The sequence below is a fragment of the Salmo salar genome, chromosome 28 (genome assembly GCF_965601325.2).
Source record: "Salmo salar chromosome 28, fSalSal1, whole genome shotgun sequence".
Lineage (NCBI taxonomy): Eukaryota > Metazoa > Chordata > Actinopteri > Salmoniformes > Salmonidae > Salmo > Salmo salar.
Window position 1 is genome coordinate 2,972,400 of NC_138318.1, and position 108,663 is coordinate 3,081,062.

Sequence of the window (108,663 nt, forward strand, 5' to 3'; positions counted from 1 at the left end):
GTTACAAAGAATTCACATTATCATATCTTGGATCATAAACATTTCACCGCTAAATTATACACAGCACATCTTAAAATGTGCATCTATACATACATGAAAAATGTTAACAATATTTTGGGTTACACATGTACAAATAACATAAATAAAATGGATAATGCTGGAGAGGTTCTTTACAACTGCCTGGATTGTTTGGTAGTGAACTGAAAAATGAAAGAACTCCGGTATTTAACAAGTGAATGGGTTGCAGGTGCACTCAGAGCATTGAGATGTATTGAGATCTCTAGTGCCCAAAAGCCTGTATTACATTGGCAGCAACATTGAAGAATGATATGTTGGGATCTCTATGGCTCAGCAAATAAAGAAACAGTTAACAAAAAAGTGCAATTAAAGGGTAAGTTAACAAAAAAGTGTGAGCAAATGAAAGCCTTTTCTACACTCTGTGTGCAATAATAGTGGTATACCTGATTTTTATATGACTACCCCAGCTCTGTACCCCACACAATTATCTGTAAGGTCCCTCAGCCGAGCAGTGAATTTCAAGCACAGTTTCAACCACAAAGACCAGGGAGGTTTTCCAATGATTCGCAAAGTAGGGCACATCTTTGTGGATAGTTTTTTTTACCTAACAAACATTGAATATCCCTTTAAGAATGGTGCAGGGCCTCCCGAGTGGCGCAGTGGTCTAAGGCACTGCATCGCAGTGCTAGCTGTGCCACTAGAGATTCTGGGTTTGAGTCCAGGCTCTGTCGCAGCCTGCCGCGACCGGGAGACCCATGGAGCGGCGCACAATTGGCCCAGGGGAGTCCGGGTTAGGGGAGGGTTTGGCCGGCAGGGATGTCCTTGTCCCATCGCGCACTAGTGACTCCTGTGGCAGCCTGGGCGCAGTGCACGCTGACACAGTCGCCAGGTGTATGGTGTTTCCGTACACATTGGTGCGGCTGGCTTTCGTGTTAAGTGGGTATTGTGTCAAGAAGCAGTGTGGCTTGGTTGGGTTGTGTTTTGGGGGATGCACGGTTCTTGACCTTCGCCTCTCCCGAGTCCGTACGGGAGTTGCAGCGACAAGACTGTAACTACCAATTGGATACCACGAAAATAAATTTTTAAAAAGAATGGCACAGTTATTGATTACACTGAAGGAAACCACTTAGGAATTTCACCGTGAGGCCAATGGTGATTTTGCATTTAATGGCTGTGATACAGTGGAGGCTGGGGAGGGGAGGACGGCTCATAATAATGGCTGGAACAGAGCAAACGGAATTTGATACCATTCCACTGATTCTGCTCCAGCCGTTACCACGAGCCGTCCTACCTAATTAAGGTGCCACCAACTTCCCGTGCTGTGATAGGAGATAACCGAGGCTGGATCAATAACAACATTGTACTTACTCCACAATACTAACATAAATGGCATACTGAAAAGAAGAAAGCCTTTACAGAATAAAAATATTCTAAAACATGCATCCTGTTTGCAATAAGGCACTAAAGTAATGCAAAAACAATTTGGCAAAGAAATGAACTTTTTGTCCTTAATACAAAACATTATGGCGCAACACAACATTGAGTACTAGTCTTCATATTTTCAAGCATGGTGGTGGCTGGGATAAAATAAATGGAATAGAGCTACGCACAGGCAAAATCCTTGAGGAAAAGTTGGTTCAGTCTGCTTTCCATCAGACACTGGGAGACAAATTCACCTTTCAACAGGACAATTACCTAAAATACAAGGCCAAATATACACTAGAGTTGCTTTCCAAAACGTCATTGAATGTTCCTGAGTGGCCTAGTTACAGTTTTGACCTAAATCGGCAAGTTAATGGCTGTCTAGGAATGACCAACAACCAACTTGACACAGCATGAATAATTATTTTAAGAATAAAATGGTAAAATATTGTACAATCCAGGTGTGCAACGCTCTTAGGGCCCGATTCCAACTTAGGAAATTACACATTTCTTACGCACACCTTTCCTATGTACTTCTCAGTAGTTGGTATTCAGACTTACCGTATGAAAGTGCGTAACCGGCTTTGCAGGCGTGGTTCCCTTGCGAGCTCTGAATAAATGTAATTCAACCGCTGAAATCCGTCCCACTTGCTGGCCAACAGATTTTCTTGTGGAGTTTTCATTCAGTAGGGATTTCAGTACATTTATCTTAAGCTATCCCTTTGAATAAGGTGTTTTTTGTTGAGAAGCAATAGAATATATATATATATATATATATATATATATATATATATATATATATATATATATATATATATATAGAGTACAGGTTCAGAATATTAGGGATCAATGAAAAAAGTAATCTAAATATATGCATATTAGTCTCCATTTCAGCACCAATTTGTAGATTTAAAAATACTCTGATCTTGTAGATGATTTAGGGTTAGCAAAAAAAAAAAACATTTTGGAGAGCCTTTACACACCAAAAAAAGAAAAGTGTCGATTCATTCTGAAAATTGCCATTTCATTTCTTAAACCCCTGGTAATGTTGGAAGATTAGTGTACATATAATTACAATAGGGAGAATAGTGTACAATAAATAGTAGGGTGTAATACAAACTCAACATGTAAAGCGTTGGTCCCATGTTTCATGAGCTGAAATAAAATAACCCCCAAATTTTTCATACGCACAAAAAGCTTATTTCTCTCAAATTTTGTGCACAAATTTGTTTACATCCCTGTTAATGAGCATTTCTCATTTGCCGAGATAATCCATCCACCTGACACGTGTGGCATATCAAGAAGCTTGTGCTTGGAACAGTAAAAGGCCACTCTAAATTGTGCAGTTTTGTCACGCAACACAATGCCACGTCTCAAGTTGAGGGAGTGTGCAATTGGCATGCTGACTACAGGAATGTCCACTAGAGCTGTTGCCAGAGAATTGAATGTTAATTTCTCTACCATAATCCGCATTCAACGTCGTTTTAGAGAATTTGGCAGTGCGTCCAACCGGCCTCACAACTGCAGACCACGTGTAACCATGCCAGCCCAGGACTTCCACATCTGGCCTCTTGACATGCGGGATCGTCTGAGACCAGCCACCTGGACATCTGATGAAACTATAGGTTTGCACAACAGAATAATTTTTGCACAAACAATCTCAGGGAAGCTCATCTGGGTGCTTGTCGTCCTCACCAGGGTCTTGACCTGACTGCAGTTTGGCATCGTAACCAACTTCAGTTGGCAAATGTTCACCTTCGATGGCTACTGGCTTGCTGGAGAAGTGTGCTCTTCATGGATGAATCCCGGTTTCAACTGTACTGGGCAGATGGCATCGTGTGGGTGAGCGGTTTGCTGATGTCAACATTGTGAACAGAGTGGCATTGGGGTTATGGTATGGGCAGGCATAAGCTATCCTGAGGCCCATTGTCGTGCCATTCATCTAACCGACCCTACGTTTTTTCGAAGGTATCCTTGACCAACTGATGCATATCTGTATTTCCAGTCATGTGAAATCTATAGACTAGGGCCTAATGAATTTATTTAAATTGACTGATTTCCTTATATGAACTGTAACTCAGTGAAATATTTTAAATTGTTTCATGTTGCGTTTATATTTTTGTTGTACAATTCTCTTATCCAAACAGATTACTCATTTCTGTAGCACTTATCAATAGCTGTTATCAAGTTGTAAAATATAGTGCATGGAGAGAATAGTGTTATTTCCATCCACTTGGAACCGGTAGGTTTGCTAGACCTCATTCATGGTTTCCTCACATATAAAGGTGGTGGAATTATTAGGGAATTAAGTCAAGGTCAGAATATGGCATATCTGTAGACACACCTTCATTTATTCGATGTCTACCCAAACGCTATTCTCCTGCTTAAATTCAAGGTCAGAATACGCATAGAGAAAAGTGCAGAAAAAGGAATTACGTTCCATTTACGTGCTTAACTCGGGTCGGAATCTGGCCCTTAAAATTACCCAGAAAGACACACAGCTGTAATCGCTGCAAAAGGTGACTCTAACATGTATTGACTCAGGAGGTTGAATACTTCTCCAAATCAAGATATTCCACTTTGACATTAGATTTGTGTAGATCGTTGACAATAAATTACAATTAAATCCATTTATATCCCACTTTGTAACACAACAAAATTTGGAAAAAGTCAAGAGGTGTGAATACTTTCTGAAGGCACTGTACCTCTCACTTGTACCATTCATTGGTAATATCTTTAAAACAATAACTAACATCAATGTAATACTTATTTTTTTTAAAGGCACACTGGCTTGAGATCATGAAACAGTAAATTAACATTCATAAGTACAAGAATTCCAAAGTAGAATTAGGCTCTCCCCCTTGTAAAAAGTGCAAACAGAGGTAACCTATAAAAACAAGTGCAACAGCTAGGTTCATGTCAAAAGGAATGGTCTACTGTAACATGTTTTTTTTACATACAATAATTGAAGAAAGAAAAACACTGCATGAGAAATGCACCAGCAATCTGTTCCAGCATTTTCCAAACCACTTTTCCACAGTGGTTGAGAAGCACATTCTGAGACATCACTATGTTGATGTTGAGTTTTCAAAGACATTCTCCACAGTTGATATTAGGCTCGGTCATTCAGGACCTCCTCGAGTCTGAAATAAGAACTGGGCTCATCAAAGGTCTGTCTTCCTATGAGTCAACATACTGCTACATGCAGCAGTCATCATCGACGTGGCATGGGGGGAGGCTTCAGTGCAATCTTGTGGCTTGCTCCTCCTGAGGTCTGCTGAACACACAGGGATCAGTTAGACAGCCATCTTGAAACATGCCCTTCAATTCTGGTTTCATAAGGAATTACCAACAAAGTCATTTTTTTATTTGACTTTTGTGCTATGTCATGGTTTCAGGAGACAAAAGACATGACTACAATAAGTGTGTTAAATGAACACTTACTTGTGGGTATTTGCTGGGTACCTTTGGTGCTGTGGCCTTGACTGGTGGCACTGGGACAACATGCTTGATTTTCTAACAGAACAATATACACCAATTGATAATGAGTTCATGAGACTGTGTAGTTAATTGTTATACAGTTGTTATTAAATGTCAACATGTTATTAACTGTAATGGATGAAATGACTTACCGGTGTGCTACTCAGAGTCGGCAAAGGCTTTGATGGAGGTAGGGGTTTAGTCTGATAAAAAAATTGAATAAAGAAAATGTACAAGTTTGGTACGTCAGTATACAGTACGTTTCTAAGATTCCTGAGTTTAGTAACATGATATGTTTCAGTATTTCAATTGGCATAGCTCACCGGTTCAATGCAAGACTGTGGCAGCACTGCAGGCAAGCACTTTGATGGTTGTAAGACAAAATATTGCTCTCCGCTTAGTCTGCATTTATTTTCCTTTTCAAATCTCCTTAGTCTACTCAAAACATGTGTACTTTACTTTAGGCAGGCTATCTCTACAAGTTCAGCAGCTGTTTCAATTGTTGTTGATATTATTATATATTACATAGGAACTACATACAGTTGAAGTTTGCATAGACCTTAGCAAAATACATTTAAACTCAGTTTTTCACAATTCCTGACATTAAATCCTAGTAAAAATTCCCTGTCTTAGGTAAGTTAGGATCACCACTTTATTTTAAGAATGTGAAGTGTCAGAATAATAGTAGAGAGGATTTATTTCAGCTTTTATTTCTTTCATCACCTTCCCAGTGGGTCAGAAGTTTACATACACTCAATTAGTATTTGGTAGCATTGCCTTTAAATGGTTTAACTTGGGTCAAACATTTTGGGTAGCCTTCCACAAGCTTCCCACAATAAGTTGGGTGAATTTTGGCCCATTCCTCCTGACAGAGCTGGTGTAACTGAGTCAGTTTTGTAGGCCTCCTTGCTCACACACGCTGTTTCAGTTCTGCCCACCAATGTTCTATGGGATTGAGGTCAGGGCTTTGTACCACTCCAATACGTTGATTTTGTTGTACTTAAGCCATTTTGCCACAACTTTGAAGTATGCTTGGGGTCATTGTCCATTTGGAAGACCCATTTGCGACCAAGCTTTAACTTCCTGACTGATGTCTTGAGATGTTGCTTCAATATATCCAAATAATTTTCCTCCCTCATGATGCTATCTATTTTGTGAAGTGCACCAGTCCCTCCTGCAGCAAAGCACCCCCACAACATGATGCTGCCACCACCGTGCTTCACGGTTGGGATGGTTTTCTTCAGCGTGCAAGGCTCCCCCTTTTTCCTCTAAACATAACAATGGTCATTATGGCCAAACAGTTCTATTTTTGTTTCATCAGACCACAGGACATTTCTCCAAAAAGTACGATCTTTGTTCCCATGTGCAGTTGCAAACCGTAGTCTGGCTTTTTTATGGCGGTTTTGGAGCAGTGGCTTCATCCTTGCTGAGCGGAGTTTCAGGTTATGTCGATATAGGACTCGTTATACTGTGAATATAGATACGTTTGTACCAGTTTCCTCCAGCATCTTCACAAAGTCCTTTGCTGTTGTTCTGGGATTGATTTGCACTTTTCGCACCAAAGTACGTTAATCTCTAGGAGACAGAACGCGTCTCCTTCCTGAGCGGTATGACGGCTGCGTGGTCCCATGTTGTTTATACTTGCGTACTATTGTTTGTACAGATGAACGTGGTACCTTCAGGCGTTTGCTCCCAAGGATGAACAAGACTTGTGGAGGTCTACAATTATTTTTCTGAGGTCTTGGCTGATTTCTTTTGATTTTCCCATGATGTCAAGTAGAGGCAATGAGTTTGAAGGTAGGCCTTGAAATACATCCACAGGTACACCTCAAATGGACTCAAATGATGTCAATTAGCCTATCAGAAGCTTCTAAAGCCATGACATTTTCTGGAATTTTCCAAGCTGTTTAAAGGCACAGTCTACTTAGTGTATGTAAACTTCTGACCCACTGGAATTGTGATACAGTGAAATAATCTGTCTGCAAACAATTGTTGGAAAAATTACTTGTGTCATGCACAAAGTAGATGTCCTAACCGACTTGCCTAAGCTATAGTTTGTTAACAAGAAATTTGTGGAGTGGTTGAAAAACGAGTTTTAATGACTCCAACCTAAGTATGTAAACTTCCGACTTCAACTGTATATGTATGTTATGTGTAACATGATACTACTAGTGATTCCACATAATAGGCCTTTATCTATCTGCCTGGACTAGTGGTAATGTTAAGATAATGTTGTGCTCATGAAGCTCACCTGTGGAGGGGGCCTGGAAGGGACCACAGTGACAAACAGAGGGGTGCAGGCTTGTGTTGCAGATGACTCCATGAAGGTGGGTTGGCTGATTTGGGGGGGCTTGCTAAGAGAATTACCCTTCCCACTCCTCTCCTGGAACATTGGGTTCAACTGGCCCGGAGTAGAGTGGACTTTCCTTCAAATACAGATCAATACATAACACATCAATATGTTGATTGTGTACCAAATCATTTGAAATGACAACTGAAGAGGCATTCACAAAAAAATACAAATAATACGTTGGTGGAAAATAAACTCACCTTTTAGAAATGTAGTTCTCTCTCTTGTCCTTCTTGCAGCACATCAGTCCTGCAACCAGGAAAGTGAGCAGCAACAAGACAGCTATCGCTGCAGAGACACCAGCTACCACCCCAAACTGGTCTGCAAAACCAAAACATTACTAATCATTAAAAGATGTCCATTTTTATCAACTATTCAGGTTTACCTTTACAAAATGTAGCACATGATATGAAATACATAAACCACAATGCATGTCACAACAGAGTGAATGAGGCATACCTTGAGGCAAGTCTGAATACTTGACGTCACAGTAGGGTGGAGCCCAACCTGGGTTACAGTGGCACTGTCCCTTGTTGTTGCAAATCTAACAAAAGAGTGCGATGATTGTGATGACTATGTCCAAACAATTCGAGCGGAAGTTTACTAACAACTCAAAATCAACAATCAATGCACGCACCCCATTGTTGTGGCATTTTGATGAACAGTCCTCCATTTGACCATAGACTTTGACATCTTGGCATTTGTGATCGTAGCAAACCTATGGAAACAAAGATGAATTGTTCACTTCATTTGCACACCCATATGAATTCCAATAGGCCCTCTCGAGGGATGATTTGGAATTCAGAAACAGTCTTACCTCATTCATTCCACATTTGGTTCCTGTTGGGACCATGTCGAGGGCTCTTATCTTATCCTGGTCCACTGCTATGTTGCATGTTCCCCTCAATGTATAGGAGGCCTTCTGCCCAGTGATGGGATACTCATCCCCTCCCGAGCAAAATAGCGTTCCACATTTTATATTCCTAGGAGAAGAAAATAATATGGCAATGTGTTTCTTCACAACACAAACTTACGGAAGTCTTGTAATAGCTGTTTTCTATTATTTGTAAATTGCCTTGGAAGGGACATTGTGTGATGGGAAATGTCAGGAAATGGAAATGTCAAAACACAGGAAGTCAATGTGACAGATGGGAGTGGACATACTGTGGTGTGCAATGCGCAAAGCCATATTTGGTCCTTCCGCAGTGGGCTCCTTCAATGCCACCCAGGTTTAGATTAAAGCAAGAATCCGTGCCTACTTGTGCCGCTAGAAGATAAGAGAGATGACAGTTATGACTTTTTGGTTCCACAGGATATGACAGGAATTCTTACTGCAGATTATCATCATTGCACAAATCACAATATGATGTTTAACTTGCACTAACTGAAGGAGATTATATCTAGGCCTATTTTGTTTCTGGAAGGGTTCTGCTTTGTGTTAATGAAATAACGTCATACGGTTATGGATGGTTGCGCTGTGTCGTAACTAGTGTAGTGTAAATTAATAGATAATTGATAGATCCAGTTTTCCATTACGAGTGTAAGAAACATCATTGGCTATGTACTTAATGTATGTAAAGACAAGTACCTGGTCCCCACAGTCTCTTGCAGTGTTGCTGAAGTGTTGGGCATTGCCCATTGTAGCAGTACCCCTGACTATAGTTGCAAGGATTCCCGTTCATTTTAAAGGTATCTTCTGGGCAATGCTCTGAAGTTCCAGTGCAATACTCTGCCAGGTCACAATCACTGGAAGCTGTTCTACACAAACTGCTTGCCTGTTTAAGCTGAAGGTTGAATGGAGAACAAATAGTTCATTGGTTGAGTAAGTAACTTCATAACAGATTAATAACTAATACAGCTAACAAAAATGTCTGCTAAAAATCTGACATTACTACTACAGCAAAGTGTATGATTCTTGGTTAGATGCCAAGTTTGGTTCATACAGTACAGATTTTATTTGATGACTGACTAGGCCCGCTTCTTACAGTCCCCTGACTGTCATATTGAGGAAGGATATGGACAGTACAGTACAGGGAAACACAAGAGCATCAGTCTGTTTCCTGGTATTATTGCTAGTATCCCAACCCTGGTTTCTCAATCCACCCATCTGTTCTTTATGGAGCCGAACCCTACTTCTCTTATGGCTATGCTCTTTTTTATTGCTGGTGGTTATTAGTGGTTATTAGTTGTTGTTGGTTGGGTGTGTCTGTCCAAGTTGTGGTGAGCAGAGAGAGATCAGAGATGGACGTTACCAGCTGGTCTGAGTCATTCAATCATAGGTTTAATAAAGCACCCAGATTTGAATATGGCTTTACATAAAGATAAAAAATGCACGTACTTGGCAGTTTTCGCAGCATGTTCCATGGTCACAGCTGGATCCCTCAGTGAGGCGACAGGTTGTGGGGTCACAGCAGGGATTCTTACACTCCTATGAGGGACAAAAGACACACCAGTCCGAGACAAAAGACAAAATAACTATTTCATCTTACCACTCTCAAATGAATCATTTATAAAAGTCAGTCATCCAAAAAATGTCATTTACGGTGCAAAGCAGTCATGCATGTGTATATTTTGTCTCCCTTTCATAAGCGTTTGAAAATGTTTGTCATCCTTATAACAAAGCCAAACCTTTGATTGAGTCAGAGGAATAGTGTAAGACAATATAATCAATGGCAGTGTACATACAGTACCAGTCAAAAGTTTGGACACACCTACTCATTCAAGGGTTTTAGATTTTTCAAAGTAGCCACCCTTTGCCTTGATGACATCTTTGCACAGTCTTGGCATTCTCTCAACCAGCTTCATGAGGAATGCTTTTCCAACAGTCTTGAAGGAGTTCCCACATATGCTGAGCACTTGTTGGCTGCTTTTCCTTAACTCTGCGGTCCAACTCATCCCAAACCATCTCAATTGGGTTGAGGTCGGGTGACTGTGGAGGCCAGGTCCTCTGATGCAGCACTCCATCACTCTCCTTGGTCAAATAGCCCTTACACAGCCTGGAGGTGTGTTGGGTCATTGTCCTGTTAAAAAAACAAATGATAGTCCCACTAAGTACAAACCAGATGGGATGGCGTATGCTGCTGAGTGTTGTGGTAGCCATGCTGGTTAAGTGTGCCTTGAATTGTAAATACATCACAGACAGAGTCACTAGCAAAGCACCCCCACACCTCCTCCATGCTTCACGGTGGGAACCACACATGCAGAGATCATTCGTTCACCTACTCTGCATCTCACAAAGACACGGCGGTTGTAAGCAAAAATCTCAAATTTGGACTCATCAGACCAAAGGACAGATTTCAACCGGTCTAATGTCCATTGCTCGCGTTTCTTGTCCCAAGCAAATCTCTTCTTCTTATTGGTGTCCTTAGGTAGTGGTTTCTTTGAAGCAATTGGACCATGAAGGCCTGATTCACGCAGTCTCCTCTGAAAAGTTGATGTTGAGATGTGTATGTTACTTGAACTCTGAAGCATTTATTTGGGCTGCAATCTGAGGTGGAGTTAACTCTAATGAACTTATCCTCTGCAGCAGAAGTAACTCTGGGTCTTCCTTTCCTGTGGCGGTCCTCATGAGAGCCAGGTTCATCATAGCGCTTGATGGTTTTTGCAACTGCACTTGAAGAAACTTTAAAAGTCCTTGACATTTTCTGGATTGATTGACCATGTCTTAAAGTAATGATGGACTGTCGTTTCTCTTTGCTTATTTGACTTGGTCTTTTACTAAATAGGGCTATCTTTTGTATACCACCCCTACCTTGTCACAACACAACTGATGTCTCAAACGCATTACGAAGGAAAGAAATTGCACAAATTAACTTTTAACAAGGCACACCTGTTAATTGAAATGCATTCCAGGTGACTACCTCGTGAAGCTGGTTGAGAGAATGCCAAGAGTGTGCAAAGCTGTGTTCAAGGCGAAGGGGTGGCTACTTTGAAGAATCTCAAATAAAATATATTTTGTATTTTTTTAACACTTTTTTTGGTTACTACATGATTCCATATGTGTTATTTCATAGTTTTGATGTCTTGACTAATATTCTACAATGTAGAAAATAGTATAAATAAAGAAGAACCCTGCAATGAGTAGGTGTGTCCAAACTTTTGACTGGTACTGTACATGGAGCCTGACTAACCTCCACAGTTCCACAGTCACACTCCTCTCCAGGGTCCAGGAAGGCATTGCCACAGGCTGGCCCCACATACAGCCTGTCAGAGCCGGGTGTGTCCAGCAGACAGCTGGGATTGGCTCTCTCCAGGAAGTCACTCAGCTGCTCCTGACTGCAGCCACTGAACAGCTCTGGGTACACTGACCTGAAGGTGTGGGAATTATGGCTCACTTTAGAATGACTAACATAATAACATAGGAAATGCCTCAATGTGTCAATGTGTGAGTAATTGTGTAATGTATGAGTGTTTTTGTCTTTACCTGAGCCGATCTGCCATGACACAGTTGTCGTTGTACAGCGATGTCCCACAGGTGCAGCCTGAAGTATCATGGGACATGCCCAGGTTGTGGCCCATCTCATGAGCGATGGTCGAGGCAATGCCAATTGGGTTTCTATTGTGGTCCTGGTTGACTGCACCTGAACTTCCAGTGCACATGGCAAGTTTATTTGCCAGTCCGACAGTATCGCCCAAGAAATCTTTACCACTGTTAAAAACAACAACAAAATGTTGGGGAAAAGCTTTAGAACTGTGATTAGCTTTGCAGACCGCACAAAATGAGACATTTGTCCATCGTTCCAATTTTATACATTAAAAACCACATTTTATATTTACATTTTCTACAGTACATAATATCAAACAATGTCATGGAAAAATTGTGATTAATTGCAATCCAGTTCCTTTCATCAACACAAAAAATAAAGATAAGGCTTATTACTCACGTGACAAACTGGGCATTGTCATGCTTTACCCTCTTTAGAAGGTCGTCTTGACGCCACTGGAGAAACCTATCCAGGGTGTTCTCAGGACTGGCTGTGACGTCAATGTGATCCCTGGTAGTCCACATCTCCAACCCCACCAGCATGACCCGGATGTTCAATGGCCGATACAACTAGGAAGCAGAGATGGCGATCTTTTCAATAACTCCTTCGTGAATATAAGATACACGTACTAGAGCTAGGTGGGAAAACTCCTGGCCCTAAACCCGGATTATAAACCGTAAGCGATTCAACAAAGCATCCTAAGAACCTAGAATTAGAGCCTGGACCTGGTCAGGTAAATCTCCTGGCCCTAACTATGCTTATGCAGCCATTCACATACAAACATACAAAATGACACACAAGTAGAGGACTTCCTTGAAAAGGTACCTTATCAACATGATTGGCAATTTCCAGCATCCGAGCTTTCGTTTCGCTTCCAAATATTTTGTACTGAAAAAAAATAAAAATACATATACTGAACAAAAATATAAATGCAACATGCAACCATTTACCTGAGTTAAGGTTCATATAAGGAAATCAGTCAATTGAAATAAATTCAGTAGGCCCTAATCAATGGCTTTCACATGACTGGGCAGCGGCACAGCCATGGGTGGGCCTGGGAGGGCACAGGCCCACCCACAAAAGAGCTTTATCACAGACAGAAATACTCCTCAGTTTCATCAGCTGTCCTGGTGACTGGTTTCAGACGATCCTGCAGGTGAAGAAGCCGGATGTGGAGGTCCTGGACTAGCATGGTTACACATGGTCTGCTGTTGTGAGGCCAGTTGGATGTACTGCCAAATTCTCTAAAACAACGTTGGAGCGGCTTATGGTAGAGAAATGAACCTTAAATTCTCTGGCATCAGCTCCGCTGGACATTCCTGCAGTCAGCGTGCCAATTGCACGCTCCCTCAAAACTTGAGACATCTGTGGCATTGTATTGTGTGACAAAACCTCCCATTTTAGAGTGGCCTTTTATTGTCCCCAACACAAAGTGCACCTGGTGTAATGATCGTGCTGTTTAAATCAGCTTCTTGATATGCCATGTGGATGGATTATCTTGGCAAAGGAGAAATGCTCACTAACAGGGATGTAAATCACTTTGTGCACAACATTTGAGGGAAATAAGCTTTTTGTGCGAATGGAACATTTCAAACTATAAAATCAATGTTGATACATAATATACCTCTGTGTAGTCAGCCACCAGATACATCTCCACAAATCTTTGAGGTCCAGTGATGGGTTTACTTTTCTAAAAAAAAAAAAAAAAAAAAAAAAAAAGGGAGGTAATCAACATTGGACTCTCCTTACAAGATAAATACAACTAGTAGAAAACATGAACCCTGATCACTATCTTTGGATGTGTATTGTTGCAACTAAGTAACAAAAGGAAGCAGTAGTAAGTAACTGCATACCCAGCCTTTGGACTTGAAGAGGCCTGAGAGTCTGGGGGCTGGGCCCTTGTCATGGTCATAGACCATGCTGTCGTTGGAGTGACCACAGCTGGCCTCGTTGGCTCTGAGGTGCTCCTGCCTGTACAGAGCATGCTCCCCATCGGCAGAGTCTCCTAAAGGCTCAATCAAGTAGACCTTCTGCTCAGCCCTCACAAAGCCACTGGGAAGACACATCAGTGAGCGGTTTACTGAGTGTTGAATTGCAAGGCACGGACAATCAGTTTCTCCCCAATTCAAATAGCATTGTTACTCCAATGATATGATATAGTATGAATAATCAACATCAAAAGGCAGTAAGCTATTCAGTATAGCAACTCTAATCATTGTCTTGTAGGTGAAATGTCAGCAGAGGCTACGTCATAAAAGACGGGTACATTTCTAAATGTCTAAGACCGCTTTCAAAAATAATTTCAACCACAAATTTCTCAGTGATTTGAATTACACATATGTGGAAATGTAGCAATGTTGAATTTCTCAAACGAGAAGTTTTATTTCCTGAGAAATGTAATGATCGCGAACTAGTTCAGAAAGTTCAGAAACTGCCGATAGAAAACAGGAAATATGCAGAAATACACACTTACCTAATGCCAGAACAGATTCCAACACTAACAGATGAATCCTCAATGCCTTGAATATGACCATGATAATAGCAGTGGTCCTAAAGGAAGATGAAATTAGTAAAAATATTGGTTTTGAGCTTCTCTTGAAATACTGTACACATTAAATGTGTACAGCATGCAATGAAACAAAACAAAGTGACACAAATCTAGGCTATTATATTTAACGGCTCAGATACCTCATAATTTGGAAACGTTGTCACCCGCTTTCCATCTTCAGAATAGTGCGTTTCAGTGAAATGCCTCCCAATAAGTTGCCTATGAAAAGAACAATTAAAATAACTCCTACTAAACTTGCTACCAAAACACATCTAGTAATTAATGGATGGTTAAAAACTATGTACCTATTTTTGTCAAGATGAATTGTGTGGTTCTCTCCAGAAATGGTTAATACATATTGTAGCCCATCAGGATAAACCTATAGGTAAGATGTTGTTAGTTGTCAACAATGAAACGCTGTTCTCCTCTTTATGACATCCCCCCCTGTATTTCCCTAATTTACAGGAACCACTGTTACATAATTATAGAGAAAAGATAACGGGATGTAAGCACCTGGTTTGAGAAAATGTTTCTTTTGACCCGACCAGTCAGTCTCAGAGGTCGGACGACATCGTAGCGCTCCACATGATCTAATGTCCGTGCGCCCTTGGCCAGTACAACTAAAAGAACAGACATCCAGACCTATTATAACGTTTATCTATTTCTTATAGTAATTGCTATTAATTTAAAGTCTAGACATTGATCATATGACGAGCATCATACGAGTTATAATCATTGCAATGTTATATATAATGTCTAAATGCGTTATCCTAACAGATGCGCTAATTAGGTAGCCTTACTGTCCTTACAAATACAGTACTGAACAGCAAAATACACCTTTTTGTATTTCATCCAATTGTTCATAATAAGCCCATTATTTTATATAAAAAAACTTCAGATAGTACATATTAAACCATAAATATATATGTTCAACTTACCACAATAGGTGATGCATAACAGGAATATATAGAGAGTGTATCGCATGGCTGGAGCGTAATATCCCTGAGTTTCACAAGTGTGCTGTATTGCACGGATACTGAACACAGACATTAAGAAGCTCTGTAAGGTACCAGTCCCGCCTCTCCGTTATGTAGCCTACGTTATCAGCAAAGGGCAGCCGTTGCGCGTAGCAATCATGACATCACATATTACCGGAAAACCGGTCCAGATTATTAATACTGTTTACTGTTACCTAGGAATGGTTGAATTCTGTAAGCAAAGATCACAAAGAGAATGGTTGGGGACATTAAATATATTTTTTATTGTACAATAAAACATTATTCATGAGGTAAAAAATAAGTTACCCATATAGAGGTTCAGGTTTTCTTTAACTTCTTCTGAGAGAAATTCATACAGTTCATGGTTATTTAATCCTATGCCAATATAAAAGGTAAAGGGGAAAACACCATATAGCCGTTTTAAAAACACATCAAATCTATGGTGATAGTTTCTTGAATCAAACACTAAACAGCTTTATGTTTGACAGCTTTATGTTTGATGTGGAGAGGAATGTCGTCTTTGAAGTTGGTTATTATATGGGCATGAGTAGGAGAAATAAATACTTATAGAGTGGGTGACCATCATGAACACTCACATAAAACAGTGCTATGCAGCAGCCTTCTGACTTCTCTCTATAGCCATCCTCTCAAGGCGCTCTGTGTAGAACCCGTTGAAATCCAACCTATGGAATCAAGTTCAAAGCAGTTTTTACTAGGATTGTAACTATAGCTAAGCCTATTCATTTAAGCAACTAACTAGGATCTATAGACCAGGGGTTCCCAACTCAGGTCCTGGGCCCTTTTCCCCCAAAAGCATCTTAAAGGAAAAAACTAACAAAAAAATTGCTTCATATTCATCAGCTCCAGCACCATCCCAATATCAACATATGTGAAAATGTGTTTTTCCAATGGCATCAACCAATTATTAGACAATTAGTAGGCAATGCCTACACATAATTGGTTAGAATCACACAATGCACACTGATGAGGTCAAGTTTCTTATATCGGCTGAAAGCTTAAATTATTGTTAATATAACTGCACTGTCCAATTTACAGTAGCTATTACTGCGAAAAAATGCCATGCTATTGTTTGAGGAGAGCTCCTAAGAACAAAACACTTTTTTCCCACCGCAATAGGTTTGATAAATTCACCTCTGAAGGTGAAATGTGTACATACATTCTGAAATCTTGCTCTGATTTATTATCCAAAGGGTCCCAGAGATAACATGAAGTGTTGTTTTGTTAGATAAAATCCTTTTTCATATCCTAAAAAGGTCCATATAGTATGCACAATTGATTTTGTATTTCCACTCGTTCAATTTGCCAAGAAAGGAATCTGTGAAAATCTAACCCTAAATGTTGTTTCAACCAGTCAAATCACGTTTGTATGTATTCCTCAGAGATCCTAGAACGTAACCAGACTTCACTATATCATTAGGGGTGTAGTATATACTATAGGACACCAAATTTGGTCAGAGAGAGATGCCTTCATGACGCGGGCGGTCTTCACTTGATCTACTCTAACTTTGTCAAATAAGCACCAATCGGGTGCTAGCTAGATAGCCAATGAGCTGGGCTTTACGGGGTATCCGGACACCCTGTATGTGTCGCAAAATGTAGCTGCTAACCTTGTGCGACAGCATGCCTTTTCCTTTTGGACAAAAATAAGAATATTCAGACTTATGAATTTATGAAAACTGGTTGTTTTGCAAATGTTGAACTTATAATATGGCTACTAATACTGGAAAAGCTAAATCAAAGTCCAAGTATACAGATTTGATGATATTCTTGGAGAAAAATGTAAATATGAATGCAAATGTCTCCTTCACGATTTGCCCAAACGTACCTGGGTGACTTCACACTAAATGTCATGTAGGTCGCTCATACTTCAAGAAACTTTGCACATACACTGCTGCCATCTTGTGGACACCATCGAAATTACAACCAGAGTGATGTCTAGAAGTGGGACCTTTCTGTTGCATTTCAAAGATTGTGGTAGAATAAAAAATAAAAAAAACGTTGGTTTCTTCTTTGTATTTTCTTCTACCAGATCTATTGTGTTATATTCTCCTACATTCAATTCACATTTCCACAAACTTCAAAGTGTTCCCTTTCAAATGGTACCAAGATTATGCATATCCTTGCTTCAGAGCCTGAGCTACAGGCAGTTAGATTTAGGTATGTCATTTCAGGCGAAAATTTTAAAAGAAGTTTTAAAGGGAAATTTAAAATAAATGTCACTTCATATTCATCATCTCCAGCACCATCCCAATATCAACATATGTGAAAATAAGTGTTTCCAATAGCAACAATAATTGGTTAGAATCACACTATGCACACCGATGAGGTCATTGGAAACACTTCTGTTCCTCTACCTTTTTTACTACAAAACACAGAAACACTGCCATTTTCACATATGTTGATGTTGGGGTGGTGCTGGAGATGATGAATATGAAGTTGGAACATTTAGACATTTCCCTTTAAGGCTAAGTTCATCGTTAGAACAGTCGTAGGAGCATCGTTAAATCTCAGAGCTGTTTCCCAAAACCATACAGTAGTTGTTAAAAGTTGCACTTGAAAAAGCTCGTAATCTATCGGCTGCCTCAGATCACTCGTAGAACAGCTTAGTGAATCGTTAGTTGCTTTTTTGCCCTCCCAAGTTACTTTACAAACAGAAGATCTCTGCTAAACATAGAATCACATGGTTTATCAGTCTTACAATAACTTCAGAACAAAGTAGACGACAAATACAAAGTTGCCAACGTCTTTGCAATTTCTACAAACAAGCAAAGTATATTGAAATCAAAACTGAGATGACTGCATTAAAATAAACAGTAAGCTATAGGCCTATTTCAATCATACTGAAATACATTTCATGTTCAATCAATTGAGTTCTATTGTGCTACTTGTAGGCTACATATTTCATGATGAGTAGTCTAACGTGCGCAACTATGTGCTAAATCTGTGATTTTAAGCATTAGAATAAGCAGCGTGAACGTTTGCAGCCGTAAGTGGTAATAATCTCTCTAGGAAATGATCCATCATCAGTATTATGAAATAATTCTAATGTTAAGGAAAGATTTGTATGGAGAAAGCTGATCCGAGAGCAGCGCTTCCTTTCTTTCGATCCTATCAGTATCGACACATGCTCCAACAACACACTTAGTGACCGTTCTCTTGGCATGCTGTTTTGGAAAAGGCATGTTACATCTTCGACCGTTGTAGGAAAGATGCATTGTTAACACTCGTAAGTCTAAGTTCCATTGATATCAGGAAACCAGGCCCTGGCGAGGTATAGGGTATGCAGGATTTATTTCCAGTCCAGCACTAACACATCCTTTTCAAATAACCAACTTATCACAGTCTTCAGTCTAGACCTTGATCAGTTGAATCATCCCTCCAGTACCAGAGTTGTAGACAGACCTTGGCCCAGTTTCCCAAAAGCATCTTAAGGCTAAGTTCATCGTAAGAACCTTCGTAGGAGCATAGTTAAATCTCCAAGCTGTTTCCCAAAACCATTGTTACTAAAGTTGCACTTGAAAACAGTCGTTATTTACCGACTGCCTTAGACCACTCGTAGAACAGCAATTGCATCGTTGGATAGTTTTTTTGCCCTTCCACGTCAGTTTATACACAGATCTCCGCTGAACATAGAAGACATTCATCTGTCTGTCTCACTGTGACCGCTGACAACTTCAGAACGAAGTTTACTACAAATAAAAAGTTGCCAATGTCTTTGCAATTGTTACAAACAAGCGAAGGATAAAATTATGCTTCAAATGAAAACCAAGATGACTGTATTAAAAGATAAATACAGTAGGCTATATAAGCCTATATATACTGCTCAAAAAAATAAAGGGAACACTTAAACCACACATCCTAGATCTGAATGAAAGAAATAATCTTATTAAATACTTTTTTCTTTACATAGTTGAATGTGCTGACAACAAAATCACACAAAAATAATCAATGGAAATCCTATTTATCAACCCATGGAGGTCTGGATTTGGAGTCACACTCAAAATTAAAGTGGAAAACCACACTACAGGCTGATCCAACTTTGATGTAATGTCCTTAAAACAAGTCAAAATGAGGCTCAGTAGTGTGTGTGGCCTCCATGTGCCTGTATGACCTCCCTACAACGCCTGGGCATGCTCCTGATGAGGTGGCGGATGGTCTCCTGAGGGATCTCCTCCCAGACCTGGACTAAAGCATCCGCCAACTCCTGGACAGTCTGTGGTGCAACGTGGCGTTGGTGGATGGAGCGAGACATGATGTCCCAGATGTGCTCAATTGGATTCAGGTCTGGGGAACGGGCGGGCCAGTCCATAGCATCAATGCCTTCCTCTTGCAGGAACTGCTGACACACTCCAGCCACATGAGGTCTAGCATTGTCTTGCATTAGGAGGAACCCAGGGCCAACCGCACCAGCATATGGTCTCACAAGGGGTCTGAGGATCTCATCTCGGTACCTAATGGCAGTCAGGCTACCTCTGGCGAGCACATGGAGGGCTGTGCGGCCCCCCAAAGAAATGCCACCCCACACCATGACTGACCCACCGCCAAACCGGTCATGCTGGAGGATGTTGCAGGCAGCAGAACGTTCTCCACGGTGTCTCCAGACTCTGTCACGTCTGTCACATGTGCTCAGTGTGAACCTGCTTTCATCTGTGAAGAGCACAGGGCGCCAGTGGCGAATTTGCCAATCTTGGTGTTCTCTGGCAAATGCCAAACGTCCTGCAAGGTGTTGGGCTGTAAGCACAACCCCCACCTGTGGACGTCGAGCCCTCATACCACCCTCATTGAGTCTGTTTCTGACCGTTTGAGCAGACACATGCACATTTGTGGCCTGCTGGAGGTCATTTTGTAGGGCTCTGGCAGTGCTTTTCCTGCTCCTCCTTGCACAAAGGCGGAGGTAGCGGTCCTGCTGCTGGGTTGTTGCCCTCCTACGGCCTCCTCCACGTCTCCTGATGTACTGGCCTGTCTCCTGGTAGCGCCTCCATGCTCTGGACACTACGCTGACAGACACAGCAAACCTTCTTGCCACAGCTCGCATTGATGTGCCATCAATGAGCTGCACTACCTGAGCCACTTGTGTAGGGTTGAGCTGCACTACCTGAGCTGCACTACCTGAGCCACTTGTGTGGGTTGTAGACTCCGTCTCATGCTACCACTAGAGTGAAAGCACCGCCAGCATTCAAAAGTGACCAAAACATCAGCCAGGAAGCATAGGAACTGAGAAGTGGTCTGTGGTCCCCACCTGCAGAACCACTCCTTTATTGGGGGTGTCTTGCTAATTGCCTATAATTTCCACCTGTTGTCTATTCCATTTGCACAACAGCATGTGAAATGTATTGTCAATCAGTGTTGCTTCCTAAGAGGACAGTTTGATTTCACAGAAGTGTGATTGACTTGGAGTTACATTGTGTTGTTTAAGTGTTCCCTTTATTTTTTTGAGCAGTGTATTTAAATCAATTTCATGTTCATAATTGTAGGCTACTGCCTGTCATTTTTGCCTTAATGTATTTCTTGATGTACCAAATCTACGATTCAGGGCATTATTATAGGGTAGGCTAAGCATTACAATAAGCCGCCTCAATATTTGCAGCCAGATGGGTGATAATATATCTCTAGGAGCTGATCTGTCATCAGTAGTGTGGAATAATTATAAATGTTAAGGTAAGACGTGAATGGAGAAAGCTGATCCGAGCGCAGCGACGCCTTTCTTTCGATCCCATCAGTATCGACACATGCTCCAACGACGCACTTAGTGAAAGTTCTCTCTGTGTGGTGTTTTTGCGAAACGCATGTTACATCTTCGGCCAAAACACGTGTAAGTCTAGATTCCATCGCTATCGGAAACCGTGCGCTGTGCAGTAGTAGACCCACCTGTAGATGATGTTAATCATGCTGTGCTCACAGTCGTTGGTGCTGTAGACACTGAGCTTGTCCAGCAGGTCCAGGAGCAGTGTACTGAAGTTGCTGTCGAAGTTGCTGACAGTGGCTTCGAAGCCTGCGTCTGACTGCAGGGCGTCCACGTGCTCCGCTAGGAACTGACAACGTGGGAAACCACATAGGTAAGACACTTGCTGATTGGGGAATAGCATAGCATATCACATCATCAATCATAGTACATTTGATAGATAGCATTTCTATTCTGTCTCAAATACTAATTGCCATCATTACAATACTACTGTATTTGGTTGTTGTTCTATATAACACTCATGTAAAACACAGATTTTCATACATGTTTAACCTTTGAAAACACTGCTACAAGTTGGTTAGTGAGTATCTTCTGTAAATGAGTGAGTATGTGTGTAGTTACCTTGGAGGTGAGCCTCTTCTTCTCTTGCTCCTCGGTGCGTTCGCTCTGGGTGGGAGGACCCTCCATGGTGCCATGCTCCAGAGACAGCCGGTTCATCTCCCGGTCCAGCTTCATGCTCTGAGTGAAGCACTACACCAGGAAATACAATGTATTCAGACCCCTTGACTTTTTCCACATTTTGTTACGTTACAGCCTGATTCTAAAATTTCTAAAATAATTTTTTCCACCCTCATCAATCTACACACAATACCCGATTATGACAAAGCAAAAACAGGTTTTTAGAATTTTTTTGCAAATGTATTAACAAAAAAACCTGAAATATCACATTTACATACATTTACATTTACAAATTCCAGACTATAAGCCGCAACCTTTTTCCCCAGGCTTTGAACCTCGCAGCTTAAACAATGACGCGGCTAATATATGGATTTTTCCCGCTTTCAATTTTTTTTCTAAAAAAAAACACATTCTGTGACGTGCTCAGTTTTTTGGCGGCATGAAGCTTTCATTAGACCAATGAAATTGCTGAACGGGTTAAGGTCAAACAACTTTTTTGTTTACTGTTTAGATTAAATCGAGCGCTCTCAAACTTCCCATCATTCTGATTACGGTAGTCATTTTGTCACCCTCATCATGGCAAAGACACTGAGAAATGCATATGATGCAGCTTTCAAGTTGAAGGCGATTGATCTGGCTGTTGGAAAAGGAAATAGAGCTGCTGCACGGGAGCTTGGTCTTAATGAGTCGATGATAAGATGTTGGAAACAGCAGCGTGAGGAATTGACTCTGTGCAAAAAGACAACTAAAGCTTACTGCTAATTTTTTGTTACAAGCCGTGTTTCGTTAAAGCATATTTATTTTTGTTACAAGCCGTGTTTCGTTAAAGCCTGTGTAAAGTTCATTTGTTTCAATGTACCGGTAGGCACCTGCGGCTTATAGACATGTGCGGCTTATGTTCAAAATATATATATTTTTTTAATTCAGTGGGTGTGGCTTATATTCAGGTGCGCTTAATAGTCCGGAAATTACGGTAAGTATTCATACCCTTCTTCACTCAGTACTTTGTTGAAGCACCTTTGGCAGCGATTACAGCCTCGAGTCTTCTTGGGTATGATGCTACAAGCTTGGCACACTGGTGTTTGGGGAGTTTCTCCCATTGTTCTCTGCAGATCCTCTCAAGCTCTGTCAGGTTGGATGGGGAGCGTCACTGCATAGCTATTTTCAGGTCTCTCCAGAGACGTTTGATCGGGTTCAAGTCCGGGCTCTGGCTGGGCCACTCAAGGACATTCAGAGACTTGTCCCAACAAGTGAAGGTTCACCTGATGGAAGGTGAACCTTCGCCCCAGTCTAAGGTCCTGAGTGCTCTGGAGCGGGTTTTCATCAAGCATCTCTCTGTACTTTGCTCCGTTAATCTTTCCGTCGATCTTAAATAGTCTCCCAGTCCCTGCTGCTGAAAAACATCCCCACAGCATGATGCTGCCACCACCATGCTTCACCATAGGGATGGTGCCAGGTTTCTTCCAAACGTGACACTTGGCACTCAGGCCAAAGAGTTCAATCTTGGTTTCATCAGACAAGAGAATCTGGTTCATCATGGTCTGAGAGTCCTTTAGGTGCCTCTTGGCAACTCCAAGCAGGCTGTCATGTGCCTTTTACTGAGGAGTGGCTTCCGTCTGCCACTCTACCATAAAGGCCTCATTGGTGGAGTGCTGCAGAGATGGTTGTCCTTCTGGAAGGTTCTCCCAACTCCACAGAGGAACTCTGGAGCTCTGTCATAGTGACCATTGGGTTCTTGGTCACCTCCCTGACCAAGGCCCTTCTCCACCTATTGCTCAGTTTGGCCAGGCAGCCAGCTCTAGGAAGTCTTGGTGATTCAAAACTTCTTCCATTTAAGAATGATGGAGGCCACTGTGTTCTTGGGGACCTTCAATGCTGCAGACATTTGTTGGTACCCTTCCCCAGATCTGTGCCTCAACATAATCCTGTGTCGGAGCTTTATGGACAATTCCTTCAACCTCTTGGCTTGGTTTTTGCTCTGACATGCACTGTCAACTGTGGGACCTTATATAGACAGGTGTGTGCCTTTCCAAATCATGCCCAATCAATGGAATTTACCACAGGTTGACTTCCAAGTTGTAGATACATCAAGGATGATCGACAGAAACAGGATGCACCTGACCTCAATTTCGAATTATCATAGCAAAGGGTCTGAATACTTATGTAAATAAGGTACTTCTGTTTTGTTATTTTTAATAAATGAGCAAAAATTTCCAATAACCTGTTTTCGCTTTGTCATTATGGGGTATTGTGTGTAGATTGATGAGGAAAACAATGAATTTAATCAATATTAGAATAAGTCTGTAACTTAACAAAATGTGGAGAAAGGGGTCTGAATACTTTCCGAATACACTGTAGACACACATTTATGAAGGATCACCAGTGAGAGACACTATAAAGTCATACACTGCACACTGGGGGGGAGATATTAGGCTACATATCATAATACTGCAGTCAGATGATCTAATGTGCATGAGTTGCACGTCAATTCAAACATTCAAAAACACTGCATGTAAGCTCCAACAAGCTGCCTTTACGTTCACGGTTTTGTAGTTGCGTCCCACATCCACGAACCTGCATGCAGTTGGTGAACATGACACACACGGACATGAGCTTGGAGAAGATCTTAAGCAGCTCTGGGTTGGTCAGCATGCAGTCCTTCAGGCAGTTGTCCAGGAAGCTGGTGTGATGACACAGCACGTCGTCTATGTTGGAGGCCTGGGAAAGACAAGATGGCCTATATTAAGACATTTCTGATCAATGCAGGGCTTGGGACTGTTACGACAGTATGCACTAAGCCACAGCATGCCGTTATTAGGAGCAATGAAAATAAATGTAATTGGGACTGGAAAAAAAAACGTCTTGGGTCAAAGCAAAGTAAAGCCTCAAGGCTGACATTTGTAATGGATGCCACTACTACAACATGCACAGAACAATTGTGTTAGAAGTAACTATAGGCTAATACATAATAGGACTGAATGCTATCAAGGTGAAAAGCAGCCTTGGTTACAATCCACTCACAGATTTCAAGTTCTTCTCCATGATATGCCAGGTGGGCTCCATGACTTCAAACATCATGTAGTACTGGATGTTCTGTACAAAGTTCAGCATGCGCTGTCTCAAGGCAAATGCTGTTGCAAACCTATAGGGAGGAGGAAACCAGATAGTTCATATCAGAACTTGATATTAGGAAGCTGGCACTAGAGAAACAAACAAAGAAGTTAACTGAAGGAGTTTTGTCAACTCACCACTTGGCCCTGTGCAAGGCGTACTGCTTGGCTGTTTTGTTGCTGATCCACACGTTGCACAACAGCCTCTCGACATGTTTGCAGTAAAAAATGTGTCGGAACAGCATTTGGTATCTCGTCAGCGCTTTCCTGAAAAATACAAAAATATATGTATACAAGGCATTTGGCACGCCCTGGTTTCGGGTCCCCGAGGGGGGTTTCTCAATAGATTGAGAATCTATACATTAGGGTATACATTTTTTTTTTCTCCCTATCTTCAAGGGAGCCTTTTTTCGCCTTCTTTTAACCAGGTCATACTGAGGTCCGAAGACCTCTTACCCAAGGGAGACCTGGCCTTGGATATAGCCCCAGTGTACCTACCTGTTGATAATGAGCGACAGCGGCCACTTGACGATGTAGTCGAAGGAGAAGGCCTCCAGGCCACTGAGGGACACCTCGGTGGGGTCGGCATTGATGATGGCCTTCTCCTGCTTGGTCTCGATGGCCAGCACCCGCAGCAGCTGGGTGATCACGTCATGAGGCATTAGGTCAATCTGGGAAACAGGAACAGAGGGTGGGTGGATGGATGAGTTTAGTGTGAAGCCCCTCCCAAAACATTCATATTACATACCGGTTGTTTAACTTAAGTCTTTTATATGTATAGCCTACAGACAATTGTGATTCTGACCTTCAGCAATTTTCTATTACTGTGCTAAAGTGCAGCTATAAGAAATGGTCTAATGCAGTAAACAGCAATGACGCCATTTGAATAACAAGATCATAAATTACTTTAGGTTCTCCTTAAAGTACTCAGTGTGCCCAGCTGCTGTATTATTTCATATTTTTTATTGGGATCCCCAATTAGCCAACACAAATAAAATACATAATATAATAACATAATATAGATAACACTGCAGCCAACTGCAACACATCAACACCTCACACAAAGATCAATAGTGATGCAGTCAATCTCTCCTCAACTTTTGAGCCAGGAGAGATTGACATGCATGTTAATGACATTCACGCTCCCTGTACATTAAGTGCAGTACGTGCTGCTCTGTTCTGGACCAACTGCAATTTACCCATGTCGCTCTTTGCCACACGACCACACAACTGGGCAGTAGTCCAGGTGCAACAAAACTACGGCCTGTAGGAAGTGTCTGGTCGACTGAGACGTCAAGAAAGCAGAGCAACGCCTTATCACGGACAGATCTCTTCCCATTTTAGCAACGATTGAGTCTATATGTTTTGACCATGACCGCTTGCTATCTTGGGTTACACCCAGCAGTTTAGTCTCCTCAACTTGGCTCAATCGCCACATTATTCAATAATAGATCTAGATGAGGTTTAGGGTTGAACGAGTGATTTGTCCCAAAAACGATGTCTTTCGTTTTTTTATATTTAGCACCAGCCTATTGCTAGTTACCCATTATAAAACTGACTGGAGCTCAATGTTAATGGGTACATTTATTTATTTTAGTGTTATAGCCAACATATTTACTGTTGAGTCGTCAGCGTACATAGACTGACACACAGGCTTTATTCAAGGTCAGTGGAAGGTCATCAGTAAAAACAGAAAACAATAATGGCCAAAGCCGGCTGCCCGGCTGTACACCAATCCAACTCTCAATCCATAAGTGAAAGGATACAAATCCATAACACCTATGTTTTTTCAGCAATAGGTTATGATCAATGATCTCAAAAGCTGCACTGAAGTCTAACAGCTCCCACACTCTTCTATCAATTACTTTCAACAAAACATTTGTGTCAGTCCCGAGCATGTTGAGTGCCCTTCCTTATAAGCATGCTGAAAGTCTGTCGTTTGTTTGTTTTCTGTAAAATAACTTTTTTAAAGTTTGCCAAGTGCCGGTAACAGGCTGATTGGTCGGCTGTTTGAACCCGGTGCTCTGATATTCTTGAGCAGCGGAATGACCTTTGCCTCCCTCCAGGCCTGAGGGCACACACCATCTTCTAAGCTTACAGTGAAGTTGTGGCAAACAGGAGTCGCAATGTATTCCGCTACCAACCTCAGCAATTTACCATCCAGGTTGTTGGTACCAGTTGGCTTGTCCTTATTTATAGATAGCAAAAAATGTTTCACATCTTCCACTCCCACTTTGCGGAACTCAAAACTACAGTGCTCGTCTTTCATTATTTGGTCTGTTATGTATGAATATGAAGGCTCAGCGTTTGATGTTTGCATGTCATGCCTAAGAATGATAATCTTCGCAACAAAAACGTGATTAAAGTGGTTGGCAATATTATAGAGTTTTGTTATGAACAAGCCATGTGCCTCAATGAAGGCGCCTGCCTGATGGATGGATCCAAGTTTGCTTTTTTGCCTAGAATTTAATTTAAGGTACTCCAGAGCTTTTTACTATCATTCTTTATATAATTTATCTTTGATCCATAGTATAGTTTTTTCTTTTTGTTTAGCTACATCATTTCTCAATTTACTGTTTCCCAGTCTGCTGTGTTGTCAGACTTATTTGCTATTCCCTTTGCCTCATCTGTCTCAGCCACACAGTTTTTCAATTCATCATCAACAGTGCATTCGGAAAGTATTCAGACCCCTTCACTTTTTGTTACGTTACAGCCTTATCCTAAAATTGATTAAATGATTTTTCCCCCTCATCAATACTCACAATACCCCATAATGAGAAAGTGAAAACAGGTTTAGAAATTTTTGCAAATGTTTGAAAAGAAATTAATAAATGACATATCACATTTCTTACTTAAAAAAAACAGGCATTATTGGTTAAGGCCGTGTAAGTAAGAATTTCACAGTACACCTTTTGTATTCGGCGCATGTGAGTTTGGACACACCTACTCATTGAAGGGTTTTTCTTTATTTTTACATTGTAGAATAATAGTGAAGACATTAAAACTATGAAATAACACATATGGAATCATGTAGTAACCCAAAAAAATTAAACTAATCAAAATATATTTTATATTCTTCAAAGTAGCCACACTTTGCCTTGATGACAGCTTTGCACATTCTCTCAACCAGCCTCATGAGGAATGCTTTTCCAACAGTCTTGAAGTAGTTCCCACATATGCTGTACACTTGTTGGCTGCTTTTCCTTCACTCTGCGGTTCAACTCATCCCAAACCATCTCAATTGGGTTGAGTTCGGGTGACTGTGGAGGCCAGGTCATCCGATGCAGTGCTCCATCACTCTCCTTCATGGTCAAATAGCCCTTACACAGCCTGGGAGGTGTGTTGGGTCATTGTCCTGTTGAAAAACAAATGTCCCACTAAGCGCAAACCAGATGGGATGGCGTATGCTGCTGAATGCTGTGGTAGCCATGCTTGTTAAGTGTGCCTTGAATCCTAAATAAATCACAGACAGTGTCACCAGCAAAGCGCCCCCACACCATCACCTCTTCCTCCATGCTTCACGGTGGGAACCACACATGCAGAGACGCCGGTTGGAACCAAAAATCTCACAGTTGGACTCATCAGACCAAAGGACAGATTTCCACCGGTTTAATGTCCTTTGCTCGTGTTTCTTCTTCTCATCGGTGTCCTTTAGTAGTGGTTTCTTTGCAACAATTCGAGCATGAAGGCCTGATTCACACAGTCTCCTCTGAACAGTTGATGTTGAGAAGTGTTTTTTACTTGAACTCTGTGAAGCATTTATTTGGGCTGCAATCTGAGGTGCAGTTAACTCTAATGAACTTATTCTCTGTAGCAGAGGTAACTCTAGGTCTTTCTTTCCTGTGGCGGTCCTCACGAGAGCCAGTTTCATTATAGCGCTTGAAGGTTTTTGCTACCTTCATGTCTTAAAGTAATGATGGACTGTTGTTTCTCTTTGCTAATTTGAGCTGTTCTTGCCATAAAATTGACTTTTTTTTTAACACCACCCGAGTGGTGCAGCGGTCTTACAGGCTGACCACACCGCTCACGTCGCGTGCATTGCAAAATAACTGTAGAAATCTATGTTATTCAATTATTGCACCAACACTGCTCGCGAGCGTCTGCGTTGCCAAGGGCTTAAATAGAAGTCATTCCTATTTCTGACGCAGATTGTGCTGCAAGTCCTGCCTCTCCCATCTCCTTATTGGTTTATAGAAGCAGGTACCCACATGCCATCTCCTCATTGGTTATACCCACGTGGGTGATTGAAAGACGAACTGTGTTCCCGGTCGGTGTAGTAATACTATGAAAGTTTAGATGCCAATCACCATATAAGTTCAAAGATGAAAAAGTTCAAAGTTCAAAGATGAAAAATCTCAGTGCTAGAGGCACTGAGATGCAGTGCCTCTAGCACTGCATCTCAGTGCTAGAGGCGTCACTACAGAAACCATGGTTCGAATCCAGGCTGTATCACAACCGGCCGTGATTGGGAGTCCCATAGGGCGACGCACAATTGGCCCAGCGTTGTCCAGGTTTGGCCGGCGTAGGCCGTCATTGTAAATAAGAATTTGTTCTTAACTGACTTGCTTAGTTAAATAAAGGTTAAATAAAACACTTTAAGAAGGAAAGAAATTCCACAAATTAACAAGGCACACCTGTTAATTGAAATGCATTCCAGGTGACTACTTCATGAAGCTGGTTGAGAGAATGCCAAGAGTGTACAAAACTGTCATCAAGGCAAAGGGTGGCTACTTTGAAGAAACTGAAATATCAAATATATTTACATTTGTTTAACACTTTTTTGGTTACTACATGATTCCATATGTGTTATTTCATCGTCTTGATGTCTTCACTATTATTCTACAATGTAGAAAATAGTAAAAATAAAGAAAAACCCTTGAATGAGTCGGTGTGTCCAAACTTTTGACTGGTACTGTAAGTATTTAGACCCTTTGATATGAGACTCGAAATTGAGCTCACGTGCATCCTGTTTCCATTGATCATCCTTGAGATGTTTCTACAACTTGGAGTCCACCTGTGGTAAATTCAAACAAGATTCTCTGGTCTGATGAAACCAAGATTGAATTTATGCAAATGTAATCCGTTTTTTGGTTTTAATACATTTGTAAAAATGTCTAAAACCTGTTTTTGCTTTGTCATTATTGGGTATTGTGTGTAGATTGATGAGGGGGAAAAAAAACTATTTAATCTATTTTAGAATAAGTCTGTAACATAACAAAATGTGGGAAAAGTCAAGAGGTCTGAATGCTTTCCGAGTGCACTGTATTAATGTGGATTTGGCAGTTCTAACAGTTTCTTGATGGACACATGCCTATTAGAAACCGGAAGAAGCAGTTTCATAAATGCTTCATGTGTGGCATCAGGTTATTCCTCATTACACACATCAGACCAACAAATATTTTTCACATCTTCAACATAGGAATCATCATTACAAAATTTTAGGTCCAGTCTTTGGAACTTTGGTTTTAATAGATATGGCTATTATATTATGATCACTACATCTGATGGGTGTGGATATTTCTTTAGAACAGATTTCTGCAGCATTAGTAAAGATCTGATCAATACACGTGGATGATTTAGTTCCAATTCTGTTTGTAAATACCCTGGTAGGTTGACTGATAACCTGAACCAGATTGCTGGCATCGGTTACAGATTGAAGCTTCTTTTTGAGTTGACAGCTTGATGACAACCAGTCAATATTTAGGTCACCCAGAAAATAGACATGTTGATATCACATACATTATTGAGCATTTCAAACATCTAGTCCAAATACTGACTTTTAGCACTCGGTGGTCTATAGCAACTTCCTACGAGAATAGGAGGCAGATGATCCTGTAGCCATATTACTTCTACATCATCTGACAAAGGTTGAGAAGAACACGACAGGAGTATGACTCGACATACATAGCAACACCTCCTCCATTTGCATTTCTCTCTTATCTATATATTCTAGAACCATGTATAGCTACTAGTGCATTAAATGAATTATCCAAGTGTGTTTTATAGATGGCCAGAACATGAATGTTTTCTGATGTTAGTAAGTTGTCAATTTCATGAACCTTGTTCCTCAGAATATATGTTAACATGGGCTATTTTTAGTACTTTTCAAATCAAATTTGATTTGTCACATGCGCCAAATACAACAGGTGTAGACCTTACCGTGAAATGCTTACTATACAAGCCCTTAACCAATAATGCAGAGTTTTTTTTTTAAGTAACAAAATATTTGCTAAAAACATTAATACAATAACAAACTTTTTTTTAAACTATAAGGAGGCTATATACAGGGGGTACCAGTACCGAGTCAATGTGTGGTGGTAGAGGTTAGTTGAGGTAATTGAGGTAAAATGTACATGTAGGTAGGTTGCTTGTTTGTTTGTTTTTAGTGCTACTATGAGAGGCAGATGCGAGGTAGACATGTCAGTGACATTCACATTTGAGCCAATCATACTGAGTGGGATGCCCACAGTGGGCTTCTTCCTAAGGTAGACGGTTTCAGTGCAAAGAATATAAATAAATTCTATGGGCATGTGATTATTGCTGACAATACAATCTGAGTTAACAGTTAAAGGAACATGCATTAGGTTACTTACATTGACTGCACTTATATTTCTCTGGGATATACTGTAATATGATTTCCATGTCCTGCTTATTATGACAGGCAGGACTGGAGCGCTACCAAACTCAGACCGTCACTCTCAAACTTTCTTCAAGTACTGTAAGCTATATGCTCAGACAAAGAGAACTTTCTTCAAGTACTTATTTTGGGAAGGTTACATGAGCCTATTCATTCATCATAATGCATGCATGAAACAATATTTCAATACATACTGTGTACAGAATGTATGAACCGGAATGAATAAGGAATTAGGCTCCTCTCCTTAATAACCACTAGATAGTGCTGTTGTAATCAAAATAGCATAAATGACAGACTGGTACTGTAGCATATTTACCTTCAGGTCATCTTTGAATGGGTCTGTGTTAGCAGTACTCATCCTCAGAGCCAGCTCTAGCAAGGCCTCCAGTCTGGGAGGGACAATGTCATCCACTGGCTTTTTGAGCTCCTCTTCCGTCAGGTCCATGAAATGGACAAAGAAATCTCCCTTGTCCATCAAGAAGTAGTGCTTGATTGACCTAGGAAGAATGCATCTCTTAGCATACAACAATACATACCAAATTCGAAATACCCATCACACTTTATTGACCTATTTATAGTTTTGTTGTTGTTTACCTAAGGCGTGCAACCAGCTCCTTCTCCTCCATCAGGAAGTCTAGGAGGACCTTACTGGCGTAGTAGTAGGATTTTTCTATCTGCTCCACGTAGGCTCTCTCCTTGAGAGTGTAAAGGATCTCTTTAGCATCCGGACAAGTCACGTCCCGGCCACACTCTCTCACCACATTGAGATATTTACCTATAGAATAGGACGAGAAGAAAAACAAACTCAAACAACTCAGCAAATGATCAAGAACTTGATACTATTAGTTTTTCACAGGAACAGTGAATTGCACTGGGCATTGTCAGGATGCACTAAAAAGTGATCGGAACAAATCTGATCCAAATAGTATGATGTGTCTTACCTGTACTCAAAATTTTGTCTGCCATTTTCTGAAGAAAGGATGGAATTCTGTGCTGTACGATTGTGTACCGCTGATCCCAATACTTGTCGTTGTAGTCCTCCTGGATCTTCTCTTTCTGTAGCTCGTGCTCTTCAACCATGAATTCACTATAAAGACAAAATAAATCACCAAAAATCTGCTGTACTAACTCATTGTCTGAAATCTAAATTGTGTCTTAAGTCATGTCCAAGCCTGTGACCCAGTAGAAAAGTACTGATGTGATTCAATGTAAGAATTGTGGTAAATGAGTTGAGCGACAAAAGACTGTACCTGTAAGGGTCCTTGATGATGCCTCTATAGATCCATTTCTCCAGTATCTCAAAGTAAGGGACACTAGCTGCTTTCGTGAGGTAGAGGCATAGTTCCTGGGCCTGACTGTCGCCAGTGTAGTTGAAGGTACGATCGTGAAGGAGGCTCAACGTCCACCCACCCATGCAGTCTCCTTTGTCCACCGAGGAGGCTTTGAAAACATAACATGGCACCCACTGATTAAATAGACATCAATAACATTTGGAGAATTATTTTTTTTATACTATGAGTACTTTTTACTTTGGGCAGTCTGCAACAACATACCTTAATGACCATACCACACACACAACCATCACCAAATAATCATAAACCATAAAACAAGACCGGCATAACACCACTCACAGGTCGGTCTAAGCATAATACAATTGAATGTCCAAAAGTGTGTCCAAAAGTGCAACGCAAATATATCTACCAACCACATTATATTGTTTGATCGAATATATGATGCATATGGATCATATACAGATGTTTTATTGTTTGATCATGAAGGCTTTACCAATGGAGGCTAGGATCTCCATGGTCCTCATGGTGGGCTGGATGTAGAACCAGAGCTTCTGCAGGGAGAGCATGCCCTGCCTGTGGAGATGCTCCAGCTGGGTCACCAGGATCAGGTACTCCTTCATCAGGGTCCGCATGGCTGCCGTCAGGGCGTGGTTCACCTGGCCGTACTCAAAAGACGACTTCTCCTCAGTGAAGCTGCCAGACATAACACAGACAAACAATGTTAGCAGCCAGACATAACACAGCCAAAATGTTATGCCAGAAAACACAAACCAAACGGTTTGACAACACAACGCACATTTTCCTTCGATACATCTCCAGATGGTGTAAGGATCTACATTTGAGTCTAGCAAATGAGACAAAACAAAGTTAAGCAGCTATATTCCCCTTTTAAAGTTCACTCACCGTGTTATAGTAGAGTAGTATGAGGCGACTGGTAGTATCCTATTGACCAGCTCCTTGATGGACATGTCAAGGGTTGGGTCAACGATGAAGGAGCGATTCTGCCTCCCGAGGACAGGCTGGGCCGTGATGTCTCTGCCGTCCACACCAACCAGCACAAACAGCAAATCATCAACCAACGCCTGCTCCTGGGCTGGCAGGGGCATTGTACCTGATCATAAAAGACCAAATAGATTATTTGTGGCATGCTCATCCTCATAACCACTAAACCTACCAGGTACATTTTCACACATTTTGTTATTACATGAAAATGAGCAGCCACACAGTCAGTGAAACTATGCAGGAATTTCATGAAGTCAATCAAAATGTGTCAAAGTGAGATATGAGGAGCATTCATACCAATGGCCACTTCTGGGTCTCCTGCTGCTGTGGCACCGGTGATGAAGTCCCCAATCAGAGCAGGACGGTCATACACCCAATTGGGAAACACTGGGTTGGGCTGAGTGGGGTTCTTTTTGTTGTGTCTGTCCCTCAGCATCTTTCGTGTGACTTCAGCAGACTGCAAACATGGGGGGAAAAGTAGTAGAACTTTGAGATGTATTCAACTCTAGCCTTTTCAAAACAAATTGGTCCGGCTCACTTGAGGCGGGCCAGGACTTTTTCCTGAATACATGACCTGACCTAGTAATAGTCAAAATATGTAATAGACTATAATAGGGCATCAGGCCTTTCCTGGTCAGGAAGAAAATATCCTGGCCCTAATTCAAATTAACCTTAAAATGACACAAGTACACACCTGGGGCACATTGGAGCTGGCAGTGACGTTCCCCAGCTTCTTGCGCAGCTCTTCAAGTTCCTGCATTGACATCTTAGTGCTGGTTGGACGGATAGCAAAGGTTGTACTTGTTGTCGCATTAGCAGACACTTCAGACCTTTCTTTGGCATTATGTTGCAGACACTGGAGCATCTGGAGAAGATCAACGCACAACACAATGTTATTGGGACATAACATAATACTGTACTGTACTTGACATTTGAACAGTGCAGTTGTCAGCATCTGAACAACATTAGATGTGAAATGTAAGTGATTACCTCTTTATCCTCACTAAGCTTTGATAGGAGGTAGACGAGTGGGTCCAGGTTGCAGACATTTTTTGACTTGAGCTCATCATATTTCCTTAGGAAGTCCTCTGGCGTCTTTGAATACTCTGCTATTTTGACCTGTGAATGAAAGTTTAATCAACGTTGAAAGTTTAATCAAAGTTTAATAATCTGTAGGAATCGCATAGGAAGATCATAAACCTATGAAACATTTGCCAATAACTTCCCCATCAATCACCTTTGCACTGTGTGCAGACACTGTTGTGGTGATGTAAGGTGTCCTGTTCTTCTGCAGTCGATCAATAAACACTTCTGCCCCATCACCTCCTCGCACATGAAGCAGACTGAGCAGCTCATTGACATCATGGTGTATCCGAAACTCACTCATGGCTCAGGCAGCTGAAATGAGAAAGGTGGTGATAGTCAATAATCAAACCTCTGTCAACACTCTAACAACCAATTGGTTGAATAATGTCATACTGGCAGTTCAAAGTTGAAGCATGCAAATGTGTAAATGAATGTGGTAAATTGCTATCTACCACCACGGTCCTGATGTTGCAACTTCTCTGGCTGCATAGGGACAAGACTGGTGTTGTTTCAGATTCTAGCGGGTGCCCTAGTACAGTACGGTTCCCAACCAGTGGTACTAGGACCCCTGGGGGTACTTGCCCTATCCACAGGGGGCACTTGAGAAAACTCATGAGACCATAGGCCTACTGGTAAAATTAATGTGAGGGGGTACTTCAGGGGTACTCTGGGCTGAGCAAAATTCAGTTGGTGGTACAGAAACCGGGAGCTAGCTAGTTACGTTACATTTAAAGTAGGGTCTGAAAATAGAGCTTTTAACTATCTAGCTCCCTGGTTAGCTAATGAACGGAATCTTAGCAATGGCAGCATGATTAACAGCATGCAACATTGATCGCTAGCTAGCTGTGTAGCGCATTACCTGAAGCCTCTGTTGACTACAAGCAGTTACCGCCACGCCAACTACCTGCAAGTGGCAACCAATGGTAGCAACACAACATGTACTCAGTATAAGATTTTTCATAATAAAAGTTTAGATATAAAATCCTCTAATTAAAAGTACTTCATATAAGGAGATTTACAACATCACCAACAGAGAACACCTTTTTAATTTTAAATCTCTATTGTATGACCGACAGCAAGCAGAATAACATTTATATTTATTCATTAACTCTTATTTTGGAGGGGGGAAACGGCATAGCGGAAGTATACCGTAATGACGTTCCAACCCGGAAGGATTGCCCTCTTTCTGATTAACGTTTGAATAAACAAGAATGACCAGTTTGTTTTTGGAAAAGATTGCAAGCGACGTGTCAAAACATATAGTATATTTCAACTAAGTAATATCGATGTCTTGTTTAGAGGGTTTATGTGTGGATATTATCGAATGTGTGTAGCAACGCCCTAATGTCAGCCACCTTGTTGGGGAAAAAGAGCCCCGTTGTGTTTACAAATCGATAAGCATTATTGTTACCCTGAAGTGTAATAATAGTGGTGGTTTTTGACGAAGAAAATATGGCCGAATTGCATGTTGTGGAGCAGAGTGTTACTGCCACAATAGAACAAACCGAGCACCGTGATGTCCGAGGCTCTGTTCGGCTGGCTGCTTCGCCCACTCTCATGGTTTCACCACGGAGTAGCTTGCCCACCAGTCCTGGGGTGTCGAGTACTAGCAGAGCGGTGTTTGGGTTCCCAATGAAGAGCAACCTCAGTTCCCCATCGGAGCCAGCCGAGAAGCCAGAATCCCGCTGGGTTTGCCTCAATGTTGGTGGAACCTATTTTGTTACAACCAAACAGACATTGTGCAGGGACCCCAAATCGTTCCTGTACCGATTGTGTCAAGAAGATCCAGATTTGGACTCTGATAAGGTAACATAATCGATAATAATTTTTGGCATAACGTTCTATCATCAATCAAGGTGCATCAATGTAGCATTCATAATGCACAGCCGCTCATCACGCCCGAGATGACACCCAAACAACTTTAAAATGCCTAGCTAAAATGTTAGACAATTGTAACACTCATTAAAGTGTAATGCTCAGCCATTTTACAATAATGCATTATTTTATGTGCATATGAAGAAGCACCAGAGAAACCTTTATCTGACACTCAAATAGCAGACATGTGATTTGCATTTTCACACTTTTATAAATATCCTAGGATGAGACGGGTGCTTACCTAATCGACAGGGACCCCACATACTTTGGCCCCATTCTGAATTACCTGCGGCATGGGAAACTGATCATGGACAAGAACCTGGCAGAGGAAGGTAAGACTGTACAAATGGTCCCCAAAGTGTAAAATACAACCCCTATCACACACCATGCTTTATTTAGAAGCAATGGGATTCTGCAGATGGTTAGTATCATTTTAAAAAAGTATTTATATATATATATATAACCAGGTAGGCTAGTTGAGAACAAGTTCTCATTTACAACTGCGACCTGGCCAAGATAAAGCAAAGCAGTGCGACACAAACAACACACATGGAATAAATAAGCGTACAGTCAATAACACTAGAAGAAGAAAAAGGTCTATATACAGTGTGTGCAAATGGCGTGAGGAGGTAAGGCAATAAATAGGCCATAGTAGCGAAGTAATTACAATTTAGCAAATTAACACTGGAGTCATGGATGAGCAGATGGTGATGTGCAAGTAGAAATACTGGTGTTCAAAAGAGCATAAAAGTAAATAAAAACAATATGGGGATTAGGTAGGTAGATTGGGTGGGCTATTTACAGATGGGCTATGTACAGCTGCAGCGATCGGTTAGCTGCTCAGATAGCTGATGTTTAAAGTTAGTGAGGGAAATATAAGTCTCCAGCTTCAGCGATTTTTGCAATTCGTTCCAGTTCTCTGCATTGGCAGCAGAGAACTGGAAGAAAGGCGGCCAAAGGAGGTGTTGGCTTTGGGGATGACCAGTGAGATATACCTGCTGGAGCGTGTGCTACGGGTGGGTGTTGTTATCGTGACCAGTGAGCTGAGATAAGGTGGAGCTTTACCTAGCATAGACTTATAGATGACCTGGAGCCAGTGGGTCTGGCAACGAATATGTAGCGAGGGCCAGCCGACTTGAGCATACAGGTCGCAGTGGTGGGTGGTATAAGGGGCTTTGGTGACAAAACGGATGGCACTGTGATAGACTGCATCCAGTTTGCTGAGTAGAGTATTGGAAGCTATTTTGTAAATGACATCGCCGAAGTCGAGGATCGGTAGGATAGTCAGTTTTACTAGGGTATGTTTGGCGGCGTGAGTGAAGGAGGCTTTGTTGCGAAATAGGAAGCCGATTCTAGATTTCATTTTGGATTGGAGATGTTTAATGTGAGTCTTGAAGGAGAGTTTACTGTCTAGCCAGACACCTAGGTATTTGTAGTTGTCCACATATTCTAAGTCAGAACCGTCCAGAGTAGTGATGCTAGTCGGGCGGGCGGGTGCGAGCAGCGAATGGTTGAAAAGCAGGCATTTGGTTTAAGAGCAGTTGGAAGCCACGGAAGGAGTGTTGTATGGCATTGATGCTTGTTTGGAGCTTAGTTAACACAGTGTCCAAAGAAGGGCCAGATGTATACAGAATGGCGTTGTCTGCGTAGAGGTGGATCAGGGAATCACCCGCAGCAAGAGCAACATCGTTGATATATACAGAGAAAAGAGTCAGCCCGAGAATTGAACTCTGTGGTACCCCCATAGAGACTGCCAGGCCCTCTGATTTGACACACTGAACTCTGTCTGAGAAGTAGTTGGTGAAGCAGGCGAGGCAGTCATTTGAGAAACCAAGGCTGTTGTGTCTGCAGATAAGAATACGGTGATTGACAGAATCGAAAGCCTTGGCCAGGTTGATGAATATGGCTGCACAGTACTGTCTTTTATTGATGGTGGTAATGATATCGTTTAGTACCTTGAGCGTGGCTGAGGTGCACCCGTGACCAGCTCGAAAACCAGATTGCACAGCGGAGAAGGTACGGTGGGATTCGAAATGGTCAGTGATCTGTTTATTAACTTGGCTTTTGAGGACTTTAGAAAGGCAGGGCAGGATGGATATAGGTCTACAACAGTTTGGGTCTAGAGTGTTTGAAGAGGGGGATGACCGTGGCAGCTTTCCAATCTTTAGGGTTCTCGGACGATACGAAAGAGAGGTTGAACAGACTGGTAATAGGGGTTGCAACAATGGAGGCGGATAATTTTAGAAAGAGAGGGTCCAGATTGTCTAGCCCAGCTGATTTGTACGGGTCCAGGTTTTGCAGCTCTTTCAGAACATCTGCTATCTGGATTTGAGTGAAGGAGAAGCTGGGGAGGCTTGGGCAAGTAGCTGTGGGAGGTGCGGCGCTGTTGGCCGGGGTTGGGGTAGCCAGGAGGAAAGCATGGCCAGCCGTAGAGAAATGCTTATTGAAATTCTCGATTATCGTGGATTTATCGGTGGTGACAGTGTTACCTAGCCTCAGTGCAGTGGGCAGCTGGGAGGAGGTGCTCTTATTCTCTATGGACTTTACAATGTCCCAAAATTTTTTGGAGTTAGAGCTACAGGATGCAAATTTCTGTTTGAAAAAGCTAGCCTTTGCTTTCCTGACTGACTGTGTGTATTGGTTCCTGACTTCCCTGAAAAGTTGCATATCGCGGTGACTATTCGATGCTAGTGCAGTCCGCCACAGGATGTTTTTGTGCTGGTCGAGGGCAGTCAGGTCTGGAGTGAACCAAGGGCTATATCTGTTCTTAGTTCTTCTTAGTTCTACATCATGTGACTAAACTATTGGTTGGCTCTCTCAGGTGTCCTTGAGGAGGCGGAGTTCTACAATATTGCATCACTAGTAAGGCTGGTCAAGGAGAGGATACGGGACAACGAGAACAGGACATCTCAGGTATGTCAGGGAAATGCAGACATGATGAACGGAAAGGCCTTGGACCGGGATGGATGATGCCATTGATGTTGTGAAATAACACATGCTAAACCAAACACTAAAATGTCAGAGGATGAGTGTATGTACAAGTCGGTTTGTGTGTATACCGACACACGCGCACATATGGCACTGTTCAAAAGCAAAACATTTACTGGCAAGTTAACCCTAATGTGTACAGGTGGCTTTTATTGTAGTATCTGTTTTTCTCTCAGGGCCCAGTGAAGCATGTGTATCGGGTGCTGCAGTGCCAGGAGGAGGAGCTCACCCAAATGGTGTCCACAATGTCAGACGGCTGGAAGTTTGAGCAGGTGAGCCTGATAGTCCTCATGTCACGCTTGTCTTTAAATCCATAGGTCATTGGTGGTAAGTCTGGTAATGTCCCTCCCTTTTTCCAGTGCATTTAAAGGTCATTTTGAAATCTCAAACTTTGCCTAAAATTTCTTGTGAAGATTACTTTTAAGCTAATTTACAATCCAACTTACCCTTTCCCATTTCCCCTCACAGCTCATAAGCATCGGCTCGTCCTATAACTATGGCAACGAGGACCAGGCTGAATTCCTATGTGTGGTTTCCCGGGAGCTCAACAACTCCACTAACGGCATTGTTATCGAGCCCACTGAGAAGGCCAAGGTGAGATCAGCATTTGAGAGTGTCTGGAACTCATATGTTGGGCATGAAGTCAGAAGATTCTCGCTTGTAGGGGTAGTTCACTGCAACATCAAAGTTTGTCAGGCGTTTCTGACTTCAAAAGTGGTCTAATGTGTAGATTGAGCTGCATTGTTTCCTTCAAATAAGATCATGAAATTAGCCGGTGCCTAATCTTGGAAACTCAGAACTAAATTCTTGCATAATTATGTCAGATGCTCGATTAGGTTCTGGGGGCAGATGTGTTAGAAAAAGATACAAGAACGAGGAATGGAAGCAGACCTCTAGCTCCATCCTCCTCTACAAGTCTAAGGGCAAAAAGTCCCCTCTCCTTCCTAAATTCGAAAGATGCGAACACCTGTGAAACTGTGATTTGTCCAAATCATCAGTGACGAAAACACCTGAGCACCGTAACAAAGTTCCCCGTTAGTCGTCGCATCCCACAGTCTGTTGACAGATGCTGCGATACCATTTATATTACGTGCGTCTGTCCGTGAGAGATTAGCCAGTGCCTATCTCTCCCACTCATTTTGGATTGAGGTATATACTGTTGCTGGATCAAGACTGACACGTTTTCTCTCCCTACAGATCCTCCAGGAGCGAGGTTCACGGATGTAAAGAGACTCCCAGGCCTGAGCTCACCCTTCTCAGCTCATGTGACATTTCCTGAAGTCTCCTGCACCACCTCAGCCATGGTTCATATCTTCACCCCTTCCATCACCAACCCCACGCCCCCCTTCACCTCCCCCTCCTCTGGGTGTGCCTTTCCACTTCCCATCCTCCTCGCCTACAGTGCTACAACATAACACCATCGCCATTTCTTATTCTCAGTTATATTCGTGAACATTTGAGGGATTCTGAAAAGATGACAAAAGAGTATTTATTATTAAATGTAATACCTTTTGTCATAAGTTGGATTTTGAAGATTCTGGTTTTGCCCCTGATCACAGCCCCCATCTTGTCCATAGTACATCCACACAGAGCTAAATCATTGTCACTGTCCTCATTCAGGGGATCACACAGTTAATGGGGAGCCGTTTCCTTTTCTGTCTCGCTTTGTCGACTCGGTGGAAATCTGTGATCATCTCCTCAGGACTTTCAAAGGACAAAAAAAGAAAGGCCGAAAAATCTACTGACTGTGACCTGCCCCTTCTACAACCCTGAAGATTCACCTATGGGGTGAGAGGATGCTGTAAGCAACATAGCCCACCCTCTGACCTCCACTCCTAGTCCTTACATCTCCACAGCTGGAGCACTAAGGCAGTTCATAGTTGCTTGGGAGGCTGAAAGCCGAGAAGTGGGGCTAAGGACAGAGAAGTCACAGGAATATTCTACAGCCCTCAAATTCAAATCTGGACCTCAAAGCCAATTCTACTGCTTTTTTTTGTTATTCTTCCCCTCTAATCATGGACTGATTTTTAACCTGGGACACCAGGTGGGTGCAATTAATAATCAGGTAGAACAGAAAGCCAGCAGTAGTCCGGACCTCATTGGGTAAAATTTGAACACCCCTGTTCTACAGCATCTCTCTTTTGGTCTTCTTGTGCAGTCAGTCCTGCTCTCACAGCAACTCTTGCCCAATAAGACCAGACGATAGTGGGGAGATACAGACCCTTGTCTAACAGAGGCTCCACCCCACCATAGTTCATCAGTGACTTCCACTGCTGAGCATCCATCACACACATTTTATTTTTGGCTCGGGTCAAATTCCTTTGTCACCTGGAGGGCACACATTTTCTTACAGCCGTACTAAGGATGTTTCAGTGCAAAAGAAAACACACAACTTAAAAGACTAAACCACACACACATGTACACAATTGTCAGGCATGTGAGGAATATAAATCTATATATAATGAAATTATATGGAGAAAAAAAATGAATGCAAATGATGTAGTTATTAATTTCTGTTTCATAGTTGTTATATTTGTGTAGTATGGTGAGTTCTATTCCGTTGAGCGAGGAAATATCACTCCTCTAAACCAATTTTCCTGAGTTGTTTCCCCCAATGACAAAGGTGTACGTTTGTGTATGTAGTGCCTCTGCTATTCATTCATGATTGAAATTATGATCAGCGACCCAGTTTTTCAGCGTCACAATTTCTAAGTAGATTTTTTTTTGTTACTTATAACCCTTTCAAATGATCCTTCTCGCAGATATACTATTATGTTCTCTTGCATATCTTAGAATTGTAATCGGAGATTAAAGAGACGGCTTATTGAAAAAGCTTTTATTTGACATCGAAAGATGGTATGTGTCCTACACAGTGGTCTTGTGACCCTGTTGGACTTGTATCCATCTGTATGATGCCTCAAAGCCTAGAGCCCCTTTTCCCTCTGGCGTTGTTTCATTTTCATGCCAATTGTCACTCACTCTGCATTTGCCTCGTAAACACCTTGGTGTACATTCAGTTTAACAGCTTTGCTTTACATTTTGCAGTATTTACTGTATTAATTCTAGAGTATGCTGAAATGAATGTTTTAAATACATACGTTTGGATCTTTTTATAGAGTAGATGTAACCACAGGAACATTGGGTATTGAAAATTCCGCATGGATGTGACTTCAGCTTTTGACTTGTTACGTTGGGGGAAAATAAGGAAATTATACTTTGTTTCTCAGTGTCACATCTCTCTGTGCCAACCAACAGTGATGGTTACGAGCTTGTCTGGAGTATACCTCTTATTATTCACATATCATTGTCCCAGGAGTAAATCCTGGCATTACCCCATTTGTAATACTTCTGAAATGTTCAATTTATTCTGTCAATCTGACTGTGTACTTAAAAGAAGTACCCCACAGGTAACCAATATCACATCATTTTTGTTTTACTGGCGTCACAAAATCTATACACCTTTTCCTGTGTATAATGAATATTTGGTGCAATTATGTTATATCAGCATGATTTAAGAATGCGTTCGGCTTAAATCACACACATAATTACCTGTGCTGTTGTCCTCTTGGAGTGGATGTTGTGCAATTCTACTACGAAACTGGGACAAAAGTGCAGTAGTGCACAGACTGTGCTGCTAGAAGAATGCCTGACTGACTGTCTGATAGAGAGACACTTTCTCCTCTTTGGGCCTTTTTCAAAGCTCCCAGAGGTTGTTCTATTTCCCTTTGTCGTGTCCAGTGTTGTGCCTTTGACCTGTGTTGTGCACAGTCCGTCGTCCCCCCCCCCGCGCCCTGGAATAGACCTTTACGAGTCTATTCTGTCGTCCAGACTAGGGCCTGTTTGTTCATCTGTAATGCAGATTATCAGACTTAACTCCTTTTCTTTTAATGCCAATACTTTTGAACCAAGCCTCCCGTATTGACCCCTGTAGCTCCTGAACCTTTGCCTGTGTTGGTCGCTGCATTCTTCCGGTTTTCTTTCCTGAAATGTGTGTAGACTGTAGGTGTGGTTGACTTTGTAAGTTTATCCCACAACCGAGGTAGAGAAAAGGAGACAGTAGTTGTAATCCAAGCAGTGCCCCAGTATATCTTAGTAAAAACCAGCAGTGCACTTTTCTTTTGGAAAAATGGCAAGACTGCATAAGCCACGTTTATTTGGCTTTCTCTCTTGAATTGCATGTTTAAGGCAATTTATGCTGTTTATTTTGATGCCATGATAACTATACTGCCAGTTGTTTTACTGTATTGTTTGCATTCACTTTTGAAGCACTTATTTTTACGTTCAGTGAACCCAAATGTCTCCTTTTGACATTTATTTGTTTTGTTTATACTGCAGATTGATTCATCCGATTTTGAAAGGAACTTTTTATTCGGATAAAAACGATCATTGCAAAAAAATAGTGTTCCCCCATCACTGCCCTATTCAAATATTTGTGCAATTTTAACAAATCTGCAAAAAAAATACTCGTAAAAACATGAGAGCATGCATTGTACTAGAGATTATGTTATGTACTGGAATTTGTCTGACCTCTGTGTTAGTGCAACGTGTATTTGGTGCATGGTTGGAGAGCAGAGGGAAGGCATGGCTCTGTGTTAGGTGTAGATTTATTGTGTGGAACAGTGGGTCTCTCTAATCATGCTTTGTTTTTATGTTGTTTTTGTATCCTGTCATGTCAATTTAAAAGTAGGCCTAGCTAAAAAAAAGAACTAGCTTAAAGTTAACCTCAAATGAACATACACTCTTTGTCTAATGAAAACTGAACAAAACTGCATACCCCAACCTTGGATTTAGTATCAACTAAAACTAAAACTCCACATGCAAAATGAAAAGGATCATTTGAATCCTGGCTCATTCTGCCATAGTTAATCTGTAACACCTGCATGTATTTATAAACATACACACATACACATTTAGACTTACTGAAAATGTAAACTATTAACAGTTATTTTAAGTGTATTAATTTATCAACAGTATTAATGTCAAATGTGACTATTGTCAATGGAGACTGTGGAGAATGAAACAACTTTGTCTGATGTCCTTTTGCTTTTATTCATTTTATATTTTGGAATTTTGTCTACCAATGCAGTTTCTTTAAATGTAACATTTTTAACAAAATCCAGTCTGGTTTTTAATCATAAAATGTGTCTCTGTGTTTTAAAATGTGTGTGTAACTTGTGTTTTGTACAGCTGTCTACTAGCCCCAACGGTTCCGCCAAACCCAACGGTTCGCCAAGGTTTGCATCGTCTGGCCTTGTGCAATACACTGCTAACCCCCGCGTCCGGTTCGTACATAAAACATCCTCCATTCAGGCTGCAAAGACATCGGTTTCCTCCTTAACTTGATTTAATGGGGGGGCCGGACTAAAAAACCTGGGAAAATGTGTACTGTCTTAACATCGCTCATTCAATAGCCAACCATGCTCAAAAGTAAAATAGACCTGAAAAATATAACAAATATTTTACAGTATGGGTAGGCTACAGTATTGCTGTGCAATAGGAGCCCGACATCATACCTATTTAATCTCGGAGCAGGCCTGGAAATGCAGGACAATCCACATTATTTCAAAAGAATGGACAGATTCCACAGACATCCAATGAAACAACAGCTGACATGTCTGATTGTCCATTTCACTAGCACTGCATGAAACATGATTCCGAGGAGAAAAGGAAAATGAGATTGAATAAATATGGTAGAAGCATATTTTGTAACAGGAGTGAGTAACGGTGACATCACATGAACCGCTTATGTGTATTGGGGTGAAGGGAAAGAGATGTCTGCAATGGTAAACTTGGTGATAGCTGGTTTTAATATGGCTGCTACACCAACATCTGTGAGTATACATTTGTGTTAGGCTCCGTTTTAAAAGGGAGAAATGAGAGGCTGACACTGTGGTGTTACCTTCGCCGGCAATGGCTGTCTAGTGCTGCCTTCTGTGGTAGTCAGTCTCTGTTGTTTATACGCCCTGTCTTAACTGGGGGGGACAGGAGAGAGATGAGAGGGGAAGAGTTCACAGGATGTAACAGCAGAAATTCTTTGTGTGTGTGCGTTTGGCTCCGTTTTAACTAGTTAGGAAAGGGGAGAAATGAGAGGGACAGAGGATTCAGTATATAACAGCTGAAACAGTTACCTTTGCCGGCATGGCTGTCCAGTGCTGCTGCCTGCGTCACTGTTGTTCATAGGCTCGGTCCTAACTGGGGAAAGAGATGAGAGGGGCAGAGTTCACAGGATGTAACAGCAGAAACTCTTTGTGTGTGTGTGCATGAGGAACTGTGACAAAGGAAATAGTAAGTATGACCTAATGGTTACTCGTTATCAAGAATCCAACTCAATGAAAGGGGTCAGAAACAAACTTGATCGTTGTTAACATCGTTATTAAGCCCATATATGCGGTATTACTAATAGGCTGTCAACTCAGTCACATGAGTAAGGATTAGCCTATGTAATGATGCACTATTAAACACTGAAGACAACTTCCTTTTATTAAATATTGATAATCTTTTCTCTCTATCCTGAAATGTAAAAAACGCATCTCATTGGTCCGAACCATGCAAATGGCCTCATTGAAGTGACAACACTACAAATTCCATTCCGTTCCAGATGAAAAAGTAAAAAAGCTGACCCCCCAACCCCGGAAAATGTAGGACGCGGAGTAAAGGAGGGGTTATACTATAACTGAATAGAAGGGGTCATTTGGGGTTAAGGGAAACAATGGCCATGTAAGCATTTTTTGTCTGAAAACACAGAAGAAATGTGTATATGAACACTGAAAACACACCTATACATGACAAGAAAGTATGTCAAAAGCAAAACATTTTTTGAGTTTCTTTGGGTTTTGCCACTGGAAATCACTTTCTAGTGCTGCATTAGGATCTAAATGTTTCCCATACCAACTTTCAGTTTGACTTTTCCCTCATCAAGGGCCGGCTTTGCTGAAGCCCCTTTATTGGAATTTCCAATTTTTGCAGATAATCTATGGGTAGCAATCACCTGTCTCCCAAACACAGCCACAGACAGGTCTTTAACCATGGTTGTGCTGGAGGTGCCACCTCTACCGCAGGCCTGCAGCGTGACGTTACTTATGCCCAAAGGGGTAATCTCCTCTGCCGATGGTCCTGGCTGTATAAATGTTAACATAATCATTCACTAATATCTTAGCACTGTTCAACGTTGAAAGATGACAAATACAATTTCTGAATGGCTAATTAAGCACTTACCTTTGTAAGTGTAAGTGTAAGTGTAAGTGCAGTGACCTGAGAGGGTGGAGGCTGGGGCACAGCTTCAAGTTTTAGAAGCAAGGCTATTCATGAGATTGAAAAACAGAAACAAATAAACCTGTTTTCAATTCAATAATTTGAAAGGAGTGAGAGACAGAAGAGAGAGACATTCAGATGATTCCTTAATAACAATACAAACATGCCTATAGCAATACATACCTCTCTACAGAGACATGTTCAGGGTTTTCAGTTCCTGGTTTTAGACCTTCAACTGTTTCACCTCTTTTTTTAAGAGCCTTAATATCCTCTTCCTCCTCTTCCTTAGCCTTATTTTCCCTTTCTGTGATCTTCACCATAAGGAGAAGATCCTTTGTCCCGTCAGCAACCTAATCAGTCAAAAGTTTAATGTGAGAAAATAGAAGCTCCTAGATATTGAGAGAGCAATTGAATTATTACATTTAAGTATCTGCATAAGAATAAAAACTCTTGGGCCTACCTTTCTCGTCATGGAGTAATCATTACAACGGGGGGCGGTAGGTAGCCTGGCGGGTAGGAGCATTGGGCCAGTAACCGAAAGATTGCTGGATCGAATCCCTGAACTGACCATGTAAAAATCTGTCATTCTGCCCCTGATCAAGGCAGTTAACCCATTGTTCCCCGGGTGCTGATGACGTGGATGTCAATTAAGGCAGCCCTCTGCACCTCTCTGCTTCAGCTTAACTTAACTGTATACAAGTTTCTTTTTTACATTGTATTTATTTATTGAGAGTGTATATCAATGAAGGTGTTTCTTAAACTGGCAGCATGATATATAAATGCATTATTACATTGACTGAACTGTGGGCCTACTGAAACCATTATCAATTGTGTTGGTATCTATCAAATTAAAAAAGCATATACTATATTTATTGCATGTGAACATTGTAATTTATTACATTTCTTATCTGCTGAGTTTAAATGTCTGATATTGCACTATATTTCAAAAGTCTATTTTCTCTGTTGTTACAACATACTGTATCTCAAATCCTGTAGGAATATCAAAATCCTGCAGTTTTTGGTTCTGGAAGATTGCTGCAGGAATGTACTTGGCCCTGCAGTTATTGCCATATCCTGTACGAATATCAAAATCCTGCAGGGTTCAGTCCTGCATGATACCTGCAGGAATGTTCATGTTTGTGCAGGACTTTCAACATTTTTGCATGACAAGTCATACTCCCGCAGGAGTCCTGCAGGAGCATCAGGGACTTTTCCTGCAGGATTTTGTCAATCCTACAGGATTCCTGCAGGACACCTGCACAATTCCATCACAAAAGGTTGAATTCCTGCAGGATTCCAGAAGGACTTTTTTGTAAGGGGCCAGTGTTATTGGCACTCGTTATATTTTTATGCAAATAAAAAAAAATGCGGCATGCATTTTCAGAAAAAGTTACTGCAAAATATAAAACTTTTTTGCCCACACCTCAATAGAAATGTGGTCAAATTTGCCATTTAGAGACTGATATGGCCCAGTTCCGACATTCCAAATTATACAGGAAATGAGGGTGTTTTTGTTACCAAAAAAAGTGAACTGTTTGATAATTCCCAATAATATGCTGCGCGCAAATCCTATAATCTCCCATTACATCTGAATTTAGTGAGAAATGTACACATGGTTGATAAATGAAGCCCCTAGACTCTATTTTATCACCTGAACTCTGGTGAAGTTGTGGTCCAAATTGTTGAGAACTAACAGGTTCACCTCTATGGAGGACCAAACCTGTCATAATTAGAAATAAATTCTTATGTTAATAAATCCACATACACAGTACATTTGGAAAGTATTCAGACCCCTTGACTTTTTCCACACTTTGTTACGTTACAGCCTTATTCTAAAATTGATTAAATAGTTTTTTTCACTCATCAATCTACACACAATACCCATAACGACAAAGCAAAAACATATATATATTTTTTTTTCAAATGTATTACAAATAAAAAACAGATATCAAATTTATATAAGTATTCAGACCCTTTACTCAGTACTTTGTTGAAGCACCTTTGGCAGCAATTACAGCCTCGAGTCTTCTTGGGTATGATGCTACAAGCTTGTGAAACCTGTATTCGGGGAGTTTCTCCCATTCTTCTCTGCAAATCCTCTCAAGCTCCGTCATGTTGGATGGGGAGCGTCACTGCAAAGCTATTTTCAGGTCTCTCCAGAGATGTTCAATTGGGTTCAAGTCCTGGCTCTGGCTGAGACACTCAAGGACATTCACTCCTGCGTTGTCTTGGTTGTGTGCTTAGGGTTGCTGTCATGTTGGAAAGTGAAACTTCGCCCCCAGTCTGAGGTCCTGAGTGCTCTGGAGCAGGTTTTCATTAAGGATCTCTCTGTACTTTGCTCTGTTCATCTTTCCCTCGATCCTGTCTAGACTCGCCTTCCCTGCCGCTGAAAGTCATCCCCACAGCATGATGCTGCCACCACCATGCTTCACCATACGGATGGTGCCAGGTTTCCTCCAGACGTGACTCTTGGCATTCAGGCCAAAGAGTTCAATCTTGGTTTCATCATACAAGAGAATCTTGTTTCTCATGGTCTGAGAGTCTTTTAGATGCCTTTTGGCAAATTCCAAGCAGGCTGTCATGTGCCTTTTACTGAGGAGTGTCTTCCGTCTGGCCACTCTACCATAAAGGCCTGATTGGTGGAGTGCTGCAGAGATGGTTGTCCTTCTGGAAGTTTCTCCCATCTCCACAGAGGAACTCTGGAGCTCTGTCAGAGTGACCATCGGGTTCTTGGTCACCTCCCTGACCAAGGCCCTTCTCCCCTGATTGCTCAGTTTGGCCAGGCGGCCAGGTCTAGGAAGAGTCTTGGTGGTTCCAAACTTCTTCCATTTAAGAATTATAGAGGTCACTGTTCTTGGGGCCCTTCAATGCTGCAGACATTTGTTGGTACCCTTCCCCAAATCTGTGCCTCAAAACAATCCTGTCTCAGAGCTCTACAAACAATTCCTTCGCCCTCATGGCTTGGTTTTTGCTCTGACATGTACTGTCAACTGTGGGACCTTATAGAGACAGGTGTGTGCCTTTCCAAATCATTGTAGGATGTCATTGTACATAAGAATTTGTTCTTAACTGACTTGCCTATTTAAATAAAGGTTAAAAAAATCGAATAAAAAATACATTCCAATCAATTGAATTTACCACAAGTTGACTCCAATCAAGTTGTAGAAACATCTCAAGTATGATCAATGGAAACACGATGCACCTGAGCTCAGTTTTGAGTGTCATACCAAAGGGTCTGAATACTTATGTAAATAAGGTTTTTCAGTTTTCACTTTGTCAATATGGGCTATTGTGTGTAGATTGATGAGGAAAACAATTGATTTAATCCATATTAGAATAAGGCTGTAACATTAAAAAAATGTTGAAAAAGTTAATGGGTCTGAATACTTTCCAAATGCACTGTAAATAGAAACATTTATAAATCAATAAATGCACACATAAATAAATGAAATACAAAAATAGTGACCAAAGTTCATTCGTGTTTCTCCACAAATTTGTATGTATTAAATTATTGATCTATGTATCATCTAAATATTCACACTTTCATTCATTTAAATATTTATTAATGTATTTCTTCCTCTGATTTGATAATGTGGGGGTGTCAATCAAACATCTGTGGGTGGTATCTAAGCATACACACCATTGGTTGATCAATGTCACTGCGCAACGTCTTGCTTTTGCCTGGCTCTGATGGTCCAAAAAGAGAGATATACAACCCGTAGATAGCTACATTAGTCCAGTCCAATTAGTATGGCTGCAATCAGGCGAGCAGTAGCCAGAGACTTCACAGTGCTGTCTAACACTGCTGAAACCAACGCCTCTACAGATTACCTGTTTTTCGGTGTGGAGGCATGCATCAAAAACTTGGGTCAGCTAGCTGCTACAAGGGACACAGAGGTGAACCCATACATGTTTTACAATTTGGAGGAAGTTGCCTAACAACTTCACCAGAGTTCAGGTGATAACAGAGACTCCTGGTGCAGCACAACATAGACAATTGGCCTCTGGGCCACCATAATCACAGTTTTTCAACTGGTCATTCAGTACAGTACTGTTTCAAAACTGAACGCACCCCAGGCAAATGCACCGTGGCATTGATCAACCAATGGTGTGTTAGATACCACCCACATACGTTTTTTTGACACCCCTTCATTATCATATTGGAGGAAGAAATACAGAAATAATATAAATGAATAAAATGAAAGTGGGATTAACTATTTAAATACTTATGTATCTATGTATGTTTGCATCATTTATCCATGTATTAATTAATATTTTTATTCGTGCATTTATTTATGTATCTATTTATTTAGTCATATATTTATGTGTGCATTTATTCAACTATTTCTAATTATGGCAGGTTTGATCCTTCATAGAAGCGGCTTGTACAGTAATGCCAAATCGGATAAACTGTGTTGGCCATTCCTGAGCATGTAATGTAACGTACTGGTAAATATGACTGCTAGTACAGCTCAGAGAAAATAAACCGTCCATCAACACAAGGAAGTACGCCTCACATTGCAATTTCTTTGACCACTCTATTTTTTTTTAAATGTCATAATCAAGCAGATTTTTCTACCCCTCGTGTCCAAGACAGATTGGTCTGGATTGACAGTACCAACGGACCAAAATGTGACTGTTCGTAATGCAATCTGTGATAAACATAACCGCGTCAAGGTTTACATCCTGTCTCCTCCCACCCCACCGAGAACGCGATATTGTTACCCAAGGCAGAGGCTTGGAGTTCCAGCTGGTTTGTGTATGATGTGGTAGAAAGGGTAAAAATGGTCGAAGCGAAGTAATGGCCGTCAGAAATAATACTTAACCTCAAAAGGTAAGAAACTTGCGCTATGGGTGGCTTGCCAACGTGTTTATGTGTAAGGTAAACAAGCCTTTCTAGCCGACCTGAATTTGCTGAGCAATGTGACAGTCTACTGAAAAACAATACGCTAATTGTGTTGCTTTCCTATTATGAGACTGGACATAAATTAAATTAAACTAAATGTAACCTATGTATTTTTGACGGGAAGTAGGCTATTTGAGCCAAAAAGATCATCTTCAACAATAATAACAGAGAGTAGACTATAGGGCAGTCAAACTGTTTTCTCACCGCCGTAGATCCTAGTCGACGAGTTGTGATCTCGAGCGTTGTGCTGTTGCTGTATATTGATTCAAAATAGCCGCTCTGTAATTTGGTGTTTGGATGGGTCTAGGTCTTTCTTGACCCAGATAGATTTTGATCTCCTACAGTTAAGATTCCTAATATCAAATAGATTGATATTGGCATGCCACGTGGATATGCTACTAGAGTGCCAAAGAGACCAGAAAACCAATTACTACTGAAAATTGAATTGGATGATGATGATGCCTGCACATGCCCAAATTGGACCATGGCACCATAGTTTTTGAAGATTGGCCAACTACTCACACATTTAAGTTTTAGAATGGGATAAATGACAGTTGAGTTACATGCTTCTCATCCTGTCATGAATGTGCGCCTACATGCAAATGTTTGGAAATATTTAAGGCTAATTATGCACAGTCGCAATGTAAATTTGTGCCACTAAACAAAGATTCCATCCATAAATCTTCACTGGAAAAGGTCTAGCACAGTAGGCCATTCATTCGAATTTGTAGACTTTCTCAAGCACATGCAAATATGTGCCATATATCCTACTCCCTTCCTCCTTCATGAACAGTCAACAATAGGGGAATTCTATGGGATTATAATCAAATCAAAATTGATTGGTTGCATACACATGGTTAGCAGATGTTAATGCGAGTGTAGCGAAATGCTTGTGCTTCTAGTTCCGACAGTGCAGTAATATCTAACAAGTAATCTAACAGTTCCCCAACAACTACCTAATGCACACAAATCTAAAGGGGTGAATGAGAATATGTTCATATACATATAAGGATGAGCGATGGCTGAGCGGCATAGGCAAGTGCAGTAGATTATATAAAATACATTATATACATAATGTAAGATATGTAAACATTATTAAAGTGGCGTTATTTAAAGTGACTAGTGATCCATTTATTAAAGTGGCCAGTGATTGGGTCTCAATCTAGGCAGCAGCCTCTGAGTTAGTGATTGCTGTTTAGCAGTTTGATGGCCTCTAGCTTTGATGCACCTGTACTGACATCACCTTTTAGATGATGGCTGTGTGAACAGGCAGTGGCTCAGGTGGTTGTTGTCCTTGATCATCTTTTTGGCCTTCCTGTGACATTGGGTGCTGTAGGTGTCATGGAGGGCAGGTAGTTTGCCCCTGTAATGCGTTGTGCAGACCGCACCACCCTCTGGAGAGCCTTGCAGTTGCCATGATACAGCCTGACAGGATGCATCTTTATTTTTTTACCGTTATTTAACTAGGCAAGTCAGTTAAGAACAAATTCTTATTTTCAATGATGGCCTAGGAACAGTGGGTTAACTGCCTTGTTCAGGGGCAGAACAACATATTTTTACCTTGGGGATTTGATCTTGCAACCTTTCGGTTACTAGTCCAATGCTCTAACCACTAGGCTACCTGCCGCCCGATCTGAAAAATTGGTCAGGGTTTTGGGTGACAAGCCAAATTTCTTTGGGGGCTGAGCACGCACCCTTGTGGGGCCCCAGTGTTGAGGGTCAGTAAAGTGGAGATGTTGTATCCTACCTTCACCACCTAGGGGTGGCCCGTCAATAAGTCCAGGACACAATTGCACAGGGCGGGGTTGAGGCCCAGGGCCTCCAGCTTGATTATGAACTTGGAGGGTACTATGGTGTTGAATGCTGAGCTAAAGTCAATGAACAGCATTCTTTCATAGGTATTCCTCTTGTCCAGATGGGATAGGGCAGTGTGATGGTGATTGCATTGTCTGTGGACCTGTTGGGGCGGTATGCAAACTGGAGTGGGTCTAGAGTGGCCGGTAAGGTGGAGGTGATATGATCCTTGACTAGTCTCTCAAAGCACTTCATGATGACAGAAGTGAGTGCTACGGGGTGGTAGTCATTTAGTTATCTTTGCCTTCTTGGGTACAGGAACAATGGTGGACATCTTAAAGCATGTGGGGACAGCAGATTGGTATAGGGAGCGATTGAATATGTCCATAAACACACCAGCCAGCTGGTCTGTGCATGCTGTGAGGATGCGGCTAGGGATGCCGTCTGGAACAGCAGCCTTGTGAGGGTTAACACGTTTAAATGTTTTACTCACGTCGGCCACGGAGAAGGGGGGGAGCAGTCCTTGTTAGCGAGCCGCGATGGTGGCCCTGTATTATCCTCAAAGCGGGCAAAGAAGGTGTTTAGTTTGTCTGGAAGTGTGACATCGGTGTCCGCGACGTGGCTGGTTTTCTTTTTGTAGTCCGTGATTTCCTACCACATACGTCTCGTGTCTGAGCCGTTGAATTGCGACTACACTTTGTCCCTTTACCGGCATTTCGCTTGTTTGATTGCCTTGCAGAGGGAATAACTACACTGTTTATATTCAGCCATGTTCCCAGACCTCTTTCCATGGTTAAAAGCGATGGTTTGCGCTTTTCAGTTTTGTGTGAATGCTGCCATCCATCCACGGTTTTAATAGTTAGTGGGTACAACTTCTCCAATGCACTTCCTTATAAACTCACTCACCGTGTCAGCGTATAGATCGATGTTGTTCTCTGAGGCTGACCAAAACATATCCCAGTTCGCGTGATCAAAACAATCTTCAAGTGTGGATTCCGATTGGTCAGACCAGCTTTAAATGGTTCTAGTCACTGGTACATCCTGTTTGAGCTTCTGTTTTATAAGATTTGCCGAAGGGAGGGTGGGGGGAGGCCTTTATATGCATCGCGGAAGTTAGAGTAGCAGTGACCGAGTGTATTACCCCCACGCGTAGTGCAATCAATATGCTGATAGAATTTAGGTAGCCTTGTTCTCAAATTTGCTTTGTTAAAATCCCCAGCTACAATAAATGCAGCCTCAGGATATATGGTTTCCAGTTTACATAGAGTCCAGTGAAGTTCCTTGAGGGCCGTCTTGGTATCTGCTTGAGGGGGAATGTACACAGCTGTGATGATAACTGACGAGATTTCTCTTGGGAGGAAATATGGCCGGCATTTGATTGTAAGGAATTCTAGGTCGGGTGAGCAGAAGGACTTGAGTTCCTGTATGTTGTTATGATTACACCATGAGCCGTTAATCATGAAGCATACACCCCCGCCCTTCCTCTTCCCAGAGAGGTGTTTATTTCTGTCAGCGCGATGCATGGAGAAGCCTGCTTGCTGAACCGATTCCGACAACATATCCTTAGAGAGCCATGTTTCTGTGAAACAGAGAATGTTACAGTCTCTCTGGAAGGCAACCGTTGCTCAAATTTTGTCTACCTTGTTATCAAGAGACTGGACATTGGCGAGTAGTATACTCGGAAGTCGGAAGAGGTGGGAGATGTGCACTCCTACGGAGCCTGACGAGGCCCCTCCGTCTGCTCCTTCTGCGGTGCTGTTGTTTTGGGTCGGCTTCTGGGATTAGATCCATTGGGTGGTGGTCCAAACAGAGGATCCGCTTTGGGAAAGTCGTATTCCTGGTCGTAATGATGGTAAGTTGATGTCGCTCTTATATCCAATAGTTCTTCCCGGCTGTATGTAATAAGACTTAAGATTTCCTGGGGTAACAATGTAAGAAATAATACATAAAAAAATAAAATAAATACGGCATAGGACTCGAAGCGAGGCGACCATCTTTGTCGGCGCCATCTTACATTTACATTTTAGTCATTTAGCAGACGCTCTTATCCAGAGCGACTTACAGTAGTGAATGCATTCATTTCATTTCATGCATTTAAAAAAACATATATATTTTTTGCACACACCATGCTGGCGTTGCAAACACCATGCTCTACCAACTAAGCCACAGGGAAGTAATGATGACAGCATTACGTGAGTTTGTATTTTAGATTTGTGGTTGCAATTACGATTTGCAAATGTGTAATTTTAATTTTGGCAGCTTGATGTGTGAATAAATGTAATAGAGGTCGACAGATTAATCGGAATGGCCGATTTAATTAGGGCCGATTTCAAGTTTTCATAACAATCGGTAATTGGTATTTTTGGCCACTGATTTGCCCAATTTTTTTATTAATTATTATTAATATATTTATATATTTTTTTAAATATTTATTTTATAAAAAATGTTTTAATTTATTTTTTCATTTAAAAAAACTTTTTTTTTTACACCTTTATTTAACTAGGCAAGTCAGATTAAGAACACATTCTTATTTTCAATGACGGCCTAGGAACGGGGGTTAACTGCCTTGTTCAGGGGGGATTCTGGGATTCGTTTTTTGCAACCTTCCGGTTACTAGTCCAACGCTCTAACCACCTGCTTTACATTGCACTCCACGAGGAGCCTGCATGGCAGGCTGACTACCTGTTACGTGAGGGCAGCATGAAGCCAAGGTAAGTTGCTAGCTAGCGTTAAACTTATCTTATAAAAAACTATCAATCTTAACATAATCACTAGTTAACTACACATGGTTGATGATATTACTAGTTTATCTAACGTGTCCTGCGTTGCATATAATCGATGCGGTGCCTGTTAATTTCTCATCGAATCACAGCCTACTTCGACAAACGGGTGATTTAACAAGCGCATTTGCGAAAAAGCACTGTCGTTGCACCAATGTACCTAACCATAAACATCAATGCCTTTCTTTAAAATCAATACACAAGTATATATTTTTAATAAGTTAATATTGCCTGTTAACATGAATTTGTCACTTCTCTTGTGTTCCGTGCAAGCAGTCGGTATATACAGCAGTTTGGGCCGCCTGGCTCATTGCGAACTGTGTGAAGTCCATTTATTCAGGAAAAAAAAAAATGTATGAAATGTATTCATTCACTACTGTAAGTCGCTCTGGATAAGAGCGTCTGCTAAATGACTAAAATGTAAAAATGTAAATGTATTCCTAACAAAGGCTGTAATTAATTTGCCAGAATTGTACATAATTATGACATAACATTGAAGGTTGTGCAATGTAACAGGAATATTTAGACTTAGGGTTGCCACCCGTTAGATAAAATACGGAACAGTTCCGTATTCCGTATTTCACTGAAATAATAAATGGTTCGTTTTCGAAATGATAGTTTCCGGATTCGACCATATTAATGACCAAAGGCTCGTATTTCTGTGTGTTATAATTAAGTCTATGATTTGATAGAGCAGTCTGACTGAGCGACGGTAGGCAGCAGCAGGCTCGTAAGCATTCATTCAAACAGCACCTTCATGCATTTTGCCAGCAGCTCTTCGCAATTCTTCAAGCATTGCGCTGTTTATGACTTCAAGCCTATTAACCCCCGAGATTAGGCTGGTGTAACCCATGTGAAATGGCTAGCTAGTTAGCGGGTGCGCGCTAATAGCGTTTCATATGTCACTCACTCTGAGACTTGGGAGTGGTTGTTCCCCTTGCTCTACATGGGTAACGCTGCTTCGAGGGTGGCTGTTGTCGATGTGTTCCTGGTTCGAGCCCAGGTAGGAGCGAGGAGAGGGATGGAAGCTATACTGTTACACTGGCAATACTAAAGTGCCTATAAGAACATCCAATAGTCAAAGGTATATGAAATACAAATCGTATAGAGTGAAATAGTCCTATAATAACTACAACCTAAAACTTCTTACCTGGGAATATTGAAGACTCGTGTTAAAAGGAACCACCAGCTTTCATATGTCCTCATGTTCTGAGCAAGGAACTTAAACGTTAGCTTTTTTACATGGCACATATTGCACTTTTACTTTCTTCTCCAACACTTTGTTTTTGCATTATTTAAACCAAATTGAACATGTTTCATTATTTATTTGAGGCTAAATTGATAGTATTTATGTATTATATTAAGTTAAAATAAGTGTTCATTCAGTATTGTTGTAATTGTCATTATTACAAATGTAAAAAAATCGTCCGATTAATCGGTATCGGCCGTTTTTGGTCCTCCAATAATCGGTATAGGCGTTGAAAAATCATATCGGTCGACCTCTAAAATGTAACAACTATCGCAAACTTGTGACTTGACACTTGAACACATTTTATAAGATTGGCAAGGATAATTTATTTTCAGAATTATAAAAATTCCATTTATGACCATGAATATTCTGCTGTGAATCAAAAACACACTTGCAGATTTGGAATCTACGCGTTCTCAGATTTCTGTCGATGCTGTTACACACCCAGAGATTCGTACATTTATAGACAGTGTTTCGCAAGGAAAAAATTGGGGGCAGGACCTTCAACACCTGACCAATCAGTTCCCTCTGTCAAAACCAATATCATTGGCTGTCTTGTTCCATCAACCAAACCGCATGCAACAACAGGAGCTGACCAGGAAGACCTGATGGAGGAAGATGGCAGGCGCTCGACTGTAGGTGAGTTCTGGAAAGTTTGCTTTCACAGTTTGTATGAAGTGATATCACCTTCGTAACTTTAGCACTATATAATGTTCATCCCTATAGTTGGATACATCCCCCAAGTTCATCCATTGGCTAGTCAGCTCCCGTTAGCTAACTAGCTAGTTATTTGTCATTAACAAGTTAGATTATCTTTAGCCAGATCCTACCCCAGTACAGTGGTAATTTACATCAGCTAAATTGTGGCTTTAGCTAGATAGCTATATGTTTTCAAAATGTCACGTATGAATAAAAGATGGCTAATTGGTGAGTCTGATTTGTCATCCTTAGATGATACCAGATCTAGCTAATCTTCATGTTTGTATGCAGTAACTTTTACAGGAGAATTATGCAAACATAGTGTTGCCCACAGTCTTCTATCTATCTCTCATTCTAGAGCATAGAACCCTGAGTTAAATGTCATTGTTCATCATTTTTATTACATTACATGTGTTCATGTTCTCTTACCTATGATCACAGCTTGTTTGAAACACAGCATATCTAATAGTAAAAGGTCTGGTCTAATTAACTAACCACCAATAATTCCTATTAGCTGAGAGATTTTACAAACTAACAGCAATTGAATTTTTTTCAAAACCAACCCCTTCCCCTTTCAGGACTGCTCTCCAATATGTGGAAAATAATTCTCAAGAGATTTCATACAACATCATGAATGTTTCTGTGGTGAAAGGTACAGCTCTTAATGACACTGAAATGTTGATCATCTGATCGGTTTCTATTTCAATTAAGCTTTTTATTACGTACACAGCATGACTGATCTGAGGTGAAATAGTTTGAAAGCAAAGGACAATGTATTTCATAAATATGGAAAACTAGGATATCATGACATGCTTTGTTTTTAATACATATTATTTGTATGTTCGAAAGATTGTCAACATCCTTTTGAAGGGGGTGCTGTGGAAGGGGGTGCCAAGGAGGGGAGTGCCTCTGAAGAGTGCGTAGCTGGGCTATCACACAGCACCAAAGCATGGTTTGGATTGAACAGTTTTGTTTCTCAGTTATGTCTTTTAAGCACTGTATGACATAACTGATGTCACTGCATCTTAACAACAAGAGAATGTAGGGGTGCATGTCTTGTCACGTTAACACAAAATTCTGCGTTTTTCACGCAGAAAAAAGAGAACGCATAAGAAATATCTTGCTGCGTTTTGTAAATGCAGATGTAAAATGTTTCTTAATGTAATTTCTGCTTGGCATCAGACACATTTTTGTGCTTCACTCGGAGGAGAATTCACGAACGGGAAGGAAAGAACTATAGTTACATGCCCCTGATCACTTTGAGGCCAAAAAAACAATTGACTTTCAATATAAAACGCAGGTGAAATGGTTGGAAATGCAGATTTCTGAACCCATAACACGACCCCTGTGTCAATGATAGTATTGCTTATTGTATTGTCATTACCATGGATAATATTTTACTACTAAAGAGTTCAGGCCGATAGTCTGTGTAGTGGTTACATCCTGTCCAAGGTAGTTACAGAGAGCAATAGAGGAAATTATATATTTGTATGTAGGCTTACGTTAAATGTACCGTGCATTCGGAAAGTATTCAGACGCCTTCCCTTTTTCCACATTTTGTTACATTTCAGCCTTATTCTAAAATGGATTAAATTGTTTTTCCCCCTCATCAATCTACATAAAATACCAAATTTTTTGCAAATGTATTAAAAATGGATATCTTAATTACATAAGTATTCAGACCCTTTGCTCTGAGACTCGAAATTGAGCTCAGGTGCATCCTGTTTCCATTGATCATCCTTGAGCTGTTTCTACAACTTGATTGGAGTCCACCTGTGGTAAATTCAATTGATTGGACATGATTTGGAAAGGCACACACCTGTCTATATAAGGTCCCACAGTTGACAGTGCATGTCAGAGCAAAAACCAAGCCATGAGGTCAAAGGAATTGTCTGTAGAGCTCTGAGACAGGTTTGTGTCGAGGCACAGATCTGGGGAAGGGTACCAAAAAAATTCTGCCGCATTGAAGGTCTCCAAGAACACTGTGGCTACCATTATTCTTCAATGGAAGAAGTTTGGAACCACTAAGACTCTTCCTAGAGCTGGCGGCATGGCAAAACAGAGCAATCGTGGGAGAAGGGCCTTGGTCAGAGAGGTGACCAAGAACCCGATGGTCACTCTGACCGAGCTCCAGAGTTCCTCTGTGGAGATGGTTGTCCTTCTGGAAGATTCTCCCATCTCTGCAGCACTCCACCAATCAGGCCTTTATGGTAGAGTGGGCAGACGGAAGCCAATCCTCAGTAAAAGGCACATGACAGCACACTTGGAGTTTGTCAAAAGGCACCTAAAGACACTCACACCATGAGAAACCAGATTCTCCTGTCTGATGAAACCAAGATTTTGGCCTGAATGCCAAGCATCACGTCTGCAGGAAACCTGGCACCATCCTTACAGTGAAGCATGGTGGTGGCAGCATCATGCTGTGGGTATGTTTATTTATTTTTTATTTTTTATTTTTATTATTTATTTTTTTTAGCGGCAGGGACTGGGAGACTAGTCAGGATCGAAGGAAAGATGAACGGAGCGAAGTACAGAGAGATCCTTGATGAAAACCTGCTCCAGAGCACTCAAGACCTCAGACTTGGACGAAGTTTCACCTTCCAACAGCACAATGCTGTCCTTGAGTGGCCGGACTTGAACCCGATCGAACATCTATAGAAAGACCTGAAAATAGCTGTGCAGAGACGCTCCCCTTCCAACCTGACAGAGCTTGAGAGGATCTGCAGAGAAGTATGTCAGAAACTCCCCAAATACAGGTGTGCCAAGCTTGTAGGCTGTAATCGCTGCTAAAGGTTCTGAATATTTATGTAAATGTGATATTTCAGTTTTTTTTGTCTGAATAAATGTGCAACTAAAAAACATTATGGGGTATTGTGTGGAGATTTGTATTTATTTAATCCATTTGAGAATAAGGCTCTAATGTAACAATGTGGGAAAAGTAAAGGGGTCTGAATACTTTCCGAATGCACTGGTTACCTGTACATGGGTCTTGCATTATCCAAGGATGATGTATTATCCGTTTCTGATGATCATTGACTATCCTGATCTCGAAGCGCTGTAATATTGCATTTATTTTACTTAACCTTGGCACTTTAGTCTCAGATTCACATTCTTCCCCTGTACCTTTTTTAAACACATGAATTATTTCCCTATGGTTTGTCTTTTTTTTTCCAGAATGGAAGACAGTAGGTCATCCTTCGAGGGCAGTTGTGCGCTTCAGGAGGATGTTACTCCAGGAGCAAGAAAAAGCTCCAAGTTTCACCATGGACATTCGTGGCAAAAAGTTGATCTGCTTTTACAAGTCCCACAAAGTCGATTGTGCACGCTCTGGTGCACGCCCTTCGCTGCGTATTAGAAGGTAGACTACAACGTGTCATTTGCATGTATTTTTTTAGAACTCGTCAGTTCTGCATTGTCTGACAAACTGAACCTATTTCAAAACCTACTTGTGTTATAGGGGACGCTGCCGTTGGAGACGGGGTCAATCAAGACTTCATAAGTTTCGCTGTGCATATGTTGCAAACAGGCTTCACATGAACTATGGTATGTTGATCAATTATATTATTTTAGGCTATAGTTCTCTTGAAAGGACAAATCCGCACACTGCTAGTTTATTTTTTATTTTTTTTAACAACATTTTACGTGTCTGCCTCTGGGACAAGCTCTGGTGCACGCCAATAGGCAGACACGTAAGCTTTAACCTCTCTAGGGTCGGCGGGACGAAATCGTCCCACCTACTCAACAGCCAGTTGAATCCCGTGGCGCGTTATTCAAATACCATAGAAATGCTATTACTTCAATTTCTCAAACATATGACTATTTTACACCATTTTAAAGACAAGACTCTCGTTAATCTAACCACACTGTCCAATTTCAAAAAGGCTTTACAACGAAAGCAAAACATTAGATTATGTCAGCAGAGTACCCAGCCAGAAATAATCAGACACCCATTTTTCAAGCTAGCATATAATGTCACAAAAACCCAGAAGACAGCTAAATGCAGCACTAACCTTTGATGATCTTCATCAGATGACAACCCTAGGACATTATGTTATACAATACATGCATGTTTTGTTCAATCAAGTTCATATTTATATCAAAAAACAGCTTTTTACATTAGCATGTGATGTTCAGAACTAGCATACTTCCGGTGAATTTACTAAATTACTCACGATAAACGTTCACAAAAAACATAACAATTATTTTAAGAATTATAGATACAGAACTCCTCTATGCACTCGCTATGTCCGATTTTAAAATAGCTTTTCGGTGAAAGCACATTTTGCAATATTCTGAGTAGATAGCCCGGCATCACAGGGCTAGCTATTTAGACACCCACCAAGTTTAGCCCTGACCAAAGTCAGATTTACTATAAGAAAAATGTTATTACCTTTGCTGTTCTTCGTCAGAATGCACTCCCAGGACTTCTACTTCAATAACAAATGTTGGTTTGGTTCAAAATAATCCATAGTTATGTTCAAATATCCTCTGTTTTGTTCGTGCGTTCAAGACACTATCCGAATGGTAAAGAAGGGTGACGCGCACGACGCATTTCGTGACAATAAATTTCTAAATATTCCATTACCGTACTTCGAAGCATGTCAACCGCTGTTTAAAATCAATTTTTATGCCATTTTTCTCGTAAAAAAGCGATAATATTCCGACCGGGAAAGCGTGTTTACGTTCAAAGAGAGAGAAAATAAAAACATGGGATCCCCTCGTGCACGAGACTCAGTCTGATGGTACTCTGACCGGCCACTATCCAAACGCGCTAATGTTTTTCAGCCAGAGGCTGGAATTACATCATTCAGCTTTTTCCCGGGTTCTGAGAGCCTATGGGAGCCGTAGGAAGTGTCACGTTACAGCAAAGATCCTCAGTTTTCAATAAACAGAGCCAAGAAGAACAAGAACTTGTCAGACAGGCCACTTCCTGTAAGGAATCTTCTCAGTTTTTTGCCTGCCATATGAGTTCTGTTATACTCACAGACACCATTCAAACAGTTTTAGAAACTTTAGGGTGTTTTCTATCCAAAGCCAATAATTATATGCATATTCTAGTTACTGGGCAGGAGTAGTAACCAGATTAAATCGGGTACGTTTTTTATCCGGCCGTGCAAATACTGCCCCCTATCCCCAACAGGTTTAATTAAGTGATACTAGCAAGATCAGTGTGTGGGTTTCTTAATTCTTTCCAGATCTCATTGTTATCTGCAACAGGATTGCTCAGGTGCGTGTGCCTTTTTTGAATTTTGAGCCTATAGTTTTCTCACATGGTGACACTGAGCTTCAAACCTATCGTTCATGTAACAATAAACACTGCATTTATCATTTGAAAAGAATGTGTTCCTGAGTGCAGGTACATCAGCATTTCTGGAGATATATGACCATGTGATATGTGACCAACACATCTGATTATCTTGATGTTGAGTCACGGAAAACAATTGAGCTTGTATGTATTACAATAAAGATGTAGTGATATCAGTAGGCTGGATGTATTAGCTCTACAAATTGAAGTGAAAAATAAGTGTTTATTTTCTGAAGCTGGGGGGTTATGCAGAGCTGTCTGATGACCAAAAGGCTGTAATCGGTGTTTGGCTGACATGTGGGACCTCCCTGGGGGTCACAGCCGAGAACAGCAAATGGCTATTCTACCGTCTACTACAGCATGCGGTAATCAACCTTTTCCAGAGATCGTTATCTGAACAATAGTGACTGTTACCCTAGCTTAGTTTTTCAATCTGGTTATGTATCCCTTATTCCTGCTTTTATTTCAGTTTTTTGACATTGGATAGTGTTTTAAATGTCTAATCGTGTGTTTGTTTTGCAGGTCCTGGGAAGAACCGTTAGACAAAATAAAACATTTGTGACGTGGATGTGGTTCCACTCATGTTCCCCCGCGTGGCAGACATTGTGTGCAGCCCTGAGGTAACAACCTAATGCCACATTATCAAAGCTTCAGTGTCCCTTTTTGATATTTCAAAACGGTTATTCATGAAGCGTACTTAAAGCATTAACTGCCTCTAAGTGGTTCTGCATTTCATGCATTGAGTGAATCTCACAAGTTGAACACAGCTCTTCATTCTCCAGTGTATTAAACTGGAACTGTGGACTATGTTTGACAACTTATTTTAATGCAGTTACCCTGTTTTATATTAATAATTTCTGAATTTAGGATAAGTCCAGGGACAAACATGTTTATCTATTCATCATTTTTTTAATGTATTTTTACTAGATCAGCTTTGATCATGTTATCTGGCCTGGGGAGACAAATTATGAAGAGGACAATGAGGCGTACCCTGTCTAAACGTGGTGTCGCATTGCGGGATATATTTGATATTTCAGTTTCTTCAAAGTAGCCACCCTTTGCCTTGATGACAGCTTTGTACACTCTTGGCATTCTCTCAACTAGCTTCATGAGGTAGTCACCTGGAATGCATTTCAATTAACAGGTGTGCCTTGTTAAAAGTTAATTTGTGGAATTTCTTTCCTTCTTAATGCGTTCAGTTATGACAACTAAAAAATAAACCTTTATTTAACTAGGCAAGCAAGTTAAGAACAAATTCTTATTTACAATGACGGCCTACACCGGCCAAACCCGGAGAACGCTGGGCCCATTGTGCGCCGCCCTATGGGACTCCCAATCACGGCCGGATTTGATACAGCCTGGATACCTCCGGCTATTTGCGGAGATGGCTTTTATCACTTCTGTCTATTATTGTCCTTTTATTTTCACATGTATTTTGCCGCTGGGCTCCAAAAGGCTAGTTCGATAGTTATTGTGCTTGCTGAAAGCAATTGACATTCAATTTCTTATTTTACTACAAACTCCACGAGTAAACATAGTGGGAAAAGTAACAAGCTGTTTTTAACTTACAAAAATGTCTACAGATGTGACCATCTCACAACATACATCTCTACTCCCTGTCGAGCTCCAGCTTGTTGATGTAAAAAATGTAACTGAACCTTCAGTTGATCTCTGATCGTTATCATAATAGAGAGCTGGTCCTCTCGCATAAGTATCATTTAGTTCTAAGGCTGAACAAGGGTTTAGATATTTATTAGAGGGAATATGTCTAAGACATGTTATGGGGGCTAGGGTATAATTATTTCAATGAACAATTTAGTTCACACAGCAAACAAGAATCACCACCATACAACTTTGTTAAAGACTGCTTTCAGCAAGCTTACCTATTTGTTTCATATCCTCAATAGTGGCCTTTCAGTAATGCACCTTTGCTGCTCACCATTATTGCCATACACATACAGAAGTCATTTTTATATTTTCTTCTCTTTTAGCGTCGCCAAAGACACTTGTGCGACTCCTTAAGTTCTGGATGGGATAGCAATTCCTCCCAGGAGATTTGGATTTGGAGTTGGTGTGTGGAGATCTCCTGAAGTCGACCACTTGTTTCCAGTCACTCAGTCTGCCAGGGAACCACTGAATCGAACCACTGTTCTCCATCACACTTGAGGCATGCATAGCCACTAGTGACACAGGTTTTGGGCTAGTCTAATGTTGACACACTCAAGCACTTCTACTTGCCATTATCCTGACTGTGTAGCTTGGTTTTGTGTTTTATAGAGACAGATCATTGGGAGACATTCCCAACAATCTATATTCAAGTTCAACTTTGATAAAATCAAGAACATAGACTTTTTTTTTCTGGCAAACCTAATAATCATGGAATGTCTTTTTTAAAAGGGGCAATCAACTGTTCTCCCTGCCCCGTTTCGGTAAAAAGATGAGGGATGGGTCTGGAGCAATATAACCTCTTTCAAATACGTAGACCGAGCTATGTATGCAAGGACTGATCATCCATATCAAAATTATAGTTTTAACCATGCTTTGAGGCAATATAGTGTGTTTACATTACTTTCTTTACAAGAATTGGAATAAAACAAGCTTATATTTTGGATTTTGACGGTGTAAGAGTTGAATTAATGAGGCATTTATAGTTAGTCTTCAAGAATCCATGGGTACAAATCATTAATTTGTAAGCCCAATGTATGTAGCAACTGCAGATTGACCATTTTAAGTCAGTAAAACAGCATGTTTACTTATCACATGTTTATGGCATTCTGTGACATTGACCTACTGAACTTTATGCTCCTTTGAATTATTTTTGTTTAATTGGCTAAATAATTTAACCGTGCACCAGGGGTACTTGTGACTGATTCCTGATATAGAGAGCCTGTTGGAGGATTTCATTGATGAACTTCATTGCTGCAGGTGTTAAACATTTTTGTATATGTCTTTTTTTACCTTTATTTAACTAGGCAAGTCTGTTAAGAACAAATTATTATTTACAAACCCAGATTCTGGGCCATTTGTGCCCCACCCTATGGGACTCCCAATCACGGCTGGTTGTACTGACGCCTCTAGCACTGAGATGCAGCGCCATAGACCGCTGCGCCACTCTGGAGCCCGAGGTGTTGCATGGCCTGGACATATAGATCACGTCCGTGTGACTCTGAAGGGGATAGGGGGTCACCCACTGACAAAAGCGATGTCATCTCTAGCATTTAAACTCGGGGACTACAAGTCCTCTGTCTGAGGCCTCATAGGTCATCAGTGCACTCTCCCAGTTGATGTCTTGAAGTTCCTAGAAAATGAAAATCTTTTTGTAGGCACTATGGGAAAATTAGTATTTTTGGATAATCACTGAAAATAAGGTCTGTGGTTAACAGGCTGAGGAGATCTTGTCTGTTTTGTTCTGAGGGACTCTATCTGCTAATGTCAAATTTGAAGCATTTATGTAATGATTTTAAAAAAGCACAAGGCTTTTTCATAATGGTCATGTTAACTGACTGATATCTCATAGAACAAAAACGTGTAAGATCTCCTAAGCCTGTATTAACCTCTGACCTTATTTTCAGTGTTTATCCACAAACCCTAATCTTTCCCCATTCATGTTGTACAATGGCTAAACAAACCAGGTAACTCATTTCCGGTTTTTATAATTACAAGCTGGTGAGCTCTATTGCTTAACACATACAAGTGTTGCTTATGGTTTGACTGTTTTCTGTGCATTGGACACAAAAGGGAGTATCATATTGAAAAGGCAGACATAAAAAATGACAACCCATTACAAAAAGCAAATCAATCACCTCAAGATTGTCTTCCTCAAATTGGGTTTTGACGTTATCCCATAAGCCAAAGCTGCTCTGGACTGTGATTTGCCTCTGTCCGTAGAGGATTATTCCAGCCTGCAACAAAGGTTTTGAGGGCTGCTTGGCGGTGTGGGAGAAACAAAGTGTAGACAGAAGAGGTGCAGTGTGTTTTGAGATGTCAAGCAGTCCATTTTATTCAAGCGTGTGAAGCACATCATAGTAGATACAGGTGACTGCAACCCAGACATCACACCATAGATGTTCAATCCTGACAAAGTACAGGATTGTTAGCATATTCAATTTACTAATGTTATCTGTAGCACACGTTTACTGCCATGTGGCACATCAAAACCTTGATGACTTCAGAAGCAGGTGTGATAGTAACAAAACAAGGGAAGGGAACATGAAGTAAACATTTCACTTGGAAACAAATGCACCGAAGGACTTTACCTCATTGTGCGCACACACAGGTGGAAGACAGCTAAATCAACAAATGATGTTGCAAGATGGCTATTAAAAACATTCTATGCACGTTTCCTTAATATTTATGTAGAAGTGGTAGGTGGAGTTTTACATTGTGATACCTACTTTTTTTTTATTACTGTCACAGCTGTATTAATAATTGATTAATGGTGATTTATGCTTCATTTGTCTGATAAAGACATGCCTTGATTGCACATCGTGGACCCTTGTGGACTGAAAAAGTTGAAAGCCGTTGATGCCCTGTTGTTGGTAGCTGCATCCAAGCACAGGATCTGTATATACCGGTAGACAGAACACTCATGGTGTTGATAAATGTAAAATCATGACAACATTGCATTGATGATCATGAAGAAAAAATAACTAACTATGCTTAGGCTACTACTCTAAACACATCAAATATATATTCTTCAAAGAGTTTTGTAAGGGCTTGCAAATTATAGTATTTGAAATCATATTTCATTGTTCACAAACAGCTTGTCTGACTAGACTAGAAGCTGCCCTGGACTGTAACTGTAGATCAGATGCATGAATGGACATGTGATTTAGCCTACTACCAGTCTGGAGCCTCTCTTTCTATCGGTTACTCTAAGAGTGCTAGAAGTCTCACCCGAGACCAGAGGGGCTAAACAATTGTCCTCTACCCCTCCTTACCCCCTTCCTCTCCCTGCTGAGCTCAGAAGACAAGGGCCTGTATTCACAAAATGTCTCAGAGTAGGAGTGCTAATCTAGGATCAGGTCCCACCTGTCCATGTTGTCTTATTCATTATGATCTCCCTACAAGGCAAACTGATCCTAGATCAGCACTTATACTCTGAGACCCTTTGTGAATACTGGCCCAGATGTGACCATTGGTGTAGTGGTGCCTGGAGAAGTGGGTATACTCAAATTTTCTCCAACATTTTTCAAACGGTCTGCCTAGCAAAGGAAAGTAAGGAAAGAAGCAAAGGAATAGGAAAGGCGCCCTGCGTGAACATTTTTACGAGTCAGAAATTCACAGGTTTCAGATGTTTTCGAAGTCACACTTTTTAAATAGAAAATCAACAAAATTGGATGCTTAAACCACATCAGGACTCTACTTTTGAGGTCTAAAAAATGTATAAAATATTTTTTTGGTGTAGTTGCCCTTTAATTATTGTGTGCAGGCACCAAGCACAGTTGTTTGGTTAGTGGTGTTTCTGTAGCACATGAAATTGAGTTTGCAAAAAAATTGCCACTGGATTGATGCAAATAATCACGATCGCATTCTGCCTGGTATGCATAGGCTACTTTGTATCTGGTTAACATTTTAATTACCAGAAGACGGTTAGGCCTGTCATTAGCGTCGCTATATTTTTCCTGTTCCTTAATTGTTTGAAACTTGTACGTTTACTTCATTATGCGGCATGCATGTCTTAGCTTGCTTGAAAGTAGCCTGTAGCCAAAATCCCATCATAGAAACATGGAGGCAATTATTTCACAATGATTTGCTCATGCGTTCTCCTGTTCTATTGGTATTCTTTAAACTTTACTCCATTGTCTAGCAGCTAAAGGCATTATCCTAGTCAAATGCAAATAGTTTGGGTAGCCATTTGATTAGCTGTTCAGGAGTCTTATGGCTTATGACTTTTTTTAGGGCCTTCCTCTGACACTGCCTGGTATAGAGGTCCTGGATGGCAGGAAGCTTGGCCCCAGTGATTTACTGGTCTGTACACACTACCCTCTGTAGTGCCTTGCTGTCTTAGACCGAGCAGTTGCCATACCAGGCAGTGATGCAACCAGTCAGGATGTTCTCGATGGTGCAGCTGTAAAACCTTTTACAGATCTGAGGACCCATGCCAAATCTTTTCAGTCTCCTGAGGGGGAATAGGCTTTGTCATGGCCTCTTCATGACTGTCTTAGTGTGTTTGGACCATGATAGTTTGTTGGTGACGTGGACACCAAGGAATTTGAAGCTCTCAACCAGCTCCACTACAACCCCATCGATGAGAATGAGTGCTCGGTCCACTTTTCCTGTAGTCCACAATCCTCTCCTTTGTCCTGATCATGTTGAGGGAGAGGTTGTTATCCTGGCACCACACGGCCAGGTCTCTGACCTCCCTATAAGTTGTCTCATCGTTGTCGGTGATCAGGCCTACCACTGTTATGTCATCAGCAAACTTAATGGTGTTGGATTCATGCCTGGCCATGCAGTTATGGGTGAACAGAGAGTACACGAGGGGACTGAGCATGCACCCCTGAGGGGCCCCCGTGTTGAGGATCAGCATGGCAGATGTGTTGTTACCTAACCTTACCACCTGGGGTCGCCCGTCAGGAAGTCTGGGATCCAGTTGCAGAGAGAGGTGTTTAGTCCCAGGGTCCTTAGCTTAGTAATAAGCTTTGAGGGCACTATGGTGTTGACCGCTGAGCTGTAGTCAATGAATAGCATTCTAACGTAGGTGTTCCTTTTGTCCAGGTGGGAAAGGGCAGTGTGGAGTGCAATAGAGATTGCATCATCTGTTGGTGGTATGCAAATTTGAGTGGGTCTAGGGTTTCTGGGATAATGGTGTTGATGTGAGCCATGCCCAGCCTTTCAAAGCATTTCATGTCTACAGATGTGAGTGCTACGGGGCGGTAGTCCTTTAGGCAGGTTACCTTAGTCCCTGTGCCCAAGAACACAATGGTGGTCTGCTTGAAACATGTTGGTATTTAAAAAGAAGTGAGTATATGCAATGCGTATGTGTTCATGTTTCAAAAGTGTTCTCAAATGCCATTGAAATGGCAGCAGCGGTATGAGACCCAGTACATTCTTGAGCATGCAATACGGCTTTCCTCAGTACGAAATCCTCATCCACCCACTGTGCTGTCAGGCTCTGCATGCTCATGGGGCTGACATCGCTGGTCCCAATGTCAGTGATGCCCATAGCAAGTAGCTCATTGATGTGCATTTCAACAATACTGTGTAACTCCGGTAGGGCAACATCTGAAGAATAGCACCTACTTGGTAGTGTGTAGCGGGGCTCAAGGTGCTCGACCAGTCGGTGAAAGCCAACATCATCCACGACCGAGAACGGTTGATTGTCAAGGGCAATGAATCTTGGCATTAATGGATTTCGCCTTTGAGTTGTCTCGTTGAAATCTTCTTACTCTTTCAAATGACTGCTCGACTTGAACTTGTTTAGTTGTTGGAAGTGTGCACTTAGTATTTTTCTGCTTTTGTTCTGTGTAGCGCTTTATTTTTCGTGGCGTCAATACGTCATCTACCTACGTTATATAGGTATGTACGTCAGCTTTGACATCGGTTTTGCACATCGGCGTTAAACTAGACATCGGGCCGACGTTGGCATTTTTAGCTAATATTGGCCGATTCCGATATGCGTCACCGATATATCGCGCATCCCTAGTATAGACGTGACTCAACAAAATTCATAACCAGAGAGTAATACAATTTGGCTACCTTTTCTTGAAAATCCATCGACTCCCCCAAACATGACGATGTTGTACCTTTCAATAAAATAAACAAGGAGAACTCGCAAAATAATTATTCAATTACAAAACACTTTAATATGCTCAATATTTTATCAAAAAAGCATGTACCAGAAAAATTAAAAAATCTGGTTACCTGATTAGTTTATGATTGGTGTCTGTGTGTACCAAGGAAAGGGGGCTTTGCACTGAATAACTTTGTCGCACCACACATCCAAGCCTGGCAAGGCGAGACAGGATCTCAGCTGCATCCACACGATGCACTGACACTCTCAATCTCCACCACTGAACATGGAAGCCCATTGACACCAACTGTGTCTTGACCATATGATAGCCAGCATTTGGCATCTGGGACTTGATGGTTGTCATAGTGTTGTCGAGCTCTTCATCACAAATAGTACTGTATAACCCCCCACAGGTAAACCATAATTCATGCCTTCTAAATATGGTACACTTGGAGACCCCCAATAACTCTGCAATGCATGGTACCAGAAGGTAAGTTTTGAGCATATTCTTCACCTCTCCTCTTTGAATGACACGTTTCGGACTGCCTGTTACCCCAACAACTGCCTCAAACTGATGTTGGGCAAGCCTCAATTTCAGTTTAGACAAGATTTGATTGAGAGATTAATGTCTCTGTGATCATTGGAGGGAAATCAACCTGATCAGCAAAGGATTCAATGAGGATATGCTCATTATTGAACAGGAATTCCAGGTAATCCAGATCCAGGGGTTGTATGATGGCTTGCTGCAACCTGGACTGCAACCTCTCCTGAAGCTGGTCTTTCAGAATGTTCTGATAATAGAAGACAAACACAATTAGCTAAGCATACAGGTCACTTATGTTTTTGGCCATCAAATATTTACCCATGTATTCTTGAATAATGTCTTAGAAATGCCTGATGTCATTACTGCCTCCTATGGACTGTTTCACTCTGTTGCTTAAGTTTTGCTGTATACAGATTGCATGGCTGTAATGTGCAGTAGGTAGTTAGCTAGCTAAAACCAAGATGCCACCATAGAAGTGTTGCTGAAATTATCACAGGCTACACTGCTCTATGGATGACACTGTGCTGTAAATTGGCTTGCTCTCTTTTCTTTAGTTAACGGTATCTGGCTAACCAATGCGTGGATGAACTTGGGGGGGTGTGTGTGTAACTTCAATTTGATGATGGATGATTTTGAAAACCAGTCACGAACGTTAGCTACTCAATGCATCTGAATTCACACATTAGTTTTAACTTACCCTCGGTACGGGAACTACTACCTAGCTAACGGTAGTTGGCTAGCCAGTACATGAATGCATGTGGGGGGTGTAATTAACGTCAAAGCGATGAACAAGATCATAACATCACTAAATACAAACTGTGAAACCAAACTTTATAGAACTTGCCTGCCGTCTTCCTCCATCACATCATGTCATGTCATCCTGGTCAGATCTTGTTGTTTGTTGGGATTTGATCGATGGAACAATCCAGCCAATATTGGTTTTGGTGTGGTTTTGGCAGATGGAACTGATTGGTCAGGATTAAATATTTTGCCCTCAATTTTCAAAACACTTTTCCTTCCTTACAAATGTACGACTCTCTGTGCGTCATGGTGACATAACTCAAGAGTGTGCGCAGATTCAATCTTTAACATCCCTGGGCTCCTAGTCAACAGCCAGTGGATTCGCGTGGCGCGAAATACAAATACCTCAAATGCTATAACTTCAATTTCTCAAACATATGACTATTTTACACCATTTTAAATACAAGACTCTCGTTAATCTAACCACATCGTCCGATTTCAAAAAGGCTTTACAACGAAAGCAAAACATTAGATTATGTCAGGAGAGTACCCTGCCAAAAATAATCACACAGCCATTTTCAAAGCAAGCAGATATGTCACAAAAACCAAAATCACAGCTAAATGCAGCACTAACCTTTAATGATCTTCATCAGATGACACTCCTAGGACATTATGTTATACAATACATGCATGTTTTGTTCAATCAAGTTCATATTTGTATCAAAAAACAGCTTTTTACATTAGCATGTGATGTTCAGAACTAGCATACCCACCGCAAACTTCCAGTGAATTTACTAAATTACTCACGATAAACATCCACAAAATACATAATTATTTTAAGAATTATAGATACAGAACTCCTTTATGTAATCGCGGTGTCAGATTTTAAAATAGCTTTTCGGCGAAAGCACATTTTGCAATATTCTGAGTACATAGCCCGGCCATCACGGCTAGCTATTTTGACACCCACCAAGTTTGGGACAACCTAAACTCAGAATTACTATTAGAAAAATTGGATTACCTTTGCTGTTCTTCGTCAGAATGCACTCCCAGGACTTCTACTTCAACAACAAATGTTGTTTTGGTTCCAAATAATCCATAGTTGTATTCAAATAGCGCTGTTTTGTTCGTGCGTTCAGGTCACTATCCGAAGGGTGACGCGCGAGCGCATTTCGTGACAAAGAAATTCAAAATATTCCATTACCGTACTTCGAAGCATGTCAAACACTGTTTTAAAATCAATTTTTATGCTATTTTTCTCGTAAAATAGCGATAATATTCCAACCGGGCGACGTTGTATTCATTCAAAGGCTGAAAGAAAAAACTTAGAATTCTCATGAACGCGCATCTCCAGTGTCACTGTCTCCAGGCTGACCACTCACAAATTCTCCTGCTGTTCTTCGCCCAGAGACAGCAGACACCCCATTACACTTTCTGGTGCCTTCTGAGAGCCAATGGAAGACTTAAATGTCACATTACAGCAGAGATGCTGTATTTTTGATAGAGATGCAACAGAAGGACAACAAATTGTCAGACAGGCCGCTTCCTGTATGGAATCTTCTCAGGTTTTGGCCTGCCATATGAGTTCTGTTATACTCAGACACCATTCAAACAGTTTTAGAAACTTTAGTGTTTTCTATCCAAATCTACCAATTATATGCATATTCGCGTTTCTGGGCAAGAGTAGTAACCAGTTTAAATCGGCTATGTTTTTTTTATCCGGCCGTGCAAATACTGCCCCCTAGCCCCAACAGGTTAAGTGTATTTTTAATTCACAGCAGAATATTAATTGTCGTAAATGGAATTGTAATAATTCTGAAAATAAATTATCCTTGCAAATCTTATGAAATGTGTTCAAGTAAAACGTTTGCGATAGTTACATTTATTGACACATCATGATTCAAGCTTGCAAAATTAAATTACACATTTGCAAATCATAATTGCAACCACAAAATGAAAATACAAACTCATAGTTCTGTCATGAATTATATTCCCCTATACCCCTCTCCCCATTCACAGGTGAGAAGGAGAGACATGGTGAGATGGAATATACTAGTGAGTGTCATCCACCCTGGCAAACTACTAGGGCATTGCCTCAGCATCTGAGAAGAGTATGAGCCGGAGGAATGGCAACAAGGTGGCAGGGGACTGTGACAGCTTCCAGATGGAGAGCAAGGCCCCGGAGCAGGCACCCAACATGGAGCAGAAGAATGACGAGATCATGGACTCTGAGGAGGTAGAGAATGGCAAATCTGAACCCATAAACCCTCTGGCTATGGATGGGGCCGTCACTGCACCTGATGGGGGTTGGGGCTGGGTGGTGCTGGTGGCCACCATCCTGGTGCTAGCCTTGACTCTGGCCTTCCCCTCCTGCATGGGCATCTTCTACATGGACCTACAAACAGAGTTCCAGGCCAGCAACCAAGAGACCTCCTGGGTGCCTTCTATAATGACATCAGTGCTTCATGCTGGAGGTATGGTAGTCGAGTCACATCTAGTTTCCATAGATTTCCATAGTTTCACCTTAAGAATTTAAGCAGGATTTTATTCCAGGGTTCTTTTTGCAGTGACACATTCATATAGGCTTGCAGGGAAATGTGCTCAAAGTAAGTTCAATGATCACTGACAGTAAGTGTAGTACAGTATAAGACTATTAATGTAGGTGTTTCAGTGGCCGAGCCAGCCTAAACATGGTACAGACTTCCTTCCATTTAAAACACTTAAAGCATAACTTCTAAACCACTCTGCAGACTAGCAGAGTGGTTTAGAGGTCTTTAAAGGTCCCAAACAGTCATTCTGATTCCCATGTAAAGTTTGCATTTGTGACTAAAATATCACCCATATTAATGCTATTTTTTTGGTTAAAATGTATTTCTCTCATGACTAACTACCAGGAAGTTTGAAAAGACAGGCTGAGTGGGCAGGGAGCTTATATTCATGAGCTCGCCTTGACTGACATTTGTTTGAAATGCCTATGTGAAGAAACTTCTATGCAGTTTTGCAGTAAAATCATCTCAAGTTAATTTCTGTCTCTTCTGATGCGGTTCCCAGCAGCACTGACGGATGTGTTGACATGCCAATTGCTTCAGAGTTTTGAACGACCCTTCCCCCATTTGTTCCATGCTGGCCGTTGACCTAGCCAGCCATTAACTAGCTGACACCAGACACAGAGGAGACATATAAGTGTCTTTGCCATAGATGAATAGTGTAAACTTTTAACTATATTTGCTGACACCCTACAGTCAAATGTTGGCACCAGTACAATTGCTTTCTAGCTATATAAACTATACCCCTCCACAATCACGCATTCTCTGATGTTGGTTACAAGACAGTACTTATTTAAATTAGGTAAGAAAATATGTAACCATTGGTGTATTGGAAGAGATGGCGAACGCACACTGTCAAAAATAAATTTAAAAAATCCAAAATTTAGGCTTAAACGCAAAATAAAGATGTTAATTAATTTAACATCGTGGTGCAAGAAACTGCATAAATGAAAGGTAAAAACAAAACACAAATGTTTCGGCTTCAGGTCATCATCAGTGTGAATGTCGGCACACACATCTGGCTTCTATTTCGAGGATAATTGCATGTCACATGATCAAGCAAGAAAACACATCATAACATCTGAATTAGTACCTAGTAGAATAGAATGCATGACATAGTATATAATCTAAAGCGGATAGAGAAATATCATCAATTATTGCTTTTACATATACTATGTGAACATTTCCTCAGAATAAATAACACAGGATTGTAAGAGTAGGGAGCTAGAGATGCCACTAGAAATATAGGTATCGAACACCAAGAAGAGGCTCTATGTATATGACATCAGAAGAGCTGCATGTGAGGAAGTGTTTATTACATTGTCAAACATCTTTATTTTGCATTTAAGCCTCAGTTTTTGATTTATTCATTTTTTTTCGACAGTGTGTGGGTCTCCCATCTTTTTCAGTAGTCTTCTTTTGACTCCTACGCACCTGGAACAGACACTATTCAGTAGTAAGGACCTTAAAAGAGCGCATAATTGGTGTACTAAGAGGCTTACCATTGGTGTACTAAAATGAGACTTAGGTTGATGTCACCCTATCCTCTTAATAATCCTGCTTGCTGAATCCAAGTGTTTGCCGTGGGGGAGGGGACCAATAACTTTATGATCAAACTTTATCAATGTAGAAGCAGTAGTCATTTTTCATACTTTGGTCATCGTACTCTGATCTGGTTTCATCAAAATATCATCACATTTCATGGAAAACATGCTTTTGATTGTTCATGACCTTTAAGACCAAGGTGGAGTGTTTGTCCATCAGGAAATATTATATCAGACCATATGGATGATGCTAGGCATAGATTTTCTTTCCAATATCTTTTATTTGCAGTATTCGTTAGAGAGATGGGGCAGCTGATCAATGTGTTTTTATGACATGTCACTGTACAGTTTGTGTATTTGTTTCACTCTTGAACTACACTAAATGCCACATGCAACAATTTCAAAGAGTTTAATGAATTACAGTTTATATAAGGAAATCAGTCAATAGAAATAAATAAATTGGCCCTAATCTATGGATTTCACATGACTGGGCAGGGGTGCAGCCATGGGTGGGCCTGGGAGGGCATAGGCCTACCCACTTGGGAGCCAGGCCCACCCATTGGGGAGCCAGGTCCCAACCAATCAGAATGAGTTTTCCCCCACAAAAGGGCTATATTAAAGACAGAAACACTCCTCAGCACCCCTCCCCCATTCAAACGATCCCGCGGGTGAAGAAGCCGGATGTGGAGGTCCCGGGCTGGCATGGTTACATATGGTCTGTGGTTGTGAGGCCGGTTGGACGTACTGCCAAATTCTCTAAAAACGACGTTGGAGGCGACTTATGGTAGAGAAATGAACATTCAAATCTCTGAGAACATCTCTGGTGGGCATTCCTGCAGTCAGCATGCCAATTGCACACTCCCTGAAAACTTGAGACATCTGTGGCATTGTGTGACAAAACTGCCCATTTTAGAATGGGCTTTTATTGTCCCCAGCACAAGGTGCACCTGTGTAATGATCATGCAGTTTAATCAGCTTCTTGATATGCCACACCTGTCAGTTGGGTGGATTATCAAGGGCAAAGGAGAAATGCTCACTAATAGAGATCTAAACAAATTTGTGCACAAAATTTGAGAGAAATAAGCTTTTTGTGCAAGGTAAATTTCTAGGATCTTTCATTTCAGCTCATGAAACATGGGACCAACACTTTACATGTTGTTTATATTTTTGTTCAGTGTATATGACACATGATGATCATTCATTGTGCAAACATTTTGATTTACAGTGAGTGCAGAGGTTTGCGGTCTCAAAGTGACTGGTCAGATCAGACACACAGTCTTATATAACTAACATTTTTACATTTACATTTTAGTCATTTAGCAGACGCTCTTATCCAGAGCGACTTACAGTAGTGAATGCATACATTTCATACAATTTCATACATTTTTTTTTTGCTGGCCCCCCGTGGGAATCGAACCCACAACCCTGGCGTTGCAAACACCATGCTCTACCAACTGAGCTACAGGGAAGGCTAATTCAGTCCCATTCAAAATCCTATTTTCCCTAACCTAACTTTAACCCTAAACTTAATTCTAATTTTAACCTAAACCCCCTAGAAAGAGCATTTGACCTTGTGGGGATGAACAAAATGTCACCAGTTGGTCAAATTTTTGTTTGTTTACTATTCTTGTGGGGACTTCTGGTCCCCACAAGTATAGTTAAACACGGCCGCACACACAAAACCCATGGAAAGTGTGTATGAGAGTCAACACAGCCCCTATTTGTTTATTTGATAAGGGAGATTTCAAGGGAATGTGTTTTACGCTTACGCACCAATGCTGTATAGCGCCACATGAGCTGCCTTCCTTTGTTCAGTCACAGGGGTCTGTTTCTGTGTGGATTTCAAGCCCTTAACATCTAGAAAAGTGTGTGTGTGTGTCAACTGCTTCAAAGCAACAACAAAGAATCACCAGCATTTCATTAAGTTGCTGAGTTAGAAGATTAACTTCTGAGCAATGTGTGGAGAAATCAGTAAGCTGGTGGGTATTTCCATCGAAAAGGACCCATGAGCACCAACATGGAGCATATCAAATTAGGTGTCCAATGAAAGTTAAGAGTCTATATTTTGGGGAATTTAAGGCATACAAGATACAGTTGAAGTCGGAAGTTTACATACACCTTAGCCAAATACATTTAAACTCAGTTTTTCACAATTCCTGACATTTAATCCTTGTAAAAATTCCCTGTCTTAGGTCAGTTAGGATCACCACTTTATTTTAAGAATGTGAAATGTCAGAATAATAGTAGAGAGAATGATTTCTCAGAGTTCAGTGTGTCAAATCGGACGGCCTGTTGTCCGGAACCTCTGGCAGTCTCTATGGGGGTGCCACGGTTCAATTCTCAGGCTGACTCTTTTCTCTGTATATATCACTGATGTCGTTCTTGCTGCTGGTGATTCTCTGATCCACCTCTACGCAGACGACACCATTCTGTATACATCTGGCCCTTCTTTGGACACTGCTAACAAACCTACAAACAAACTTACAACACTCCTTCCGTGGCCTCCAACTGCTTTTAAATGCTAGTAAAACTAAGTGCAATCTCTTCAACCGATTGCTGCCCACACCCTCCCGCCCGACTAGCATCACTACTCTGGACGGTTCTGACCTAGAATATGTGGACAACTACAAGTACCTAGGTGTCTGGTTAGACTGTAAACTCTCCTTCCAGACTCACATTAAGCATCTCCAATCCAAAATTAAATCTAGAATCGGCTTCCTATTTCGCAACAAAGCCTCCTCGACTCATGATGCCAAACACCCTCATAAAATGGATTATCCTATTGATCCTTGACTTCGGCGATGTCATTTACAAAATAGCCCCCAACACTCTACTCAGCAAATTGTATGTAGTCTATCACAGTGCCATCCGTTTTGTCACCAAAGCCCCATATACTACCCACCTCTGCGACCTGTATGCTCTCATTGGCTGGCCCTCGCTACATATTCGTCGCCAAACCAACTGGCTCCAGGTCATCTATAAGTCTTTGCTAGGTAAAGCCCCACCTTATCTCAGCTCACTGGTCACCATAGCAACACCCATCCGTAGCATGTGCTCCAGCAGGTATATTGCACTGGTCATCCCCAAAGCCAACACTTACTTTGCCCGCCTTTCCTTCCAGTTCTCTGCTGCCAATGACTGGAACGAATTGCAAAAATCTCTGAAGGACCGCCACAGGGAAGGAAGATCCAGAGTTACCTTTGCTGCAGAGGATAAGTTCATTAGTTACTATCCTCAGAAATTGCAGCTCAAATAAATGCTTCAGAGTTCAAGTAACAGACACATCTCAACATCAACTGTTCAGAGGAGACTGCGGGAATCAGGCCTTCATGGTCGAATTGCTGCAAAGAAACTACTACTAAAGGACACCAATAAGAAGAGACTTGCTTGGGCCAACAAACACGAGGAAATTTGTCCTTCGGTCTGGAGTCCAAATTTGAGATTTTTTGTTCCAACCGCCGTGTCTTTGTGAGACGCAGAGTAAGTGAACGGCTGATCTCTGCATGTGTGGTTCCCACTGTGAAGCATGGAGGAGGAGGTGTGATGGTGTTGGGGTGCTTTGCTTGTGACACTGTCAGTGAGTTATTTAGAATTCAAGGCACACTTAACCAGCATGGCTACCACAGTATTCTGCAGTGATACGCCATCCCATCTGGGTTATGCTTAGTGGGACTATCATTTGTATTTCAACAGGACAATGACCCAAAACACACCTCCAGGCTGTGTAAGGCTATTTGACCAAGAAGGAGAGTGATGGTGCTGCATCAGATGACATGGCCTCCGCAATCACATGACCTCAACCCAAATGAGATGGTTTGGGAAGAGTTGGACCGCAGAGTGAAGGAAAAGATAACAGCAAATGCTCAGCATATGTGGGAACTCCTTCAAGATTGTTGGAAAATCATTCCTCATGAAGCTGGTTGAGAGAATGCCATGAGTGAGCAAAGCTGTCATCAAGGCAAAGGGTGGCTACTTTGAAGAAAATAGCAAAAATAAAGAAAAGCCCTTGAATGAGTAGGTGTGTCCAAACTTTTGACTAGTACTGTATTTTGTCTTAAATCAAAGCATATTTAACAGAGTTTTAGGAAACCGTTTTCGCATTAAAAACTGAGGGAGATTTGACTGTAATTCAGTTAGCACAGTTCTTCCACTAAATTTGTTTTTGTACATTTTTCAGTGGACATTTTTAAAAGCTGTCCTTGTGCATAGAGTTGTATGGTTTGTAAAGGGAAAAAAAGTGTTTGTTTGGCATACATTTTAAAGTGCTGGCGCAGTGTCAGGGTGTACTTGCCATCTACCTAATCAGTTTTTACTACTTGTTGCACTTAAGTTCCCTTTGGTGCACCACATGGCTCCACTAAATACACTGCTCAAAAAAATAAAGGGAACACTTAAACAACACAATGTAACTCCAAGTCAATCACACTTCTGTGAAATCAAACTGTCCACTTAGGAAGCAACACTGATTGACAATACATTTCACATGCTGTTGTGCAAATGGAATAGACAACAGGTGGAAATTATAGGCAATTAGCAAGACACCCCCAATAAAGGAGTGGTTCTGCAGGTGGGGACCACAGACCACTTCTCAGTTCCTATGCTTCCTGGCTGATGTGTTGGTCTCTTTTGAATGCTGGCAGGGCTTTCACTCTAGTGGTAGCATGAGACGGAGTCTACAACCCACACAAGTGGCTCAGGTAGTGCAGCTCATCCAGGATGGCACATCAATGCGAGCTGTGGCAAGAAGGTTTGCTGTGTCTGTCAGCGTAGTGTCCAGAGCATGGAGGCGCTACCAGGAGACAGGCCAGTACATCAGGAGACGTGGAGGAGGCCGTAGGAGGGCAACAACCCAGCAGCAGGACCGCTACCTCTGCCTTTGTGCAAGGAGGAGCAGGAGGAGCACTGCCAGAGCCCTGCAAAAATGACCTCCAGCAGGCTGTAAATGTGCATGTGTCTGCTCAAACGGTCAGAAACAGACTCCATGAGGGTGGTATGAGGGCCCGACGTCCACAGGTGGGGGTTGTGCTTACAGCCCAACACCGTGCAGGACGTTTGGCATTTGCCAGAGAACACCAAGATTGGCAAATTCGCCACTGGCGCCCTGTGCTCTTCACAGATGAAAGCAGGTTCACACTGAGCACGTGACAGACGTGACAGAGTCTGGAGACGCCATGGAGAACGTTCTGCTGCCTGCAACATCCTCCAGCATGACCGGTTTGGCGTGGGTCAGTCATGGTGTGTGGTGGCATTTCTTTGGGGGGCCGCACAGCCCTCCATGTGCTCGCCAGAGGTAGCCTGACTGCTATTAGGTACCGAGATGAGATCCTCAGACCCCTTGTGAGACCGTATGCTGGTGCGGTTGGCCCTGGGTTCCTCCTAATGCAAGACAATGCTAGACCTCATGTGGCTGGAGTGGGTCAGCAGTTCCTGCAAGAGGAACGCATTGATGCTATGGACTGGCCCGCCCGTTCCCCAGACCTGAATCCAATTGAGCACATCTGGGACATCATGTCTCGCTCCATCCACCAACACCACGTTGCACCACAGACTGTCCAGGAGTTGGCAGATGCTTTAGTCCAGGTCTGGGAGGAGATCGCTCAGGAGACCATCCGCCACCTCATCAGGAGCATGCCCAGACGTTGTAGGGAGGTCATACAGGCACGTGGAGGCCACACACACTACTGAGCTTCATTTTGACTTGTTTTAAGGACATTACATCAAAGTTGGATCAGCCTGTAGTGTGGTTTTCCACTTTAATTTTGAGTGTGACTCCAAATCCAGACCTCCATGGGTTGATAAATTGGATTTCCATTGATTATTTTTGTGTGATTTTGTTGTCAGCACATTCAACTATGTAAAGAAAAAAGTATTTTTAATAAGATTATTTCATTCATTCAGATCTAGGATGTGTTATTTTAGTGTTCCCTTTATTTTTTTGAGCAGTGTATATCTCTACTATATCTTACTGAGAACTCCATATTGTTCATATTGCTGCAAATGCTTGTTTAAATACTAATTCCCCAAAACTGAACATAGACACAGCCGCAGGAAGCATGGGTGCTAATGGTGCTGCAGCTTCCCCTGAAAAATCGGAAATAAAAAAAATATCTGAATAATAAAAAAATAAAAACGTTTTTTTTCACAAAAGTAGTGCACTGGACCTTTACTAGTTATTTTATTAGCAGACTGATATAGCCATCTGTAGTGCAGGCAAATTCTTTTTTTTTGGTAGGTGTAAAAAAAAGAAACATGAAGCAGATGCTGAATATCCCTTTGAGCATGGTGAAGTTATTAATTAGGCTTTGGATGGTGTATCAATACACCCAGTCCCTACAAAGATACAGGCATCCTTTTGAAACAGTTAGAGTTGAATGGCCGTCCATAGGAGAACTGAGGATGGATCAACAACATTGTAGTTACTCCACAATACTAACCTAAACGATAGAGTGAAAGGAAGAAAGCCTGTACAGAATAAAATTATTCCAAAACATGCATCATACTTGGTGGTAGCTGTATCACGTTATAGGTATGCTTGTCATCGGCAGGGACTAGTGAGTTTCTTTAGGATTAAAAAGAAACAGAATACAGCAATAATCCATTCCTGGAGGAAATCCTGCTTCAGTCTGCTTTCCAACAGACACTGAGAGACAAATTCCCCTTTCAGCAGAACAATAACCTAAAACACAAGGCCAAATCTACACTGGAGTTGCTTAGCAAGAAGACATTGAATGTTTCTCAGTGGCCTAATTACAGTTTTGACTTAAATCGGCTTGAAAATCTATGGCAAGACTTGAAATGGCTTTCTAGCAATGATCAACAATCAACTTGACAGAGCTTGAAGAATTGTAAAAAGAATAATGGGCTAATATTGTACAATCCAGGTGTGCAAAGCTCTTAGAGACTTACCCAAAAAGACTCACAGCTGTAATCATGTTATCATCTATAAGTAACATAATTGAGTTACACAATACATTTTTAAAATAATTTAGGATGATTTGAACATGCGTGAAAATGCTGATATACCATTGACTTGCATTGGATTTGTGCCACAAAGTCTAGAAAGTTATCATTTCAAACAGTGGCCAATCAAACCAAAGCATGGGTTGCTGTCATAGCCTGCTTACAGTGAGGGGAAAAAAGTATATGATCCCTTGCTGATTTTGTACGTTTGCCCACTGACAGAAAAATGATCAGTCTATAATTTTAATGGTAGGTTTATTTGAACAGTGAGAGACAGAATAACAACAAAAAAATCCAGAAAAACACTTCAAAAATGTTATAAAATGATTTGCATTTTAATGAGGAAATAAGTATTTGACCCCTCTGCAAAACATGACTTAGTACTTGGTGGCAAAACCCTTGTTGGCAATCACAGAGGTCAGATGTTTCTTGTAGTTGGCCACCAGGTTTGCACACATCTCAGGAGGGATTTTGTCCCACTCCTCTTTGCAGATCTTCTCCAAGTCATTAAGGTTTCGAGGCTGACGTTTGGCAACTCAAACCTTCAGCTCCCTCCACAGATTTTCTATGGGATTAAGGTCTGGAGACTGGCTAAGCCACTCCAGGACCTTAATGTGCTTCTTCTTGAGCCACTCCTTTGTTGCCTTGGCCGTGTGTTTTGGGTCATTGTTATGCTGGAATACCCATCCACGACCCATTTTCAATGCCCTGGCTGAGGGAAGGAGGTTCTCACCCAAGATTTGACGGTACATGGCCCCGTCCATCGTCCCTTTGATGCGGTGAAGTTGTCCTGTCCCCTTAGCAGAAAAACACCCCCAAAGCATAATGTTTCCACCTCCATGTTTGACGGTGGGGATGGTGTTCTTGGCAGCATTCCTCCTCCAAACACGGCGAGTTGAGTTGATGCCAAAGAGCTCCATTTTGGTCTCATCTAACCACAACACTTTCACCCAGTTGTCCTCTGAATCATTCAGATGTTCATTTGCAAACTTCAGACGGGCATGTATATGTGCTTTCTTGAGCAGGGGGACCTTGCGGGCGCTGCAGGATTTCAGTCCTTCACGGCGTAGTGTGTTACCAATTGTTTTCTTGGTGACTATGGTCCCAGCTGCCTTGTTCCTCACCGTTCTCATGATCATTGCAACTCTACGAGGTGAGCCCCAGGCCGATGGATATTGACAGTACTTTTGTGTTTCTTCCATTTGCGAATAATCACACCAACTGTTGTCACCTTCTCACCAAGCTGCTTGGCAATGGTCTTGTAGCCCATTCCAGCCTTGTGTAGGTCTACAATCTTGTCCCTGACATCCTTGGAGAGCTCTTTGGTCTTGGCCATGGTGGAGAGTTTGGAATCTGATTGATTGCTTCTCTGGACATGTCTTTTATACAGGTAACAAACTGAGATTAGGAGCACTCCCTTTAAGAGTGTGCTCCTAATCTCAGCTCGTTACCTGTATAAAAGACACCTGGGAGCCAGAAATCTTTCTGATTGAGAGGGGGTCAAATACTTATTTCCCTCATTAAAATGCAAATTAATTTATAACATTTTTGACATGCATGTTTTTCTGGATATTTTTGTTGTTATTCTGTCTCTCACTGTTCAAATAAACCTACCATTAAAATTATAGACTGATCATTTCTTTGTCAGTGGGCAAACGTACAAAATCAGCAGGAGATCAAATACTTTTTTTCCTCACTGTACAGGGTAAGGAAACTCATGTAATTTTGTAATTTGGGTGAACTATCTCTAACATTGAGGGGGGTATTCCAACTTTTTTCACCTAATAGCAGGAACACCACCATCTAATGGTCAGAATCTGGTAATATCAGGATGTAGGATGGGACATAACTTAAGTTTTTCTCTGAACAGAGGGAAAAAAACATCACCAAATTCACTGGGAATACATTACATAGGATGAAGAAACAATATTCCTAGCTGCAGCTCCATACTACTAATGAAACACAGAGAACTGATACTATATCTTCGTTGTTGGGGTGGGATTGGCATGGGGTGTGTGGGGGTCCGTGGGTGGCTTTTGACCATTCCTTTGGATAACTCATGTCTAATTCATTGTTAGAAAAAACAGAACAAACTGATATAGTGGGTGTCAATCCTCTTTCTTGTGCTTTTTGAGGTGGAACGTCCTTCTACTTTTTTAGGTTTTTGTATGTTTAACCAATAGCATGTCTCCTTTAGGTCCATTCTGCAGTGTATTGGTGGAGAGGTTTGGTTGCCGGGCGACGGTGATGCTGGGCGGGGTCCTGAGTGGGCTTGGAATGGTGGCCAGCTCGTTCACCCACACCATCACTGAGCTCTACGTCACAGCTGGGATTATCACAGGTCACTGCGCTCCCACCTAACACACACGGAGTCACTCCACATCAGTGGCGGTTGGAGACGTTTAAGATGAGGGAGGACGATTATTTTTTTTATGAGCATGTCCTATTACAGCATATTGGATGATTGTCATATAGTGCATTCATAAAGTATTCAGACCCCTTCCATTTTTCCACATGTTACGTTAGTCTCATTACAGTCTATATAAGGTCCCACGGTTGACAGTGCATGTCAGAGCAAAAACCAAGCCAAGAGGTTGAAGGAATTGTCCCTAGAGCTCCGAGACAGGATTGTGTCAAGGCACAGATCTAGGGAAGGGTAACTAAAAAATGTATGCAGCATTGAAGGTCCCTAAGAACAGAGTGGCCTCCATCATTCTTAAATAGAATAAGTTTTGACCCACCAAGACTCTTCCTAGAGCTGGCCGCCTGGCCAAACTGATCAATCAGGGGAGAAGGGCCTTGGTCAGAGAGGTGACCAAGAACCCGATGGTCACTCTGACAGAGCTCTAGAGTTCCTCTGTGGAGATGGGAGAACCTTCCAGAAGGACAACCATCTCTGCAGCACTCCACCAATCAGGTTGTTATGGTAGAGTAGCCAGACGGAAGCCACTTCTCAGTAAAAGGTACACGACAGCCCGCTTGGAGTTTGCCAAAAGGCACCTAAAGGACTCTGACCATAAGATACAAGATTCTCTGGTCCGATGAAACCAAGATTGAACTCTTTGGCCTGAATGCCAAGAGTCACGTCTGGAGGAAACCTGGCACCATCCCTACGGTGAAGCATCGGACTTGAACCCGATCGAACATCTCTGGAGAGACCTGAAAAATAGCTGTGCAGCGACGCTCCCCATCCAACCTGACAGAGCTTGAGAGGATCTGCAGAGAAGAAAGTGTGCCAAGATTGTAGCATCATACCCAAGAAGTCTCGAGGCTGTGATCGCTGCCAAAGGCGCTTCAACAAAGTAATGAGTAAAGGGTCTGAATACTTATGTAAATGTGATGTGTATATATATTTTGTTATACATTTGCAAAAATGTCTAAACACTTGTTTTTGCTTTAGGGGGAACTATTTAAAACATTTTAGAATAAGGCTGTAACGTAACAAAATGTAGAAAAAGTCAAGGGGTCTGAATACTTTCCGAATGCACGGTATATTCCATTCACCCAGCTCAATGTAACATTGAAAGGCTTAGGCGACTACATGATACTAGAATTTTCCCTATACCCATCATGAGGTTTCTACAACCTAGCCTATGAATGAAAGTTTACAAAGTAATTGCACAGGTCGAGAGAAAAAGGAGAGTGATCAAGGTGACAGACAGTGACACATTCAAAGCTGCTTTGCACACTCTTGCCTACCTCTAGCTGATCGAGGGTGTAATCATTAGTCAAATTCAGGTATGTTTATCCCCGTTTTGTTCCATTTGCTTCTGTTAAATAAACGTTTTTTTAAACAGAATAGCGGAATGAATACCCCCCTGATCACACGCAGTTCATGTTCATAGCAGCCACATCCAAATAGAATAAAAATGTTGCTTGTTGTATAATTCCTTCTTGCATCTACATGCTCTCCTCCTCTCACCTTTTCCCTTCGTTTGTGGACTTCAGTGCACAACACGTCAGCTGTCTGTGACCAGGCAAAAAAACCTTTTCAAACCTTCATATCATAACCGCTAACTGCTACACACAGTCTACATCGTTGTCACCATATTAGCTAAGGATGTTAGTAATGTCATAGTCAACATAGTTGTAGTAGCTAACGTGTTAGTAACCCGCTACAATCATGCAGTACAGTGTACAGTGAGCAAGCAGTTTAGTAGTTATACCAGCAGGCCCCGGTGGCAATAAATTAGCTTATTAGCTGTAGCTTATGCTTTCAGTACTAGATTAATTCTCTAATCCTTTGATTGGATGCCCAACATGTCAGTTCATGTTGCAATACCTCTGATAGGTTGGAGGACGTCCTCCGGAAATGGTCATAATTACTGTGTTAGTCTATGGAAGGGGGTGGGAACCATGAGCCTCCTATGTTATATATTGAAGTTAATGTATGCAGTGGAGGACGGAAACTATCTGTCCTCCTACACCATGGTGCTGCCCTACAGAGTGCTGTTGAGGTTACTGTAGACCTTCATTGCAAAACAGTGTGTTTTAATCAATTATTTGGTGACGTGCATATATTTAGTGTAGTTTTATCTATAAAGGATAACTTTTTTTAATATTGCACTGTTTACATTTTTTGAAATTCACTGAGGAGGATACTCCTCCCCATCCTTCTCTGAGGAGCTTCCACTACTCCACACAGCAGTTAACCCCTAACCACAGATCTAGAATCAGATAACCCTACATTCCAATCCTTCCCATTTATTAGGGCAGGTGAAAAAACCTGACCCTGTATCAGTGGATGGGGGCAACCTCCCATGCATTCAGCCATGTGCCTTACTCATTGTCTTCTTGTTTGATAGGACTTGGATTCTGCTTCAGCTTCCAGCCTGCGGTGACTATCCTCGGGCACTATTTTGTACGGCGACGGGCTTTCGCCAACGCCATGTCATCCACGGGCACGGCTCTGGGCCTGTGCACTCTACCCCTCCTAGGCAACTACCTCCACACTGAGCTGGGCTGGCGTGGGAGTTTCCTGGTGCTGGGGGCTGTCTTGCTCAACTGCTGCGTATGCGGAGCTGTGATGAGGCCCCTGGGGGGCCCCAGACACCGTGGCCAACACCTGATAAACCACAGGCCTCTTCAGCTGAAGGAGGAGAAGCTAAAGGGGAGAATGAGGGCCTCATTGGCCGGTCTGATGACTGCCCTGCGTCGTCACATGGCCTTTGACCTCTTACGTAACAACCTGCGCTACCGTATGTACGTTGTGGGCATCACCTGGATGATGCTAGGCTTCGTGGTGCCGCTGATCTACTTGGTTCCCTACGCCACGGCCCACGACATGGAGCAGAGCCAGGCCGCCCTCCTCCTCTCCATCCTGGGTATCGTTAACATCGTGGTGCGGCCTCCCATCGGCCTGCTCTTCAGCCTGCCCTGGTTCAAGGGGTGCCACACCTATGTGTTCTCTGCTGCTCTGCTGTTGAATGGGCTGAGTAATAGTATCTGCTGCATCGATGCCAGCTTCCCCGTGCTGCTGGCGTACGTGGTGACCTACGGCCTGTCCATGAGCGTGGTGGGCTCGCTGATGTTCACCGTCCTCATGGATACGTTGGACATGAGTCGCTTCCCCGCTGCCCTGGGCCTGCTCGCCATCATGGAGAGTGTCACGCTGCTGATCGGACCCCCGCTCGCAGGTACCGAACTCACTGAGGCGTGTGTGTGTACTGTGTACTGTGTACTGTGTGTGTGTCTGTCTCGCCGAGAAGATGTACTATTCAATTAATAATTACATTTTGTATTTAATGAATCAAGTAAGTGCTGTAGTGTAACTTGGAGTGCTAGACATGCCAACAAAACCCTTAGCTACAAATAACAACGCACACAATGCTGTGGTCGAAGGCAAGCAGCATACAGTGGGGGGAAAAGTATTTGATCCCCTGCTGATTTTGTACGTTTGCCCACTTACAAAGAAATGATCAGTCTATAATTTTAATGGTAGGTTTATATGAACAGTGAGAGACAGAATAACAACCAAAAAATCTAGAAAAACGCATGTCAAAAATGTTATAAAATGATTTCCATTTTAATGAGGGAAATAAGTATTTGACCCCTCTGCAAAACATGACTTAGTACTTGGTGGCAAAACCCTTGTTGGCAATCACAGAGGTCAGACGTTTCTTGTAGTTTGCCACCAGGTTTGCACACATCTCAGGAGGGATTTTGTCCCACTCCTCTTTGCAGATCTTCTCCAAGTCATTAAGGTTTCGAGGCTTACGTTTGGCAACTCAAACCTTCAGCTCCCTCCACAGATTTTCTGTGGGATTAAGGCCTGGAGACTGGCTAGGCCACTCCAGGACCTTAAAGTGCTTCTTCTTGAGCTACTCCTTTGTTGCCTTGGTCGTGTGTTCTGGGTCATTGTCATGCTGGAATACCCTTTCACGACCCATTTTCAATGCCCTGGCTGAGGGAAGGAGGTTCTCACCCAAGATTTGATAGTACATGGCCCCGTCAAATGATGCGGTGAAGTTGTCCTGTCCCCTTAGCAGAAAAGCACCCCCAAAGCATAATGTTTCTACCTCCATGTTTGACGGTGGAGATGGTGTTCTTGGGGTCATAGGCAGCATTCCTCCTCCTCCAAACACGGCGAGTTGAGTTGATGCCAAAGAGCTCCATTTTGGTCTCATCTAACCACAACACTTTCACCCAGTTGTCCTCTGAATCATTCAGATGTTCATTGGCAAACTTCAGACGGGCATATGTATGTATTCTTGAGCAGGGGGACCTTGCGGGCGCTGCAGGATTTCAGTCCTTCACGGCGTAGTGTGTTTCCAATTGTTTTCTTGGTGACAATGGTCCCAGCTGCCTTGAGATCATTGACAAGATCCTCCCGTGTAGTTCTGGGCTGATTCCTCACCGTTCTCATGATAATTGCAACCCCACGAGGTGAGATCTTGCATGGAGCCCCAGGCCGAGGGATATTGACAGTTCTTTTGTGTTTCTTCCATTTGCGAATAATCGCACCAACTGTTGTCACCTTCTCACCAAGCTGCTTGGCGATGGTCTTGTAGCCCATTCCAGCCTTGTGTAGGTCTACAATCTTGTCCCTGACATCCTTGGAGAGCTCTTTGGTCTTTGCCATGGTGGAGAGTTTGGAATCTGATTGATTGCTTCTGTGGACATGTCTTTTTTAAAGGTAACAAGCTGCGGTTAGGAGCACTCCCTTTAAGAGTGTGCTCCTAATCTCAGCTCGTTACCTGTATAAAAGACACCTGGGAGCCAGAGATCTTTCTGATTGAGAGGGGGTCAAATACTTATTTCCCTCATTAAAATGCAAATCAATTTATAACATTTTTGACATGCATTTTTCTGGATTTTTTGTTGTTGTTATTCTGTCTCTCACTGTTCAAATAAACCTACCATTAAAATTATAGACTGATCCTTTCTTTATCAGTGGGCAAATTTACAAAATCAGCAGGAGATCAAATACTTTTTTCCCCCACTGTATCCTGTTGTTTGGATCCCATGGTCATCCAACCAATCATGTGTTTCCAAGGGAAATCGTGTGTGTGTGTGTGTGTGTGTGTTTACACATCTGTACGTGCCTGTGTGTGCATGTTGCGGGGGAGGTCTTAGAATAACTAGCAGACAGACTTGAATTAGAATGTAATGTTCAGCCCACAGTGTGGGTTTGGGCTCCGTCTTTCCTTGGGGGGTGGCACTGAAATAGATTGGGTGACTCTCTTATTTCAGTGCTATTTTAGGCTGCTTACCTGACATTTGAGCTAAGTTTTACTTTTACTGCTTATGTGGTTGGCTGAGTTTGCCTGTGCCATGGTAATACTGTATGTTATATGTGTAGTTATCTCGTTATGGCATCATGATCTGTCTTTCATGCACTGCTTGGGCCCTACTAATGCTGAGATTGGCTCCTGTGTTGTTGTTGTTGTTGTTGTTGTTGAAGATGTTGTTGCCGTTGCAGGAATCCTGGTGGACAGAACGGGGGAGTATTTCTACGTCTTCTTCGCCTGCAGTGCCACTGTTTCCTCATCGGCTGTATTCCTCATGGTGTCTTTCTACTGGCTGGACAGAAGGGACAGGAGGGCGCTAAAGGGGCAGCAGGTGCCACCTCAGGTCCCCCCACAAAAGCCTGCCAGTGGTAACAATTTGATCCCCCAGTGCCAGTACCGCAGTGTGCCCACAGAGGGGGACAAAGACAAGGCCTCAGACTCTGAGACAGGGGACATCACCCGCCTGTGAACATCGTCACTGTCCAAACACACAAACCAAACTCACAATGTGTACTTCCCATGATTCTGTATATCGATTGTGTATCCTGTGTTGCTGATATTAAAGTAGAAGTGTATGATAATTGATATCCCAATCTGTTAGGATCTGACATTCCTTTTAATCATAGTATACACACTCTTGACTGTTTAGAGTATTGATTGCAAAGGGGTTGAGTATTTCATCCAATGGATGAATATTACATATAGTATAGGAGTGGATTATATGTTGCTATTACAGTCTGCACTGTTTATGCAGACTAGAAAATACTGTTACTGGTGATTGAATGCAGTACTTTTTCACACATGCCATAAACCTTAAACCTGTGCCTTTTCCCTCACACCCTGTTACACGTTCAAGAAGACATGCCACCTTAAGAATCACTCACCACCCTTCAAAAAGCAATGACTGTGCAAAAGACATGGCCTTTGTACAGACAATCAATCAAAATAAGAAAAATAAACATATTCCATTTTCTATACATACTACACCAGAAGAAACCTCAACTGAATGATAAGTACTATACCAGTTTATTTCAATATCAAAGACTGATATCATTGAGCATATCAATGTCAAACTCTTAATCTCAAGAAATCTTACATTTTTTGGCCCTAAACACATTTGTTTATGAATATTTTCATGTCTTGATAAGTTCATTGTGAAACAGAGTTAGACAACAATCAGTAACCTACTGATATGACTGAGAATGGCTTGTGTAAAAGTACAGGATCAGTCACTAGGACATGGGTGCTTTTCATTGTCAAAGACTGAAGCAAGTACTGTAGCTGTACTGTAGCTGTAGCTGAGATTTATGTTACTTCTCCACCTATGAGTATTTCAAGTATGGACTGTAATTCATCACAAGATTACTCTAAGGAACATACAGTCACATATGTGGCAACATACTTTAGGCCAGGGTTTCCCAAACTCATTTCTGGGCCCCTCCCCTGGGTGCACGTTTGTTTTTTCCCCAAGCACTACACAGCTGATTCAAATAATCAAAGCTTGATGATGAGTTGGTTATTTGAATCAGCTGTGTAGTGCTGGGGGAAAAAAACTAAACGTGGACCCAGAGGGGGCCCCAGGACCGAGTTTGGGAAACCCTGCTTTAAGCTATGGCTCCCTTGCAATAGGAATATGAATATGTATTTTTATATAAAGGGCTATTGTTTCTTGCACTGGGGCCAAATAATGAAATGTTTTTTTCATGTGATTCAATACATTATTTATATAAAATAATTATGGAAATTATAATAAATGTAATCCTAAAAAAACATGTTTTTAATTTTGTGTTTAAAAGAGTGATTAATCGGTTCTCATCAGGAAATGTAGATGGGCAAGTAGCAATGTCAAAATTGGCTATTATTTGTCACATCTGCTCCCACTCCTCCCCTCCGGCGTTCGATGTTGATGGTCTACTAACCACCGGTCCTGGCACCCCATCTTCACGCATACCTGGCAACCACAATTACGCATACCTGTGTCTCATCAGTCACACCTGGACTTCAGTACTCACTGATTACTTACCCTTCATATAGCACTCTTTTGTTGCTAGTCATCAGGTAGTATTGTTTGTGTTTCCATGTCAAACGCTGGTCTTGGTTTGTATCGGTCCATGGTTATTGTTATTAAACTCACTAACTGCACCTGCTTCCTGACGTCTACGTTACAGAATACTACCTCACCAAATGGAAGCAGCAGTTCATTTCCCAGATGGTCAGCGAATAGAGACACCTATTTCGCCAACACCACAACTGGGGACGGCTATGGAAGAGGTCCTCCGCTTCCTACTCCAGTACTTCCTATATTTCACTCATCAAATGTCAGCCCCCACCACTGAGCGGTCCAATGTTGCCATGGTTATTTCCATGCTGACCGGATGGGCGTTGGAGTGGGCTAAGGCCGTCTGGGAGAGGAGGAGCTGGGTTCCTATGAGGGATTCAGGGGGGTCTTCGACCATCCACTGGAGGGCAGAGAGGGGGTTGAGCGCCTACTCCAATTACGGCAGGATGGCCAGACCCCGGCGGAGTACGTGCTCACCTTTCAGACAGTTGCAGCATCCAGCGTATGGAATGAGCTGACGCTCTGCACTCCTTTCATAAAAGGATTGTGCGAAGAGGTCCAGACAGTGTCATCTTGGCACGCCAAATCTAACCTTGGACTCACTCATTGCGATGGCCATCCATCTGAATAACCTTCTTCAGGAGCGTCGGCACCCCCATCGACTCTCCCCCTCCTTCGTTGACCGTTCTGAATCAGAGCCTGAACCCATGGAGGTAGGGGCCACACACCTCTCCGCAGCTTCGCCAGAGATAGCTGGGGCTCTGTCCCTATTGCGGCCAGGAGGGGCACCAGCTTCAGTGGTGTCCGGTGTGCCCTAACCCGGGATCCACTAGTGCCAAACCCTTTACGGTTCCTATTTCACTGGCCGACTGTCCCTCAAGTGTTGTCTCTACAGCTCTAGTGGACTCCGGTGCTGCTGGGAACTTCATCATCCTCTCCTTTTCCTATCCAAGCTCTGGACACACGACCATTGGGATCCGGCACAGTGACACACCACTCACCCTCACCATGGGACTCATGTTCCAGGAAAGCCTTCCCTCCTTCATCACCTCCGCACCTGTACACAAGATAATCCCCGGCCTCCCATGGCGCCAAAGTCACAATCCCACCATCAAATGGTCGAGTACAAAAATTACCGCCTGGGGACCATGATGTTGGAGGACCTGCTTTCCCGTACCATGTGATTCTACACAGGTTGAGGGCCCTGTGAGTGTCCACCAGCCAATCAATTGTCCCCGTGTGTTAGGATGTGGACATCAGCCAGGTTCTGGAGTGGGAACCTGACACCTGCCCTCCAGATCGCATCTACGTTCCCACAGGGGTGAGAAAACGGCTGTTGACCTGGGTGCACACATCCCTCGCCGCTGGACACCCAGGTTTCGGCCGTACTATCCAATCAATTAGTTTCTGATAAATACTGGTGGCCCACTTTGGTGCAGGACGTAGCCCACTATGTCAATTCAAGTTCAGTTTGTACTCCAAATCCCCTGCAACACTCCAGCAGGAAAACTCCTTCCCCTTGCCTCAGCGTTCCTGGTCTCATCTGTCTATTGACTTTGTCACTGATCTCCCCTCTTCTGATGGTTTTACCACCATTTTGGTGATAGTTGACAGAATCTGACCGTGGCCCACAAATCACGTCATGGGTATGGAAAGCCTTCATGGAGAATCTGGGGGTCACGGTCAGCCTCACTTCCGGTTACCGGCCTCATTCACCACCCAAAATGTTGCTTTTTGGTCTTTAAGGTTAGGTTTAAAATCTGATTTTCAAAGGGCCAATCAGCAGTTGAAACAAAACTGCAACTCCCCGCCATTGCTTTGGCCAAAAGCTGAGAGACGGGGTTGGACTACTAACCTGGGGGTTCTACTAAGCTGACATATGGAATTGGTTTTCTAAGATGTTCATACCATGGATCATTTAGCTATTTGATTTAGAATTTTAGGACCCCTTTAGGTAAATGATTTGATAAAATATTGAATTTGGCCTTAACTACTATAGCCCATGAAACCACATTGAATAACATTCATAAATGGCAAAAAAAGGACAGTCAAATAAATCATAAGGAATAAGGTTTTGATGTGTCTGTCCTGTATCTATGAGAAAGGTCAGGAAATCATTTTTTGGGGACATATTTCACTCCTTATCCAACGAGTCCGTGGCACTCCTAGGGGTCGTAAAGCAAAATGGAGATGGTGTTCATGAGTCTCTCCTTATTAGTTTATATCCCAAACGGTTCGGACGCAACAGACAGAAGTTGACACGTCAGCGTTACTGACGACTTCAGACGAGTCCCGTGGTGGTCGTAGACCAAAACAGAGAACACCATCGTGAGAGTAGTCTTTCCATAGTGGTCATATTAGTTTGTAGGCCAAACTGTTTGGATGCTACATAGGTGGATGTGGTGGATTGAGATTTAGCCCATGCAACAAAAAAAATCTCTAGCTTTAACCAAAGTCTCTCCGCCCTAAAAATGGGAGTCGTTGTCCACGAAGCTGTCCAGCTCCTGCCTATAATTTCTTTGGATTGGTGGATAAATCTCATTATTGTAATTCATTTTTGAGTGTTCGATAAAGGTTGTTTATGTCAACCACCGGTATTCAAGTGAGAGAGATGTTATGCTACTAGCCTCATGACATGAATATGCGTAGCCATCTCGAGACAACTCCGATATAAAGTGTTTTTTCTCAAAGTAGCCGGGATGTCACGTGTCCTACTTATATCAGTACCCTCATAACTTAAGCATTACGAAACTTCTATTCAATCAAATAAACCTTATGTAGCAAATAAGCCATACATTTTTGGGGGTTTACCAAATTCGACTCTCATTGACCTCCATACAAATACTCCTTGCTTGGTGGGCCAAACAACAACAAAACGGCACCTGCTGGAGGGAGACTGATTTTCCGCCAAGTTGGGCCTTTCTCTACCTCTTCCTCTCTGCTAAAACTGACGAATTTTGATGGTGATTTTTTTATTATGCTACTTAGATTGATGCACAGGTGCAATATGCAACTTTTTGGCCGACCCGACCAAATGGATAGAAATGTGAGTTACAGGGCCTCCTGAGTGGCACAGCGGTCTAAGGCACTGCATTGCAGTGCTAGAGGCGTCACTATAAACCTGGCTTTATTACACCCTGCTGTGATTGGGTGTCCCATAGGTCTTGTGTCATCGCTGCAACTCCCGTACGGACTCGGGAGAGGCGAAGGTCGAGAGCCATGCGTCCTCCGAAACACAACCTAAAACCAAGCCACACTGCTTCTTGACACAATGCACATCCAACCCGGAAGCCAGACGCACCGTTGGAGGAAACAGCGTACACCTGGTGACCTGGTCTGCGTGCACTGCTGGTTAAGTGTGCCTTGAATTCTAAATCAATCACAGACAGTGTCACCAGCGAATAACCCCAACACCATCACACCTCCTCCATGCTTCACGGTGGGAACCACACCAAATAAAATACAATTTTCTTGGTCACATACACATGGTTAGCAGATGTTATTGCGAGTGTAGCGAAATGCTTGTGCTTCTACTTCCGAAAGTGCAGCAATATCTAACATGTCCACAACAACTACCCAATTCATCCCAAGTCTAAGTAAATGAATAAGAATATATACATACAAATATTCGGATGAGCAATGACAGAGCGGCATAGGCAAGATGCAATAGATGGTATAAAATACAGTATATACACTACCGTTCAAAAGTTTGGGGTCACTTTGAAATGCCCTTGTTTTCCACGAAAACAAACATGAAATGAGTTGCAAAATGAATAGGAAATATAGTCAAGACGTTGACAAGGAATGGAATAGTCTCAATTTCTCAGAACAAGAATAGACTGACGAGTTTCAGAAGAAAGTCCTTTGTTTCTGGCCATTTTTAGCCTGTAATCGAACCCACAAATGCTGACGCTCCAAATACTCAACTAGTCTAAAGAAGGACAGTTTTATTGCTTCTTTAATCGCACAACAGTTTTCAGCTGTGCTAACATAATTGCATAAGGGTTTTCTAATGATGAATTAGCCTTTTAAAATGATAAACTTGGATTAGCTAACACAACGTGCCATTGGAACACAGGAGTGATGGTTGCTGATAATGTGCCTCTGTACGCCTATGTAGATATTCCATGAAAAATCTGCCTTTTCCAGCTACCGTAGTCAATTACAACATTAACAATGCCTACACTGTATTTTTGATCAATTTGATGTTATTTTAATGGACAAAAAAATGTGCTTTTCTTTCAAAACAAGGAGTGAACAAAAAGTGAACCCAAACTTTTGAATGGTAGTGTACATACGAGATGAGTAATGTAAGATATGTAAACATTATTAAAGTGGCGTTATTAAAGTGACAAGTGATCCATTTATTAAAGTGGCCAATGTATTTAGGCAGCAGCCTCTCTATGTTATTGACGGCTGTTTAAAAGTCTGGTGGCCTTGAGATAGAAACTGTTTTTCAGTCTCTTGGTTCCAGCTTTGATGCACCTGTACTGACCTCGCCTTCTGGATGGAAGTGGGGTGAACAGGCAGTGGCTTGGGAGGTTGTTGTCCTTGATGATCTTTTTGGCCTTCCTCTGACATCGGGTGGTGTAGGTATCCTGGAGGGCAGGTAGTTTGCCCCCGTTGATGCGTTGTGCAGACTGTACCACCCTCTGGAGAGCCTTGTGGTTGTGGGCGGTGCAGTTGCCGTACCAGGTGGTGATACAGCCCGACAGGATGCTCTCAATTGTGCATCTGTAAAAGTGTGAGGGTTTTAGGTGACAAGCCAAAGAAGGCTGGACCATTTCAGTTTGTCCGTGATGTGTACGTCGAGGAACTTAACTTTCCACCTTCTCCACTGCTGTCCCATCTGTGGATAAGGGGGTGCTCCTTCTGCTGTTTCCTGAAGTCCACCATCATCTCCTTTGTTTTGTTGACATTGAGTGAGAGGTTGTTTTCCTGACACCACACTCCGAGTGCCCTCACCTCCTCCCTGTAGGCTGTCTCGTTGTTGTTGGTAATCAAGCCTACTACTGTTGTGACGTCTGCAAACAATATGCTGATAGAATTTAGGTAGCCATGTTCTCAAATGTGCTTTGTTAAAAACCCCAACTACATCAAATACAGTCTTGGGATATATGGTTTCCAGTATGTATAAAGTCCATTTAAGTTCCTTGAGGGCCGTCGTGGTATCAGCTTGAGGGGGGGATATACACAGTTGTGACAAAAACCAAGCAGCATTCTCTTGGGAGATAATACGGTCTGCATTTGATTGTGAGGAATTCTAGGTCAGGTGAACAAAAGAAGTTGAGTTCCTGTATGTTGTTACAATTGCACCACGTTAATCATGAAACATACACCCCGCCCTTCTTCTCGGAGAGATGTTTATTCCTGTTGACGTGATGCACAAACAATCCAGGTGGCTGTACCAACTCCGACAGCATATCCCGAGAGAACCATGTTCCGTGAATATGTATGTTACAATCCCTGATGTCTCTCTGGAAAGCAACCCTTGCCCTAATATTGTCTACCTTGTTATCTAGAGACTGGACATTAGAGAGTAATATACTCGGAAGCGGTGGGTGGTGTGCGCGCCTCCAAAGTCTGACCATGTAACGGCTGTCTTCAGAAATGAACCAAGGCGCAGCAGGTATGTGAATACTCATCTTTAATTACCCAACAAAAGGAGTAAAGCATCCACAGGAAACAATAAACACGACAGCAGCAACAGTTTGCAGGCTAAAACACGCAGTGCAAAACAACCACCCACAACCCCAAAGAAAAACACACACACCTATATAGGACTTCCAATCAAAGGCAACTCAACACACCTGCCTTCAATTGGAAGTCCCAATCAACAACACAAACATTTAACAAACACAAACCACCTGCCACATCCTGACCAAGACTAACACAATTACGCCCTCTGCTGGTCAGGACGTGACAGTACCCCCCCCTCAAGGTGCAGACCCCAGGATGCACCTAAAAAAAGAAAACACAAGAAAATCCCCAATACCTGTCACGTCCTGGCCAGTATATAAGGTTAATTGTTTTGTAGTTTGGTCAGGGCGTGGCAGGGGGTATTTGTTTTATGTGGTTCGGGGTGGTGTGTTTGTGTAAAGGGTGTTTGATTTAGTAATTCCGGGTTTTGGTTTATGTTTAGTTAATTCTATGGTTAGTCTAGGTTGTGTGTTTCTATGTTTGGTTGATTGGGGTTGGGACTCTCAGTTGAAGGCAGGTGTTGTCTATCTGCCTTTGATTGAGAGTCCCATATATTAGGGTGTGTTTGTATGTGTGATTTGTGGGGGATTATTCTGTGTATAGCCTTGTGCCTTACCAGACTGTTTATTTGTCGAGTGTTCGTTTTTTGTGTTTTGTTATTTTGTATGTTCATTTTTGAGATTAATTAAAAATCAAGATGAGCATTCACGTACCTGCCGCGTTTTGGTCCACATTTTCTGATGACGATTTCGCATTATCGTCAGAAGACGAAGATAATTGTGACAGAATCACCCACCACCAAAGGACCAAGCAGCAGAGGAAGGAGCAGACGGAGTTCGAGTTGGACTGGCGGGAGAAGTGGACTTGGGAGGAAGTTCTGGACGGGGCCGGACCCTGGCATCAGGCTGGGGATTATCGACGCCCGCAGGGGGAAATTGAGGCAGCCAAGGCAGAGAGGCGGTGGTACGAGGCCAAGTACGCGCTGAAGGAGAAGCACGAGAGGCACCCCCAAGAAAAAATTTTGGGGGGGCACACGGGTAGTTTGGCTAGGCGTAAGAAGAGCCGGAAGCCAGCTACTCGTGGTTATATGGAGGAGCGTATGGGGTGGAGAGCGCTATGTTTCGCTGAGGAGCGCACTATCTCACCCATACGCACGCACAGTCCGGTGCGCGTTATTCCAGCCCCTCGCAGGTGCCGTGCTAGAGCGGGCATCCAGCCTGGTAGGAGGATGCCTGCGCAGCGCATCTGGTCGCCGGTACGCCTCCGAGGACCAGGCTACCCAACTCCCGCTCTACGCACGGCTACCATCAGGCCCCTGCACAGCCCAGTCTGCCCTGTACGAGCACCCCGCTCGTACAGGGCTACTAGTTCCATCCAGCCAAGGCGGGTTGTGCAGGAGGTAAGATCTAGACCGGCTGTGCGCCTCCATAGCCCTGGGTTTCCAGCTCCTGTCTCTCGTGCGGACCCGGAAGTGCGTCAACCCAGTCCGACTCGTCCTGTTCCCGCTCCCCGCACTAGCCTGGAGGTGCGTGTACATAATCTGGTAAGCCCAGTACCAGCACCACGCACCAGGCTACAAGTGCGTCAACCCAGCCTCGCCAGTCAACAGTCTTCATCAGAGCTGCCCGCCAGTCAACAGTCTTCATCAGAGCTGCCCGCCAGTCAACAGTCATCATCCGAGCTGCCCGCCAGTCAACAGTCATCGTCAGAGCTGCCCGCCAGTCAACAGTCATCGTCAGAGCTGCCCGCCAGTCAACAGTCATCGTCAGAGCTGCCCGCCAGTCAACAGTCATCGTCAGAGCTGCCCGCCAGTCAACAGTCATCGTCAGAGCTGCCCGCCAGTCAACAGTCATCGTCAGAGCTGCCCGCCAGTCAACAGTCATCGTCAGAGCTGCCCGCCAGTCAACAGTCATCGTCAGAGCTGCCCGCCAGTCAACAGTCATCGTCAGAGCTGCCCGCCAGTCAACAGTCATCGTCAGAGCTGCCCGCCAGTCAACAGTCATCGTCAGAGCTGCCCGCCAGTCAACAGTCATCGTCAGAGCTGCCCGCCAGTCAACAGTCGTCGTCAGAGCTGCCCGCCAGTCAACAGTCGCCAGAGAGGTCAGACTGCGCTGAACTGCCGGAGTGGCCAGACTGCGCTGAACTGCCGGAGTGGCCAGACTGCGCTGAACTGCCGGAGTGGCCAGACTGCGCTGAACTGCCGGAGTGGCCAGACTGCCCTGAACTGCCGGAGTGGCCAGACTGCCCTGAACTGCCGGAGTGGCCAGACTGCCCTGAACTGCCGGAGTGGCCAGACTGCCCTGAACTGCCGGAGTGGCCAGACTGCCCTGAACTGCCGGAGTGGCCAGACTGCCCTGAACTGCCGGAGTGGCCAGACTGGCCAGACTGCCCAGACTGTCCCGAATTGCCAGACTGCCCAGACTGTCCCGAATTGCCAGACTGCCCAGACTGTCCCGAATTGCCAGACTGCCCAGACTGTCCCGAATTGCCAGACTGTCCCGAATTGCCAGACTGCCCAGACTGTCCCGAATTGCCAGACTGCCCAGACTGTCCCGAATTGCCAGACTGCCCAGACTGCCCCCCGGCGATGCCAGACTGGCCCGACTGCCCCTCGGCGATGCCAGAGTGGCCCGACAGCCTGGAACGGCCGGAACCAGAGCCACCTCCAGAAATAGGTGGGTTGGGGAGGGGGGGTGTAGCACAGTGCCGTCGTTGACGGCAGCCACCCTCCCTTCCCTCCCTTTAGAAAAGGGGACTTTTTGTTGGTGTTGCTTGGGGTTATTTTTTGTTAAGGTGCTTCTGGGGTAGCACCTTTAAGGGGGGGGTACTGTCACGTCCTGGCCAGTATATAAGGTTAATTGTTTTGTAGTTTGGTCAGGGCGTGGCAGGGGGTATTTGTTTTATGTGGTTCGGGGTGGTGTGTTTGTGTAAAGGGTGTTTGATTTAGTAATTCCGGGTTTTGGTTTATGTTTAGTTAATTCTATGGTTAGTCTAGGTTGTGTGTTTCTATGTTTGGTTGATTGGGGTTGGGACTCTCAGTTGAAGGCAGGTGTTGTCTATCTGCCTTTGATTGAGAGTCCCATATATTAGGGTGTGTTTGTATGTGTGATTTGTGGGGGATTATTCTGTGTATAGCCTTGTGCCTTACCAGACTGTTTATTTGTCGAGTGTTCGTTTTTTGTGTTTTGTTATTTTGTATGTTCATTTTTGAGATTAATTAAAAATCAAGATGAGCATTCACGTACCTGCCGCGTTTTGGTCCACATTTTCTGATGACGATTTCGCATTATCGTCAGAAGACGAAGACAACTGTGACAATACCCCAACAAAACCAACAAACAATAACCCCTAAACAATAAGGGAGGGAAGGGAGGGTGGCTGCCGTCACCGACGGCACTGTGCTACACCCTCCCTCCCCAACCCACCTATCCTGGAGGTGGCTCAGGTGCAGGACGTGGACCTCGCTCCACCTTCGGCGTCGCCCACTTTGGTGGCGCCGATAGCTGCGCCGGGCAGACGGGCCACTCGGGCTGACCCTGGCAGACGGACCACCCGGGCTGGGCCGGAGGGCAGGAGGGCCGCCCGGGCAGCTCCTGGCAGTCGGGCCGCTCTGGCAGCTCCTGGCAGTCGGGCAGCTCTGGCAGCTCCTGGCAGTCGAGCAGCTCTGGCGACTTACGACGGGCTGGGCCGGGGGGCAGTCGGGCCACCCGGGCTGGGCCGGGGGGCAGTCGGCCCGCTCTGGCAGCTCCTGGCAGTCGGGCCGCTCTGGCAGCTCCTGGCAGTCGGGCCGCTCTGGCAGCTCCTGGCAGTCGGGCAGCTCTGGCAGCTCCTGGCAGTCGGGCAGCTCCTGGCAGTCGGGCAGCTCCTGGCAGTCGGGCAGCTCCTGGCAGTCGGGCAGCTCTGGCGACTTACGACTGGCGGGCAGCTCTGGCGACTTACGACTGGCGGGCAGCTCTGGCGAGTGTTGACTGGCGAGGCTGGGCTGACACGCACCTCCATGCTAGTGCGTCTAGCGGGAAACACCGGACCGAAAGGGCGCACTGGCGGTCTTGAGTGCAGGGTTGGCATCACCCCTTCCGGCTCGATGCTCACCTTGCCCTGGCACCTGCGGGGCGCTGGTACTGGGCGAACTGGGCTGTGCGTCCGTATAGGCGAGATGGTGCGTACCTCAGCGTAACATGGCGCCCTCCACCTCATACGCACCTCCCTGTAGTCACAGGTAGCTGGCTTACGGCTCTTCCCTGGCCTGGCCAAGCTACCCGTGTGCCCCCCCCCAAAAAATGATTGGGGGTGCCTCTCGGGTTTTCTAGCAACCGTGTTCCAGCATAACGTTCCCGTTGGTTCCTCTGTCCAGCTGCCTCCACTCTCCTGAGTGCCTCCACCTGTTCCCATGGGAGGCGATCCCTTCCGGCCAGGATCTCTTCCCAGGTGTAGGCTCCCTTACCGTCCAGGACGTCCTCCCATGTCCATTCCTCCCTTTTCTTCTCCTGTGGCTTCCTCCTCTTCTGCTGCTTGGTCCTGGTTTGGTGGGTGGTTCTGTAACGGCTGTCTTCAGAAATGAACCAAGGCGCAGCAGGTATGTGAATACTCATCTTTAATTACCCAACAAAAGGAGTAAAGCATCCACAGGAAACAATAAAGACGACAGCAGCAACAGTTTGCAGGCTAAAACACGCAGTGCAAAACAACCACCCACAACCCCAAAGAAAAACACACACACCTATATAGGACTTCCAATCAAAGGCAACTCAACACACCTGCCTTCAATTGGAAGTCCCAATCAACAACACAAACATTTAACAAACACAAACCACCTACCACATCCTGACCAAGACTAACACAATTACGCCCTCTGCTGGTCAGGACGTGACAGACCAGAAGACCACTCCATCTACCTCTTCTCCGGCGGTGTTGTTTTGGGTCAGCCTCTGGAATCAGTTCAAATACCCTGGGTGAAAGTCGTATTCCTGGTCGTAGTACTGGTAAATTGACTTCGCTCTGATATCCAATAGTTCTTCCCAGCTGTATATAATGATCCCATAGTCTCCTCTGAACAGTTGATGTTGAGATGTGTATGTTACTTGGACTCTGTGAAGAATTTATTTGGGCTGCAATTTCTGAGGCTGGTAACTCTAATGAACTTATCTTCTGCAGTAACTGGGTTTTCCTTTCCTGAGGCAGTGTCACGACTTCCGCCGAGGTCGGTCCCTCTCCTTGATCGGGCGGCGTTCGACATCACCGGTCTTCTAGCCATCGCCGATCCACCTTTCATTTTCCATTTGTTTTGTCTTGTTTTCCCACACATTTACATTTTAGTCATTTAGCAGACGCTCTTATCCAGAGCGACTTACAGTAGTGAGTGCATACATTTCATTTCATGCATTTTTATTTTTTTGTACTGGCCCCCCGTGGGAATCGAACCCACAACCCTGGCGTTGCACACACCATGCTGGCGTTGCTCTACCAACTGAGCCACAGGGAAGACCCCACACCTGGTTTGCATTCCCTCATTACTTGTCTTGTATATAACCCTCTGTTTTCCCCCCATGTCTGTGTGTGGAATTGTTATGTGTAAATGTATGTGTACTCCAGGCTGGTTTGCGCCGGTTTATTGTAACCCATGTGTGTTTAGTTTTCTGAGTGCCGTGTTTTTGTTTGCCTCAATAAAGGGCTCCGTTTGCTACCCATTTCTGCTCTCCTGCGCCTGACTTCCCTGCAGCCAGTTACACACTCTACAGGCAGTCCTCATGAGAGCCAGCTTCATCATAGCGCTTGATGTTTTTTGCAACTGCACTTGAAGAAACTTAAAAGTTCTTGAAATTTTCCACATTGACTGACCTTCATGTCTTAAGTTAACGATGGACTGTCGTTTCTCTTTGCTTATTTGACCTGTTCTTGCCATAATATGGACGGTATTTTACCAAATAGGGCCATCTTCTGTATATCACCCCTACCTTGTCACAACACAACTGATTGGCTCAAACACAGTAAGAAGGAAAGAAACAGGCACACCTGTTAATTGAAATGCATTCCAGGTGACTACCTCATGAAGCTGGTTGAGAGAATGACAAGATTGTGCAAGATGTCATTAAGGCAAAGGGTGGCTACTTTTTTTGGTTACTACATGATTCCATATGTGTTATTTCATAGTTTTGTTGTCTTTACTATTATTCTACAATGTAGAAGATAGTTAAAATAAAAACCCTTTTGACTGGTACTGTATATTTATTTTTTATTGGTCTGCGAGCCTACAAAAGGGGGGCCGGCCTGCAGCCCACCAGTTGCCCATCCCTGCTTTATAAGTACTATTTCACTCAACTGTCTCTTTCCATGCCTCTGTCTCTTTCATCAATGCTGCTGTGAATCTATGAATCACTTTCTAGTGTCCAGTTATGCATTGACTGTGCTCCCTTATGGCTCAGGTGGACCAGGCTACTGCCGGCATCCTGGCCCTGGGACTGAAGAGGGGGGACAGACTGGGCATGTGGGGACCCAACACATGAGTGGGTCCTGTTCTAGTTTGCCACAGCCAAGGCTGGCATCATACTAGTGTGCACTGACACTGATGGCACGTAGAAGGAGGAATCTTAAAAGGGGAAAAACATGCTAGTTTTTGCACCCTCTTTGTGGGTACATTAAAGAAGATGTTTTCAGTGGTTATGTTTTGTTCTCTCTGACAGGCGTCTGTTAACCCAACCTATCAGGTGCAGGAGTTTCAGTTTGCTTTGAGGAAGGTGGGTCCTTTGAGTTGGCAGTCATTTCATGTCATATATTTTGTTCAATGAGAACAGCACTGGGTGTGGCGCTCTTAAGTAGGATGGGCCGCTGATTGCTTTCGAAACATTTTATGATGATAATGATGTTGATGTTCATTGGTGGTAATAAGTGTTATGCAGGTGTAACGCAAGCAGGTGAATGTAATATTCTCTTCTTTGCTGGTCTTGACCCAGGTGGGATGCAATGCCATTATGTGCCCGACCCAGTTTAAGACCCAGAAGTACTGTGGCATTCTCAGATAGAGCTGTCCAGAGATGGACACTGCTATCCCAGGATCTGTCAAGAGTGCCAGGTATGACCACACTGCTTTCTTCTTTTGATGAATTCTCAACTATCAGTTACATTGAGTGATGGTCAAAGCACAATCCCCACAAAAAAACTGCATCAGGTTCTGGAGGGTACAACGCTTTGAACATTGCAGATAGACACATGATTCCCTATGCTACATGGTTGAGGCCACTGAGCGTGCCACTGAGCATGACCCTTCCTCCTCAGACTCCCAGACCTCCACACAGTAATAGTGACAGACGGCCAGTAGCTGGAGACGTACCATCCGGAGGACGTGACGCAGGCAGGGAGTAGCCAACACGTGCAGCAGCTGGATGAGCTGCAGAAGAAGTTGTCCTTTGACGACCCCATCAACATTCAGTTCACATCGGTACTTTAACTAACTGCATACTCTCTCTCTCTCTTCATTCTTCCTATTGGATCCTGCACTCACAGTTAATATTTTCTTGGTCATGGTATTCAACACATCTACACTGTGAGTGTTAAATTGTTTGTTGACATTGATCTGAATAACTCACAGTATTGAGTAATGATGCATGTCCCCTGTGCATGCCCCAGTTGACGTATTCAAATTAATTTGTATATGCATTGCTCTGTTTTTGCTATTTCTCTGACATACTTTTTTGTCTGTTGTCAGGGCACGAAGGGAAACCCCAAAGGTACCACCCTCTCCTACCACAACATCGTCAACAATGACAACTTTTTTGGCATGTGAGTGGGCTATGACTGGAGGTTGATGATTCCAGACAACGGGTTAGTTAGTCACTGGGGTAGATGTGCCAACCTGGCAGCTATGGAGAGTGAAAGGTATGGCAGAAATATCTACAGTGGGGGGAAAAAAGTATTTGATCCCCTGCTGATTTTGTACGTTTGCCCACTTACGTTTGCCCACTTAATGGTCAGTCTATAATTTTAATGGTAGGTTTATATGAACAGTGAGAGACAGAATAACAACCAAAAAATCCAGAAAAACGCATGTCAAAAATGTTATAAAATGATTTCCATTTTAATGAGGGAAATAAGTATTTGACCCCTCTGCAAAACATGACTTAGTACTTGGTGGCAAAACCCTTGTTGGCAATCACAGAGGTCAGACGTTTATTGTAGTTTGCCACCAGGTTTGCACACATCTCAGGAGGGATTTTGTCCCACTCCTCTTTGCAGATCTTCTCCAAGTCATTAAGGTTTCGAGGCTTACGTTTGGCAACTCAAACCTTCAGGGTCATTGTCATGCTGGAATACCCTTTCACGACCCATTTTCAATGCCCTGGCTGAGGGAAGGAGGTTCTCACCCAAGATTTGATAGTACATGGCCCCGTCAAATGATGCGGTGAAGTTGTCCTGTCCCCTTAGCAGAAAAGCACCCCCAAAGCATAATGTATCCACCTCCATGTTTGACGGTGGAGATGGTGTTCTTGGGGTCATAGGCAGCATTTCTCCTCCTCCAAACACGGCGAGTTGAGTTGATGCCAAAGAGCTCCATTTTGGTCTCATCTAACCACAACACTTTCACCAGTTGTCCTCTGAATCATTCAGATGTTCATTGGCAAACTTCAGACGGGCATGTGTATGTATTCTTGAGCAGGGGGACCTTGCGGGCGCTGCAGGATTTCAGTCCTTCACGGCGTAGTGTGTTTCCAATTGTTTTCTTGGTGACAATGGTCCCAGCTGCCTTGAGATCATTGACAAGATCCTCCCGTGTAGTTCTGGGCTGATTCCTCACCGTTCTCATGATCATTGCAACCCCACGAGGTGAGATCTTGCATGGAGCCCCAGGCCGAGGGATATTGACAGTTCTTTTGTGTTTCTTCCATTTGCGAATAATCGCACCAAATGTTGTCACCTTCTCACCAAGCTGCTTGGCGATGGTCTTGTAGCCCATTCCAGCGTTGTGTAGGTCTACAATCTTGTCCCTGACATCCTTGGAGAGCTCTTTGGTCTTGGCCATGGTGGAGAGTTTGGAATCTGATTGATTGATTGCTTCTGTGGACATGTGTCTTTTTTACAGGTAACAAGCTGCGGTTAGAAGCACTCCCTTTAAGAGTGTGCTCCTAATCTCAGCTCGTTACCTGTATAAAAGACACCTGGGAGCCAGAAATCTTTCTGATTGAGAGGGGGTCAAATACTTATTTCCCTCATTAAAATGCAAATCAATTTATAACATTTTTACATACGTTTTTCTGGATATTTTTGTTGTTATTCTGTCTCTCACTGTTCAAATAAACCTACCATTAAAATTATAGACTGATCCTTTCTTTATCAGTGGGCAAACGTACAAAATCAGCAGGGGATCAAACACTTTTTTCCCCCACTGTAAGTCCTGGTGGAAAACATGCATTCATTGTTATTGAGAAGTTTTCTGGGACAGTAAACCGTGGTGTAG

The 108,663-nt window shown here is 42.6% G+C and overlaps 4 protein-coding genes across 7 annotated transcripts; 2 read left to right on the forward strand and 2 right to left on the reverse strand.

Annotated features, from left to right (window-relative positions):
* Nucleotides 1–3,756: 3,756 nt before the first annotated feature.
* LOC106589265 (disintegrin and metalloproteinase domain-containing protein 8) lies at nt 3,757–15,418 on the reverse strand. 2 transcript variants are annotated; one of them, XM_014178996.3, is made up of 22 exons: nt 15,241–15,418; nt 14,816–14,922; nt 14,608–14,681; nt 14,443–14,521; nt 14,228–14,304; nt 13,608–13,806; nt 13,379–13,444; nt 12,580–12,642; nt 12,154–12,323; nt 11,694–11,918; nt 11,401–11,578; nt 9,609–9,698; nt 8,859–9,054; nt 8,435–8,537; nt 8,088–8,253; nt 7,908–7,988; nt 7,730–7,814; nt 7,471–7,591; nt 7,172–7,346; nt 5,073–5,123; nt 4,885–4,956; nt 3,757–4,714 (listed from the first exon to the last, which is right to left on the reverse strand). In XM_014178996.3, the coding sequence occupies exons 1-22, from the start codon at nt 15,350–15,352 to the stop codon at nt 4,655–4,657; spliced, it is 2,550 nt and encodes an 849-aa protein (XP_014034471.1). In that variant the 5' UTR covers nt 15,353–15,418; the 3' UTR covers nt 3,757–4,654. The 2 variants fall into 2 exon arrangements, with proteins under 2 accessions (XP_014034471.1, XP_014034470.1); XM_014178995.3 differs by having other exon boundaries at nt 3,757–4,717.
* Nucleotides 15,419–15,546: 128 nt separating this feature from the next.
* LOC145850184 (gamma-tubulin complex component 2) lies at nt 15,547–35,747 on the reverse strand. The gene is made up of 18 exons (XM_014178993.3): nt 35,669–35,747; nt 34,961–35,121; nt 34,714–34,842; nt 34,418–34,588; nt 34,021–34,180; nt 33,625–33,832; nt 33,215–33,414; nt 32,680–32,869; nt 32,371–32,516; nt 32,024–32,204; nt 31,746–31,926; nt 25,291–25,463; nt 24,931–25,059; nt 24,704–24,824; nt 24,257–24,400; nt 21,626–21,754; nt 21,190–21,353; nt 15,547–15,983 (listed from the first exon to the last, which is right to left on the reverse strand). The coding sequence occupies exons 2-18, from the start codon at nt 35,108–35,110 to the stop codon at nt 15,908–15,910; spliced, it is 2,652 nt and encodes an 883-aa protein (XP_014034468.2). The 5' UTR covers nt 35,111–35,121; nt 35,669–35,747; the 3' UTR covers nt 15,547–15,907.
* A 206-nt stretch (nt 35,748–35,953) lies between these two features.
* Nucleotides 35,954–44,832, forward strand: LOC106589267 (BTB/POZ domain-containing protein KCTD5). The gene is made up of 6 exons (XM_014178998.2): nt 35,954–36,615; nt 36,908–37,016; nt 39,506–39,597; nt 39,849–39,944; nt 40,141–40,266; nt 40,870–44,832. Exons 1-6 carry the CDS (start codon nt 36,262–36,264, stop codon nt 40,897–40,899), a joined length of 807 nt encoding a protein of 268 aa, XP_014034473.1. The 5' UTR covers nt 35,954–36,261; the 3' UTR covers nt 40,900–44,832.
* A 6,775-nt stretch (nt 44,833–51,607) lies between these two features.
* On the forward strand, nt 51,608–93,237 carry LOC106589268 (monocarboxylate transporter 6). Of its 3 annotated transcripts, XM_045710130.2 has the most exons (6): nt 51,608–51,757; nt 55,276–55,475; nt 74,696–75,150; nt 85,924–86,067; nt 88,532–89,362; nt 91,648–93,237. In XM_045710130.2, exons 3-6 carry the CDS (start codon nt 74,790–74,792, stop codon nt 91,923–91,925), a joined length of 1,614 nt encoding a protein of 537 aa, XP_045566086.2. In that variant the 5' UTR covers nt 51,608–51,757; nt 55,276–55,475; nt 74,696–74,789; the 3' UTR covers nt 91,926–93,237. The 3 variants fall into 3 exon arrangements, with proteins under 3 accessions (XP_045566086.2, XP_014034474.2, XP_014034476.2); XM_014178999.3 differs by lacking the exon at nt 55,276–55,475 and having other exon boundaries at nt 51,609–51,757; XM_014179001.3 differs by lacking the exons at nt 55,276–55,475; nt 85,924–86,067 and having other exon boundaries at nt 51,609–51,757.
* The last annotated feature ends 15,426 nt before the right edge of the window (nt 93,238–108,663 follow it).

Excerpts from the sequence above, each read along its gene's own strand:
- LOC106589265 (XM_014178995.3), bottom strand. The coding sequence starts at position 15,352 with ATGTCTGTGTTCAGTATCCGTGCAATACAGCACACTTGTGAAACTCAG. Across the intron at positions 7,347-7,470 it reads GAGAACTACATTTCTAAAAG|GAAAGTCCACTCTACTCCGG; the intron begins GTGAGTTTATTT and ends CTGTATTTGAAG. Across the intron at positions 5,124-7,171 it reads CTTCCAGGCCCCCTCCACAG|ACTAAACCCCTACCTCCATC; the intron begins GTGAGCTTCATG and ends TTTTTTTATCAG.
- LOC145850184 (XM_014178993.3), bottom strand. The coding sequence starts at position 35,110 with ATGAGTGAGTTTCGGATACACCATGATGTCAATGAGCTGCTCAGTCTG. Across the intron at positions 32,870-33,214 it reads GGAGATCCTAGCCTCCATTG|CCTCCTCGGTGGACAAAGGA; the intron begins GTAAAGCCTTCA and ends ATGTTTTCAAAG. Across the intron at positions 24,401-24,703 it reads TGGAGAAGAACTTGAAATCT|GCCTCCAACATAGACGACGT; the intron begins GTGAGTGGATTG and ends TGTCTTTCCCAG.
- LOC106589267 (XM_014178998.2), top strand. The coding sequence starts at position 36,262 with ATGGCCGAATTGCATGTTGTGGAGCAGAGTGTTACTGCCACAATAGAA. Across the intron at positions 39,598-39,848 it reads ACGAGAACAGGACATCTCAG|GGCCCAGTGAAGCATGTGTA; the intron begins GTATGTCAGGGA and ends TTTTTCTCTCAG. Across the intron at positions 40,267-40,869 it reads AGCCCACTGAGAAGGCCAAG|ATCCTCCAGGAGCGAGGTTC; the intron begins GTGAGATCAGCA and ends CTCTCCCTACAG.
- LOC106589268 (XM_045710130.2), top strand. The coding sequence starts at position 74,790 with ATGAGCCGGAGGAATGGCAACAAGGTGGCAGGGGACTGTGACAGCTTC. Across the intron at positions 75,151-85,923 it reads ATCAGTGCTTCATGCTGGAG|GTCCATTCTGCAGTGTATTG; the intron begins GTATGGTAGTCG and ends TGTCTCCTTTAG. Across the intron at positions 89,363-91,647 it reads GATCGGACCCCCGCTCGCAG|GAATCCTGGTGGACAGAACG; the intron begins GTACCGAACTCA and ends TTGCCGTTGCAG.